The sequence below is a fragment of the Aquarana catesbeiana genome, linkage group LG08 (genome assembly GCF_042186555.1).
Source record: "Aquarana catesbeiana isolate 2022-GZ linkage group LG08, ASM4218655v1, whole genome shotgun sequence".
In the NCBI taxonomy this organism is placed as follows: domain Eukaryota; kingdom Metazoa; phylum Chordata; class Amphibia; order Anura; family Ranidae; genus Aquarana; species Aquarana catesbeiana.
In genome coordinates this window covers 1,611,171-1,755,349 of record NC_133331.1, presented here as the reverse complement: position 1 = coordinate 1,755,349, position 144,179 = coordinate 1,611,171, and the positions used below count along the sequence as shown (strand labels likewise).

Below are 144,179 nucleotides of genomic sequence, written 5' to 3'. Positions count from 1 at the left end.
TCCGACTTTCAATGAACGGGGATCCGACTTGGATCCCCGCCAATGCCCGGCACTGTGTTTGGTATGAATCTTTAGGGGGAACTCCGCGCCAAATTTTAAATAAAAAACCGGCATGGGTTCCCCCTCCAAGAGCATACCAGGCCCTTGGGTCTGGTATGGACCTTAAGGGGAACCCCCTACGCCGATAAAAACGGCGTGGGGGTCCCCCCCAATCCATACCAGACCCTTATCCGAGCACGCAGCCCGGCCGGACAGGAATGGGGGTGGGGACGAGCGAGCGCCCCCCCCCCCCCTCCTGAACCGTACCAGGCCGCATGCCCTCAACATGGGGGGGTTGGTGCCTTGGGGGAGGGGGCGCGCTGTGGCCCCCCACCCCAAAGCACCTTGTCCCCATGTTGATGAGGACAAGGGCCTCTTCCCGACAACCCTGGCCGTTGGTTGTCGGGGTCTGCGGGCGGAGGGCTTATCGGAATCCAGGAGCCCCCTTTAATAAGGGGGCCCCCAGATCCCGGCCCCCCACCCTATGTGAATGAGTATGGGGTACATGGTACCCCTACCCATTCACCTAGGGAAGTGTCAATAAAAAAAACCACAGTACACAGGTTTCAAAATTAATTTATTGGGCAGCTCCGGTATCTTCTTCCGACTTCTCCCGATGTTCCGCCTCTTCTCCCGGGCCCCGCCGCTATCTTCTTCCAGCTCTATTGCCAGCGAGGGGCCCGGTCTGCTGCCGCTGTCTTGTCGCCGCTGTCTCGCCGCTTCTTCTCTTCATCTCTTCTTCCGATGTTGACACGACGCTCTCTGGGGCTGGAATGCACTCTGTGCGCTCTGCTCTGACTTATATAGGCGGTGACCCCGCCCCCTTATGCCGTCACAGTCTCTGGGCATGCTGGGACTGTGACGGCATAAGGGGGCGTGGTCACCGCCTATATAAGTCAGAGCGGAGCGCCCAGAGTGCATTCCAGCCCCAGAGAGCGTCGTGTCAACATCAGGAGAAGAGGGCAGAAGGCAGAAGATTGAAGACCGGGCTCCTCCGCTATAGCAAAAGAGCGGCAAAAGAGCAGAAGATAGCGGAGGAGCCCGGCAGAAGACCCGGAGAGCGCGGAGAAGAACCGGAGAGACCCCCGAAGTCGGAAGAAGACCGCCGGAGCTGTCTAATAAATTACTTTAAAAATCTGTGTAGTGTTTTTTTTTAATTGACACTTTTTCCCTAGGTGAATGGGTAGGGGTACGATGTACCCCATACTCATTCACATAGGGTGGGGGGCCGGGATCTGGGGGCCCCCTTATTAAAGGGGGCTCCCGGATTCCGATAAGCCCCCGCTCGCAGACCCCGACAACCAACGGCCAGGGTTGTCGGGAAGAGGCCCTTGTCCTCATCAACATGGGGACAAGGTGCTTTGGGGTGGGGGGCCGCAGCGCGCCCCCTCCCCCAAGGCACCAACCCCCCCATGTTGAGGGCATGCGGCCTGGTACGGTTCAGGAGGGGGGGGGGGGGCGCTCGCTCGTCCCCATTCCTGTCCGGCCGGGCTGCGTGCTCGGATAAGGGTCTGGTATGGATTGGGGGCGACCCCCCACGCTGTTTTTTCGGCGTAGGGGGTTCCCCTCAAGGTCTATACCAGACCCAAGGGCCTGGTATGCTCTTGGAGGGGGAACCCATGCCGGTTTTTTATTTAAAATTTGGCGCGGAGTTCCCCCTCAAGAACATCTGAGCACAAGTCGCGTGCCGAAGTCGGATCATGCAAGACGGCAATCCGACTTTGATCCGACTTCAATGATAGTCAATAGGCTGAAGTAGGATCAAAGTCGGACCAAAGTAGTACAGGGAGCATTTCTAAAGTCGGAACGACTTGTGTCGGACCAGTTAGGACGGCTCCCATAGGGAAACATTGAATTTCACACGTCATGCGACATGAGCTCCCAATGTCGGAGCGTTTGTCGGACCAGTGTGAACCCAGCCTCAAGGGATGAGGTGGCAACTTTAGCTGGGAGTTGTAGTCCCTGGGCTGTAGGCACTGCACTGGGTAACAGTGCTGGGGGTAGTAGTCCCTGAGCTGTATGTACTGCACTGGGTAACACTGCTGGGAGTTGTAGTCCCTGAGCTGTAGGCACTATACTGGGTGACACTGCTGGGAGTAGTAGTCCCTGGGCTGTAGGCACTGCACAGGGTGACACTGCTGGGGGTAGTAGTCTCTGGGCTGTAGGCAGTGCACTGGGTGACACTGCTGGGGGTAGCAGTCCCTGGGCTGTAGGCACTGCACTGGGTGACACTGCTGGGGGTAGTAGTCCCTGGGTTGTAGGCACTGCACTGGGTGACACTACTAGGGGTAGTAGTCCCTGGGCTGTAGGCACTGCACTGGGTGACACTGCTGGGGGGTAGCAGTCCCTGGGCTGTAGGCACTGCACTGGGTGACACTGCTGGGGGTTGTAGTCCCTGAGCTGTATGTACTGCACTGGGTGACACTGCTGGTAGTTGTAGTCCCTGAGCTGTAGGCAATATACTGGGTGACACTGCTGAGGGTAGTAGTCCCTGGGCTGTAGGCACTGCACTGGGTGACACTGCTGGGTGTAGTAGTTCCTGGGCTGTAGGCACTGCACTGGGTGACACTGCTGGGTGTAGTAGTCCCTGGGCTGCAGGCACTGCACTGGGTGACACTACTAGGGGTAGTAGTCCCTGGACTGTAGGCACTGCACTGGATGACACTGCTGGGGGGTTGTAGTCTCTGGGCTGTAGGCACTGCACTGGGTGACACTGCTGGGGGTTGTAGTCCCTGAGCTGTAGGCACTGCACTGGGTGACACTGCTGGGGGTTGTAGTCTCTGGGCTGTAGGCACTGCACTGGGTGGCACTGCTGGGGGTTGTAGTCCCTGAGCTGTAGGCACTGCACTGGGTGACACTGCTGGGAGTTGTAGTCCCTGAGCTGTAGGCACTATACTGGGTGGCACTGCTGGGGGTTGTAGTCCCTGAGCTGTAGGCACTGCACTGGGTGACACTGCTGGGAGTTGTAGTCCCTGAGCTGTAGGCACTGCACTGGGTGACACTGCTGGGGGTTGTAGTCTTTGGGCTGTAGGCACTGCACTAGGTGACACTGCTGGGGGTTGTAGTCTCTGGGCTGTAGGCACTGCACTGGGTGACATTGCTGGGAGTTGTAGTCCCTGGGCTTTAGGCACTGCACTGGGTGGCACTGCTGGGGGTTGTAGTCCCTGAGCTGTAGGCACTATACTGGGTGACACTGCTGGGAGTTGTAGTCCCTGGGCTGTAGGCACTGCACTGGGTGACACTGCTGGGGGTTGTAGTCTCTGGGCTGTAGGTACTGCACTGGGTGACACTGCTGGGGGTTGTAGTCTCTGGGCTGTAGGCACTGCACTGGGTGACATTGCTGGGAGTTGTAGTCCCTGGGCTGTAGGCACTGCACTGGGTGACGCTGCTGGGAGTTGTAGTCCCTGGGCTGTAGGCACTGCACTGGGTGACACTGCTGGGAGTTGTGCTGGGAGTTTTAGTCCCTGGACTGTAGGCACTGCACTGGGTGACACTGCTGGGAGTTGTAGTCCCTGGGCTGTAGGCACTGCACTGGGTGACACTGCTGGGGGTAGTAGTCTCTGGGCTGTAGGCACTGCACTGGGTGACACTGCTGGGGGTTGTAGTCCCTGGGCTGTAGGCACTGCACTGGGTAACACTGCTGGGGGTAGTAGTCCCTGAGCTGTACGTACTGCACTGGGTGACACTGCTGGTAGTTGTAGTCCCTGAGCTGTAGGCACTATACTGGGTGACACTGCTGAGGGTAGTAGTCCCTGGGCTGTAGGCACTGCACAGGGTTACACTGCTGGGGGTTGTAGTCCCTGGGCTGTAGGCAGTGCACTGGGTGAAACTGCTGGGGGTAGCAGTCTCTGGGCTGTAGGCACTGCACTGGGTGACACTGCTGGGGGTAGTAGTCCCTGGACTGTAGGCACTGCACTGGATGACACTGCTGGGGGGTTGTAGTCTCTGGGCTGTAGGCACTGCACTAGGTGACACTGCTGGGGGTTGTAGTCTCTGGGCTGTAGGCACTGCACTGGGTGACATTGCTGGGGGTTGTAATCCCTGGGCTGTAAGCATTGCACTGGGTGACACTGCTGAGGGTAGTAGTCCCTGAGCTGTAGGCACTGCACAGGGTGACACTGCTGGGGGTTGTAGTCCCTTGGCTGTAGGCACTGCACTGGGTGACACTGCTGGGAGTTGTAGTCCCTGAGCTGTAGGCACTGCACTGGGTGACATTGCTGGGAGTTGTAGTCTCTGGGCTGTAGGCACTGCACTGGGTGACACTGCTGGGGGTTGTAGTCTCTGGGCTGTAGGCACTGCACTGGGTGAAACTGCTGGGAGTTGTAGTCCCTGGGCTGTAGGCACTGCACTGGGTGACATTGCTGGGAGTTGTAGTCCCTGGGCTGTAAGCATTGCACTGGGTGACACTGCTGGGAGTTGTAGTCCCTGGGCTGTAAGCATTGCACTGGGTGACACTGCTGGGGGTAGCAGTCCCTGGGCTGTAGGCACTGCACTGGGTGACACTGCTGGGAGTTGTAGTCCCTGGGCTGTAGGCACTGCACTGGGTGACACTGCTGGGAGTTGTAGTCCCTGGGATGTAGGCACTGCACTGGGTGATACTGCTGGAGGTTGTAGTCCCTGGGCTGTAGGCAATGCACTGGGTGACACTGCTGGGGGGTTGTAGTCTCTGGGCTGTAGGCAGTGCACTGGGTGACACTGCTGGGGGTTGTAGTCCCTGGGCTGTAGGCACTGCACTGGGTGACACTGCTGGGGGTTGTAGTCTCTGGGCTGTAGGCATTGCACTGGGTGACACTGCTGGGGGTAGTAGTCCCTGGGTTGGCTGGGGTGCCCCGTAGGCGATGTCTCTATCTAGTAAACATCTTTCTCACATTTTCCGGGGCAGTCAGTGACATGTGTGAGCAGCAGATGTAGATTTTCCAGTCTCTGGCGGAGTGTCACTTGTCAGCTGCGGGAAGGCAGTCAGCACATTGTTCAGGTGACGTGTGACACCCGTATATATATATATACCGGGGGAGACGGGTCACACCTGGATAGACAACATGTACCTGGAGACAGCCACTCTCTTCCTGCTCTCTGCCCTCTGGACAGGTAAGAAGGAGGGGTGTTGGGGTTGTTACACTCATCATTTTCTGCAATGAGAACTGTCTGTGCTCCCTGTAGCAGCATGCTGGCCTCTTTAATAGGAAACACATATTATCAATCAATCCGACATTCAGCAAACATTCTCTGCAGGTGAATCTTCCAGGTGTGAGATTTATATGAAAGGGATTGATTCACCCCCCGAGAAAGTGACATTCGCTGGCCCTTTCTACGTTCGTTGTGCGGTTATGATTGAAGACGGGGGATCAATTGTACGCATGGGTGCATGTGGGGATTGTCATTGCCGACCTCCCTGTCTGAAAATACCTGTTTTCTGGCTGTCATGGTGATCCAGCAGCTTCAGTCATTTCTAAAATATTGAAGCGTGTATGCAAATGACGAGTTCTGATCGCAGTACGTGTCGATCAGAGCCAAAGTGACCCCCTTTTCCCGACCGCTGAGATGGTCCTACCTGACCGCCCCCCCGACCACTGAGATGGTCCTACCTGTGAGCCCCCCCCCGACCACTGAGATGGTCCTACCTGACCGCCCTCCCCGACCGCTGAGCTGGTCCTACCTGACCGCCCCCCCCCCCCCGGCCGCTGAGATGGTCCTACCTGACCGCCCACCCCCCCCCCCCGGCCGCTGAGATGGTCCTACCTGACCGCCCACCCCCCCCCCCTCCGACTGCTGAGATGGTCCTACCTGACCGCCCTCCCCAACCGCTGAGATGGTCCTACCTGACCGCCCTCCCCCCCCCCGACCGCTGAGATGGTCCTACCTGACCGCCCTCCCCGACCGCTGAGATGGTCCTACCTGACGGCCCCCCCGACCGCTGAGATGGTCCTACCTGACCGCCCCCCCCCGACCGCTGAGATGGTCCTACCTGACCGCCCTCCCCGACCGCTGAGATGGTCCTACCTGACCGCCCCCCCCCCCCCCCGGCCGCTGAGATGGTCCTACCTGACCCCCCCGACCTCTCAAAGGTGGTCCTACCTCACAGCCCCCACCCCGACCACTGAGGCACCCCTCCCCCCCTCTGTTTTGTGGAAGGAAGAGCTGCCATCCAGCTATATTAATGCCTTTCAGTATCCAGCGTCTCGTGTCTGTTTCAGGCTCAATGCGACTTGTCATGCGACTTTGGACGTTAAAAATGCATGACAAGCCACACCGCGTGTTTTTCAATGACAGCCTTTAAATATGTGAGACTTTAAATTGCAGCGACTTTAAAAAATGTTCCTGTGCTACTTTGGTGCGACTTTAATGCGATTTGGGTGTCATAGACTGCAATGTAAACCCTCAAGAGTCGCACCTGAATGCTACATGCGACAGTTGTCCATTATCGCTGGTCAAAGTCGCATCCATCCAAAGGTGCACTCGGAAGTCGCTCAACTTTGGAGTCATACAAGTGTGAATGGAGCCTAATCCTGACCAAGCCAGAGACAGCCAGGCACAGTAGTATTTCCGATGGTTAGCGATGGCGGCCCTTCTGTCTTTCTCAGTTTTCCTTTAAGAGGAAATTTGCAGTTTGCTGATTGGCTGGTTGGCTTGTCCTGTACTGTGTTGGCCGGGTGTCCTTGTGTTCATTTGAAATGTCCAATCAGACACAGAGGAATGAAAAGGAGCGATGTCACGAGAAGTCCGGGGGCTGCCATTGCTCTCCCCCGAAAATGCCAGTTGCTTGGCTGTCACCGATATGCGTTTGGCGATCCTCTGGATTTTGTAGCAAATGAAGTCAGTGAGTAGAAAGAATTGAAGCCAGAGGATGCAGATGACAGCCCAGCAACATCCCATTCACACCAACGGGCGCTGCCTGTGCGCCGTATAATGCGCGCCCTTCTGATGTGCGTTATGTAGGGGGCGGAGCTTGCGTTCTTTAATAGACACAATGTGCGCTTCGTTTCTTTCCGAATCCTAATTCGTATGAATTTTTTTTTGTTATTCGGAAATTCGGAGGCACCTGATTTTCACAATTACAAGAGTAATGAATGTAAACTAATCTGAAATAAGGAAAACGCAAACTTCGGCAGAAATTCGAATTAGAATAGTTTTCGAATCGAATTTGAATTTCAGAAGAGAAAAGAATAGAAAATAATAGGATAGAAAGAAATAGGATAAAAAACAAAAGAATAGAATAGAAAATAAAATAAAGGAACAGAATAAGACAATAGGGGAGACAATTGGGGAGGTGCGTAAAGATTATGGGGGGGACATGATGGGGGGGCACTTAAAGTTTATCACAAGAGGAGCTTAATGATCATAGGGAGGCACCGGGGGATGGGTATAGTGTATGGGGCGACACTGCCGGGGCGCTTAAACTTTAAGTGCTCCCCATAAACTTTAGACACCCCTCAGTGTCTCCCTATTATTATTATTATTATTATTATTTATAAATATTTGTAATGTTTTTATTTATAAGTGTGCAACAGAAGACAATAATAATTAGACTTCAATAAGATTTGTATCAGTATTATATTTTTATTATGTTAGTATTATTATTATTATTATACATTTTTTAAACGTATTACTATTTTTATTAGTGTTATTATTATTAATATTATTGCAGCACTATTAATAATAAAAAAATGAATACAAAAATATATAATAATAATATAATAATAATAATAAAACTACTAATATAATAATAGTAATATGTTAAAATAATAATAATAAAAATATAATAATAATGATATGAGTCTTATTGAAATCTAAGGCTCGGTTCACACACATGCAAATCAGATTCGTTTTCAACCGCATCCAATTTGCATAACATGTGAACCAGAGCGGCTTTCGATGGAGCCGGTTCACAAGCATGCGGGCCGGTTGCAGTGCAAATTAGAAAAGGGTGCTGTGCGTTTTTCAGTTCGGTACAGGTGCATTTTAAAATTCGCACCTGAATGGAAACCGCAGCGCATGTATGTGAATCCAACCTAGTTGTTATTGTCTTCTGTTGCAAACTTATAAATAAAAAATGGACAACTATATAATAATAATAATAATAATAATAATAATATAACACGAAAAAAAGTAACACATGAGAAATAATAAAACACACATTAAACAAACCTGACCCGTGCCATACAGACATTTCTGAATTGAAGATTTTATTTAAAAGAAAACATTAAAAATAACATTAAAAAGTTTGCACACCCTGGCAGAAATTCTGAAATTCTGGCATTAATATTGAAAATATGACTGATCATGCCAAAAAACTGTCTCTTATTTAAGGATAGCAATCACATGAAGCCATTTATTATCACATTGTTTTTTTTTTATCCTTTTTAAATCATAATGATAACAGAAATCACCCAAATGGCCCAAAACAGTCAAAAGACCTGCGTAACAAGGTAATTAAACTATACAAAGATGGAAAAGGATATAAAAATATAACTAAAGCCTTGAATATGACAGTCAGTTCTGTTCAATCCTTCAATTCAATTTTTCAAGTGGGAAAATTAGGGGATCTCTGGATATCAAGCCAAGGTCAGATAGACCAAGAAGGTTTTCAGCCACAACTGCCACAGGAACGGTTCGGGATACAAATAAACCCCCCCCCCCCCCCCCCACAGGTCACCTCAGGAGAAATACAGACTGCTCTGGAAAAAGACGGAGTGATTGTTTTTAGGGAGCACAATACGATGATACTTGATGAAAAAAGAGCTGCATGGTTGAGCTGCCTAAAGAAAGTCTTTACTGGGCCAATGCCACAAAAAAGCCCAATGAGGGATGTCAAGGTGTTGTTGGGCATATTGTACCCGGGCTTTTTTGTGGAACTTGTGCAGTAAAGACTTCTTTCCGGCAAATTGACCATGCAGCTCTTTTTTGTTCAAGTATTATCGTATTGGGCTCCTTAAAAACAATTACACCGTTTTTTACCAGAGCAGCCGGTATTTCTCCTGAGGTGACCTGTGGGGGGTTTTCTTTGTATCCTGAGCAATTCTTCCACCAGTTGAATCTTTATTGGTCTACCTGACCTTGTCTTGGTATCAAAAGAGCCCCTAAATTTCCACTTCTTAATAAGTGATTGAACAGAACTCACTGGCATATTCAAGGCTTTGGGTATCTTTTTATATCCTTTTCTATCTTTATAAAGTTTCATTACCTTGCTACGCAGGTCTTTTGACTGTTCTTTTCTACCTCCTCATGGCTCAGTGTCTAGCCTGCTTAGTGCATCCATGTGAGAGCTAAAAAACTCATTGACTATTTATACCCAGACACTAATTTTGATTTAAAAAGCCACAAATGTGGCAAATTAACCTTTAATTGCCATTTTAACCCTGTGTGTGCCACCTTCTGTATCTGTACCAAGGTCAAACATTCCGGGGTATGTAAACTTTTTATCAGGGCCATTTGGATGATTTCTGTTATCATTATGATTTAAAAAGGATCCAAAAAAAATGATGTGATAATAAATGGCTTCATGTGATCGCTATCCTTAAATAAGAGACAGTTTTTTTGGCACGATCGTCTGATTTTCAATATTGATGCCAAAATCGTTCACAATTTCTGCCAGGGTATGCAAACTTTTGAGCACGACTGTATAGTAATGCTGAGTGAAGCTGATGTTCCAAATGATGATGGCGAGGCTGCTTTGTGTTCTTTTACTTTACAATCTGTAAAATGTCACCTAAAACAAGAAATTTCTACTACATGGGTGACGATTTCAGTGGAAGAAAGACCCACGTCCATTGAGTTCAACCTACAGAAAAATAAAGAATGAATAGAAAAAAAAATTAAAAAAATGTAAAACCTGCCTATAAAGTACCTTAAATGCACAGCTGATACATAATAATGATATAAAATAATGATACATAATAATGATATAAAATAATGATACATAATAATGATACATAATAATAAGAATGGAATGTAACATGGGGATGAATAGTATAGAAATTGAAGTGACGCTCATGGCCAACATCCGTATCTGTACACACAACAACCAAACCAAAGAGATATCCGACTTTACAGACCAGATAATGTATCATCCCTTATTATTATCCCTTTCTGGTCTGTATAGTCCGATATCTCTTTGGTTTGGTTGTTGTGTATACAGATACGGATGTTGGCCATGAGCGTCACTTCAATTTCTATACTATTCATCCCCATGTTACATTCCATTCTTATTATTATGTATCATTATTATGTATTTTTATTATGTATCATTATTATGTGTCATACATCATATTCATCAAAAATGACATAATTTTTTTAAAGTATCAGAGTATTACAAAGACTATGGTGCCCATGCACCAGTCTACTTCTTTGAATAACAGGAGTTGTGTGTGGCAGTACATTACAACAAAGACTAAACTAGCAAGAGAGGATAGAGTACTAATATGATTCATCCTCCTATTCCAACGCGTTTCACCAATCTATACTTCATCAGGACCTAAGAAGACCAAATAGTACTGATCTACAAGAGGGAAAGCATGAATTACAAACATAATTGAGCTACCTACTAGATCAACAGACAATATTCTCTACTTGCGGCTCTATATTGAATGCGCAGGACCCACCTCAATACCGGACCACCCGTGTACACCCGCTCCCTGAATAGTAGTTCATAAAATCATTTCCAGGGAGGAGAGGATCTGAGATTAGAGTTTTGATATTTATGACCGGTGGTTGTCAAATTACAAAGGGCCACATTTAATAGTGAATTTATTAATTGTATTATTTATTTATTACAGGTAATATGAGGTTTTATAGCGACATCAATTCACGCATCGCTTTACATATATTTATTATTTACATCAGTCTCTGCCCTCAGGAGCTTACAATCTAAGATCCCTAACTCACATTCATACACATACCGGGGCCAACATAGACAGGAGCCAATTACCTCCCAGCATGTCTTTGTAGTGTGGGAGGAAACCGGAGCACCCGGAGGAAACCCACACAGGGAGAACATGCAACCTCCTTGCAGTACATGTACAATATGTTGGGATTGTGTTACATGAGACTGTTAGAGGTCACTGCCGTTACAAAGATTGTACTGATGACTGCAGGGGCCCCAAGGGCCACACGACAAGCACGAAAAGGGCAGCAGGTTGGGCCCCAGGGTTATAAAAGTCCATTCTGTGATGTCATTCTGTGATGTCATTCCGTGTGTCCATTCGCAGTGTCCGCTGATCGTGTCATCGGAGTTGTGGGCGGGACGGTCACTCTGCCGTGTCACATGAGACGGGATTTGCTGGAAGGTGGACATCATTCTAAATTCCCGACAACCTCCATACACTGGAAGAGATATAATAGGTGAGGATCGGCTCTCATTATTCACCTCGTTTTCTGATTCCTGTTGTCTCTCCCCGCTGGATTATTTACCATTTCTCTGGATGTGTTGGAACCCCTTCACTGCGCCCAACTTCAAAACTCACCGTGCCTCTTACTAAATACCTTGCAGTTTCTACTTTGCAAAAAAGGGGTGATTTGGGGGTATTTGTATTGGGGGGTGATTTGGGGGTATTTGTATTGGGGGGTGATTTGGGGGTATTTGTTTTGGGGGGTGATTTGGGGGTATTTGTATTGGGGGGTGATTTGGAGGTATTTATACTGTCCTGGCATTATCGGGCCTCAAGAAATTAGATCGGCCGTCAGTACATCAGGATTGATAAATTTTTCCAATATACGAGGGGTCATAGGGGTGCACATCCATTTGAATTAGGGTGTGCGACCCTAAGCTCAAACACACATGCGTGCGTCAGAGGACGGTGTCAGTAGAGCAGTGGACGGTGTCAGTAGAGCAGTGGATGGTGTCAGTAGAGCAGTGGACGGTGTCAGTAGAGCAGTGGACGGTGTCAGTAGAGCAGTGGATGGTGTCAGTAGGGCAGTGGACGGTGTCAGTAGAGCAGTGGATGGTGTCAGTAGAGCAGTGGACGGTGTCAGTAGAGCAGAGGACGGTGTCAGTAGAGCAGTGGACGGTGTCAGTAGGGCAGTGGACGGTGTCAGTAGAGCAGTGGACGGTGTCAGTAGGGCAGTGGACGGTGTCAGTAGAGCAGTGGACGGTGTCAGTAGAGCAGTGGATGGTGTCAGTAGAGCAGTGGACGGTGTCAGTAGGGCAGTGGACGGTGTCAGTAGGGCAGTGGACGGTGTCAGTAGAGCAGAGGACGGTGTCAGTAGAGCAGTGGACGGTGTCAGTAGAGCAGTGGACGGTGTCAGTAGAGCAGTGGACGGTGTCAGTAGGGCAGTGGACGGTGTCAGTAGAGCAGTGGACGGTGTCAGTAGGGCAGTGGACGGTGTCAGTAGAGCAGTGGACGGTGTCAGTAGGGCAGTGGACGGTGTCAGTAGAGCAGTGGACGGTGTCAGTAGAGCAGTGGATGGTGTCAGTAGAGCAGTGGACGGTGTCAGTAGGGCAGTGGACGGTGTCAGTAGGGCAGTGGACGGTGTCAGTAGAGCAGAGGACGGTGTCAGTAGAGCAGTGGACGGTGTCAGTAGAGCAGTGGACGGTGTCAGTAGAGCAGTGGACGGTGTCAGTAGAGCAGTGGACGGTGTCAGTAGAGCAGTGGACGGTGTCAGTAGGGCAGTGGACGGTGTCAGTAGGGCAGTGGACGGTGCCAGTAGAGCAGTGGACGGTGTCAGTAGAGCAGTGGACGGTGTCAGTAGAGCAGTGGACGGTGTCAGTAGAGCAGTGGACGGTGTCAGTAGGGCAGTGGACGGTGTCAGTAGAGCAGTGGACGGTGTCAGTAGGGCAGTGGACGGTGTCAGTAGGGCAGTGGACGGTGCCAGTAGAGCAGAGGACGGTGTCAGTAGAGCAGTGGACGGTGTCAGTAGAGCAGTGGACGGTGTCAGTAGGGCAGTGGACGGTGTCAGTAGAGCAGTGGACGGTGTCAGTAGGGCAGTGGACGGTGTCAGTAGAGCAGTGGACGGTATCAGTAGAGCAGTGGACGGTGTCAGTAGAGCAGTGGACGGTGTCAGTAGAGCAGTGGACGGTGTCAGTAGGGCAGTGGACGGTGTCAGTAGGGCAGTGGACGGTGCCAGTAGAGCAGAGGACGGTGTCAGTAGAGCAGTGGACGGTGTCAGTAGAGCAGTGGACGGTGTCAGTAGGGCAGTGGACGGTGTCAGTAGAGCAGTGGACGGTGTCAGTAGAGCAGTGGATGGTGTCAGTAGGGCAGTGGACGGTGTCAGTAGAGCAGAGGACGGTGTCAGTAGAACAGTGTACGGTGTCAGTAGGGCAGTGGACGGTGTCAGTAGAGCAGAGGACGGTGTCAGTAGAGCAGAGGACGGTGTCAGTAGGGCAGTGGACGGTGTCAGTAGGGCAGTGGACGGTGTCAGTAGAGCAGAGGACGGTGTCAGTAGAGCAGAGGACGGTGTCAGTAGGGCAGTGGACGGTGTCAGTAGAGCAGTGGATGGTGTCAGTAGGGCAGTGGACGGTGTCAGTAGGGCAGTGGACGGTGTCAGTAGGGCAGTGGACGGTGTCAGTAGGGCAGTGGACGGTGTCAGTAGAGCAGAGGACGGTGTCAGTAGAGCAGTGGACGGTGTCAGTAGAGCAGTGGACGGTGTCAGTAGGGCAGAGGGCGGTGTCAGTAGAGCAGTGGACGGTGTCAGTAGGGCAGTGGACGGTGTCAGGAGAGCAGTGGACGGTGTCAGAGCAGTGGACGGTGTCAGTAGAGCAGTGGATGGTGTCAGTAGAGCAGTGGACGGTGTCAGTAGGGCAGTGGACGGTGTCAGTAGAGCAGTGGATGGTGTCAGTAGAGCAGTGGACGGTGTCAGTAGGGCAGTGGACGGTGTCAGTAGGGCAGTGGACGGTGTCAGTAGAGCAGAGGACGGTGTCAGTAGAGCAGTGGACGGTGTCAGTAGAGCAGTGGACGGTGTCAGTAGGGCAGAGGGCGGTGTCAGTAGAGCAGTGGATGGTGTCAGTAGGGCAGTGGACGGTGTCAGTAGAGCAGTGGACGGTGTCAGTAGGGCAGTGGATGGTGTCGGTAGGGCAGTGGACGGTGTCGGTAGGGCAGTGGACGGTGTCAGTAGAGCAGTGGACGGTGTCGGTAGGGCAGTGGACGGTGTCAGTAGGGCAGAGGACGGTGTCGGTAGGGCAGTGGACGGTGTCGGTAGAGCAGTGGACGGTGTCGGTAGGGCAGTGGACGGTGTCGGTAGGGCAGTGGACGGTGTCAGTAGGGCAGTGGACGGTGTCGGTAGAGCAGTGGATGGTGTCAGTAGGGCAGCGGATGGTGTCAGTAGAGCAGTGGATGGTGTCAGTAGGGCAGTGGACGGTGTCAGTAGAGCAGTGGACGGTGTCGGTAGGGCAGTGGATGGTGTCGGTAGGGCAGTGGACGGTGTCGGTAGGGCAGTGGACGGTGTCGGTAGGGCAGTGGATGGTGTCAGTAGAGCAGTGGACGGTGTCGGTAGGGCAGTGGACGGTGTCGGTAGGGCAGTGGACGGTGTCAGTAGGGCAGTGGATGGTGTCGGTAGGGCAGTGGACGGTGTCGGTAGGGCAGTGGATGGTGTCGGTAGGGCAGCGGACGGTGTCGGTAGGGCAGCGGATAGTGTCGGTAGGGCAGTGGATGGTGTCAGTAAACACAAAGCTGCACTGCACCGAGTGATTAGGTGTGCCCAGGCACACCCGGCACACCCTGTGCACACGCCTATGCAGGGGGTATTCAAGTTAAACTGGGACCTGTAATGTTATAACATTAGGATGATTAACATGAAGGGATGATGGCCGATGCAGAAGGTGCATTCTATGCATTAAAAAAGCTTTCTATGCGAAGCCCCCCCCCCCCCATACTTACCTGAGCCCAATCCCGATCCAGCAATGTGCATGAGAACCACTCCAAGGACTCTCCCTCCTTATTGGTTGAGACAGCAGCGGAATCTATTGGCTCCTGTTGCTGTCAATCACAGCCAGTGAGCCAATGAATAGAGAGAGAGGGGGTGGGGCCAAGCCCCAGCTCTCTGTCTGATTGGACACACAGAGCCGCAGCTCGGGAACAAGCCAATAGCAAGCTCCTTGGCAGGAGGGAGGGGCTTGGAGCGCTGGCGGGGGACCCGAGAAGAGGAGGATCGGGGCTGCTCTGTGCACAACCATTACACAGAGGAGGGAAGTAGAACACGTTTGGTATTTAAAAACAATAAACAAAAGCCTTTGATATCTCTGTATCTTCTTCATTTACATGATATCATTTTCTGTTACACTTTTGTTTCTTGAACCTCCTGTGATTATTCCTCCAGATTTCTCAGTGTGATATGAATTGTACGATATCAATGATTGTCTTTTTTTCCTGGAATCAGGACGGTGGTCCGGGTGACTCCCGGGGGCATCACATACACGGTTCAATCGGCCATTTCCCGGGCGGCGGTTCATCAATCTGCCATCCAGAGCGGAGTGTTCTCACTGCAGCTAAAAAATGTGAAAGAGGAGGATGCTGGGATATATCAGGGAACGGCGCAGTACGGAGACAGCAAACAAGTGTGCATGGTGACACTGAGGACCATGAAAGGTAAGTCCTCATCCACCAGAAGAAGTTACTGAACGAGTTCAATCAAATGTATCTATTTCAGGTTTCCTTTCTCTTGTCCTCGGAGAAGTAAGAATGACTCCTGTATGGTTAGGCGGGATCACAGCTGGTATGGTCATTCTGGGGTCACAGCTGGTATGGTCATTCTGGGGTCACACCTGGTATGGACATTCTGGGGTCACAGCTGGTATGGTCATTCTGGGGTCACAGCTGGTATGGTCATTCCGGGGTCACACCTGGTATGGACATTCTGGGGTCACACCTGGTATGGACATTCCAGGATCACAGCTGGTATGGATATTCTGGGGTCACAGCTGGTATGGACATTCTGGGGTCACAGCTGGTATGGACATTCTGGGGTCACAGCTGGTATGGATATTCTGGGGTCACAGCTGGTATGGACATTCTGGGGTCACAGCTGGTATGGACATTCTGGGGTCACAGCTGGTATGGACATTCTGGGGTCACAGCTGGTATGGACATTCTGGGGTCACACCTGGTATGGACATTCTGGGGTCACACCTGGTATGGACATTCCAGGATCACAGCTGGTATGGACATTCCAGGATCACAGCTGGTATGGACATTCTGGGGTCACAGCTGGTATGGACATTCTGGGGTCACAGCTGGTATGGACATTCTGGGGTCACACCTGGTATGGACATTCTGGGGTCACACCTGGTATGGACATTCCAGGATCACAGCTGGTATGGACATTCCGGGGTCACAGCTGGTATGGACATTCTGGGGTCACAGCTGGTATGGACATTCCAGGATCACAGCTGGTATGGACATTCTGGGGTCACAGCTGGTATGGACATTCTGGGGTCACAGCTGGTATGGTCATTCTGGGGTCACAGCTGGTATGGTCATTCTGGGGTCACAGCTGGTATGGTCATTCTGGGGTCACAGCTGGTATGGACATTCTGGGGTCACACCTGGTATGGACATTCCGGGGTCACACCTGGTATGGACATTCCGGGGTCACAGCTGGTATGGATATTCCGGGGTCACAGCTGGTATGGACATTCCGGGGTCACAGCTGGTATGGACATTCCGGGGTCACAGCTGGTATGGACATTCTGGGGTCACAGCTGGTATGGACATTCTCTTCTGCTTTGTCACACTGGCAGCCAAGGGGTGGTACAACAAGGCCGCTGAGCCGCGGTTTTACCGCCTCCCCACTACCCACCAGAATTCTGACATTACAGCATGAGAGAAGGCTGTACACATGCAGCGGCCGCAATGCTTTGCTTCACAGCTGCTACTTTTTTTTTTTACTGGGACACTGCAGGTCACCGCATGACGTTGCTAGGCAGGGCACTGCAGGTCACCGCATGACGTTGCTAGGCAGGGCACTGCAGGTCACCGCATGACGTTGCTAGGCAGGGCACTGCAGGTCACCGCACGGTGTTGCTAGGCAGGTCACCGCACGGTGTTGCTAGGCAGGGCACTGCAGGTCACAGCACGGTGTTGCTAGGCAGGGCACTGCAGGTCACCGCACGGTGTTGCTAGGCAGGGCACTGCAGGTCACAGCACGGTGTTGCTAGGCAGGGCACTGCAGGTCACCGCACGGCGTTGCTAGGCAGGGCACTGCAGGTCACCGCATGGTGTTGCTAGGCAGGGCACTGCAGGTCACAGCACGGTGTTGCTAGGCAGGGCACTGCAGGTCACCGCACGGCGTTGCTAGGCAGGGCACTGCAGGTCACCGCACGGCGTTGCTAGGCAGGTCACCGCATGGTGTTGCTAGGCAGGTCATTGCAGGTCACCGCACGGCGTTGCTAGGCAGGGCACTGCAGGTCACCGCACGGCGTTGCTAGGCAGGACACTGCAGTGCAGAGACTTGGATGGAGTGTGACTTTCAATGAAATTAGAACCATAGAATGTGATCTGTGTTTTGAGCTTGTCATGCGTCTCGTGTGAATGAGCCCCTAACCTTAAGATCCAGAGCTCTGACATATGACTGGTGGGTGGGCTGACCCTTTGTATGAGTTATATATAGACGGTGCCATGGCGCACGGCGGTGACAGCTGGCTCAGTGGGCAGGGGCACATTACTGTGGGATGTACGGGAATCATCCGATAGTGAAAGCAGCCGGGGGAAAACGCATGTTACACTGGAAACACTGAGCCACCCGTCCCATCCATCGTCCTCTACACTCATCTCTACCATCTGCACTACATCACCACAGCCTAGGCTGGTGCTATACTAGTCACTGATAATAATAGCATGAGATAAGACTCAGGCACCCAACGTCGTCCCCCCATCCCCCCCCCTCCATACATCCTGTTATTGTCGGATGTGTGTTGGGGGCTCCACTGACTCACATGGGGGGGAATTGCGCAAACTGCGTGAGACACGAAAGACCTGGCAGGAGACGGGGGTCCCTGATGGCGGGGGTGGGGGGTGGGGGGTGGGGTGCTTCACAATTTCCCTTATGTCAAAGAAATGAACCGAAAATGTAAAGGGGGGGGGAGGAAAAAATAGATGAGGGTGGGAAACACGTTCTGCGAGATAATCACCCCCACCGCAGTGCGGGGGTCTCAGGTTCACTTCTCACCAAGGACCCCTCTGAATGGACGATAAATGATACATTGTATGGAAGGGGAGAAACAATGTAACAAGAAGGTGATCATGTGATATGATGAGGCCCATTCACAGCAGCCGGCCATACGTTACATGCGTTACATGCGTTACATGCGAGGCGCATCATGGCGTAACATGCATTGTGTTGGGGAGACAATTTATTTGAATTCGCAAAGTCGTCGTGTGATTGGTCCCTAATCTGCAAAAAAAAAAAATTGCAAACAAAAACCCCAGAATACATTTTCAAGCAAAAAAAGTTTGTTTTTTTGTTTATATACATATATACTCTATATTATTCTTGTTTATATACTGTATATCTATATTTTATTTGTTTAAACATTTTTTTTTTTGTATACATATTTTATTGTTTTTATATACTGTACATTTGATTTACAGATTTCTTTTGCATACAGTATTTATTTTTTGTTTAAACAGATATACATATTTTTTTTACTTTATACAGATATTTATATCTGTTTAAACATAAAATAAATACTTGATGTAAAAAAAAAATCTGTAACAACTAAAAATAGAAATGTACCGTATATAAAGAAAAAAATATGTATATAACCAAAAAAAAAAAAAATTGTATAAACAAAAAAATAAATATCTGTATAAAGTAAAAATATAAACAAAAAAATAAATATCTGTATAAAGTAAAAAAAAATGTATATCTGTATATCTTATTTATACACATCTCTCTCTTATATAATTATTTTTTTTTCACAATATAATGTTTATTAAAGAAAACATTTTTGATACAGAAGAAGATACAGAAGTACATACAATGTATACAATGTAATTAGTAATTAGTATTTCATTTTATCAGAATAATCCGCTCAAAACTGATGATTTCAGCAGATTCATGTTTATTGATATGTTGTATCTCACCAGTCCTTCACAATCCGTGCAATGTACAGAGATCACCCAGAGGGGGGGGGGGGGGAGGGGGGGTTCTCTCAACAAGAGCAGAGTTCCCCTTTAAGCTCAGTGGTGGGGTTCTTAGTAAATACAGTAATGATCGTTGTGACGATATTGGAATGTTTTCTTTCTTTGCTCTTCAGACGATTGTTCTTCTCTTGCAGTCTCACAGTCCCAGTCCGGACTCCTCCCAGAGAATGGCTCCGTCACCCTCACATGTGACGTCACCGACCCAAATAGATCTCTGATCTCCTATCGCTGGTCCCACGGCGGGGAGTCCATCTTCCCATCAGAGAGGATTTCCAAATCGGGTCCCACCCTGTACATCCGCAGGCTGACCCAAGCTGACCGGGGCAAGTGGACCTGTGAGGTGGATGGCGGGAGAGCCAGTCTGACGCTCAGAGTACTCAGTAAGTGATCGAGGAATTCATCGCCAGCGTTCATTCCTCCACATTCTTCACTTCATTCCTCCACATTCTTCACTTCATTCATCTATGTCCGTGTATTCATTCCTCTATGTCCGTGTATTCATTCATCTATGTCCGTGTATTCATTCCTCCACATTCTTCACTTCATTCATCTATGTCCGTGTATTTATTCCCTATGTCCATGTATTCATTCCCCTATGTCCGTGTATTCATTCCTCTATGTCCATGTATTCATTCCCCTATGTCCGTGTATTCATTCCTCTATGTCCATGTATTCATTCATCTATGTCCGTGTATTCATTCACCTATGTCCATGTATTTTTTCCCCTATGTCCGTGTATTCATTCACCTATGTCCGTGTATTAATTCACCTATGTCCATGTATTTATTCCCCTATGTCCGTGTATTCATTCACCTATGTCCATGTATTTATTCCCCTATGTCCGTGTATTCATTCACCTATGTCCATGTATTTATTCCCCTATGTCCATGTATTCATTCACCTATGTCCGTGTATTAATTCACCTATGTCCATGTATTTTTTCCCCTATGTCCGTGTATTCATTCACCTATGTCCGTGTATTAATTCACCTATGTCCATGTATTTATTCCCCTATGTCCGTGTATTCATTCATCTATGTCCATGTATTCATTCCTCCACATTCTTCACTTCATTCCTCCACATTCTTCACTTCATTCCCTATGTCCATGTATTCATTCCTCTATGTCCGTGTATTCATTCCCCTATGTCCGTGTATTCATTCACCTATGTCCGTGTATTAATTCACCTATGTCCATGTATTTATTCCCCTATGTCCGTGTATTCATTCACCTATGTCCATGTATTTATTCCCCTATGTCCGTGTATTCATTCCTCCACATTTTTCACTTCATTCACCTATGTCCGTGTATTCATTCCTCCACATTCTTCACTTCATTCATCTATGTCCGTGTATTTATTCCCTATGTCCGTGTATTCATTCCCCTATGTCCGTGTATTTATTCCCTATGTCCGTGTATTCATTCACCTAGCTTGTCCTTATTCACCAAATGGACAACTTAGGTGAGTGTGAGCGTGTTCACTGGTTCTAGCTCCGCCCATCTTTAACCCCTCCCCCTCCTGCCCAGGCCAATTTCCAGCTTTCAGCACTCACACTTTGAATGACAATTACGCGGTCATACTACATTGTACTCATATGACATTTCTATTATCTTTTTCACACAAATAGAGCTTTCTGCAGGAGATCAAATCATTATATATATATATATATATATTCAAATATAAAAATCTGTATTTTAAAATAAGTTTCAGATTTAGTTTTCAGATAAGTAGCTGCATGCTCCTCACATTGACCTGCCTCTTCTTAGCTGCTCTGCTGTAAGAAAAAGTCAGTCTACAGAGCCCTGTAGTTCAAGCTGACATTGACACACAAAGGGCAGTGACTTCCTCCCTAAAGCCGGCCCAAATCTTGTCCGGTTCAGCAGGAACTGGCTGCGATTCTAACCATGTCGGGACAGGCTGAATGCAGGACTGATCAACTTGGGTTCAACCAGCCTGCTGGATTTTACATGCGATTATTGCAAGTGACTGTTATACTCAATGGCAGTAATCACTGTGCTCTCCCCCTTCTAGTGGGGACGGCTCCCCCCGGGAGAACACAATGGCTTGGCAGGGGTGGGGGGGGGGGATTCCCCTGTCAGCACTGTCTGTGTTGATGGGGCATTTGCGCCATGGTTGCAGGAAAGACATTTGCTCCGTCAATGGCCGGCCTAAGTGTCCGTCATTCCAGATGGACCCTCATGGAGGTTCAATCAGGGAGAGAGCATCTGAAGACAAACACCCTCTGCCATGGTCTGTCTTTAGAAAACGAATTTGGGAATTTTGTGACATTGATGCGCCTCGCATGAAATGTTTAAATAAAATCTTCCGTAGTGTTTGTACAACAAAGATTGTATAGCAATCTTGTAACTAAAAAAAGAAAGAAATATAAGATACGAAGTTTAAAATGTATAAATCTAAAACTTACCCCAAACCATTTTCCGGGGTGTCGCCATACATCGGGAAAATGGGAAATTGTAGCTAAATGTACCTTTTTATTTACAAAATAGTTACAAAATGTTTTAATTCGCTTTTATTATATAGGACTATATAGGACTCTCTTTTCCTTTGTATAGAGACTTTTGGGACCCTCCTGTAGTTTTGCGCTCTTTATTTCTGAACTCTTTAGTAAGTGCGTTGTATTTTGCCTCCATCAGGTATATCGGGGCCGCCCCAGGTCTCTCTGTACTCCGCCGTCGGCTCTCAGGTAGAGCTCCCCTGTAATGTCACTGAAGTCCCTACAGAATGGTCCCTAACTGTGCAATGGCGCAAAGCCACCAGCTCCATCAGAGGTGACAACCAAGTCCTGACACTCCGACACGTGACCCCAGAGGATGCCGGAACCTACAAATGTGACATCGCTTACCGGAGTCAGCTGATGACCAGGCACATCACCCTAAAGGTCATCCAAGGTCAGTCATGTGACTTATTGCTACTTTGTTTCCATTAAAGTGTTTCTGTATCTCTAACGAGTAATGCTGGCCATACAACGTGCGGATTTCAGTTTAAACATTTTTGTTTTAAGAACGTTCGCTCGGTTTTTACATTTTTAAATTTTTTTAATATTTTGGGGAATGTAACAGAAAGATCTGATGCACCCAAAGTTGGGTGGGAACTCCCGAAATTACCGGGAGGACAGCAACAGTCAGGAATAATAACAGCTAAACATTTCTACATTATGTGCAATAAACTAGATGAGGTCCTTCTCTGGTCTCCGCAGTGTTTCCTTCGGGACCGACCTTTGCCAAAGAGGGCTCTTCCCTGGCATTGTCCTGTAATATCACCGGTGCGGCTGAGGGTGAGCGCTATGAATGGACGGGACCTCTAAACTCCACGCGGCATCAGAATGTGAGAAAAGGAGCCGTACTGAACCTACCCGCCGTTTACAGAGAGGATTCTGGGATCTGGGTCTGTTCTGTCCATGGGAAGAACGGGATTCTGGGAAAAGCTGAGCACTGGCTCTATGTACATGGTAAATATCACCTTTATCCCAACTTTATAGATGATTGTTATCTACATCATGATTGGTTATAGGCCCAAAGATTATACATGGGGTGTCTCTCTGTTCTCCGAAATTATTCTGAGGACTGAGAAGAACAGAAGATCTGACTCCGGCTGTAACCCAAGACGTCTCCGTCTCTTTCCATTTTCTTTTCCTCTGTTGACTTCTCCTGCCTATAGTATGTCTCCCTCTACCAGATCCTTCTGCTTTCATTTGGATCTCCTCTACCGGATCCATTTTGTCTTCTCCCATTGGCTCTTTTTGCTTCCATTTATTTTTTTTCTGCTGGGTCTTTCTATCTTCATTCTGTCTTCCTCTTTTGGCTCTTTATTTTGTCTTCTGCTGCCACCTCCTTCTCTCTCCTTCTTTGTTCCTCTGACATTTCACCCAACACCTTATCTTCCTCTACTGGCTTTATTCACCACCATTTTGTCTTCCTTTATTTCTCCTTCATTTTGGCTTTCTCTATTGGATCTTTCTGCCTTCCTTCTGTCTTCCTCTATCACCTCCTTCTGTCTCCTTTTTTGATCCTCTGCCATGTTTTCCTGCCTCTAATTTCTCTTCCTCTGTTGGGTCTTTCTGCCTGAATTTTGTCTTCGTATTCTTCTGTCTCCATTGTGTTTTGCTTTCTCAGCTCCTCTCTCTGTCCTCTATTTTGTGTTTTCCTCTGTTGAGTCCCTCTGCCTTGATTTTGTCTTTTTCTACCGGCTCTCTCGGCCTCCATTTAGTTTTACTCCTGTTGGGTCTTTCCACCTTCATTTTATCTTCCTTTTTGGCTCCATATTGTCTTCCTATTCTAGTTCCCCTCTCCTTCATTTTCCTTCCTCAGTTGGGTCCTTCTGCCTTCGTTCTGTCTTCATCCAATGACTCGTTCTGCCTCCATTTTCTTCTCCTCTGCCACCTGCTTCTGTCTCCTTTTTTGATCCTCTTCCATATTTTCCTACCTCATTTTGTTTTCTTCTGTTGACTCTCTCTGCCTCCATTTAGTTTTACTCCCGTTGGGTCTTTCCACCTTCGTTTTGTCTTCCTTTATTGGCTCTTTTTGCCTCCATTATGTTTTTTTGTCAACATTTTGTCTTCCTTTTCCAGCTCCACTATCCTCCATTCCTTCTTCCTCTACTACCTCCTTCTGTCTCCCTTTTTGTTCCTCTGCCATCTCATCCTACTCTTGTTTTATCTTCCTCTCCTGGCCCTTTATGCCACCATATTGTCTTCCTCTGCTGGATTCTTCTGCCTCCATGTTGTCCTCCTTTTCTAGCTCCCCGTACTCCATTGTCTTCCTCAATTGGGTCTTTCTGCCTTCATATTGTCCTCCTCTACTGACTCTTTCTGCCTCCATTTTCTGCCTTTTTTTGGCCTCTGTTGGGTCTTTTTACCTCCGGGAATGGGCAGGAGGGATGGCTGCCCTGGGCACTGTGGTTTCATGTGTAATGGGGGGGGGGGTGCTGCAGGGAGATTGAAGGGGAGGGGATTTGTATTGGGAGGGGCAATTTGAGGGTGGAAGAGGGTAAGAAAAGGAATATGAGTTGTGATTTGGGGGGGGGGGGGATTTGTCCTTGGAGGGGGAATTAGGAGGGTTTGTGCTAGAAGAGGTGATATGGTGAAGGGGGGAGGAGAATTGTGCTCGGAGGGGACATTTTTTGTTTGGGGGTAGGGTTGTGCTTGGAGGGGAACTTTAGGGGGTGTATTCATGCTAGGAGGGGGGATTTGGAGTGGGGGGTGTACTCGGAGGGTGAATTTGAGAGGTAGAAGATTTGTACAAGGAGGGGGTGACTTTTTTTGGGGAGGAGCAAAGATTTGAGCTAGGAGGGGGGATTTCAGCAGGGGGAGGCAGATTTGTACTGGGGAAACTTATGCTTAGGGAGTAAGCATGTAGATTCGTACTCAATTTTTTTTTGCTGACATGTAATGCTCATACATCTTGAGGGGGGCGCAGTTTGGCATGTTCCCCCCCGGGGCTCTAGGCTCCCGGCACTGACCGGCAATGAAATAATTTGTACACACAGAGATTAAAAAAAAAACATTAGGAACTATACTGTGTCCCCCTCAACAAGAGGGCCCCTTAGGGCCACAGCAACCACGGATGAGGCTGAACACATTCATTTTATGGAGCGCAGTGAAGCGCCAAACATTCTCTTCCATCTGGTCCAATACAAACCTCTCACATCGGGGATCAGGGAGGAGTCATAGCATAGCAAACCAAGTACTGAGCGCCCCCTGCTGGTGATGAGGAAGAAAATGTTTACAAACCTGCTTTATATAACAGCCAATGAATACAATGATCAGCAGAGAGATTCCATTGATCAGATTTCTGTAACTCTTTTCTATTCCAGCCGCCCAGACTGCTGAGTTTGGTTCCTTGTCTTCATGGCAGACCTACGTTGTCTTCCTGCTGTGCCTTCTGCTGATCCTCGGCCTCATGGTGATCGCCGGCATTTCCATCCAAAACCGACGGGTAGGTTTGTGCTCCATGTGTGTGCAACGCAATGTGTGCAAATCCGTACCGTCTACAGATCGCAATGCAGCTTATATTCCTTCATAGAGTTCAGCTGCAGAAATCTAAATGTTTCCTGTCCGTGGGATGATTGTGTGATCGTATTGTATGCGCTACGCATGTGAACGTTTGTGTAAATCAATGATCTCCAAACTGCGGCCCTTTGCTTGCTTTTCTTTAATGCCCTTGGGGCATTATTCCCCCCACTGTCAGCAACAGTGGGGCATAGTCCCTCCCACTGACACCAATGATGGGGCACTATTCCTCCCACTGATACCAATGATGGGGCACTATTCCTCTCACTGATACCAATGATGGGGCACTATTCCTCTCACTGACACCAATGATGGGACACTATTCCTCCCACTGATACCAATGATGGGACACTATTCCTCTCACTGACACCAATGATGGGGCACTATTCCTCCCACTGATACCAATGATGGGGCACTATTCCTCTCACTGACACCAATGATGGGGCACTATTCCTCTCACTGACACCAATGATGGGGCACTATTCCTCCCACTGATACCAATGATGGGGCACTATTCCTCTCACTGACACCAATGATGGGGCACTATTCCTCCCACTGATACCAATGATGGGGCACTATTCCTCTCACTGACACCAATGATGGGGCACTATTCCTCTCACTGACACCAATGATGGGGCACTATTCCTCCCACTGACACCAATGATGGGACACTATTCCTCCCACTGATACCAATGATGGGGCACTATTCCTCTCACTGACACCAATGATGGGGCACTATTCCTCCCACTGACACCAATGATGGGACACTATTCCTCCCACTGATACCAATGATGGGACACTATACATCCCACTGATACCAATGATGGGACACTATTCCTCCCACTGATACCAATGATGGGGCACTATTCCTCCCACTGACACCAATGATGGGACACTATTCCTCCCACTGACACCAATGATGGGACACTATTCCTCTCACTGACACCAATGATGGGACACTATTCCTCCCACTGACACCAATGATGGGGCACTATTCCTTCCACTGATACCAATGATGGGACACTATTCCTCCCACTGACACCAATGATGGGGCACTATTCCTCCCACTGATACCAATGATGGGACACTATACATCCCACTGATACCAATGATGGGGCACTATTCCTCCCACTGACACCAATGATGGGACACAATTCCTCCCACTGATACCAATGATGGGACACTATACATCCCACTGATACCAATGATGGGACACTATTCCTCCCACTGACACCAATGATGGGACACTATTCCTCCCACTGACACCAATGATGGGACGCTATTCCTCCCACTGACACCAATGATGGGACACTATTCCTCCCACTGACACCAATGATGGGGTACTATTCCTTCCACTGACACCAATGATGGGACACTATTCCTCTCACTGACACCAATGATGGGACACTATTCCTCCCACTGACACCAATGATGGGGCACTATTCCTTCCACTGATACCAATGATGGGACACTATTCCTCCCACTGACACCAATGATGGGGCACTATTCCTCCCACTGACACCAATGATGGGGCACTATTCCTCCCACTGACACCAATGATGGGGCACTATTCCTCCCACTGACACCAATGATGGGACACTGTTCCTCCCACAGATACCAATGATGGGGCACTATTCCCCCCACTGACACCAATGATGGGACACTATTTCTCCCACTGATACCAATGATGGGGCACTATTCCTCCCACTGATACCAATGATGGGGCACTATTCCCCCCACTGACACCAATGATGGGACACTATTCCTCCCACTGATACCAATGATGGGGCACTATTCCTCCCACTGATACCAATGATGGGGCACTATTCCCCCCACTGACACCAATGATGGGACACTATTCCCCCCACTGACACCAATGATGGGACACTATTCCCCCCACTGACACCAATGATGGGACACTATTACTCCCACTGACACCAATGATGGGGCACTATTCCTCCCACTGATACCAATGATGGGGCACTATTCCTCCCACTGTTACCAATGATGGGACACTATTCCTCCCACTGACACCAATGATGGGACACTATTCCCCCCACTGACACCAATGATGGGGCACTATTCCTCCCACTGACACCAATGATGGGACACTATTCCTCCCACTGACACCAATGATGGGACACTATTCCCCCCACTGACACCAATGATGGGACACTATTCCTCCCACTGACACCAATGATGGGGCACTATTTCACCCACTGACACCAATGATGGGGCACTATTCCTCCCACTGACATCAATGATGGGGCACTATTCCTCCCACTGACACCAATGATGGGGCACTATTCCTCCCACTGACACCAATGATGGGGCACTATTCCTCCCACTGACACCAATGATGGGGACACTATTCCTCCCACTGACACCAATGATGGGACACTATTCCCTCCACTGATACCAATGATGGGGCACTATTCCTCCCACTGACACCAATGATGGGACACTATTCCCTCCACTGATACCAATGATGGGGCACTATTCCTCCCACTGACACCAATGATGGGGCACTATTCCTCCCACTGATACCAATGATGGGGCACTATTCCTCCACTGATACCAATGATGGGGCACTATTCCTCCCACTGACACCAATGATGGGACACTATTCCTCCCACTGATACCAATGATGGGACACTATTCCTCCCACTGACACCAATGATGGGGCACTATTCCTCCCACTGACACCAATGATGGGACACTATTCTCCCACTGACACCAATGATGGGGCACTATTCCTCCCACTGATACCAATGATGGGACACTATTCTCCCACTGACACCAATGATGGGGCACTATTCCTCCCACTGACACCAATGATGGGGCACTATTCCTCCCACTGATACCAATGATGGGGCACTATTCCTCCCACTGATACCAATGATGGGGCACTATTCCTCCCACTGATACCAATGATGGGGCACTATTCCTCCCACTGACACCAATGATGGGACACTATTCCTCCCACTGACACCAATGATGGGGCACTGTTTATTCCCTTTAGCACCAGGAAATGTTTCTACTCACACTGGTCACAGTCCGCCCCCCTAATGTTTGAAGGATGGTAAGTTGGCCCTTTGTGTAGAAAGTTTGGAGACCCCTGGAGTAAATGAACATGGTCCTATATACTTGTTAGACATTCGGGGTCAGGAGGGAGATGTAAACTTCGACAATCTATAGCCAGCGGTGGCACAAAATAACTTTGGCATTCTGTACATATTCTGCGATTCGGACGGAACGGAACCTCCTTCCCTCATTGAGTGCTCACCTCTCTCCTCTCCTTCTTACAGAGGCGTCTGTCTCATCTGGCCATCCTGGCATCGCTCCCCGGTCTTCCGGCTACGCACCTGAAAACGATCTCTGTGGACGATTGATTCCTCTTCTGCCGCCACCTTTCCTGTCAACCCTCTTAAACAGAACTAAAAAAGACTTAAATATTCCTGAGAATTTCTACTTCATAATTCATGTTTATACTGTGGAGGCACTTTGTGAAGACTCAGAGATTTGATGACCATATTATTTTTTTATATTAAATATTGTACATTTATTTTTTTCTACAATGTTTCAGTTCATGTGTGCTTTGTGTATATAAATATATATCTAATGTGAACAGTCTGAAATGTCTCCCGTTATCCAGGAAATGTAGTCCTACTTTGCTCACCTATATCTGATTTTGGTACAATCCAGGGCAACAATATTTTTTGTTGGGATTCTAGGAAGGATTGCAGGATCCTGCTGAATATACAGACTCCCACTGATCCTACCATCATCCTACGGGCCCCCAAAACATGTTGCGTGCCCCCTTTTTTTTTTTTCTTTTTCCCTGTTTGTCATTAACAGATTTAAAAAAATACGTTGGACTCGAAGAATATTTTTTGGCCCTTCTCCTGGCTGAACCACGCGTGGATTTTCCAGTTTTGGTGACCTCCTGTCTATAGTAGAGTTCCACTTTTTTGCGGAAAGCTGCCGAACCAAAGTTATTCGGCTCAATTAAGGTTTCAATGGTTTTTATTGAAAGTTTTTTTAGACATTTTTAACATTTAAGTTTTTAAACTGCGTTCCATATCTCAGTATTACTATACAGTCAGCATTTCTAGAAAAGTAAATGATCATCTTCCGTCCTGCACAACTGTTAGGCCACTTTCACACCGAGGCGCTTTACAGGCGTTTTAGCGTTAAAAATACCGCCTGCAAAGCGCCTCTCCTGCCATTCCAATGTGAACGCCCAAGGACTTTCACACTGGGGTGGTGCACTTGCGGGACGCTAGGAAAAGTCGTGCCAGCAGCGTCCTTGGGGCGGTTTAGGAGCGGTGAATACAGAGCTCCCAAAATGCCCCTGCCATTGAGATCAATGGCCAGCGCTGCCGAAGCGCCTGCAAAGCGCAGAAAAGTGCCACTAAAACTAGCAGTGCTTTACCCCCAACGCGACTGCCGCTTCAGTATGAAAGTATCCTCAAGCCTCGTACACACGGATTTTCGGCAGGGAGTTGTGTGATGACAGACTGTTGGCCTAAAATCCAACCATAAGTACGTTCCATCAGACAATTGTTGTCCAACTTTCCGCCAACATATGTTGGATGGCGGGCTAGTAAATTTTCGGCAGACAACAGTCTGTTGTCAGATTTTTGTATCGTCTGTACACAAGTCCGTCACACAAAAGTTGAAAGTACAAACACTCATGTTCAGAATCAATGTCCACCAAACACGACATTAGCAGAAGGTGCCCAAAGGGTGGCGCTCAAGAGCTGAAATTCCACATAGTGCGTCAATACGTTCGTGTTTGTTGGCCGATGCCACTGAATGTCCCACACTCCGCTTGAGTGCTTCCATCAGTATACCACTTCCTCCCAGTCTGGATATAGATATCATCAGATATTCCAACCGCTCATAAGCACAAAACAAAACGTGACTTGCTTAGATGCTAACATGGACGCCTTTATTAGAACCAAAATTACAAGTCATTATTTACTTATTTCATTACTGTTAGAGGAGGTTCTCCCCTCCTGCTCATTATACTCTAACAATACAACTGTAACCTAATTAACATGACCTAGTTTACTAAATCATTTACCCAGACTAGGTGACTCAGAGACATGACCTTTGGGTTTAAGGCTTTACGTCTCCTAGCTCACTGACTATTCAGAACACATTACCATAAACATCAACACAGGGTTAATTAGAACAAACAACAATGTGTGGAATACCCTTAGAACCTGTGGTAAGCCAGACTAAACTCATTTACATTAAACCCATTATAGCAGACATCAGACAGCTGAGTGGAGTTGATGACATTAGCATCTCCTCACAGTATGAGTCCCAACAGTATGAATCAGTCACTATTTCTAATATGGCAAATACAGGGTCCCCAGAGTCTGTGTGTCCTGGGGGACAAGGACCCAAATCCAAAGTAACAACACCTCAAGGGTCCCCCAAATGCCAGGGCCCATAATCTGTAGGCAAGAGGCTCACATTCAGTCCCCTCCAAAAGCCTCTGTCCTGGGTGAGTCTGTCACAGCCATCAATTCTGTACCGTTAGTATGCAAGGCAAAATCCAGGCACACGCCCTTCGGACAAAAGACTGACACTTTGTCTACCGAAAATCCGATGGTGTGTACAAGGCTTCACAGCTTATTGCTCCAATTCAGAAAAGGATACAAAAACAAAACCCAACCAAATAACATTTCCGTAATCTAGAAAATAACTATGAATATCCGCTGGTTTCCCTGTCCCTCCACTACTCTCCATATAGAAGGGGGAAGAAGAGGGAAGACCAAGACCATAGGCAATGACAGGAAAAGGAGAAGAATAGGGGAAGAATATCAAAGGAGGAAGTGCGCTCCCTAAGAGTAACTTGGCCAATCCCTGAGATCTCACAAAGGGGTCAGACAACAATTTGATCCGGGGTTCCCAAATCTTATCAAATAGGTGTTGTTTGTCCCGTAGGATCGCCGAAAGGCATTAATTTACCATGATCCATGACAACTTGTTTTTTGCCAAGTCCAAAAGGGATCGTGGGTGTCCTCCACGATCTGCCAATTGCTATTCTGGCTGCTGTAAAGATAAAGGCTATAAGTTTTCCTGCCTGTTTAGGCGTGCCTTCCACCGGGCGTCCCAGAAGAGCTTTCTGCGGTGATTCAATTAAATCCACCTGTGTAAGTGATAAGATGAAATTATTGAGGCGGATCCAAAAAAAAAACGTTTCACCTTGGGGCAGGACCACCATATGTGGGACACCGTGCCTGCCAAACCGCACCCTCGAAAACTGGAGGAAGAGGCCCCTGGGACACATGAAGGTATTCTCGTTGGTACCGTGTACCATCTGAGCAAGACCTTGTAGTTTGCTTCGGTCAATGAAGTATTTATATATGATTTTGACGCACACTTTGGACTATTCATCTAGAGCCAATGTCTCCCCCTATGTCTCGTTCCCACTTCTTCTTCATATAGAACAATTTTTCTGGTGTAGAGGTCAATCTACTATAGATTTTGGAGATAAAGCCAGTGTGCTTGTCAAAGGATCTGCATAAATGCTCCATTGAGGTGGACGTGGTTATATCAGCTGCTCACTGTAGGGTTTGCAGAAAATGGACATAATGAAAACATTTCTGAGTTTGGAAGTAGGTGTTTCTCTTGAAGGGTTCCTTGTGATAGAGTCCCTCTATGATCACAGAGGTCGGCAATATGTATCAAACCCTGAAGGACCACTTTTCTATTGGTTGAGGATCCACATCCAATTCCACCTCTACATGAAGTTATGTTTCCAGCCTGTGTCCTTGTGGGGAGAATCATTCTCACCGAGACAGAAAATGAAGGGAAATCTAAAATTCCAGAGGTTTTTTTTTTTTTTTAATGAGAGAAGGAATTGAGGGAAAATCTTCCAATGGGGACAAATGATCTGAAATTACTTTGGGGAGATTTGCTTCCACTTCCTGTTGTGTCTGTAAGGCGGGAAGTAAAGGGAGATCTCCCTAGGAGGACACAAATATAAAAGCCCAGCCTCCTTGGTGTTTTAATCCTTTTCTATTACTGTATATGTACTGTATAGTTGTAAAATATAAGTTTTGGCTATTCATACACTTTACCAAGCAGGGGCATCCACCTGCAAACTGTAAATGCCAGGATAAATATTAGCTGCAGTTGACGGTGAGGGTGTTTGACGTAAAAGTGAAGGCAAGCAGCTACATTCATGGCCATTAGACCTCACAGCTTGGGTCTGACCACCTTTTTCTATACTGCAGTTAAAGCAATGTAGCTTGGACAGGCCTGTGATTGGATAGAAAAGGAGCAGCAACACACTGATGAGATCCTCCCTATGATCTCCCCTCCTATCAGCCGGCTCCCTGTGCAAAGTGCAATATATAATGCTTGGCCGGATAACATTGCCAAATTCAGGCATCTCCTGCAACATCTCAGGGGGTTTAATGTACTGCGGGGGGGGCTTAATCTTTGTTTAGATACAATTTTTTTGTATCTAGCAGAGGACTGAGAGAGACAGGACAGAGGCTTTTGGAGGGGACTGCAGCCTCTTTCCTACTGACTATGGGCCTTCGTATTTGAGGGAACTTCAAGCATTCAGGAAGATGTCCTGTTATATAATAAGGACATTATTACATTTATCAGTCAAGGAAGCCATGATGGTCTCTGCCAACCTGAAATGCAGTGAGAAGATGTACAGTATATATATTATATATACAGTATCTGACAAAAGTAAGTACACCCCTCAGTGACATTTGTGTAAATCTTTTCTTCTTTTCATGTGACAACACTGAAGAAATGACACTTGTCTACAATGTAAAGTAGTGAGTGTACAGCTTGTATAACAGTGTAAATTTGCTGTCCCCTCAAAATAACTCAACACACAGCCATTAATGTCTAAACCGCTGGAAACAAAAGTCAGTACACCCCTAAGTGAAAATCTCCAAATTGGGCCCAAAGTGTCAATATTTTGTGTGGCCACCATTATTTTCCAGCACTGCCTTAACCCTCTTGGACATGGAGGTCACCAGATCTTCACAGGTTGTCAATGGAGTCCTCTTCCCCTCCTCCATGATGACATCACAGAGCTGGTGGATGTTAGAGACCTTGCGCTCCTCCACCTTCCGTTTGAGGATGTCCCACAGATCATCAATAGGGTTTAGGTCTGGAGACATGCTTGGCCAGTCCATCACCTTTACCCTCAGCTTCTTTAGTAAGGCAGTGGTGGTCTTGGAGGTGTGTTTGGGGTCCTTCTCATGTTGGAATACTGCCCTGCGGTCCAGTCTCTGAAGGGAGGGGATCATGCTCTGCTTCAGTATGTCACAGTACATGTTGGCATTCATGGTTCCCTCAATGATCTGTAGCCCCCCAGTGCCGGCAGCACTCATGCAGCCCCAGACCATGACACTCCCACCACCATGCTTGACTGTAGACAAGACACACTTGTCTTTGTCCTCCTCACCTGGTTGCCCCCACACACGCTTGTCACCATCTGAACCAAATACGTTTATCTTGGTCTCATCAGACCACAGGACATGGTTCCAGTAATCCATGTCCTTAGTCTGCTTGTCTTCAGAAAACTGTTTGTGGACTTTCTTGTGCATCATCTTTAGAAGAGGCTTCCTTCTGGGTTGACAGCCATGCAGACCAATTTGATGCAGTGTGCGGCATATGGTCTGAGCACTGACAGGCTGACCCCCCACCCCTACAACCTCTGCAGCAATGCTGGCAGCACTCATACGTCTATTTCCCAAAGACAACCTCTGGATATGACGCTGAGCACGTAACCTCAACTTCTTTGGTGGACCATGGCGAGGCCTGTTCTGAGGGGAACCTGTCCTGTTATACCGCTGTACGGTCTTGGCCACCGTGCTGCAGATCAGTTTCAGGGTCTTGGCAATCTTCTTATAGCCTAGACCATCTTTATGTAGAGCAACAATTCTTTATTCAGATCCTCAGAGAGATCTTTGCCATGAGGTGCCATGTTGTACTTCCAGTGACCAGTATGAGAGAGTGAGAGCGATAACACCAAATTTAACACACCTGCTCCCCATTCACACCTGAGACCTTGTAACACTAACGAGTCACATGACACCGGGTAGAGAAAATGGCTAATTGGGGCCCAATTTGGAGATTTTCACTTAGGGGTGTACTGACTTTTGTTGCCAGCGGTTTAGACATTAATGGCTGTGTGTTGAGTTATTTTGAGGGGACAGTAAATTTACACTGTTATACAAGCTGTACACTCACTACTTTACATTGTAGACAAGTGTCATTTCTTCAGTGTTGTCACATGAAAAGAGAGAAGAAAAGATTTACACAAATGTCACTGAGGGGTGTACTTACTTTTGTCAGATACTGTATATATACATATATATATATAGTTTGGGGGTTTCAAGTAACTTTCTAGCAAAAAAAAATGTAAACAAAAGTGTCAGAAAAATGCCTGGTCATCGAATGTTTAAAAATCCTTTATTGTAAGCCACAGAAAGAAATTCTCATTTAAAAACAATAAATTCATTAAAGTGTATTTTGTTTGAAAAACTGCTACGCAAATACCACATGACATAAAACATTATATAAAACATATATATATGTAGCGCTGATATTTTTGCCTTCTAATGCCATATAATGTTAATCTATAGGGGCTGTGTTATAAATTGGTATTTAGCACCATTTTGTGGCCAAAACGTGAAATGGACTTCATTTATTTTTCTATTTCAAGAACATGGAGAAATGTTACAGGAAGTGACTGTTTACATTATACAAGAGCTTACCTACCCATTATGGCGAGTGACCTACCCATGAGCACCAAAAGACCAAACTGCATGCTGGGTGGGTTATAAAAGGCCCAGCGCGGCCATTTTCTTTCTCTTCTGGACGCATGGCCTGCCTGCAAGGATCTGTGAGGTGTTGTTCCACAGAGTGGCGGCCTACATCGTGCGGATGGGAACAGCAGCCTTTGATCCTGCCTTACATCACAGTGTGCTGGAGCAGCAGTGTGATCATTTCCAGAGACCCTTGAAGGAGGTAACTGAGGACTCCCGGTCGTCTGTGAAAATGGAGCAGCGTGACGGCGGGCAGCCGCAGCAAATAGACTGAGACCTTGTGGAGCGGAGGCATCCATCTGTCTGGACCTAGAGTGGTGAGAGGGCTGATGTCCAGAACTTTGTACTGCGTTTCACACACTTAGACTGCTTGCATAGTGTTGCTGGGACTGGTAGCCCTACGGAACAGTTCAGTTCAATAGAGTTACATGTGCATAGGCCTCAAGCCTAATTTCATTACTAAGTGACTGCGGCTGGAGGTTCATTCCCAGGGAAAGAGTTCACAGATACTTTGTGCAATTGAAGTTACTGCTTTATATTATTCTACATTGATTTATTGATAGGAAATTCTGTGGATTATAAGTACTGTTACACAATAGCTAGCAGAAGAAAGAAGATCAGAGACTATATTCCTTACTGTAAGGCCTTACAGTGTTGCTATTACCTACTAGAGACTGTAGGGGGAATATTGAGTTCATTATATTGTGGAATATCATTCTTGCAGAATACTGTGTGTTGCATCTCTGATCTCATAGTGTCTTCGCAGTGTGCTGGAAGTGGGACGGTGCCCAGTGCTGAGGTTGTTACCTGAACATTAGTCCCACTTGGAGATGCACCTGTGGGAGCAATCCAGGTAACTTTCTGGTGATAGTCATTCACAACTACTTACTTCATTACTGTGTCAGAATTGTATACCGTATATACTGGAGTATAAGCCGAGTTTTTCCGCACCTTTTTTTGTTCTGAAAATGCCCCCCTCGGCTTATACTCGAGTCAAGCACTTTTCTGCAGCAAAAAATGTCATTTTCCAACCCGATTTTGGGGTCCCGTATCTCGGGGCCACTTGGTGCTAGGAACCCCATATTTGGTTTGAAAACCCAGTGGAATAAGCACCACAACATATCCAAAGCTGGGGTTCCTAGCACTAAGATATGTTATAGTGCTAGTTCAACTAGGTTTGCACACCAAATGTGGGGTTCCTAGCACCAAGTGGCCCCGAGATACGGGACCCCAAAGACGGTTCGGAAAATGTCATTCTCTGCTGCAGAAAAGTGCTTGACATTTTCTGAATCGATTTTTGGGGCCCTGTATCTCGGGGCCACTTGGTGCTAGGAACCCCAGCTTTAAAAATAATATGGTGCTAGTTCCACTGGGTTTGCACACCAAATTTGGGGTTCCTAGCACTAAGTGGCCCAGAGATACGGGGCCCCAAAGTTGGTCAACTGTGTCCATCTGCAACAATGTCATTTCGGGACCCTTTGGGTCCAGAGACCCCAAATTTTGGCTGCAGCTCAGGGGGGGCATCTAGGAACCCTTAACTACCGATTTTGAAGCTCGGGGGACCTATGGCTGCAAATGGGCACAGTGAGGCTGCAAATGGGCATTGTTGACCCTCTTTTCCACACACAGTAGCTGCGCATTTCTCACCCTAGGCTTATACTCGAGTCAATATGTTTTCCAAGTTTTTTGTGGTAAAATTAGGTGCCTCGGCTTATATTCGGGTCGGCTTATACTCCAGTATATACGGTACCAATTATGGTTCTTGTGTTTGATATTTGAACCTGTAAACTCACATTTTGGTTTAATCTGTTGTGAGGTTTATTCATTCTCCAATCAGGGGTAGCAGTGTACACCCAGGTGACAACACCCGTAAAGTGAATATAATTTGTGACTATTTAACTGTCTTTTATTATTGAGCTTCACACCAACACCGCACCACAGCTGTGCCAAGGGGATTGAGCCAAGTATTGGGGGTGTAAGAGCAGAGTACAGGCCCAATCAAAACCAGCAGCTCCTTCGGGGGTAAGTGCTACATACATTTCACCAAACAAATTGGGTATTATATTGTGTTTTTTTCCATTAACACTCATTAAAGTGTATTTTTTCCCAAAAAAATTACATTTGAAAAAACGTTGCACAAATACAGCATGTCATAAAAAACTGCAACAACCACCATTTTATTCTCTAGGGCAGGGGGGTCTCTGACTGGCGGCCCCCCAGCTGTTGTGAAACTACAAGTCCCATCATGCCTCTGCCTGTGGGGGTCATGCTTGTAACTGTCAGCCTTGCAATGTCTCATGGGACTTGTAGTTTTGCAACAGCTGAAGGGCCACCAGTTTGAGACTCTTGCTCTAGGGCGCAGGTGTCAAACACAAGGCCCGCGGGCCGAATTCGGCCCTCCAGGCCCTTTCATGTGGCCCTCCCACCTCTCCTGCAGCTGCAGGAGAGCTCCAGCCCTCCTCTGGTCCTCCTCCAGACCTTTACTTTCTGCTTTCAAGCAATGCATCCAGTGTCTTCCCAGCAGCAGCATAAGGAAAGAGTGGGGGACTCAACTTCTGATGGTGGGGTGGCTCTTGACATCTAATATAAGGGGAGGGGATGTGCTGGACATTTAATCTTACAGATACAATCGGCCCTTTTGAGGGCAATCATAATGCTGATGCGGCCCACCATGAAATTGAGTTTACCACCCCTGCTCTAGGGCCTCTGCTAACATATATATACAGTGTTTGGGGATCTCAAGTAACTTTCTAGCAAAAAAAAAATAAGTGCTGATTTCTACATGTAAACAAAAGTGTCAGAAAAATGCCTGGTCATCAAATGGTTAAAAATCTTCATTTTCAGCCACAGAAAGGAATTCTCATAAAAAATTAAAAATAAATAATAATAATTCATTAAAATGTATTTTTTCTAAAAGAAATTGTGTTTTGAAAACTGCTATGCAAAATACCACGTGACATAAAACATTGCAATGACCACCACGTCCTCATCTCAGCGCGACTTCCTGCCGAGCACCACACTGACTCTTTTCTTCAAAGACAACAAAAGCAATCACAAACAGGAAGTCCTGGCCCCAACAGCCAATCGCCTCCTTCACAGGATATGACCTCACAGGATGTGACCACACCGGATATGACCTCACAGGATATGACCTCACAGGATATGACCTCACAGGATATGACCTCACAGGATATGAGTTTATACAACAACCAATGACTACCGTTCCTGCTTATGGGAGATTACCTGCAGGTGTACGCCAAATACATTGATCAGGCACACAGGTGTGACACGAGCGCACATCCGCTAAACCGATAATCTCTTTGCAGAGTGAACACACCCCCACCAGATGATCGTTCTGTGCATCGCACAGGGGCCCTTTTCCAGGCGGACATGTCCTCACTCCGTAAACACCTCTCTCCAACCTCAGGAAGTTTTCCACTTCCAAACGGATCTCCACCAGCGTCAGTCTGCCCCAGTCAGCTCTTTAGAGCGGGAGAACTAACACTGGGAGACTCTATGACAATACATATTAAATACATCTTCATAAAATTTCCACAACAGTAGCAAAAGCCGTGTCCCTTTAGGCAGTAAGGAGATGCTGATAAAAGATAACAATAATAAAATGAGCACAAGACCAGCTCAGGTGCCCATCATTGTTATAGCAGCTCTACTATCATAAAGTCTATGATCAGATTCCATGTGTATATAACATACAAGGAGAGGAGCAGAGGATGTGAAAAAATCCCAGAAACCTCAGAGGGTGATCTTGCTATGTCACACTGAAGTCCGTGTGTCAGAGACTCCCCCTTCGGGGTTCACACTCACCAGAAGGATGGGTATATCAGGCAAGGATAATCCCTCTCTCTCTGCTTCTCTCCTTGTGTGTTATATACACATGGAAGCTGATCATAGACTTTATGATGGTAGAGCTGCTATAACAATGATGGGCACCTGAGCTGGTCTTGTGCTCATTTTATTATTGTTATCATTTATCATGTTATGTGTTTGCATTTAAAGCGGCTGCTGAGGTGTTACTGATATACAGTGTTAGCATTTATTGTTGCAGCTGTGATAGTTCTTTATATATTTTATCAAATCTGACAGATCTATAGCACTGAGATGGTGGAAGGAGGCCTAAAATTCACTGCCAATTTTTTTTTAGTAAGGAGATCCTGGCTGTGTAGCAACTGCTAAAGATACTAGCTGAGTATATATATATATATATGGATTGTTGGGTGATGTGGTACACGCCTCCTGAAGGGCAAGTAGCCCAATCACGGAGAGGAGAGGCTTCAGCTGACCATGGGGCTTGGCTCAGTATTAGACGAGATACCTCAGATCAGCTGTGATGCCTAACCAGCTTGGGATCCATCAGCTGAACGGCTCCGGCGGTGCCTGGCATCACCGCGTCATCCGGTGGGGTGACGTCAGACGTCGGAGGGCCGCCGACACGGGAGGTGGGTGTAAGTTCCCCAGGCGAGATGGAAACAGCGATTCTCGCATGTGTGGAGCTGCATGGATGCAGACCCGAGATGTGGAAATGGGGACAGAAGGCCAGGAAAGAGGCCCCCGAGGCACGGCAACGTCACGGGGGCCTTCACTTTGCGGGGGGGGGGGCAGTTGTCAAGAGCACCAACACCAAAAATTCCAGGCAGAGAGGATAAAGCCATTCATGTTAAACATAGGAGTCTGTAATGTGACCAGACAAAACGGTGGGTCAAAACCTCAGATAAAGACGCAGAGCCTGTAGGGGGTGAGAAAGCAGATCTGAGGTGTTTAGACCAATACGAGAACACAAATGTTTATCTTCTAGTAAAAAAGCATAAACAGAGTAGATCCGGAGTACATATATATGTATATATATACCAGCTGTATACATAACCATCAAAGGATACATAAGGATCAATTCACAGTCCTGGTCAGATGGCCAAGAGATGCTACAATCAAATGAATGGAAGCACATAGCATTTCCTCCTCACAAAGCTCCAATCATCTCACCACTGGACAATAAGGTCACTGTCCTCCAATCATCTCACCACTGGACAATGAGGTCCCTGTCCTCCAATCATCTCACCACTGAACAATGAGGTCCCTGTCCTCCAATCATCTCACCACTGGACAATGAGGTCCCTGTCCTCCAATCATCTCACCACTGGACAATGAGGTCCCTGTCCTCCAATCATCTCACCGCTGGACAATGAGGTCCCTGTCCTCCAATCATCACACCGCTGGACAATGAGGTCCCTGTCCTCCAATCATCTCACCACTGGACAATGAGGTCCCTGTCCTCCAATCATCTCACCACTGGACAATGAGGTCCCTGTCCTCCAATCATCTCACCACTGGACAATGAGGTCCCTGTCCTCCAATCATCTCACCACTGGACAATGAGGTCCCTGTCCTCCAATCATCTCACCACTGGACAGTGAGGTCCCTGTCCTCCAATCATCTCACCACTGGACAATGAGGTCCCTGTCCTCCAGTCATCTCACCACTGGACAATGAGGTCCCTGTCCTCCAGTCATCTCACCACTGGACAATGAGGTCCCTGTCCTCCAATCATCTCACCACTGGACAATGAGGTCCCTGTCCTCCAATCATCTCACCACTGGACAATGAGGTCCCTGTCCTCCAGTCATCTCACCACTGGACAATGAGGTCCCTGTCCTCCAATCATCTCACCACTGGACAATGAGGTCCCTGTCCTCCAATCATCTCACCACTGGACAATGAGGTCCCTGTCCTCCAATCATCTCACCACTGGACAGTGAGGTCCCTGTCCTCCAGTCATCTCACCACTGGACAATGAGGTCCCTGTCCTCCAATCATCTCACCACTGGACAATGAGGTCACTGTCCTCCAATCATCTCACCACTGGACAATGAGGTCCCTGTCCTCCAATCATCTCACCACTGGACAATGAGGTCCCTGTCCTCCAATCATCTCACCACTGGACAATGAGGTCCCTGTCCTCCAATCATCTCACCACTGGACAGTGAGGTCCCTGTCCTCCAGTCATCTCACCACTGGACAATGAGGTCCCTGTCCTCCAATCATCTCACCACTGGACAATGAGGTCACTGTCCTCCAATCATCTCACCACTGGACAATGAGGTCCCTGTCCTCCAATCATCTCACCTCTGGACAATGATGTCCCTGTTCTCCAATCATCTCACCACTGGACAATGAGGTCCCTGTCCTACAATCATCTCACCACTGGACAATGAGGTCACTGCACTCCAATGGCCTCCACACTCACCACATCTCATCCAATAGAGCACCTTTGGGATGTGGTGGAACGGAAGATTGGCATCATGGATGTGCAGCCGACAAATCTGCAGCAACTGTGTGATGTTATCAGGTCACTATGGAGCAAAATCTCTGAGGAACGTTTCCAACACCTTGTTGTATCTATGCCACCAAGAATAAAGGAAAAAGGGGGTCCAACCCACTACTAGCAAGGGGGACCTAATAAAGGGGGTCCAACTAGCAAGGGGGACCTAATAAAGGGGGTCCAACCCGCTACTAGCAAGGGGGACCTAATAAAGGGGGTCCAACCCACTACTAGCAAGGGGGACCTAATAAAGTGGCCGGTGAGAGTATGTAAAGTGCTGCATAAAATAGTTCTATAAATACATGTGATCAGCTCACCCCCCACAGTTATTACCTTTTGTATCACTTGAGCTCTCATAATAATAATTATAATAATAGTTCAGACTTGAGGAATGATCTCTTGCCTTGATGTTGGATGCTCAGCCATGTAAGGTGATAATACTGTAGAGATCCAGCAGGGGGCAGTCACACAACATCCAAAACCCACATATAAAAATAAATAAAACGTTTCTGGGAATTTGCGTTTATCGCAGGAACAGAAAATCATTTCTCATTCATAGATTTTATGTACACAACTATATAACAGTCACATCCTTCTTGACGTTTGCATACGTTTATTGCGATTTAATTTTACCAAAAACATGAAGTAGAAAACATATCGGCCAAAATTGATGAAGAAATTTGATGTTTTACATTTTTTTTTATTGAAAATGTTTTATAGCAGAAAGTAAAAAATATTGTTTTTTTTTTAATCTTTTGTTGCTCTTTTTTTGTTTATAGCGCAAAGAACAAAAACCGCAGAGGTGATCAAATCAAGCAATTGTCAGTTAAAGTAACGCAGTGCCTTATCACAAAAAATGGCCTGGTCATGAAGGGGGGTAAATCCTTCCGGGGGGGGGGGGGGTTAGTGGTTAATCACCACCGGGGTGGTGGTAGAAAAAGACTAAAAATGTTGAAAAACAAAAAACAAAATTTTTTACTTTCTGCTATAAAACATATAAAATAAAAAAAATCGAATTTCTTCATAAATTGTGACCGATATGTTTTCTGTCACATGTGTTTGGTAAAAAAAAAAAAATCCCAATAATTGTATATTGATTGGTTTGTGTGAAAGTTATCACTTCTACAAACTATGGAAAATATACTGGAATTTGTATTTAATATTAAACTACTGATAGCGGTGATCAGCAACTTATAACGGGACTGTGATAGTGTGGTGAACAATCTGACACTAACAGACACTGGAGGGAACCGACATCACCAGTGACACTAATACAGTGATGAGTGATAATACTATACACTGTCACTGTACTAATGACACTGGCTGGGAAGGGGATATACACTGGGGGGCGAGCGAATGGTTAAATATGTGCCCATCTATATGTAATGTGTGTACAGTGTGGTGCTCTTTACTGATGATCTCTCAGTACATTGTGGGCGGCGACAAGTGGTTAATTGTGCTCTTAGTAACAGTTGCTTGCCTAGAATGTGCACTACTTGCCCTGAAATGTGCATTGTTCACCCAGAATGTGCATTGCTTGCCTAGAATGTGCATTGCTTGCCCTGAAATGTGCATTGTTCACCCAGAATGTGCATTGCTTGCCTGTGCATTGTTCACTCAGAATGTGCATTGCTTGCCTAGAATGTGCATTGTTCACCCAGAATGTGCATTGCTTGCCTAGAATGTGCATTGCTTGCCCTGAAATGTGCATTGCTCACCCAGAATGTGCATTGCTTGCCTAGAATGTGCATTGCTTGCCCTGAAATGTGCATTGCTTGCCCAGAATGTGCACTACTTGCCCAGAATGTGCATTGCTTGCCTAGAATGTGCATTGCTTGTCCTGAAATGTGCATTGCTTACCCAGAATGTGCATTGCTTGCCTAGAATGTGCATTGCTTGCCCTGAAATGTGCATTGCTCACCCAGAATGTGCACTACTTGCCCAGAATGTGCATTGCTCACCCGGAATGTGCATTGCTTGCCTAGAATGTGCATTGCCTGCCTAGAATGTGCATTGCTTGCCTAGAATGTCCATTGCTTGCCCAGAATGTGCATTGCTCACCTAGAATGTACATTGTTCACCCAGAATGTGCATTGCTTGCCTAGAATGTGCATGGTTCACCCAGAATGTGCATTGCTTGCCTAGAATGTGCATTGCTCGCCCTTAAATGTGCATTGTTCACCCAGAATGTGCATTGCTTGCCCAGAATGTGCATTGCTCGCCTAGAATGTGCATTGCTTGCCCAGAATGTGCATTGATCACCTAGAATGTGCATTGCTCGCCCCGAAATGTGCATTGCTTGCCCCGAAATGTGCATTGCTCACTTAGAATGTGCAATGTTCACCCAGAATGTGAATTGCTCACCCAGAATGTGCATTGCTTGCCTAGAATGTGCATTGCTCACCTAGAATGTGCACCGTTCACCCAGAAAGTGCATTGCTCACCCAGAATGTGCATTGCTCACCTAGAATGTGCATTGTTCACCCAGAATGTGTATTGCTCACCCAGAATGTGCATTGCTCGCCTACAATGTGCATTGCTCACCCAGAATGTGCATTGCTTGCCTAAAATGTGCATTGCTCACCTAGAATGTGCATTGCTCACCTAGAATGTGCATTGTTCACCCAGAATGTGCATTGCTCACCCAGAATGTGCATTGCTTGCCTAGAATGTGCATTGCTCACCTAGAATGTGCATTGCTCACCTAGAATGTGCATTGTTCACCCAGAATGTGCATTGCTCACCCAGAATGTGCATTGCTTGCCTAGAATGTGCATTGCTCACCCAGAATGTGCATTGCTCACCTAGAATGTGCATTGTTCACCCAGAATGTGCATTGCTCACCCAGAATGTGCATTGCTCGCCTAGAATGTGCATTGTTCACCCAGAAAGTGCATTGCTCACCCAGAATGTGCATTGCTCACCTAGAATGTGCATTGTTCACCCAGAATGTGCATTGCTTGCCTAGAATGTGCATTGCTTGCCCCGAAATGTGCATTGCTCGCCTAGAATGTGCATTGTTCACCCACAATGTGCATTGCTCGCCTAGAATGTGCATTGCTCACCTAGAGTGTCCATTGCTTGCCTAGAATTTGCATTGCTTGCCTAGAATGTGCATTGTTCACCCAGAATGTGCATTGCTTGCCCAGAATGTGCATTGCTCGCCCCGAAATGTGCATTGCTCGCCCCAAAATGTGCATTGTTCACCTAGAATGTGCATTGCTTGCCTAGAATGTGCATTTTTCACCTAGAATGTGCATTGCTCGCCTAGAATGTGCATTGCTTGCTTACCTAGAATGTGCATTGCTCACCGAGAATGTGCATTGTTCACCCAGAATGTGCATTGTTTACCCAGAATGTGCATTGCTTGCCTAGAATGTGCATTGCTCACCTAGAATGTGCATTGCTTGCCTAGAATGTGCATTGCTCACCTAGAATGTGCATTGCTCACCTAGAATGTCCATTGCTCACCTAGAATGTCCATTGCTTGCCTAGAATTTGCATTGCTTGCCTAGAATGTGCATTGTTCACCCAGAATGTGCATTGCTTGCCAGGAATGTGCATTGCTTGCCTAGAATGTGCATTGCTCACCTAGAATGTGCATTGCTCACCTAGAATGTCCATTGCTTGCCTAGAATTTGCATTGCTTGCCTAGAATGTGCATTGTTCACCCAGAATGTGCATTGCTTGCCTAAAATGTGCATTGCTCACCTAGAGTGTCCATTGTTTGCCTAGAATGTGCATTGCTCACCTAGAATGTGCATTGCTTGCCTAGAATGTGCATTGCTCACCCAGAATGTGCATCTCTCGCATAGAATGTGCATTGCTTGCCTAGAATGTGCATTGTTCACCTAGAATGTGCATTGCTCGCCTAGAATGTGCATTGCTTGCTTAGAATGGGCTTTGTTCACCCAGAATATGCATTGCTCCCCTAGAATGTGCATTGCTTGCCTAGAATGTGTATTGTTCACCCAGAATGTGCATTGCTTGCCTAGAATGTGTATTGTTCACCCAGAATGTGCATTGCTTGCCTAGAATGTGCATTGCTCACCTAGAATGTGCATTGTTCACCCAGAATGTGCATTTCTTGCCTAGAATGTGCATTGCTCACCTAGAGTGTGCATTGTTCACCCAGAATGTGCATTGCTCACCTAGAATGTGCATTGCTTGCCTAGAATGTGCATTGTTCACCCAGAATGTGCATTGCTTGCCTAGAATGTGCATTGCTCACCTAGAGTGTCCATTGCTTGCCTAGAATTTGCATTGCTTGCCTACAATGTGCATTGTTCACCTAGAATGTGCATTGTTCACCCAAAATGTGCATTGCTTGCCTAGAATGTGCATTGCTCACCTAGAATGTGCATTGCTCACCTAGAGTGTCCATTGCTTGCCTAGAATTTGTATTGCTTGCCTAGAATGTGCATTGTTCACCCAGAATGTGCATTGCTTGCCCAGAATGTGCATTGCTTGCCTAGAATTTGCAATTTGCATTGCTCACCTAGAATGTGCATTGCTCACCTAGAATGTGCATTGTTCACCCAGAATGTACATTGCTCGCTTAGAATGTGCATTGCTTGCCTAGAATGTGCATTGCTCACCCCGAAATGTGCATTGCTCACCTAGAATGTGCATTCTTAATCCAGAATGTGCATTGCTCGCCTAGAATGTGCATTGCTCACCTAGAGTGTCCATTGCTTGCCTAGAATTTGCATTGCTTGCCTAGAATGTGCATTGTTCACCCAGAATGTGCATTGCTTGCCCAGAATGTGCATTGCTTGCCTATAATGTGCATTGCTCACCTAGAGTGTCCATTGCTTGCCTATAATGTGCATTGCTTGCCTAGAATGTGCATTGTTCACCTAGAATGTGCATTGCTCGCCTAGAATGTGCATTGCTTGCCTACCTAGAATGTGCATTGCTCACCTAGAATGTGTATTGTTTACCCAGAATGTGCGTTGCTTGCCTAGAATGTGCATTGCTCACCTAGAATGTGTATTGCTTGCCTAGAATGTGCATTGCTCACCTAGAATGTGCATTGCTCGCCTAGAATGTGCATTGCTCACCTAGAGTGTCCATTGCTTGCCTAGAATTTGCATTGCTTGCCTAGAATGTGCATTGTTCACCCAGAATGTGCATTGCTTGCCCAGAATGTGCATTGCTTGCCTAGAATGTGCATTGCTCACCTAGAGTGTCCATTGCTTGCCTAGAATGTGCATTGCTTACCTAGAATGTGCATTGTTTACCTAGAATGTGCATTGCTCGCCTAGAATGTGCATTACTTGCCTAGAATGTGCATTGTTCACCCAGAATGTGCATTGCTTGCCTAGAATGTGCATTGCTCACCCAGAATGTGCATTGCTCACCTAGAATGTGCATCTCTCGCCTAGAATGTGCATTGCTTGCCTAGAATGTGCATTGCTTGCCTAGAATGTGCTTTGTTCACCCAGAATGTGCATTGCTCGCCTAGAATGTGCATTGTTCACCCAGAATGTGCATTGCTTGCCTAGAATGTGCATTGCTCACCTAGAGTGTCCATTGCTTGCCTAGAATTTGCATTGCTAGCCTAGAATGTGCATTGTTCACCTACAATGTCCATTGTTCACCCAGAATGTGCATTGCTCGCCTAGAATGTGCATTGCTTGCCTAGAATGTGTATTGTTCACCCAGAATGTGCATTGCTTGCCTAGAATGTGCATTGCTCACCTAGAATGTGCATTGTTCACCCAAAATGTGCATTGCTTGCCTAGAATGTGCATTGCTCACCTAGAGTGTGCATTGCTTGCCTAGAATGTGCATTGTTCACCTAGAATGTGCATTGTTCACCTAGAATGTGCATTGTTCACCCAAAATGTGCATTGCTTGCCTAGAATGTGCATTGTTCACCTACAATGTGCATTGCTTGCCTAGAATGTGCATTGCTCACCTAGAATGTGCATTGCTCACCCCGAAATGTGCATTGTTCGCCTCGAAATTTGCATTGCTCGCCTAGAATGTGCATTGTTCACCCAGAATGTGCATTGCTTGCCTAGAATGTGCATTGCTCGCCTAGAATGTGCATTGCTCGCCCCGAAATGTGCATTGCTCGCCTAGAACGTGCATTGCTCACCTAGAGTGTCCATTGCTTGCCTAGAATTTGCATTGCTTGCCTAGAATGTGCATTGCTTGCCTAGAATGTGCATTGCTTGCCTAGAATGTGCATTGCTCACCTAGAGTGTCCATTGCTTGCCTATAATGTGCATTGCTTGCCTAGAATGTCCATTGTTCACCTAGAATGTGCATTGCTCGCCTAGAATGTGCATTGCTCACCTAGAATGTGTATTGTTTACCCAGAATGTGCATTGTTTACCCAGAATGTGCATTGTTTACCCAGAATGTGCATTGCTTGCCTAGAATGTGCATTGCTCACCTAGAATGTGCATTGCTTGCCTAGAATGTGCATTGCTCACCTAGAATGTGCATTGCTCGCCTAGAATGTGCATTGCTCACCTAGAGTGTCCATTGCTTGCCTAGAATTTGCATTGCTTGCCTAGAATGTGCATTGTTCACCCAGAATGTGCATTGCTCGCCCAGAATGTGCAGTGCTTGCCTAGAATGTGCATTCCTCACCTAGAGTGTCCATTGCTTGCCTAGAATGTGCATTGCTTGCCTAGATTGTGCATTGTTCACCTAGAATGTGCATTGCTCGCCTAGAATGTGCATTGCTTGCCTAGAATGTGCATTGTTCACCCAAAATGTGCATTGCTTGCCTAGAATGTGCATTGCTCACCCAGAATGTGCATTGCTCACCTAGAATGTGCATCTCTCGCCTAGAATGTGCATTGTTCACCTAGAATGTGCATTGCTTGCCTAGAATTTGCATTGCTTGCCTAGAATGTGCTTTGTTCACCCAGAATGTGCATTGCTCGCCTACAATGTGCATTGCTCGCCTAGAATGTGCATTGTTCACCCAGAATATGCATTGCTTGCCTAGAATGTGCATTGCTCACATAGAGTGTCCATTGCTTGCCTAGAATTTGCATTGCTAGCCTAGAATGTGCATTGTTCACCTAGAATGTGCATTGTTCACCCAGAATGTGCATTGCTCACCTAGAATGTGCATTGCTTGCCTAGAATGTGCATTGTTCACCCAGAATGTGCATTGCTTGCCTAGAATGTGCATTGCTCACCTAGAATGTGCATTGTTCACCCAAAATGTGCATTGCTTGCCTAGAATGTGCATTGCTCACCTAGATTGTCCATGGCTTGCCTAGAATTTGCATTGCTTGCCTAGAATGTGCATTGTTCACCTAGAATGTGCATTGCTCACCCTGAAATGTGCATTGTTCGCCTCAAAATTTGCATTGCTCGCCTAGAATGTGCATTGTTCACCCAGAATGTGCATTGCTTGCCTAGAATGTGCATTGCTCACCTAGAATGTGCATTGCTTGCCCCGAAATGTGCATTGCTCGCCTAGAATGTGCATTGTTCACCAAGAATGTGCATTGCTTGCCTAGAATGTGCATTGCTCACCTCGAGTGTCCATTGCTTGCCTAGAATTTGCATTGCTTGCCTAGAATGTGCATTGTTAACCTAGAATGTGCATTGCTTGCCCCGAAATGTGCATTGCTCGCCTAGAATGTGCATTGTTCACCCAGAATGTACATTGCTTGCCTAGAATGTGCATTGCTCACCTAGAGTGTCCATTGCTTGACTAGAATTTTCATTGCTTGCCTAGAATGTGCATTGTTCACCCAGAATGTGCATTGTTCACCCAGAATGTGCATTGTTCACCTAGAATGTGCATTGCTTGCCTAGAATGTGCATTGCTCACCTAGAATGTGCATTGTTGCCCCGAAATGTGCATTGCTTGCCCCGAAATGTGCATTGCTCGCCTAGAATGTGCTTTGTTCACCAAGAATGTGCATTGCTTGCCTAGAATGTGCATTGCTCACCTAGAGTGTCCATTGCTTGCCTAGAATTTGCATTGCTTGCCTAGAATGTGCATTGTTCACCTAGAATGTGCATTGCTTGCCCTGAAATGTGCATTGCTCACCTAGAATGTGCATTGTTCACCCAGAATGTGCATTGCTTGCCTAGAATGTGCATTGCTTGCCTAGAATGTGCATTGCTCACCTAGAATGTGCATTGCTCGCCTAGAATGTGCATTGCTCACCTAGAGTGTCCATTGCTTGCCTAGAATTTGCATTGCTTGCCTAGAATGTGCATTGTTCACCCAGAATGTGCATTGCTCGCCCAGAATGTCCATTGCTTGCCTAGAATGTGCATTGTTCACCTAGAATGTGCATTGTTCACCTAGAATGTGCATTGTTCACCCAGAATGTGCATTGCTTGCCTAGAATGTGCATTGCTCACCTAGAGTGTCCATTGCTTGCCTAGAATTTGCATTGCTTGCCTAGAATGTGCATTGTTCACCTAGAATGTGCATTGTTCACCCAGAATGTGCATTGCTTGCCTAGAATGTGCATTGCTCACCTAGAGTGTCCATTGCTCGCCTAGAATGTGCATTGTTCATCCAGAATGTGCATTGCTTGCCTAGAATGTGCATTGCTCACCTAGAGTGTCCATTGCTTGCCTAGAATGTGCATTGTTCACCTAGAATGTGCATTGCTTGCCTAGAATGTGCATTGTTCACCTAGAATGTGCATTGCTTGCCTAGAATGTGCATTACTCGCCTAGAATGTGCATTGCTTGCCTAGAATGTGCATTGCTTGCCTAGAATGTGAATTGCTCACCTAGAATGTGCATCACTTGCCTACAATGTGCATTGCTCACCTAGAATGTGCATTGCTCGCCTAGAATGTGAATTGCTCACCTAGAATGTGCATCGCTTGCCTACAATGTGCATTGCTTACCTAGAATGTGCATTGCTTGCCTTGCATGTCCATTGATTGCCTATCATGCGCTCTCTAGCTCGGAGTTCCTGGCTAACATACAGTCATTTCATTAGTATTCAGTGAAGACCTCACATGAACTGTATGGTTGCCAAGGCAGTGCAGCGCTTGTACGTGATGACGTTTTAGCTTCCATGGGAACCAATACAAAACATGCCCCAATAACAGACAATCACATGAAGCCACGTCAGTCCACAACAATATTCAGCAATAGATCTTATTATAATCACGATGAGATGAAATAGGAGACTTATGTTTGGGATAAAGACTGTTAAATCTTAATGACACGATGAACTGCCAGCTGCTGCAAGCCGTAGGGCGCTTTGATAAAGGCAAAGATTATACAGCCCAGCAGGGGGCCTCCGGGGGGGTGGGGGGTAAGAGTGGCCGGGGTGTGGGGCAACTTTCTGTGTTCTTGTCCCGCGGCCTACCGACAGCTCCATGGAGGAGGGAAGACACTTTTGTATTAGTTTCCCCTTAGGAAGGAAATCAGAGGACTGCTTTTGTACTTTTTGGAGATTGGACTGGGAACACCCCTCAGGGGATGTCGGGACTGTTACCACCCCTCGGGGGATGTTGGGACTGTGAACACCCCTTTGGGGGGATGTTGGGACTGTGGACACCCCTCAGGGGATGTCGGGACTGTTACCACCCCTCGGGGGATGTTGGGACTGGAACACCCCTTGGGGGATGTTGGGACTGGGAATACCCCTTGGGGGTTGTTGGGACTGGGAATACCCCTTGGGGGATGTTGGGACTGGGGACACCCCTCGGGGGAATGTTGGGACTGGGGACACCTGTTTGAGGGGATGTTGGGACTGGAAACACCCCTCTGGGGATGTTGGGACTGGGAGCACCCCTTGGGGGATGTTGGGACTGTGAACACCCCTTTGGGGGGATGTTGGGACTGTGGACACCCCTCGGGGGATGTCGGGACTCTTACCACCCCTCGGGGGATATGGAGACTGTTACCACCCCTCGGGGGATGTTGGGACTGGAAACACCCCTCTGGGGATGTTGGGACTGGGAACACCCTTCGGGGGATGTTGGGACTGGGAATACCCCTTGGGGGATGTTGGGACTGTTACCACCCATCTGGAAATGTTGGGACTGGGGACACCCCTTTGGGGGGATGTTGGGACTGGAAACACCCCCCAGGGGATGTCGGGACTGGGAATACCCCTTGGGGGGATGTTGGGACTGGGAATACCCCTTGGGGGATGTTGGGACTGTTACCACCCCTCGGAGAATGTTGAGACTGGGGACACCCCTTTGGGGGATGTTGGGACTTGAACACCCCTTGGGGATGTTGGAACTATGGAGACCCCTTTGGGGAAATGTTAGGACTGGGAACACCCCTCAGGGATGTTGGGACTGGGAACACCCCTCAGGGGATGTTGGGACTGTGGACACGCCTCCTTGTCATGTAGCGGGTCTCCTATTTCTCATCTCTGGTCCACGGACAGCTCTAGGGCAAACCGCCGTCACTGGCGGATCCATTCTCCAGCTCCCCAATCGCACGAACGAGACCAGAGAAGCACTGCAATCAAGCGGCTAAGCAACTGCTATGACGGCTTTTACAATGTAAGGAATCGCGGCTGGAAAAAAAAGATATGTGGGCGATGCTGCAGCTGCACTCGTCACCCCGATTAAGAATTTTCTATTAAAATTCTCTCCTTCTATGGCCAACTTAAATGCATTGAATGTTACACAAAGATGTGAAGAGGCTTTTTTGTATTTGTTTTCTTCTCCTTTTTTTCTATATTTGATTATTATTTGAGTCATCCAACTATTTTTTTATAATTTCTTGCTGTATAAAATAATGAATGAGGCTAATGAGGGTTCTGTTTTTTTTGGCAGAAGAATAGATCCAGGATAATAGAACAAAGCTTCTGTATCCATCGGATACGTCTCTTCGTGTTTCTTCATGTCAACGCTCGCTCTCTTTTCTATTTCTTACGCAGTTTATCTTGGATTGAATCCTGTTCAGTAGATGAGGGGGATAAGTACATGGTGACAGCTGGCAGATAGGAGAAGACAAAACCCTTCCGCATGTACGGTACAGCCTGTATATAGAAGATATAAATGAGTACAATGTACACGGCGGTGTGCAGGTGCAACCGAGTTTGTCGAATTACTATAAGGACCCATTCAGATCTTCTCATTGTAGCATCATACAGAAAAAAACCTATTTCACCGGACAATACCACAACGTGCCGCAGCGTGTGATCGCAGAGACGTTTGCTGCAAAGCCCCTCCTTTTCAACATGCCTCTTCTTCACCAATTATGCCACCAAGTTTCTAATTCCCCCCCCCCCCGGCTATCTCTCAACTCGACTATTGTAACTTCGCTTTCATTGACCTACCGTCACACAGGACCCAACCCCCCTCCCCCCCCTCCCTGCCAAGCCTATCACGAATGCTGCTGCCGGACTCATCTACCTTTCCAACAGCTCAGTGTCCACTACCCATCTCTACCAATCCCTCCACTGGCCTCCATTCAGTGTCCTCCACCCCTCTCTACCAATCCCTCCACTGGCCTCCATTCAGTGTCCTCCATCCATCACTGCCAATCCCTACACTGGTCTCCATTCAGTGTCCACCACCCATCTCTACCAATCCCTCCACTGGCCTCCATTCAGTGTCCACCACCCACCTCTACCAATCCCTCCACTGGCCTCCATTCAGTGTCCACCACCCACCTCTACCAATCCCTCCACTGGCCTCCATTCAGTGTCCACCACCCATCTCTACCAATCCCTCCACTGGCCTCCATTCAGTGTCCTCCATCCATCACTGCCAATCCCTACACTGGTCTCCATTCAGTGTCCACCACCCATCTCTACCAATCCCTCCACTGGCCTCCATTCAGTGTCTTCCACCCCTCTCTTCCTATCCCTCCACTGCCCTCCATTCAGTGTCCTCCATCCATCACTGCCAATCCCTACACTGGTCTCCATTCAGTGTCCTCCACCCCTCTCTGCCAATCCCTCCACTGGTCTCCATTCAGTGTCCTCCACCCCTCTCCACCAATCCCTCCACTGGTTTCCATTCAGTGTCCTCCACCCCTCTCCACCGATCCCTCCACTGGTCTCCATTCAGTGTCCTCCACCCTTCTCTGCCAATCCCTCCACTGACCTCCATTCAGTGTCCTCCACCCCTCTCTGCCAATCCCTCCACTGACCTCCATTCAGTGTCCTCCACCCCTCTCCACCAATCCCTCCACTGGTCTCCATTCAGTGTCCTCCACCCCTTTCTGCCAATCCCTCCACTGACCTCCATTCAGTGTCCTCCACCCCTCTCTGCCAATCATTCCACTGGCTTCCAATCACACAATAAATACAATTCAAAATACAACATCATACAATACCATCCAAAACTTTCCCCCGGAGCAACATCACCAACCTCTTCACAAAGAATTACCTAAACCATCCTCTTCACTCCTCCCTTGAACTTCTGCTCTCTAGCTTCCTCATCACCTATTTCTATGCTCACCTCCAGGACTCTGGTGTCGCTCTTGTTTTCTGGAACTCCCTACCCCAATCTCTCCGGCTATCTCTCACTTTGTCTCTCTGTAGGCGATCCCTGAAGACTCATCTCAGGACAGTCTTTTCTTGCCTCCACCCAACAACTAAAGTCCTACTTGCTCCATCAACTCATCCACCCACAGCTATTACCTTTTCAGTCACTTACCCCTCCCTTTAAAATTGTAAGTTCTCACTAACAGGACCCCCTAATCTTTTTGTATTGAATTTTATTGTACCGTCTCTCTTTATATTGTAAAGCAGTGTGAAAACTATTGGCACTATATAAATCCTGAACAATAATACATTTGAATGGCACCTCATCACATTACTTCAGTAGCAAAAAAAACGTACTGAAGTGCACCAAAACACGCATGACTTTTGTAGTAGCACAGCAACTTAGTGGATAGAAGCCTTGCCTTACAGCACTGGGGTCCTCAGCAGTGGTGGCTGGTGTTTTTATGTTTGGAGGGTGTGGCAAGCAACCCCCCCCTGCGGCACCTCAAACCCCACCCCCGCTGTCCCCATCGGCACTTACCCCATCGGCGGCAGGGATCAGTGGGCACATCGGGGATCGGCGGGCACATCAGGCAGGGGATCAGGCTGTGGCGGGCATCTGGCAGTGTCTCCTGTGTCCTCTTTTCTTCTGAGATCATGGCGGCTTCCGCTGTGCATCTCTTCCCCTCCTTCTAGGCATCCAATAGGATTGCCTGACCTTTCAGGCAACCAGGAAACGGGTAACAGACCCACATTTCCTGATTGGTGGAGAGGTGATTCAGTGTTAGAAAAGTGAATATTCATTTGCTTTTCTAACACACCTAGGTGGGCTCTGAGCACAATGCTCTGCTCTCCGAGCCCCCCTATTGTGAAGCCCATTAGAGCCTATGGCTCTGATCAGGTGCTTCAAAAAAACACCCCCAGTGCTGTAATTCAGGTGCCCGACATCTTTAAACGGGCCGGACGCCTGATTAGGGGGTGGCTGCGGAGGCCATGGATAGATTCATGCTATGCATGAATCTATCCATTAACCATATAGGGGGGTGGCGTGATAGAGGCGGCGGTGCCCCCGTACGCCCTTAATGGACGTGCCACCCCCTGGTCCTCAGTTAGAATCCCACCCAAGATACTGTCTGAAGTTGTATGTGAGTTTCCATTCACCCTCCAAAGACATACTGGTAGGTTAATTGACCCTGGTGTATGTATGCATGCCCATGGCTGGGTTGTGTGGTTGCTGCCGTCCCCTAGTATTGATATCAGGTCCTGCCTTCTTAAAGTGGCATTTCTCAGTGCTATATACTCTAAATAACTGTATTAATAATACTGGGCTACTAGCTGTGAGGGGTATTCCCTCCCCCCCCCCGGTGACTTTCTGAAGATACCTTTGATGCAACAGAGAACATTCTCTAGTTATAACTAATCTCTTTAGATGACATAATACACCCCATGTTTGGAGGTCACATCACCCCAAAAACACCCCCATACCAACAGTGAGGTTTGGAGGCTGGAACATCATGGTGTGGGCGGGGCTGTTTTTCAGCAAACTTCATATCATTGAAGGAAGGATGAATGGTGATAAAAATCTGCTGCCATCTACCAGGATGATGGAGATGATACGAGGGCAGACATCCCAGGAGGACATCCCAGGAGGACCTCTCAGGAGGACATCCCAGGAGGACATCTCAGGAGGACATCTCAGGAGGACATCTCAGGAGGACATCCCAGGAGGACATCTCAGGAGGACATCTCAGGAGGACATCTCAGGAGGACATCCCAGGAGGACATCTCAGGAGGACATCCCAGGAGGACATCTCAGGAGGACATCCCAGGTGGACATCTCAGGAGGATATCTCAGGAGGACATCCCAGGAGGACATCCCAGGAGGACATCTCAGGAGGACATCCCAGGAGGACATCTCAGGAGGACATTTTAGAAGGACATCTCAGGAGGACATCCCAGGAGGACATCTCAGGAGGACATCTCAGGAGGACATTTCAGGAGGACATCCCAGGAGGACATCCCAGGAGGACATTTCAGGAGGACATCTCAGGAGGACATCCCAGGAGGACATCTCAGGAGGATATCTCAGGAGGACATCCCAGGAGGACATCTCAGGAGGACATCCCAGGAGGACAATCATCCCAAACACAAAGCCAAGGAGAATGAAAATAAAGCTTCTAGAATGACCCAGCCAATCACCTGACTTGTATCCAATAGAAAGTCTATGGAAAGAACTAAAGATCAGAGTTCATAGAAGAGGCCCACTAAACCTTCAAGATTTGAAGACCAAAATCCTACCTGAGCAACGCATGCGACTAGTTTCTCCATACACGAGCCAGAGCCTAGAAGCCGTCATTACCAACAAAGGATTTTGTACCAAGTATTAAATACATTTCTGTTAGGGGGTTCAATACTTTTTCCCCTGTGTCCTTCCATTTTATTACACAGAACTTCATCTCTGAACGGATTTGTTTTGGTGTCTTTGTATGTACGGATTGGATGGGTTATTACCAACATGTAGGGGACATTTCATGTCAATATCACCTTTACCAAAAGATTTACAGAGAAAATGGTGACGTGTTCAATACTTATTATATATATATATACACACACGCACAATTGTCTTTTTGCTTTGCTCTTTATTTGAGGAGTATATGATATGATTGTATCTCTGCCCTTTGATCTAGCACATGCTCACTTCCCCATATTTATTTTGTGGCCCCAGAATAGACACTTCCTGTATTCGGGGGGGAGGGGCGGAGACATGAGACATGAACCCAAAACTCAAACCACTGTCAGGAGAGCAGACAGCTGTGCCCCAGATCCCGCAGGTAAGATGCACATTTTCTGTATTACGGTTTATTTATAACAGACTTTCTATTTGTTTCAGTTAAAATTTCTGGCGACATATTTTTGTTGATTCAAAATGTAAATTTCCTTTTTTTGAGTTTAAGTTTCTATAGTACATGAAATATATACTGCACTCTACAAATGTGCCTTCAGGTAGACGGTGAAGTGTTGGATCACCCAATGGAGTCTTTTAGCTCTCGGTTTGGCCATAGACGAGGCAATGTGATTTGATCAAAACTTCCAATTCCAATTGTCAAAATCTGAAAGCGATTGAAGACATGAAATGGGGGTTTTGATGAAGGCGAGGAGATGGGTTTAGAATTTGTGCCAATGCAACACGGTGAGAAAATAATCGAATCACTTTTAAATGAATCTTTATACTTTTTCATGACCCGATTTTAGCACATTCATACACATGGACATTTAAAACAACGATCGAACTTTTCATTCTAATTTTGTCAACATCCCAAAGCAATCAAAGACATACGATGGTGATTGTGACTGGACGCAAGCAGGTTTGGAATCGCACCGATTGAACTGAGGGTAAAAATCTGATCTCTTTTCAATACATTTTTTCACAATTCCACAATAGAGTCTTCTAACTCTTCAGCTCGTCATATTTATTTATATATTTATGGAAATTTGACGCACTGATCAAACTTTTGCTTCTATTTTTTTCCAAAGTCCCAAAGCAATCAAAGACATACGATGGTGGTTTTCGATATTTACCACAAGGGGACGGGTTTAAAATCCCGCCAATTGAACTGGGTGGAAAAATCTGATCTCGTAGAAAGTGATTGATAGATCTTTTCATAACCCAATTACAATAATTAGAGAGCTGGCCGCCGTATACATGGAAATTTGATACAGCAATCAAACTTTCAAATCTATTTTTTGTCAAAGTCCCAAAGCGAAGACATACAAGTGGTGGTTTTGATTGACCACAAGAATATGGATTTAAAATTGCAACAAAAATTTGATCGCTTTCAAAGAAATTGTTGTGGTTTTTATACATTTTTGGTTGGATCTTTCAGTCAACTGTATTGATGCTTTCATCATTTTTTTTCTAGCTTTGACTTCACAATTGACTGAGATCTAGTGGTTGGTAGATTGCTTAGTTTGTGGTAATTACTGGCAATCTAAATTGAAAATGACCATGTGTATGGCAAGCTTTAGGGTTGGATTATTAGTGCTAACCACACGTTGGCAACTTTCAGGCAATTCCAGCTTTTAATTGTAACAATGACTGTACACATTTTGGCACCATCAGCACCTTCACTATAAATCATTATTCAGTGTTGGTAGATGTTTTCGATGGTAGGACAAATTCATCAAATTGGACTTTTCTGAAGGCGGCTTGAGGTTGGTTTGAATTGCCTGGTGTGTTTGGCCATTACTAAAGCCTATATGGAGCTCCATAGGGAAGATGACTTTCTGCCAGTGGTTTGAGGATCATTACCCCAATGGTATGAGGACCAGTCAAGAAAGACTTCATTGATGTGATTCCCGACATAGTTCCCTTTACAACTTTTGTTTGGGTGGGATGACCACCATGCCCCCCCCCCCTTTTCCCCTATATTCCGACATTGCCAAATAGTTGTGGAGGTACCCCGTTCCGAGGCAAGAATCAGTGGAGTAGTATTGGTGACTATTCAGTAGTCTGAGATCCATCTTTTAAGTGTTTACATGTCAATTTGGCCAGTATTAAAGCCTATACGAAGTTCCATAGGGAAGATGACTTTCTGCCAATTGTTTGAGGACCATTACCCCAATGGTATGAGGACCAATCAATAAAGACTTCATTGGTGTGATTCCCTGACATAGTTCCCTTGTGATTTCTGGACATTTTTGAAGGCTGCTTGAGGTTGGTTTAAATTGCCTGGTGTGTTTGGCCATTATTAAAGCTTATAAGAAGCTCTGTATGGAAGATGACCTTCTGGAAGTGGTTTGAGGACCATTACCCCAATGGTATGAGGACCAGTCAAGGAAGGCTTCATTGGTGTGATTCTCTCCGACATAGTTCCCTTGTGATTCCTGACATTTTCAAGGCTCTTTAAGGTTGGTTTAAATTGCCTGGTGTGTGTGTGGCCATTGTTAAAGCCTATACAAATCTCCATAGGGAAGATGACTTTCTGCCAATGGTCTGAGGACCATTACCCCAATGGTATGATGACCAGTCAAGGAAGACTTCATTGGTGTGATTCCCCAACATAGTTCCTGATTCTGTTCATGGCCCCCTCATAAATGTGATTGTTTAGAGACCATTGAGGTGCTTTCACACCCCTTTGAGCAAAGAATAAAATAAACTGTAAGCTAAAGTGCTCACCAAAATATACCCTAAGAAAGCCGCCCACACTAATATTCACACACAAAAAAATACCAACTGAAATCATTACAATAATGTGCAGCGATGTCACTTTCAATAAAGAAATAAATTCATATATGGTAAATGAATGTGAAACTAAATATGAAGAAAAAAATTGGGAATCCAAAAGTGCATACAAATATAATTATTTCATTTTTTATGTATATTTTTATTTATATGTTCTTTTTTATTTTACTTAACTCTCCACAACTTACAGATCGTGCTAATAAGCTGTAATTTTAATCATTTTTAGCAGTGGCTCCTGAAAATTATTTCAAGGGTTCCTTCGGGGATAAAAAAATTGAGAAAAGCTGATATAGACGTCGAGATGAGTTATTTGCAAAATGTTTTTACTGACGTTTTATTTAAGACTTGGTGTATATATCATTTGGTTTTCTTTCACATGCTTCACATTTCAATCTCTGCAAATGTTGTTAATTTAAACAATAAAGAAATGTATCAATTCTAATTAAATTAGCTAATATTTGCAACAATTGGGAGGACTGCCACCAAATCGGTTTACCTAAAACTGCTCTATCAAGATTCTTTTTTGAAATATTGAGACAAACCTTAGATCTTATTGCTGTCTTTTAACTAATCGGATTATAGTTTGATTTTTTTTCCATCAATACATCTATATATATATATATTTTGTAATCCCAGTGCCTAAAAAGTCAAAAAGTCCCACCAACAGGGGATTTGTGTTTTTCTGTTCAACACAGGAAGGAGGATCTGTACAAAATTCTTCTTTCTCTTCATGGTGGTCTATTTTCTTCTAGGAGTTTTAGACTTTTATTTATATATATATTTAAGAAATTCATTAATGGACTTTATTAGTTTTTTTTTTGCAATAAAGATTTATTATAAAGAATAAAGTATACATTGTGTATAACCATTTCCATCTTAAACATGTTTGTAAAGAAATAATGAAGGGAATACATTTTAATACAAAGTAAGTTATGAAAAAAGCAGAACATCTTAATCTACAGTAAATCTTAACCAGTAATAATGTGGATTTTGTTTCACTTAATATTTTGAGCTATTCAGTCACAATAGTTCTAACATATAAGTTGCATCTTATAAATGATAATTCATAACACATTCTGGATTTGTATTAATTTTATGGACTTGTTGGATTTTTATGCATATTTATTTATATGCACTTTTGGATTCCCATATGTGTTGATTCATGTTTATTTTCACATTAATGTTCCATGTATGATTGCATTTATTTATTTAATGTGTACAGTGCTGCACATTATTGTAAAGCTTCCACAGCCTTAACCAAACTCCATATTATAGAGGAAATTATAAATGCAGCAGTGTGAGTGAGACTGTGGGGGTTATTTACGAAAGGCAAATCCACTTTGCACTACAAGTGCAAACTACAAGTGCAAAATATACTTGAAAGTCCACTTGGAAGCGCAGTCGCTGTAAATCTGAGGGGTAGATCTGAAATGAGGGGAAGCTCTGCTGATTTTATTATCCAATCACGTGTAAGCTAAAATGCTGTTTTTTTATTTTCCTTGAATGTCCCCCTCGGATCTCCAGCGACTTCACTTCCAAGTGCACTTCAAAATCAACCGTTCTCCAATATCCAATAATTATATTATCGGCCTTTATGAATCATTCTTTGTGAGTCAGTTATCTGGATCTCTTGTCCAGGTTTTTGAAACTCTGTCTTTGGAAAAAATTGTCTCCAGAAAATAAACATAATGTAACTATGTAACATTTATAGATAAAGTTGATCCGGGGAAAATGTGATTGGCTCTCGGGGGATCAGGGAGGAATTTTTTCCCCTGCTGTAGCAAATTGGATGATGCTTTGCTGGGGGTTTTCTCCTTCCTGTGGATCACCTGTGTGTGAAGTATTGGGTATATTAGATTGTATGATTTTTCTTTTGATTGAACTTGATGGACTTGTGTCTTTTTTTCAACCTGACTAACTATGTAACTATGTAATCTGGTCACCTCTACAATAAAATCTAGATCAGTTGTGAATACTTCTTTTTTTTCTATACTCTGTGAACAGAGTTAATATTATAAAGACATATTAGAAATATAAAAGAAACAAATTATAATCAGATTAAATTTAAAATACAGCAATGAGATCCCAGTTTGTCTAAATTTTTTAAAAGAGAATCTTGATAAAGCAGATTAAGTAAAGCAAAGTTGGTGGCAATCCAGAGTCATCCCTATTGTTTCAAATATTAGCTTCTTTAATTAGAATTGATACATTTCACTTTTGTTTAAATTAACAAATTTGCAGAGATTAAGACATAAAGCACGTGAAAGAAAACCAAATATACATTCCAAATAAATCATAACATTTTGCAAATAACTCAACACCTCGACGTCTATGTCAGCCTCTCTCAATGTGTTTATCCCCAAAGGAACCCTTGTAGTAATTCTCAGGAACCAAATGCTAAAAATGATTATAATTACAGCTAATTAGACTGATCTGTAAGTTGTGGAGAGTTAAGTAAAATAAAAAAGAACATATAAAAATATAAATACAAATTAAATTTTTATATCTCTTTATATGTACTTTTGGATTCCCATATGTGTTTATTCATGTTTATTTTCACATTTTTATTTATTCATATTGATTTTCACATTCATTTTCCATATATTGCAAATAACTCAACACCTCGACGTCTATATCAGCCCTTCGAAGGAACCCTTGTAGTAATTCTCAGGAACCAAATGCTAAAAATTATTATAATTACAGCTTATGGTACATTAGAATGATCTGTAAGTTGTGGAAAGTTAAGTAACATAAAAAAGAACATGTAGATAAAAATATAAATGCAAATTAAATATGGCATAAAAAAAAAAAGAAAAGAAAAAAATGGTGGCATACTTTGAGTATTTGACACCCAGGGCAAAACACCTTCCAACACCCACCTTCTGTACCAGACATGGGGAGGTTGATTTGCTAATCATACTGTGCACTACAAGTGAAGTTGCTGTAGATCTGAGGAGAAGCTCTGAAATGAGGGGAAGCTCTGCTGATTTCTATCATCCAATCATGTGCAAGCAAAAATGTGTTTTTTCTATTTTTTTTTGCATATTCCCCCTCAAATCCAGAGCGTCTGCATTTGCTGGTTACCTTTAGTAAATCAGCCCCATGTATCTGCTCAAGATCTTAAATGAGGTAAAGCTTCTCTTTGCAAAGAACAGCCAATCACATGCAAGGGAAAAAAAGAAGAAAACAGCATTTTTTTCTTGCACATGATTGGATGATGGAAGTCAGCAGAGCTTCCCCCCATTTCTAAGCTCTGGAGCAACTTCACTTGCAAAGTGCACAGTGGGGTATTTACTGAAGGCAAATAGACGGTGCACTCTGCAAAGTGCAGCTGCTCTGGAGCTTAAATGAGGGGAAGCTCTGCTGACTTCCATCATCCAATCATGTGCAAGCAAAAATGCTGTTTTCTTCTTTTTTTTCCCCTTGCATGTGATTGGGTATTTTTTGCAAAGTGCATATTTGCCTTTATTAAATGAACCCCACAGTTCTCATAATAATCTCAAAATGAAATGAATAATAGCAGCAACAAAAAAGAAATATAGATAATAAAACATCTTGGTGTCCTTTAGCACTTGCGGTGGTCCCCCCTAATTCTAAGACCTCATGCACATCGGATGTTATAATGAAGTTCTAAAAATGCTAACAGCTTTGTAGTGAGTTATTCAATGTTTTTGCAATAGCGTTTTTTAGCGTTTTTCAGCGTTAAGCTGTAAGTGGAGATAGATTGAAGAATATGGAGGGAGAGGAGAGATGAAGACTCTCTCTCTCTGGCAGAGAATGGCGGCGTCTGTCGCATTCATATCCCCCCTCCGTTCCAGAAGTGCCTGACATCACTTCTGGGATGTGGAGGCAACTCTGGGTGCTAATGCGCATGCGCAATATCCAGAAGGCGGAAGTGATGTTGCGCACAATTGCGCAATCAACAAATCCGCCATTTTGGAAGTGGGCTGCCAACGACTCTGTCGTCACCACAAGGTCAAGAAACCGAACGGCGTACCGATCGCGGGGGAAGGCTGCACTATTGGAAGAGAACTTGCATTTGCATCAGTGCATTTTTATAGCTCTGATCGCTGTATAAATGTCATTGGTCCCAAAAATATGTCAAAAGTGTCCGATTTGTCTGCTGCAATGTCGCAGTCCCGCTACAAATCGCAGATCACTGCCATTACTAGTAAAAAAAAAAATAATAATAATAAAAATGCTATAAATCTATTCCCTATTTTGTAGACGCTATAACTTTTGTGCAAACCAATCAATATACGCTTTTTGCGATTTTTTTTTTTTCCAAAAATATGTAGCAAAATACATTTACCGTCCCTGAATGTCTTCGGACAATGTTTATCTTGTTTATTCTTGTATATATATTTTTTTCACACTTTTATTTCTTCTGTATGCCTTTTTCGTAACCAATAAACAAATAATAACCCCTTCCCGCCGAGCGTATGCAGATGTGCGTACTCGGCTTTCCGGGGGTTATACCGGGATGATGCTCGCAGCTGCAGGCATCATCCCGGTCCCGTTGTTTAGAGCCGGCAATTGGCTATCCGAGTATTACAACTGACGTGGCTAAAAGCCGCTCGGCTGTTATACCGGAGGAACGGGAGGGGATGTCCCCCCCTCCCACCGCCTCCAGCCGCTCTTACCGGGCCTCCCGTGGGATCGGGAGGCCCGGTGACCAATAGGCTGCCTCCGGCGGCTGGGGGCGGTCTGGAACTAACCCCTGGGCGGCTTGGTTCCAGCCTCCTTATGGTAAACACGGAAGCGACGTCATGACGTCACTTCCCGTTTACCCGGCTGCCAATGGCGCCGGTTTTAAAAAAATACACAGTATTCAGAATCGCCGTTTTTGGCTAAGAGGGATCGGGGGGTCTTTAAGACCCCCCGATCCCTCCATAAAGAGTACCTGTCACCAGGGGCGTTGCTAGGTCTACAAAAGATCTGGGGCTAGAGCCCAAAGCAGCAAAGTAAAGAAAGTCATACGCTTGGGCGGGCATATGTATATATAATATATGTGTGTGTGTATGTATATATCCCCTAGATTGTAAGCTCTAATGATCAGGGCCCTCTGATTCCTCCTGTATTGAATTGTATTGTACTTGTACTGTCTGCCCTCATGTTATAAAGCGCTGCGTAAACTGTCAGCGCCATATAAATCCTGAATAATAATAAGTAATATATATATATAGTTGCATATCTGAGTTTGGATCCCCACCCCAGAGAGCCCCCCCCTTACATCAGGGGGGACTGCAGTTCCCGACAATTACATTGCCCGGCAGATTGGTACAGAAGTGGAGGTCGGGACAATGATTAAATTGTCGGAACTGCTGAATATAGATAAGAACTTGTACTTGTTAACATTAACTAGTCATGTTCCTCCCCCGGCCACCAGCTGAGCAGATGGAGCCCGGAGACAACCCTAGGTAGAAGACTCGGGGCTATGGCCCCCAGATTCAGGGCTATAGCCCCAATAGCCACCCCCTAGCGACGCCACTGCCTGTCACCACCTATTACTGTCACAAGAGATGTTTACATTCCCTGTGACAGCAATAAAAGTCATCAAAAAATTTTTTTTTTTAAACACAATTTATAAATATATAATTAAATAAAATAAATAAGAAAACAAAAAAAAATTTTTTTTAAAGGCCCTGTCCCCGTGAGCTCGCGCAGCAAAGAAAATGCATACGTAAGTCCCGCCCGCATATGTAAACGGTGTTCAAATCACACATGTGAGGTATCGACGCGATCGTCAGAGCGAGAGCAATAAGTCTAGCACTAGACCTCCTTTGTAACTCTAACCTGGTAACCGTAAGAAAAATTTAAAGCATTGCCTATGGAAATTCTTAGGTACCGTAGTTTGTCGCCATTCCACGAGTGCGTGCAATTATAAAGCGTGACATGTTTGGTATCTATTTACTCAGCATAACATCATCTTTCACATTATACAAAAAAAATTGAGCTAACTTTACTGTTTGGATTTTTTAAAATTCATGAAAGTGTCCCTTTTCCAAAAATTTGCATTTAAAACACCGCTGCACAAATGTCGTGTGATATAAAATATTGCAACAATCTCCATTTTATTCTCTAGATTCTCTGCTAAAAAATATATATAAATGTTTGGGGGTTCTAAGTAATTTTCTAGCAAAAAATACGGATTTTACCTTGTAAACACCAAATTTCAAAAATAGGCTTAGTCATGAAAGGGTTAAACAAAAAAAATGTAGCAAAATACATATCGACCTAAACTGATGAAGACATTTCTTTTCTATTTTATTTCTTTTTTGGGATATTTATTATAGCAAAAAGTACAAAATATTGTTGTTGTTTTTTTTCAAAATTGTCTTTTGTTTGTTTTTAGCGCAAAAAATAAAAAGCACAGAGATGATCAAATACCACCAAGAGAAATCTCTATTTGTGGGAAAAAAAAGGACATCAATTTTGTTTCAGAGCCACGTCGCCCAACCGCGCAATTGTCAGTTAAAGCGACGCAGTGCCGAATCACAAAAAAAAGGGCTGGTCAGGAAGGGGGGGTAAATGTTTCTGGGGGCTGAAGGGGTTAGGCCGCTGATTTTTCATCCCGGATTATTCCTCGTTTCGCGGCGTGAATCTGAATTTCGGTCTCTTGGCCTATATTATAGTGCGGTCTCTCAGTCTCGCCCCGCGGGTGACAAAATATAACATAAAAGAATAATCTGACTCTCGATCGATCTTTTTCTGTTCCCTTCATACACTGAATCCCGGCTGTGGAATTCCTTGATAATCGGAGATGGTGATATAAACGTCTAATTATAAAGTAACATAACAACCTAATTAGCCCAATTGGATAAAGAACAACAGAGATAAATGTCAGCATTTCAGAGGATCGGAGATTCGATCATTCATAGACTATACAGGATGTGAATAGACTGTGGGGGAGGGGGGGACATCTCTTCTTTTTTTTTATTCAGATTCATCATTTTGATAATATTCGGTTCAGATGGATTTTGCAAACATGGAAATTTCCCAGAAGAGGAAATGATTTGTGTTTTAGGGAAGAACAATTCATACAAAATTCTAGACAAGAAACAAAGATTTAGCCAGCAATGTGTTATGAGGAGGGAAGCGCCGGCACCCGTTTCTTCCATGCAAGGTACAATCTCCATGCTTACGCATTTCAGTCCACCAAGGCCTTAGTCCCTCGTTTCTTCCCCATATTCCCTGTCTACATGCACTCGCTCCAGGGTCAGCTGGTTTACCTACAGTGCGAATCACAGGTGTGCACACAGGGTGTGCTAGGTGTGCCTGGGCACACCCTAATCTGGGCGTCGACAACCCCGTTGATTGTGATATACCCGTTCATCATGGGCAGGTGATGGGTAGACCCCGATCCCTGCTTGCCAAACCCCAAAACCTGGACAGGAAGGTGCGGGGAAGGGGTGGCTCTTACTGGAACTGAGCTGAAATTAGGCTTCTCCTCCTCTCCCCGGCAGCATTCAGTTGCTACAGGGGAAAAATTACAGAGGATTTTTACCAGTATATGCCGTCCTTGCCATCCCTTCTTCCCTTGTTCCTCCCTCTTCTTTCTGCTGCCCCGTCCCCCCTGTGTATTCCTCTGCCCCCCTCCCCCACAGCAATGCTGGCTTTCCCCTCTCCCACGGCTGCTGCAGGGGATCGTTTCAGGATGGAGAGCTGAGAAGGGGCCAGTAAATATGTGATTAAAAATAAAAAACTTCTGACACCATCCACTGCTCTACTGACACCGTCCACTGCCATACTGACACCGTCCACTGTTCTACTGACACCGTCCACTGCCCTACTGACACCGTCCACTGCTCTACTGACACCATCCACTGCCCTACTGACACCATCCACTGCTCTACTGACACCGTCCACTGCCTTACTGATACCATCCTCCACCCTACTGACACCGTCCACTGCCCTACTGACACCGTCCTCTGCTCTACTGACACCGTCCACTGCTCTACTGACACCGTCCACTGCTCTACTGACACCGTCTACTGCCCTACTGACACCGTCTACTGCCCTACTGACACCATCCACTGCCCTACTGACACCGTCTACTGCCCTACTGACACCGTCCACTGCCCTACTGACACCGTCCTCTGCTCTACTGACACCGTCCACTGCTCTACTGACACCGTCCACTGATCTACTGACACCATCCACTGCCCTACTGACACCGTCCACTGCCCTACTGACACCGTCCACTGCCCTACTGACACCGTCTACTGCCCTACTGACACCGTCTACTGCCCTACTGACACCGTCCACTGCCCTACTGACACCGTCCTCTGCTCTACTGACACCGTCCACTGCTCTACTGACACCGTCCACTGATCTACTGACACCATCCACTGCCCTACTGACACCGTCCACTGCCCTACTGACACCGTCCACTGCTCTACTGACACCGTCCACTGCTCTACTGACACTGTCCACTGCCCTACTGACACCGTCTACTGCCCTACTGACACCGTCCACTGCCCTACTGACACCGTCCACTGCCCTACTGACACCGTCTACTGCCCTACTGACACCGTCTACTGCCCTACTGACACCATCCACTGCCCTACTGACACCGTCTACTGCCCTACTGACACCGTCCACTGCCCTACTGACACCGTCCTCTGCTCTACTGACACCGTCCACTGCTCTACTGACACCGTCCACTGCTCTACTGACACCGTCCACTGCCCTACTGACACCGTCCACTGCTCTACTGACACCGTCCACTGCTCTACTGACACCGTCCACTGCTCTACTGACACCATCCACTGCCCTACTGACACCGTCCACTGCTCTACTGACACCGTCCACTGCTCTACTGACACCATCCTCTGCCCTACTGACACCGTCCACTGCTCTACTGACACCATCCTCTGCCCTACTGACACCGTCCACTGCTCTACTGACACCGTCCACTGCTCTACTGACACCGTCCACTGCTCTACTGACACCATCCACTGCCCTACTGACACCGTCCACTGCTCTACTGACACCGTCCACTGCTCTACTGACACCGTCCACTGCTCTACTGACACCATCCACTGCCCTACTGACACCGTCCACTGCTCTACTGACACCGTCCACTGCTCTACTGACACCATCCTCTGCCCTACTGACACCGTCCTCTGCTCTACTGACACCATCCTCTGCCCTACTGACACCGTCCACTGCCCTACTGACACCGTCCACTGCCCTACTGACACCGTCCACTGCCCTACTGACACCGTCTACTGCCCTACTGACACCGTCCACTGCTCTACTGACACCATCCTCTGCCCTACTGACACCGTCCACTGCCCTACTGACACCGTCCACTGCCCTACTGACACCGTCCACTGCCCTACTGACACCGTCCTCTGCCCTACTGACACCAATCTCTGCTCTTATGACACCGTCCACTGCCCTACTGACACCGTCCTCTGCCCTACTGACACCAATCTCTGCTCTACTGACACCGTCCACTGCTCTACTGACACCGTCCACTGCTCTACTGACACCGTCCTCTGCTCTACTGACACCGTCCACTGCTCTACTGACACCGTCCACTGCTCTACTGACACCGTCCTCTGCTCTACTGACACCGTCCACTGCTCTACTGACACCGTCCTCTGCTCTACTGACACCGTCCACTGCTCTACTGACACCGTCCACTGCTCTACTAACACCGTCCACTGCCCTACTGACACCGTCCACTGCCCTACTGACACCGTCCACTGCCCTACTGACAGCGTCCACTGCCCTACTGACACCGTCCACTGCTCTACTGACACCGTCCACTGCCCTACTGACATCGTCCACTGCTCTACCGACACCGTCCACTGCCCTACTGACACCGTCCTCTGCCCTACCGACACCGTCCTCTGCCCTACTGACACCGTCCACTGCCCTACTGACAGCGTCCACTGCCCTACTGACAGCGTCCACTGCCCTACTGACACCGTCCACTGCCCTACTGACACCGTCCACTGCTCTACTGACACCGTCCTCTGCCCTACTGACACCGTCCACTGCCCTACTGACACCGTCCACTGCCCTACTGACAGCGTCCACTGCCCTACTGACACCGTCCACTGCTCTACTGACACCGTCTTCTGATCTACTGACACCGTCCACTGCTCTGCTGACACCGTCCTCTGCCCTACTGACACCGTCTTCTGATCTACTGACACCATCCACTGCCCTACTGACACTGTCCACTGCCCTACTGACACCGTCCACTGCTCTACTGACACCGTCCTCTGCTCTACTGACACCGTCCTCTGCTCTACTGACACCGTCCACTGCTCTCCTGACACCGTCCACTGCTCTACTGACACCGTCCTCTGATCTACTGACACCGTCCTCTGCTCTACTGACACCATCCACTGCTCTACTGACACCGTCCTCTGATCTACTGACACCGTCCACTGCTCTACTGACACCGTCCTCTGATCTACTGACACCGTCCTCTGCTCTACTGACACCATCCACTGCTCTACTGACACCGTCCTCTGATCTACTGACACCGTCCTCTGCTCTACTGACACCATCCACTGCTCTACTGACACCGTCCTCTGATCTACTGACACCGTCCTCTGCTCTACTGACACCATCCACTGCCCTACTGACACCATCCACTGCTCTACTGACACCGTCCACTGCTCTACTGACACCGTCCACTGCTCTACTGACTCCGTCCTCTGCTCTACTGACACCGTCCACTGCTCTACTGACACCGTCCACTGCTCTACTGACACCGTCCACTGCTCTACTGACACCGTCCACTGCCCTACTGACACCGTCCACTGCCCTACTGACACCGTCCACTGCTCTACTGACACCGTCCACTGCTCTACTGACACCGTCCACTGCTCTACTGACTCCGTCCACTGCCCTACTGACACCGTCCACTGCTCTACTGACACCGTCCACTGCCCTACTGACACCGTCCTCTGTCCTACTGACACCGTCCACTTTTCTACTGATTGATGGTTTGAGGTGCACTCCATAATGCAGTAGGCTGGGCATACCTATGGTGCCAATGGTGGACCATACCTGTGTGTCAGCATAGTCTCTGCCTACAAAGGGTCATGTGAGAGGAGGACATCCCAAGAGCACATCTGGAAGATGTCATCCCATAACAGGAAGTGCCTGAAAAGGGGCCTTCATGGCAGGAAGATACAATATATAACATTTTGGTTTTTGGACTTAATAGTACTTGAATATTCTGACCAATGGAATAAAAGAACGCCCAAAAGCCTAAACTATTTTGGAAAAAAAACGGCTTTAGGCTTTTTTTTTAAGATATAATCCTGAGCAAAGCTGTCCAGGGGAGGAAAACAAACGCCCTGTGTGGATGGAAACACCAAATCTCCTTAACCAGTTTTTTTGTTTTTGTGTTCTTCATTTAAAAAAACCTCTTTAGTGAATACCGCTACAAAATTGTCACCACACAGAGATACTTTTAAGATGGCTATTAAAGGTAAAGTTAGAACTCTAGGTAAAACTTTTTTTTTTTTTTTTAATTTTGGATGTAAGTAACCCCTGTGAGATATTTTCTTTTTTTCACCATCTGTGTCCCATTTTGGAGATTTCCCTTCACTTCCTGTCCCATAGCCAAACAGGAAGTGAGAGGAAATCCCTGAAAATTAAAGAAATTCTTTGGGGACCCCCCTGGTCCCCAGAACTAGTGTCTCCCACGGAAGATTTACCCCCTATTGGTTTTCTGGGGAACACCCCAAAATAAGGGATATTCTTTTACTTTCACATTCAATGATAATGTTAAACAGGACAAATAAAGAGGGAGGGATTTCCCTAATGGGGGCGCAGACAGCAATAAAAACTGACAGGGGTTCAGACATGACATGTGCACTGACGAAAAATTTGTTCGTTTTCTTCTTTTTTTTTTCCGCGGAATTCGTTATGATCGCAATTATTAAATTCATAAATTCGAAAATAAGAAAGGAAATACGAAAATTCAAAAGAATAACTAACTAATAATAACTAACTATTAAATTATAGGTATTGGAAATTCCTTTCAAACCTGGCTGTTAATGAACGTAATGAATACAAATTTATCCAAAGTTACGCATTATCCAAAGTAAAGAATGCTGCATCTAAACAAATGGAACAGAACAAATTAATAATAAATAATAATAATGATAATGAAACGTTTTTATTATTATTATTGTTATTTATATTAATAATTTGTTACGTTCCATTCGTTTGGATATGGAATTCATTATTTCATATAATTTGTAACTTCTGGAAAATTTGTATTTGTTACTTTCATTAACAGCCAAATTTGAAAGGAAATTCAAATACCTATAATTTAATAGTTAGTAATAGTTAAGTTATTATTAGTTAGTTATTATTTCAGATTTTCAAATTTTCGAATTTCCAAACTTTCGAATTTTCAAAATTAGGAATTTATGCATTTATGAATTTTTCGAATTTACGAATTTTCGAAAATTTGTTAAATGGGTTTTCGTTAATTCGGAAATATCTGAATGAACAAATTTGTCGAAGTTCGTTAAAATTTTAATTCGAAACGAAATAAATCGCACATGTCTATCCAAAATTTAAAAAAAAAAAGAGTTTTGTCTGTAATACTTTAACTTGTCCATATCTTGGTTCCTGTTATCATTTCTGATTTTCAAAAAGTAAAAAATAAAAAATTATTGCTAAATCTCCCGTTTCATTTGGAAATATGATCTGATTTTCTATAGGCCATAGAGGACACATTTACATGTTCTTGTAGGTTTTTCCGGTAGACACGCTTAAGCCGCCCATAGATAGGTGATTATTAAGCCTTCGGGACACCTATTAGGCTTCAATATGATGCACAATTGTGGGTAATAATAAAGTGAAATCTCCTTTCCTATACCGCCTTCCTCCAGTACGGTGTATGTGAAGAAGTTCACACCAAAAAATAAAATCAAAATTGTGTAAAATCATTTATTAAAATGTCATATAAAAATTCTCACATGTTTTGAAGACATGAATCTAAAAACTGTACAAATGTGTGCACAAAAGACATACAAATGTGTTAGAGTGCGCTCGGTGCGCCGTTGTATTTACTCGCCTCCTACTCCTTCCTGCTGACAAAGCCTGAGATGAGATCTGACGACACTTCAACACATTGGCGGGACTGATAGAAGGATCCTGTGAGATAATCTCATGGTTTCACCCACAGAAGCAACTCACTGTTGCATGTGTCTTCTCCTGACCTCTCTTTCACCTGGCAGATGGAAGGAGCCACACGATCCCACTACATATGTAAGACTACATGAGGACCTGAACCATAGGATAGACCCCTATACATTTGGTTGGTGATTTGTGGACGCGCATACACTAAGACTAAGACTGTATCTATCACTGACACAATACTCCTTTGGATGACAAACACGCTCTACTTTTTGAAGTCTCTGCAAATCTGAGATATGTTGCAGTGAAATTCATTAGCCAAGTGAACTCCTTTTAAGTGCTTACTGGGCCACGTGTGAACCATCTTTGTCCATGATGCTCTGGCCGGTATCCATGTGTGGCTCTGACGGATCACCTACTCTTAACCTTTTGAGTAATTTCTGCTGTTCGGTGGAACGCTTACATTTGGGACTTAAGCTACAGCTTTTGAAGTTTCAATAGTTTGTTAGAGTTTTCTGGCAGCCAAAGCAACTGTTATGATGGCTGGTGATGTGAGCTGACCTGAGGTGCAAAATTTAAGTGGCAGTTGGTCTTCACCAGAGCTCCTGATAGTGGCGTTGGCCCGGGAACGCTAGTGATACTGGTTTTCTTTGTTGCAAACTGCCACCGTGTTTTGGCCCTCAAGGGGGGTGGCTGGAATTGAAAGTCTACAGTGTAGAGACTGTTCACTGGGCTACAGACAAGATGTCTTGGGCTAGGGTCAAGGCAGGCAGCATGTAAGAAAGTAGTCAAGTCCAGGCAGGGGTCACAGCAGTCGAGGGAGTTGTCAGGTCTAGGCAAGGGTCTTAGCAGATGCCAGGCAAGAGAGTAGTCGGGTCCAGGCTGGATTCGGTGGTAAGCAAGAGGGTAGTCAGGTCCAGGCAGGGGTCTTGGTGAGTGGCAAGCCAAGCAGGAGAGTAGTCGGGTCCATTCAAGGGTCTTGGTGGGTGGCAAGCCAAGCAGGAGAGTAGTTAGGTCCAGGCAAGGGTCTTGGCAGGTGACAGGCAAGAGAATAGTCAGGTCCGGGCAGGAGACAAGGCAAGTGACAAGCAAGAGAGTAGTCAGATCCAGGCAGGAGTCATGGAAGGGGCAATCGTAGTCAGATCCAGGAAGGGGTTGAGGAAGGAGAGATAATAGTCAGGTCCAGGAAGGAGTTGAGGAAGGGGAGAGAGTAGTCAGGTCCAGGCAGGAGTCAGGGAAGGAGAGAGAGTAGTCAGGTCCGGGAAGGGGTTGAGGAAGGAGAGATAGTAGTCAGGTCCATCCAACATGAAAAAACTCACAAAGTCAGCTCCATAAATATGTGGTTTGACCAGTTTGGTGTGGAAGAACTCAAGTGGCCTCCACAGGGATCTGACCCACTCCAGCTGCACAAAGACATGATGTGACCAGTTTGGTGTGGAGGAACTTGTGTCCTGTACAGACCCCTGAGCTTAACCCTACTTTTGGAAGACCTTTGGTACAATGTCTTCTCATCCAACATCACTACCTGCCCTTAATCCTACGGAACATCTTTGGAATGGGGTCTTCTCATCCCAAAGGTGTTCAGTAGGTTTGAGGTCATAGAAGAACTTGAGTGCCCTACACAGAGCCCTGACCTCATCCCTACTGAACACCTTTGAGATGAATTGGAACACTAGTTGTGAGAAAGGTCTACTCATCCAACATCACTACCTGACCTGACAGATGATTTATTCACACAAAATGTGCTCCTAAACCTCATGGAAAACCTTCCCAGAAAAGTGGAGGCCGTTATAGTAACAAACAGAGGCCAATTCCATATTAATGCCCATGGTTTTGGGATGGAATAACCAACAAGCTCATTATTTAGGTGTGATGCTCAGATGTTCACAAACATTTACCCAAGGAGTGTATGTGGCCCATGGTGGATCATTATGGTTTTATTTAGAAGTTCTAATAGCATGCTGATGAGGGGAGAAGGAGGAACCGGAGAAGACTAAACAGATTAATCTTCTGGATTTTACAAAATTCATCTGGCACTTTCTTCTTGCACATTCGTTGTTCCAAGCCATAAAACCTGAAAGGGGTTCTAACTCTTCCCAGGTCCAGGAAGGAGTTGAGGAAGGGGAGATAGTAGTCAGGTCCAGGAAGGGGTTGAGGAAGGAGAGATAGTAGTCAGGTCCAGGAAGCAGTCATGGAAGAGGAGAGAGTAGTCAGGTCCAGGAAGGAGTTGAGGAAGGGGAGAGAGTAGTCAGATCCAAGCAGGAGTCATGGAAGGGGAGTGAGTAGTCAGGTCCAGGAAGGAGTCATGGAAGAGGAGAGAGTAGTCAGGTCCAGGAAGGAGTTGAGGAAGGGGAGAGAGTAGTCAGATCCAGGCAGGAGTCATGGAAGGGGAGTGAGTAGTCAGGTCCAGGAAGGAGTTGAGGAAGGGGAGAGAGTAGTCAGGTCCAGGAAGGGGTTGAGGAAGGAGAGATAGTAGTCAGGTCCAGGAAGGAGTCATGGAAGAGGAGAGAGTAGTCAGGTCCAGGAAGGAGTTGAGGAAGGGGAGAGAGTAGTCAGATCCAGGCAGGAGTCATGGAAGGGGAGTGAGTAGTCGGGTCCAGGAAGGGGTCTTGGCGGTTGTCAAGCATGAGAATAGTTAGGTCAGTTGGGGTTGGCAAACAAACAGGCCCGGTATTATAGCACTCTTAGTTCTCAAGTAGCTGACAACAAGACATAATACCGGCTACAATAAAGGTTGGAGCTTAAATACCCTCCAATGCACAACTGAATGTACCCAATGACAGGACAGGAGAAGGGTTTATGACAGAAGAGACTAATAGGGTCTTTCTGAAATAAAAAATAGTACCTGTCAGCATTTTTTATTCTTTTTAGGTTTAATTTTGCTTTAACATGCAGTTCATCGATGATGCTTGGTTTCCAATGCATGCTAGGCTTAATAATAAGAAAGCCCAGCACTGCCAGCTTCATTGCTTACATCTTATGACTACATGGCCCAACCAGATAGTCCTGTTTCTGCTTTTTTTTAAAAAGACAAAGCATCCTTCCATTGCGAGTCACTCCTAGGACTTGTTTACATGTGCAGTCTGGGGGGGGGGGGGGGAGGGGCTCGGCACATGAACCCTGGTCCCCACCCATTCCCTTAAACTACAAAGGGAGCCATATGGGCTTATATAGATGCCACAACTACAGAAAAAAATGTACCCCGCCATGACCCTCTCAACCCCCCCCCCCCCCCCCCAAAGCCAAACACCTTGCTTGTGGATGTGGAACACTTGATATTTTTTTCTAAATTGCGGCATCAGTCACATTTCTTATTTCACACCTTACAGACTGAACTGTTATGTAAACCATCCACAAAAGTTAGTCTTCTCTGTGCCACGTATTTGGGGGAACCAACAATAGTCTATTAGGTCCTATGTCTTCTTTGCTACAGAATAATTTTCATAAACTATGGATTCTAATGCTAGTAGGTTGTTGTTATGTTTGTGTGTATATATATATATATATACTGCGGTGCGTGCGGTGAGGGGTCTTGTGTCACGAGGGGGGATGTGAGCAGTATATGTGTATTCGGAAGCGGCTGGTAAATCAGAATATATCTCTGGTGAAGATCAAACCTACCAGGAGCCCACCACAAGCCCTCCGAACATCTCTAGAGAAAGGTCTTCATCCACCCACACATACACAGATCTATGTACAGATCTACACCCCTCTACAAGCCTTCTTCTATGTGCCTGAAAAGTATATGAATAGATGGAGAGGGGGCGCTCCTTCTGTACCCCCCCATGGTATGGGCACAGGGCAGGAGCCTACAGCAATTGCTGAGAGATCTTTTATGATTAGGACTACAGTGATCCAAAAATGTGGTTCTTTTGGGCAGAAAGATGCCAAAAGTTCTAAACTACCCCCCCCCACCCCCACCCCAAGGGGGTGAATGGGCCCATGTTGCAAGCACAAGCCAAACACCTTGCTTGTGGAGCACTTGAAAAAAAATTCTAAAATGTCACACTAGTTGCATTTCTTATTTCACACCTTAGAAACAGAACTGTTATGTAAAGCGTCCAGAAAAGTTAGGTTTCTCTGCGCCAAATATTTGGGGCACAAACAATAGTCTATTAGGTCCTATGTCTTCTTTGCCACAGAATAAGTTTCAAAAACTATGAATTCTGATGTTAGTAGGTTGTTGTGGTGTTTATATGTGTGTATATATATATATACTGCGGTGCGTGCGGTGAGGGATCTTGTGTCAGGAGGGGGGATGTGAGCAGTATATGTGTATTCGGAAGCGGCTGGTAAATCAGAATATATCTCTGGTGAAGATCAAACCTACCAGGAGCCCACCACAAGCCCTCTGAACATCTCTAGAGAAAGGTATACATCCACCCACACATACACAGATCTATGTACAGATCTACACCCCTCTACAAGCCTTCTTCTATGTGCCTGAAAAGTATATGAATAGATGGAGAGGGGGCGCTCCTTCTGTACCCCCCATGGTATGGGCACAGGGCAGGAGACTACAGCAATTGCTGAGAGATCTTTTATGATTTGGACTATAGCCATCCAAAAATTTGGTTCTTTTGGGCAGTGAAATGCCAAAAGTTCTAAATGACCCTTTTTCAGGTACACAGAGAGGTTTACTTTGCCTGATAGAATGGAGATCCACCATCAACATCCAATTGCTGCGATTTGGGGTTTCTGCAGACCAGGGATGAACTTGGACGTTAGCTGTATTGCTGGGCCAATGAGTTGTGGATGAGAGATTTCCCAACCCCACAGCTGCAAGTATACAAAGGTTGACATCATTCACCTAATATGGGATGTCAGTAGGTTGTTGTGGTGTGTTTATGTGTATATATACATATATATACTAGTGAGGCTGGTTTCCTTTGTTGCAAACTGCCACCAGGTTTTGGCCCTCAAGGGGGGTGGCCGGAATTGAAAGTCTACAGTGTAGAGACTGTTCACAGGGCTGCAGACAAGATGTCTTGGGCTAGGGTCAAGACAGGCAGCATCCAAGAAAGTAGTCAGGTCCAAGCAGGGGTCACAGCAGGTAAGGGAGAAGTCAGGTCCAGGCAAAGGTCTTGGCAGATGGCAGGCAAGAGAGTAATCGGGTCCAGGCAGTTCATCAATGATGCTTGGTTTCCAATGCATGCTAGGCTTAATAATAAGAAAGCCCAGCACTGCCAGCTTCATTGCTTACATCCTATGACTACATGGCCCAACCAGATAGTCCGGTTTCTGCTTTTTTTAAAAAAGACAAAGCGTCCTTCCATTGCGAGTCACTCCTAGGATTCTTGACTGGTGGTAAGCAAGAGAGTAGTCAAGTCCAGGCAAAGGTCTTGGTAGGTGACAGGCGAGAGAATAGTCAGGTCCAGGCAGGAGTCAGGGAAGGGGAGAGAGTAGTCAGGTCCAGGCAGGAGTCAGGGAAGGGGAGAGAGTAGTCAGGTCCAGGCAGGAGTCAGGGAAGGGGAGAGAGTAGTCAGGTCCAGGCAGGAGTCAGGGAAGTGGAGAGAGTAGTCAGGTCCATGAAGGGGTTGAGGAAGGGGAGAGAGTAGTCAGGTCCAGGCAGGAGTCAGGGAAGGGGAGAGAGTAGTCAGGTCCAGGCAGGAGTCAGGGAAGGGGAGAGAGTAGTCAGGTCCAGGCAGGAGTCATGGAAGGGGAGATCGTAGTCAGGTCCAGGAAGGGGTTGATGAAGGGGAGAGAGTAGTCAGGTCCAGGCAGGAGTCAGGGAAGGGGAGAGAGTAGTCAGGTCCAGGCAGGAGTCAGGGAAGGGGAGAGAGTAGTCAGGTCCAGGCAGGAGTCAGGGAAGGGGAGAGAGTAGTCAGGTCCAGGCAGGAGTCAGGGAAGGGGAGAGAGTAGTCAGGTCCAGGCAGGAGTCAGGGAAGGGGAGAGAGTAGTCAGGTCCAGGCAGGAGTCAGGGAAGGGGAGAGAGTAGTCAGGTCCATGAAGGGGTTGAGGAAGGGGAGAGAGTAGTCAGGTCCAGGCAGGAGTCAGGGAAGGGGAGAGAGTAGTCAGGTCCAGGCAGGAGTCAGGGAAGGGGAGAGAGTAGTCAGGTCCAGGCAGGAGTCATGGAAGGGGAGATCGTAGTCAGGTCCAGGAAGGGGTTGATGAAGGGGAGAGAGTAGTCAGGTCCAGGCAGGAGTCAGGGAAGGGGAGAGAGTAGTCAGGTCCAGGAAGGGGTCTTGGCGGTTGTCAAGCATGAGAATAGTCAGGTCAATCGGGGTTGGCAAACAAACAGGCCCGGTATTATAGCACTCTTAGATCTCAAGTAGCTGACAACAAGACATAATACCGGCCACAATAAAGGTTGGAGCTTAAATACCCTTCAATGCACAACTGAATGTACACAATGACAGGACGGGAGAAGGGTTTATGACAGAAGAGACTAATATTGTTTTCTAGAATAAAAAATGGTACCTGTCAGCATTTTTTATTCTTTTTCGGTTTAATTTTGCTTTAACATGCAGTTCATTGATGATGCTTGGTTTCCAATGCATGCTAGGCTTAATAATAAGAAAGCCCAGCACTGCCAGCTTCATTGCTTACATCCTATGACTACATGGCCCAACCAGATAGTCCTGTTTCTGCTTTTTTTAAAAAGCTACAAAGGCAGCCATATGGGCTTATACAGATGCCACAACTACAGAAAAAAATGTACCCCGCCATGACCCCCCCCCCCCCCCCCAAAGCCAAACACCTTGCTTGTGGATGTGGAACACTTGATATTTTTTTCTAAATTGCGGCATCAGTCACATTTCTTATTTCACACCTTACAGACTGAACTGTTATGTAAACCATCCACAAAAGTTAGTCTTCTCTGTGCCACGTATTTGGGGGAACCAACAATAGTCTATTAGGTCCTATGTCTTCTTTGCTACAGAATAATTTTCATAAACTATGGATTCTAATGCTAGTAGGTTGTTGTTATGTTTGTGTGTATATGTATATATATATATATATATACTGCGGTGCGTGCGGTGAGGGATCTTGTGTCAGGAGGGGGGATGTGAGCAGTATATGTGTATTCGGAAGCGGCTGGTAAATCAGAATATATCTCTGGTGAAGATCAAACCTACCAGGAACCCACCACAAGCCCTCCGAACATCTCTAGAGAAAGGTCTTCATCCACCCACACATACACAGATCTATGTACAGATCTACACCCCTCTACAAGCCTTCTTCTATGTGCCTGAAAAGTATATGAATAGATGGAGAGGGGGCGCTCCTTCTGTACCCCCCCATGGTATGGGCACAGGGCAAGAGCCTACAGCAATTGCTGAGAGATCTTTTATGATTTGGACTACAGTGATCCAAAAATGTGGTTCTTTTGGGCATTGAAATGCCAAAAGTTCTAAATGACCCTTTTTCTGGTACACAGAGAGGTTTACTTTGCCTGTTAGAATGGAGATCCACCATGAACATCCAATTGCTGGGATTTGGGGTTTCTGCAGACCAGGGATGAACTTGGACATTAGCTGTATTGCTGGGCCAATGAGTTGTGGATTAGAGATTTCCCAACCCCACAGCTAAAAGTATACAAAGGGTGACATCATTCACCTAATATGGCTGGCCACAATGGTCTATGGCCAACACCACTTGGCATGGCCAGCGCATTGCACCAATGTTCTTTTTATCTACCTGGAAGAGTTGCATCTAACCACCACTGTAAGGGGGGCATCACTGGTCACAAGGGCCAGGATCAAGAGGGGTGCTGGGATGGGCTGTGCCCCCCTAGATTTTAGTCATGCCCCCCCCCACTATCCACTGATCCCTCAGCCAGTTTTATGCAGACAGTTGATGTAAGGGGGACATCTAAAGTATGGGGGAAATACTGATGGAGACATCTGATATAAGGGGCACTCTGATGGGGTCATTTAAACTAGGGTGATACTCATAGGGACTCTCTCTATTACACCCCCACTCTTTTTTATATTCCCCCTACTCTCTATTATACCCCCGATCTCTATTATGCCCCCCACTCTCTATTATACCCCCCACTCTCTATTATACCCCTCGCTCTCTATTATACCCCCCACTCTCTATTATACCCCCCGCTCTCTATTATACCCCCGCTCTCTATTATACCCCCCACTCTCTATTATACCCCCCCACTCTCTATTATACCCCCCGCTCTCTATTATACCTCCCACTCTCTATTATACCCCCCCATCTCTATTATACCCCCCACTCTCTATTATACCCCCGCTCTCTATTATCCCCCCCACTCTCTATTATATCCCCCGATCTCTATTATGCCCCTACTCTCTATTATACCCCCGATCTCTATTATACCCCCCACTCTCTATTATACCCCCCACTCTCTATTATACCCCCCACTCTCTATTATACCCCCCCATCTCTATTATACCCCCCACTCTCTATTATACCCCCCACTCTCTATTATACCCCCCCCATCTCTATTATACCCCCCACTCTCTATTATACCCCCCACTCTCTATTATACCCCCCCCATCTCTATTATACCCCTCACTCTCTATTATACCCCCCACTCTCTATTATACCCCCCGCTCTCTATTATACCCCCCGCTCTCTATTATACCCCCCCATCTCTATTATACCCCCCACTCCCTATTATACCCCCCACTCTCTATTATACCCCCCACTCTCTATTATACCCCCCACTCTCTATTATACCCCCTGCTCTATATACCTTATACTGCGTTTTGCAATTTGTACCTAAACTTCTATTGTAAGACTCTCCTTCGCCTTTTTTCTCTTTTTGGTTCCCCTCACAACAACAGGAAATGCTAGATGGTTTCTCCCCTGTGTGTTCTGCCAAAGAGCGGAAGACGGGGGAGGGAGGCACCCACAAAACCACTTCAGACCCCCCCGTTCTCCAGCTCTGTCTATAGAGGCGCAGGGTGTGTACAGACCGATCAAATCAATGCTTATCACAGATATCAGCCCCGAGCAAAACTTCCTAACATGAATGTTCTTCAGTGGTGGAAAATATGTACATGGTGAGTGTCCTCCATGTATAACCATCTACAGAGCCTGGAAAAAGTATTCATACCCCCTGAAAACCCCCACATTTTGTTACAACCAAAAACATAAATGTATTTTATTGGGATTTTATGTGATAGACCAACACAAAGTGGTTGATTTACTAAAGGCAAAAAGACTGTGCACTTTGGAAAGTGCAGTTGCTCGAGAGTTTAGTAAATGAGCAGAAGCTCTCCTGACTTTCATCAACCAATCATGTGCAAGCAAGAATGCTGTTTTTTTTTTTATTTTACTTGCATGTGATTGGGTATTCTTTGCAAAATGAAGCTTTACCTCATTTACTAACATCTGGAGCAATTGTACTTTCCAAGGTGCACAGTCTATTGGCCTTTAGTAAATCAACCCCAAAGTGTCACATAATTGTGAAGTGGAAGGAAAATGATAAATGATACAAATAAATATGTGAAAAGTGTGGGGGAGGGGCATTTGTATGGCGCCCCCCGGAGTCAATACTTTGTAGAACCCCCTTTCTCTACAAGTCTTTTTGGGGATGTCTCTACCAGCTTTGCACATCTAGAGAGGACATTTCTGCCCATTCTTCTTTGTAAAATATCTCAAGCTCTGTCAGATTGGATGGAGAACGTCTGTGAACAGCAATTTTCAAGTCTTGCCACAGATTCTCAATGTGATTTAGGTCTGGACTGTGACTGGGCCATTCTAACACATGAATATGCTTTGATCTAAACCATTCCATTGTAGCTCTGGCTGGATGTTTCGGGTCGTTGTCCTGCTGGAAGGTGAACCTCCGCCCCACTCTCAAGTCTTTTGTAGACTCTAACAGGTTTTCTTCTAAGATTGTCCTGTATTTGTCTCCATCCATCTTCCCATCAACTCTGACCAGCTTCCCTGTCCCTGCTGAAGAAAAGCATCCCCACCACATGATGCTGCCACCACCATGTTTCACGGTGGGGATGGTGTGTTCAGGGTGATGTGCGGTGTTAGTTTCCCCCACACATAGTGTTTTGCTTTTAGGCCATAAAGTAGAATTTTGGTCTCATCTGACCAGATCACCTTCTTCCACATGTTTGCTGTGTCCTCCACATGGCTTCTCACAAACTACAAACAGGACTTCTTATGACTTTCTTTCACCAATGTCTTTCTTCTTGTCACTCTTCCATAAAGGGCAGATTTGTGGAGAACACGACTAATAGTTGTCCTGTGGACAGATTCTCCCACCTGAGCTGTGGATCTCTGCAGCTCCTCCAGAGTTACCATGGACCGATGACCTTGGCAAATCTCGGGTAGGAAGTCTTTCCAAGGTCAGCCATAGTGTCCTCGGGCCTTTTCGTCCGTTTCCAAGGCTCTCTGGCGCCCCCCTCCACCTCTGGCCGCATGCGGTATTGCACCCCATTGAAGTCAATGCGGAACAAATTATTTTCGTTTCCATTGACTTCAATGGGAAAACGCGCTTTAATATGCTTTACGCCACAAGACAGCTCCTAACGTGGTTAACCCCCCTAAAACCATTTCCTTCTTCCAAACTATGAAGGGTTTTTATCCCTGCAGAAGATGTGATATCTGCCAAATCAATTCCTTTAGAGGACGCAGGTGCGAATCCTTCCAATCAACCCAAACCAACAAACTATATAACATAGAGTCATTTATTACATGCTCTACGGAGTGTGTGGTTTATATGATACAGTGTCCATGCTCCAAACAATACATAGGGCGTACTAAGAGAGCCCTGCATGTACATGTGTCAGAGCATGTAGGGAACACTAAGCGTGGTTTTAGTAAACACAATTTATCCAGACACTACGCGAAACACCATAATAAACAGATCAAAGGGACCTTGTTTGTTGCTTTGGATAAACTCCAACCTCATTGGAGGGGCGTTAATAAAGTGAGAGCCATTTCTAGGCTCGAAACGAAATGGATCTTTGTTATGAAAACCTATGTACCCCTAGGCCTCAATGTTGACTGGGACATAAATTGTTTTATAAATAACTCTTAAACTTTTTATGTTTTATTATTTACTTCAATTTTGAATATTTTTTACAATGTTATAATCTTATTCGTTTTTTGTCATTTTTTATTTTTAATTGCTTTTTGATTTTAATTACAGTATAATTTATCTTAATTGATTGTATACAAGGTCTAGAGATTATTATTCAATGTTTAGCGATGCTTCCATGGACTTTCTGCTTGCTGGTGTTTGTGACCCATTGGCTTACTAGTGGTATATTTTTTGGCCACTAGATGGCGAGAATTCTAATTTGATTTTTCGCCCGTCTTTATTTGTCTATTTAGTTTACATAGGCGGCCAGCAGTTAATATGGCGGCGCCTTCTCGTTCCCATCTGCTTTAACCCGAGTAGCCAGTAATCAATATGGCATCGCAGGATTATTTAAACCCTTAACGGGATGACTGTGTCACTTGGTCAATCCCCAGACGACGTCCTATCGTGACGAAACACGTAGGGTGGAGCCTGTGATGCTGACACTTTTTCCTTGGTGACTGATGGGATACACTTAGTAAGCGGGAGGAAGTTCGTGGAGACGCCGCGATTCATACCTTGACATACGATTACGCTCTTAACGGATGGATATTTTTGTAAGTGCAATCTAAATAGCTTATTAAATACATACTTTGAATTATTCCACTATGGGAGCATTTCTTGCTTTTGTTTTCTGAGTACCACGATTTCAACTGTGGATGTCGGCATAGGTTGGTGGGAGACCTGATATCTCCCAAATGCCTGGCGAGACCGCTGTTATGGTGGTCATCCCTAGCTGGTAAGGAGCCTCATATCTCACTTGGGTGTGAACTACCTTGGATGTTGGACTTACCTTTCCACGTTTCCTTTGGATTTAATTCACATTGTATATGGATTGCTCAACTTGGAAATCTTTGCACTATTTGTTATTGGGACTTATTTGCACAATTTTTGGGATTCATTTTCCCTTCTTGTGGTTGATATTTTACTGCAATTCTACACATTTTTTTATTTTATATTCTTTAATTTGAATATTTCTTGTGTTTTTAAAGTTTTTTCATATTTTGAGATATTTGCTTTAGTCTTCCATGTGAGACTTGTTTTCATCATTACCTCAACAAATATTATTTTTACTTAAATTTTTTTATTTATTTATTGCTGTGTTAATGTTTGACGGGCTATCACTTTTAGTCACTCTTGATGCGCTGGCTCTTATTTCACATATTTTTATGGTTTATTTTCACATTATTGTTTTAGCGCTGCACTTTTATTTTTATTTTTTATTATAGATATGAATGATCTTGTCTATTCCTATAGTTGGCTCGTCTATCAGAGCTCTGATGAGGTCAATGGTGGTGATATAATAATAATAATAATGTTAGCTATAGAAATAAACACGAAGCTCAGAGAAGCAAAGATCTAATTTATTTACAAAGAAATCAGAAATACCAACATAAATCACTAAAAGAACACCACAGAGAATATAACACAAGCGAGTATCCATGATACATTATAAGGTCCTCCTCCTCCGGTGTCTCTCGGCACAGTTGGGAAAGAAGAAGCCTCATCATTTGCCTTCACTATTTAAAGCTCACTCAGACACAACCCACACAAACACCCTCTGCCCGCCCGTGTGGTCCTATGAGAAGCTACAAGGGGCTGTTCTTCCTAATCTCCAGGATTGATGTTATTCCCCCGAACATCTTCCAGGAAGTATGTTCTTCTCCTCCACAAGGGGGCAGCATTAGGCTATGAACCCCTGCCTTGGCTCGGGTGAACTTCCAGTAACAGCCGGCCCTTTTGATACCCAGATTTGCAGGCGAGGCAATTGGGCACTTTAATCTTCCCATCACCGGGGGGGTCTGCAGCGAAGCTCTCCTGTTCCCATACCCCACCACCAGGGGGTCTGCATGAATCCCTTTCTCTGGGTGAAGGTTCCGATAAGCGCTCTTCAGTTGCACAAACCCGGAACTCACTTTACTAACATTCCAAGATGACTTCCAACAGGACAAATGGCTTTTTTTAGCAGTAAAACTCCAGAAATATTTGATATTATAAACCATTGGTGGCTTCCAACAAACTCTACTTTGTCCTCCACAGACCTTCCAAGTCACCGGAGACTGAAAGCCAAGAGGACTCCGAATTCCCAGGATGAAGAATCTACACCGACTCATCATATTCCTCCTCTACTTCCACAAATGTGAGTTTATACATTTTATATTCAGAAGCTTTCTTCACAAGGAGCAGGAAATGGTTGAAACCCTTTTTTTTTTTTTGGTTCTTTATGTCCCTTCTCTTCACTTCCCGTCCAACAGACCCCATGCTGAGTCCCCCCTATAACTCCGCAATCAGCAAAACTCATTGTCCCCTCTGACTCCATGAGTGTCAGATCTCTGCAGAGAGACCTCTGCTTCCACAGCAAGGTTCCTTCTCTGCAGCAGTCTGGCAGAGGACAGGCCTTTCTACTCTTGTTGCTGTTGTTGGAAACAAACTGGAAGACTTTACGCACCAATTTTTATGCATCTGGAATGTATTTACCTCAATTAAACTGCGAGCTTAATCGGCTTTAAAACAAAAATTAGCTTTTCAAAGTTTGGAAGATGAAGGGAAGGAGCAAAGCATTGTCACATGTAATAGGTAATTATTAGGTAATAATTGGCACTGGTTGGGTTACGATTGATGTACAAGAAAAAAAAAAAATGAATGCCCAAAAAATATAAGTAAACATTAAAGAAAATGTTTTATCTTCTTGTGTATTTATTTATTTTGGTGTATTATTATTTATTATTACAGGTATTTATATAGAGCTACCAATTTACACAGCGCTTTATATATACACATTGTACATTCACACCAGTCCCCGCCCCCAAGGAGCTTACAATCTAAGATCTCTAATACACATACTGGGGCCAATATAGACAGAAGCCAATGAGCTAGTGGTGCACCGAAATCCCGAAACCGAAAAATTCATCATGCACTTTGTCGAAAACCAAATCGGACAGCTTTTAAAAATGTTTCTTTTAATTTAATTAATGTGACTGGTGTTTTTTGCATTGAAGTCAATGGGATGTGATTTTGCATTGAAGTCAATGGGACGTGATTTTGCATTAAAGTTAATGAGACACGATTTTGTATTGAAGTCACTAGGGGGCGTTTTTGCATTGACGTCTATAGGATGTGATTTTGTATTGAAGTCACTAGGAGGCGTTTTTGCATTGAAGTCAATGGGACGTGATTTTGCATTAAAGTTAATGAGACACGATTTTGTATTGAAGTCACTAGGGGGCGTTTTTGCATTGAAGTCAATGGGACGTGATTTTGCATTAAAGTTAATGAGACACGATTTTGTATTGAAGTCACTAGGGGGCGTTTTTGCATTGACGTCTATAGGATGTGATTTTGCATTGAAGTCACTAGGAGGCGTTTTTGCATTGAAGTTACTAGGGGGCATTTTTGCATTGAAGTCTATGGGACGTGACTTGGCATTGAAGTCTATGGGTCGTGACTTTGCATTGAAGTCACTAAGGGACATTTTTGCATTGAAATCTATGGGAGTCACTAGGGGACGACTTTGCATTGAGTCACTAGGGGAAGGCTTTGCATTGAAGTCCATGGGATGCAACTTTGCATTGAAGTCTATGGGACGTGATTTTGCATTGAAGTCAATGGGACGTGATTTTGCATTAATTAAATGAGACACGATTTTGTATTGAAGTCACTAGGGGGCGTTTTTGCATTGAAGTCACTAGGAGGCATTTTTGCATTGAAGTCACTAGGGGGCGTTTTTGCATTGAAGTATATGGGATGTGATTTTGCATTGAAGTCACTAGGAGGCGTTTTTGCATTGAAGTTACTAGGGGGCATTTTTGCATTGAAGTCTATGGGACATGACTTGGCATTGAAGTCTATGGGTCGTGACTTTGCATTGAAGTCTATGGGTCGTGACTTTGCATTGAAGTCACTAAGGGACATTTTTGCATTGAAATCTATGGGAGTCACTAGGGGACGACTTTGCATTGAGTCACTAGGGGAAGGCTTTGCATTGAAGTCCATGGGATGCAACTTTGCATTGAAGTCTATGGGACGTGACTTTGCATTGAAGTCTATGGGACGCTACTTTGCATTGAAGTCACTAGGGGGCGTTCTTGCATTGAAGTCTATGTTACGCGACTTTGCATTGAAGTCTATAGGACGTGACTTTGCATTGAAGTCACTAGGGGGCGTTTTTGCATTGAAGTCTATGGGGCACCATTTTGCATTGAAGTCTATAGGATGTGACTTTGCATTGAAATCACTAGGGATGTTCTTGCATTGAAATCTAAGGGACTCGACTTTGCATTGAAGTCACTAGGGGGCGTTTTTGCATTAAAGTCTATGGGATGTGACTTTGCATTATAGTCTATGGGACATAATTTTGCATTGAAGTCTATAGGACGTAGCATGGCATTATTGGCACCTTTTTTTTCTATCGGCAAAGCGTTGATAACCCTTTTTTCTGCTGATGATTTTCGGCGGCTGATTTATCAATTACAATTGATACATCAGCAATACAATTACCCAACCAGCATGTCTGGAATGATGCACAAATAACAACCTTAGAAATGGAAAGAGACAAGCATGTGCCCAGTGTTATACATTTTTCAAGACATTTTTAAATTTGCTACTTTCACACTTTCATTTTCCTGTTGTCTGTAAAACCTCAAAAAAAAGCAACAAAATTGCCAAAATAATAAGTAGAAAAGCACTAAGAACACATGAAAAACGAGGAGCCATTTAAAGCATATTACAGCCACTCTAAACAAAAGATCCTCTAGCCCCCCCCCACACACACACACACCCCTCCCCCCACACCCCAGCATCTTACTGGTGTCACAGAGCTGAATCCCATGTAAGATACACTTCCTCATGGGCAGAACTTCTCTTTGGTGTTGGCCATACCTGTGGAGCTCATAGCCTTGTATAGGACCAGGCGGAGATCCAGCTCCAATGTCTCAGATGACTCCATAGAAGGTTCTGAGGTCTCAGTGTGAGGCTCTGCAGTAGAGGTAAGTAGGAAGCTGGGTGGGGGTGTCAGTTGCATTTTTTAAACCACCTTCATTTCTCCTTCTTCATGGACATCAATTGTACATTATTCATCCCATTGGCAAAATTGTGCCAAAATATCGGAAATTTAGCTGAAATATCAGCAAAGTTATATCAGGTAAGTTCCCTCATAGTACTTGTGGATGAAACGAGCAGCAGCTTATAGGAAGTGCTCCAAATAGGGGTTCAGATCTGATATTTCACACACCATGCAAAAATAAATCAATTGCTCGCATAGCGTGATACCGTATGTAGTATGTTGACCCCAGATGATGGCTTAGTAGCTGAAACGCGTCGGGTAGACCTACCTACATACCGCTTGCTGTTTCTACATGCTTTTTGATGATTGGTATCATGTGAGTTATATTTTTTTACTATAATAAATGTTTATACATACGGTATCACGCTATGCGAGCAATTGATTTATTTTTGCATGGTGTGTGAAACATCAGATCTGAACCCCTATTTGGAGCACTTCCTATAAGCTGCTGCTCGTGAAATGTTTCCATCAAGTTACCATGGCCGTGTAAGCAGGCGCACCTTTCCAATCAGTTGGTTAAAGCCTTTACGACTTGGGCGGCATACGCCTTCCCAAGTCATCGACATCTGGTAAGCCTCCTTATGAATGTTGGTGACGGCTTACTCACTATTCCAACTTCTTTCCAAATCATGTCTGGCCAATGGCTTCTGGATTTGTGGGATCATCCTCTTTAATCTCTGGACTCCTTTTTCACATTTGCTGACATCTTTTGGACTTTAGCACGATTTACTTTGTGTTCACAGAGTGTTATATTTTCACATCACTTTGTTTTTTATATGTATTTATTTTTTAGTGAATTTTGATATTAGAGTCATTTATTATATCATTTTTTTTTTTGCATCTATATAAACCTAAACGTTCTTTTTTTCTTGTTGGGCACATTCAGGACGAATATTTTATGTTTATTTGATTCATTTTCCATTATTAATTTAATGGTCAATCTCATGGTTCATAGCGCTACACTTTATCTCCTATGGGGGCAGCATTTGATGGCACAGTGGTGGCCATTGATGGGCACAGTGGCGGCAATTGATGGGCACAGTGGCGGCATTTGATGGCACAGTGGTGGCATTTGATGGCACAGTTGGTGCGTTTGATGGCACAGTGGGGGCAATTGATGTACAAAAATGCTATCTCTGACTTACCAAATCGCTGGTGTTCTGTCAGAATCAGCAAGCTGTCTGTGTTTCGTTTCGTCGCCGCCATCTTGGTAGACTCGTCCTCAGCAAGCGGACTTCGGTGGGTGTAAAAAGATGTCCGCTTGCCGACTTCTAAGTGTAGCCTCACTGCGGACGAGAGTACCAAGATGGCGCTGACGGAATGTCACTTCCGTGCGGTCTCTCCTCTCCCAGAAGTGACATCTCGCTGGCCGAGACGGACAGACTCTGGCATAACATGGTAACTTCGGGTCCGTCTCGGCCAGCATTCGCGACCCCCTGGCAAATCGGCAATTGACCCCCCAGGGGGTCGCGACCCCCAGGTTGAGAATCGCTGTTCTATGGCAACTCTTCCTCTATCTTAACGCTTCCTCTATAGAAACTCTTCCTCTATGGCAACTCTTCCTCTATCTTAACTCTTCCTCTATGGTAACTCTTCCTCTATCTTAACTCTTCCTCTATGGTAACTCTTCCTCTATCTTAACTCTTCCTCTATGGTAACTCTTCCTCTATCTTAACTCTTCCTCTATGGCAACTCTTCCTCTATGGTAACTCTTCCTCTATGGTAACTCTTCCTCTATCTTAACTCTTCCTCTATGGTAACTCTTCCTCTATCTTAACTCTTCCTCTATGGTAACTCTTCCTCTATCTTAACTCTTCCTCTATGGTAACTCTTCCTCTATCTTAACTCTTCCTCTATGGTAACTCTTCCTCTATCTTAACTCTTCCTCTATGGTAACTCTTCCTCTATGGTAACTCTTCCTCTATGGTAACTCTTCCTCTATGGTAACTCTTCCTCTATGGTAACTCTTCCTCTTTAGTAACTCTTCCTCTATGGTAACTCTTCCTCTATGGTAACTCTTCCTCTTTAGTAACTCTTCCTCTATAGTAACTCTGCATTTAAATAATGGATTCCAAGCAGAAGCAATGTGCCGTCATTGAGCTCTTGATGAAGGAGGGGTGCAGGCTGTCCGACACCCACAGAAGGCTACAGAGTGGTTACAGAGGTGACACCAATGACATCAGCAATGTCTTGTCATTGGCGACTCTTGTCAATGGTGTCGTCTCCATAAACATTCTGTAGCCTTCTGTAACTGTTGTACAGCCTGTACCCCTCCTTCATCAAGAACTCAATGACTGCACATCGCTTCTTGCTTGGAATCCATTATGGGGAATAAGTGTTGAAATCCTATTGGTGCTGGTGGGAATTTTAAATGTTTGAACTACGCATGTGATGGCGCCATCCATCAGCACCCTTCAGCTCCTGCTTTCATTGAAGGTCTATGGCTGAAAGAAGCGCATTGGATTCCATAAACTTCTGCAAGGCTTGGGTCCAGGAACAGTTTTAGGGACTCTTGCTCAAAGCCGACAGACTTTTTGGTCAACCCTTTCAAAGTTAATGGAGGGAGGTGACGGGAAATCTTGTTCTTGTTCAATTGTGGGAATTTGTGCGGCTAATAAGCAAGTAGAGATGAGCTTTGGTCAGGGCTTGGATTCGGTACAAGCCTATGTTTTGGCGAACCTAGAAGAAAGCAGTCAGTGCCGAGCCAGTCAGCTGTGGGCAGCCGATGCCCCACCCTGCAGCTGCATGGACACAAAGGGGCCCTCAGGCTACCAAAATCATTCATCTGATATGGTCATGTGGCCAATGTCATTACTCGTCCCTTCAGATTATTGGCTCTTGCAGCTGAGCTGGCCAAGGGCGAAGACTAAGCACTGGACTATAGGCTTTCCTTATTCCTGAAGGCCAACCGGCAACGTTTTTGGCCAAGATTTGTGAACTTTGGTGAACGTTGGATTCACTGCAAACCCAAATCTCACCCCTATCACTGACCTGTACTTTGTTTTTCAGGTGTACCACTGGATTTCAATAAGTACATATTAACGGAAGAGAAGAAGAAGGTCAATCTGCCATGTGGGGTGGAGTCAAAGGGGAACATTGAATGGCAAAGGGGTGGATCTTTACTCATCAGATACAGAACCTACCAGAAGTTCACAAATAATGCTTTAAAAGGTAAGAGGTGAAGGATAACAAGAATGAAGTAAGAACCGTTTCCTGCCCCACCTTTAAAGGATCAATCCACAGACAACTTAGGCCCCCTTTCACACTTGTGCGACTTGTCCTGCGACTTGGGACTGGAAAGTCACATGACAAGACGTACCCCCCCATGATTTCCAATGAGTACCAATTATATCTGTGCGACTTCAAGTAGCGACTTCAAAGTAGTCCCTGCACTCTTTTGGTCTGACTTTGATGCGACTTGAGGTCTTTAGACCTTCAAGATTACACAGGCGTTGCTTCAAGTGGCGGCAAAATCGTGCGACTTTCAGGTTGCACAAGTATGAAAGGGGTCCTAATACTTTACTTATGCTTAGATGGAAGAATAAAGTGCGGGCCTCTAACAAATCAGGTAGGTTGAAAGGTATGGGGGGTACCATCATCCTTGCGATAGAAAACTGGGGACAAACCCCACTGTGTCCCCAGAGACAAAGGGAACATGGACGATCTCAGTACCCCAAATTACAATAACTTTTTATTGATACAATAAAATGAAAAGGAGCCTGTATCCACATACATGAAGAAAAGCAACAATAACATCTTCAAATCACGTGTTATTGAACTGATAAGAACAATATCTGCCGGTAATGGGGTGCCATAGGTGTGCACACAGGGTGTGCCAGGTGTGCCTGTGTCACATCCTAATCACCCTGTGTGCATTAAGCCGGCCATAGATGGATCAGATCTCAACTAGTTCAACAGGGACTGACCGAGATTCAATCCATCTGTAGGCAGGCTGGTTGTACTGAAGTCAGTCCATCAATCGACTTCAGTACAACCAGCCTGTCGAAATTTTTGCATGGGATTGCTGCCAGCAGCTATAGCAGCCAGAAGTGATCATTGTGCTCTGTTGGCATGGAAGGCTCTATTGCTCTGTGTGCCGGTGGGGAGATGGTAAAGATTTCCCTGTGATGGACTCTGCCATAAGAGAAGTGCTTCTCTATCCCTGTGCTGGTGGGGGGATGAATGTGCCTACACCTTTATATATATATATATATACTACACACACATGTGTAGCTTTGGGGGGCACACCCTCATGCAATAGGCTGCGCACACCTATGTGTGATCCCCTCAGACATTAGCTGAGGGCACAAGATCTAATCAATCCTCAATGTACTGGGTTGGATGGGATTTGGGGCGGGGGCTTGTTGTCCGCCTACCACCTACTCTAAACAAAGAATTATATGTTTTCCCCATTTTTTTTACCCCTTTGACCTGATGATATCTGTAATTGCAGATTCCAACCGCTTCAACGTACAGAACCATTCCACAAGTGACCTGGAGGTGAGTGAAGTGCAGAGAAGTGATTCCGGGATTTACACCTGTCAGAGAGAGAGGAGCACCGTCCTCCACACAGTGCAGCTCCTCGTCTTCACAGGTAAGTACATTGTTACCTTTCTAAAGAGAAACTCCAGCCAATGGGTGAGCTGCTAATTCTATCCGGGAAACATATCAGCACATATATGTAAACTATGATACAGTATACACCAGTGGCCTCCGAACTGCGGCCCTTTGTTTGCCTTTTCCTGCCCCTTGGGGCCCCATTCCTTTCACTAACACCAACATTAGGGCATAATACCCGCAACGGACCCAACAGTGGGCACTCCCCTCCCCCCCCCACAACACCAAAATGCCCTGATTATTGCTGCAGTCCCATCAGTGTCACCTATTAGTGGTCATCAGTGCAGCCTATCAGTGCCCATTAGTGTCACCTATAAGTGCCCTGATTATTGGTGCAGACCCACCAGTGCCTATAAGTACAGCTTGTCAGTAGCCATCAGTGCCACCTATCAGTGCATATCAGTGCCCATCAGTGCCACCTATCAGTGCCCTGATTATTGTTGCTGACCCATCAGTGCCTCCACAGCAGGACTCTGAACTGAGAGCATCTCTGTCATCCAGACAGTTCCCCCTCCCCCTCTCTCACACTGATGGGAGAGGAGAGAGCTGATCTGCTCCCCCCCCCCTCCCTTGTTTGCCCCCCCCCCCCCCCCCCCCCCCGTGGGAAGTGTGAAGCTAAGCAGCTGACCTTTGTGACCACTGACCCCCCCACTGATGCCGGGACACTTTCTACTCCCACTGGCCATAGTGCGGCCCCCTAAAGTCTGACGGAAAGTAAACTGGTCCTTTGTTTAGAAAGTTTGGAGACCCCCGATCTACATAATGGGGCTTCCATTGAGGTGCAATAAAATATTTGCAGTACTTACCACATTTAACCTGAACTTCAGTCACAGATGAAATACATATTTATGTTTTAACACCTGCCAAAGGATTTACATTTTTGTCCATCCAGATCTGAGATTTACACAGCTCTGCCACACATCACAGCCCCACCAGACTAAGAAAGAGACCTGATCTTTCTGTGTTGCAGTTTCACTTTTACTTACAGGTTTCCTCCCCACCTCCACCCTGTGACTGGACAGTGAAAAGAGAATCAGTGGGCTGATGAGTTCCGCTCTCCGTCACTCTGCTCTCTACTTCTATCAGAACTGCAGCACAACTGATTGGCTCCTTGTGCTTCTCTAACCCTGAGAACCGAGCGATCAAACACCAGCTTCCTGAGCGCAGAGCTGGTGACTGCTGGGCTATGGAGGGGGTGGGAGAGGCCGGCTCGGGCTCTCAGTGGCTCGCTGGGAGACTGAGCCGGGTTGTCCATCCAGGCATGTGGGCGGATCCTGACTTCATTGTCGCGATCTTGCCCTAGCCTGGACCGGCCCTGTGACGCCAGCCGACAGCGGGCTTCAGCCTGTTGTCTGCTGGAAACGGGTCACAGGAGAGCAGAATGAACTGAACCCCACAGGAGAAGTACAACCAGCCCCCCCCGTACTTCTCCTTTAAGTTTGGACTTGTCTTCCACTTGAAGACCTCTGGCAGTTTTTCATGTCTGTGTCCCCTTGGAGAGCTTTCCTTTTATTTCTTGTCCTCTTGGACAGACGGTTTCCCTGTCACCTACATTACTTGTGTATCACCCTCCTACATAGGTGATTGGTGGGGGGTCATTTTAGTTACAGGCTCTCTGTAATCAGTGTAGCTGAATGTGATTAGTCAGGTCTGTTCTGTGTTTCACTGGCTGCAGAGTTGATTGCTTCCCCCTGTCCGTCTGAAAAGGTTCTGGAAGATGGTGGGCTGGGAGAGTCTAATTAGCAGCTGAAAATGTATGCAGCCCTGGCCAATCCCTGGGGAGAGGTGCCCAGATGATGGCTGGGAGGGAGCATAAATACGATGAGACTGAGAGCAGAGAACTTCTTATCCTAGAAGAGGAGATCCCATCCTGGAGGGCTGCTGCCTTCCTGGGGAGGGTGTCAAGTGTCTTCTGTTCATCAAGGACCCATCTAGGCTATCTGTGTGGCCTACTCTGACTAAAGTGTCTGGAGATGACTGAGGGCCTTTCATCTGGGGATCTGGTCTGATATCACTGGAAAGAAAAGTGTCTGGAAGATATCGGAAGGAGATATCCAAGGACTGTGCTCACAATAATAGAAGGAAGATAAGTATCCTTGCTACCAGGGTTACCAGGGTATCCCGGAGTTACCCAACTCCTCTCCAAGTTTTTCAATAAAGCATCGGAAAAGCTTTCCCCCGGACTGTTCATTGAGCCACAGGAGTGACTGTGTGCCTGGCTGCCGGTAAAACTACAGGAAGAGACCTGAGGGACCTTAAACTGCATGCGCCTGAGGGAATGAGGGCTACGGTTACTGTGTAAGGACACAGGACAGCCTTTCCCAGCTTAGTCCAAACCATTGGGGGGGGGGCAGCAAACAGTGCGACACGCGGCGGGCATCATGGCGGCTTCCCCTTCCCCTGCTCTCCTCCAAGTGAATCACGGCTTCTGTCTCCTCTTTCCTCCTCAGTGGCCAATCGGAACACTTCTCCTTTCGGACAATCAGGAAATGGGTCTCAGACCTGCTTCCTGATTGGCCGAGAGGAGAATCAGTGTGAAAATAGCGAATATTCATTCGCTATTGTCACACAACTGGGTGGACTCAGGGTGCAGTGCTCTGCCCCCCCACCCCCCGAGCCCACCCTACTTTGAAGCCTATTAGAGCCTCTGGCTGTAATCATGTGCTCCAAACCCCCCCCATTGGAATCCATGCATCCGGCGTCCTGCATGGGGGGCCAATCACATGGATGGGCCGCTAATGGATGGGCCGCTCCTGGTCCCAACACAAGACAAGGCAAAAAAGCCTTTTTCCCCATCTTGCCAGTTAACACCACCGCACCGCTTCTGTACTCACCAAAGTTTTATTCATAGGTTGTTATTTATTTCTTATTTCTTGCAGTGTCAGCAACACCTTCCAAAAACCTCTTTTCATCCGAGAAGCTAAAGCTGGAGTTGTCTCCTGAGAATGTCCCGGGGCTTCAGGTCTATTGGACGAAGGGTGACAAGAATCTAGACAGAGGGACGAGTGTAGAGATAAAGGAGGTGGACTTGCAGAGCGGTGGTCAATATTGGTGCCGTATTAAGATGGAAGGCAATGAGGACCTCAATATCTCTACAACTATCACAGTCCTCGGTAATGGAAGACACACTATCATTTATTCAGTTCTATTTTCCAGAGTTAATTTTCTATTTAGCTTTAGTTATAGTCCTTTGACTTAAATGCCATTTTACTTTTAGTTGTATTTTAGTCTACTAAAATCTCCAGAACATTTCATCGAATGGGTTTAGTTACATTGTAATGCATTATTCAAGCGTTTCTCTAGAATTTCCAAACTCATGACTTACTCCTGGAGGAAAACTCTAACAAGATGTGAATATTTCTGGTATGAAGGTTTGAACACACAGACATAGCCGTTGTGATATATAACCAGTGTTCATTTTGACGTCAAATTTTGATTTCGTTTTAGTCATAATCGTTGGTGCCATGACACTGGCTCTGCCAAGTGGCATTGGACAGAGAATTTTCCAGGCACAACCAGATGGGAGATCAATCAGCTACAACTCAAGGAACCTCTGGAAACCTCAGGAGGAAATCTGGGGTTCCACTGAATCCTGGCTGAGAATGACTGAACTAAAGACAGGGCCGTAGATAAGGGGGTACCACCAGTCCTCCTGTTCGGGGCCCGGGCCAGTAGGGGGGCCCAGGCAGCAGGGTGAATCGAAGAGGGTGATTGAAGAGGGTGAATCGAAGAGGGTGAATCGAAGAGGGTGATCGGTGCAGCAGGGTGGGCAGTTACTGGAACGAATCCCCTGTATGGCTTTCGCTGCAGCAGCTGAAAGCTGGCTTCTTCTCCTCTCCCTCCCGTTGGCTTTCAGCTGCCGCCGAGAGAGCCATACAAAGGATTGGTTCCAGTAATTGACCCCCAACACTCACATCACCCTCCATGTGCATCACACATTCCCCCCATCTGCCCGCCACCCCCCCGCAGTGTTAACAGCTTCCATCCTCTCCTTCCTGCCGGCAGCTGCAAGCACACAATAAGATCCTTCAAGTTTAAGAGGGGGGGGGGTCTGGTAAATATGTCATATTTACCAGCCCCTTCCTTTACTGAATGAACGCAATGAGTGATCAGTACCGATCACTCACTGTGCTCATTCATACCTGAAGCATTGGCTGTATGGGGCCCCGTGTCAAGTTTTCTGTATGGGGCCCCATATCAGGTTGCCTGTATGGGGCCTGTGGTTTCTAACAGTAGCCCTGACTAGAGGAACCATGATACCGGTGTTACCCCATAGAAATATATACCAAATGCACTCTAGACACAGGAGCCAGGACATTTAGCTTGAGGCAGTGCCCTGGCTGACTTATTAGAATCTGAAATGGGGGGATGTTCCTAACACAGTAATTTCCACACCAAGGTCACAGATAAAGACTGGACGGAGGATCAAACCCTCATACACACCTCCAAGAAATTTTGATGAGAATAGAACTTTTATATATATATTTTACCCTTCCCTCACATCGTTTGCTTGCTTGTTTGCTTTTTTTTTTTAGGTTTCTATAGTGCTTCTTCAGGTATTGTGTATATACAGAACCCAAAGTCGGTAATCCTCCCCTGGGAGTTCAACTTCAGAGTGAAGTCCAATGAAGTCAAAGTTGTGGAAGGAAAAGTCACTTACCCATCCAAGATCATTCAACCACTTTCCACCACTGGTGCTTCTGTCTGCTGGCTTGAAAGCTGCAGTAGCCAAACTGGCCATGTGAACAACTTAGATCTTCATCTTTCTAATCCCGAAATTGGAGACTACGAGATGGAGATTGTTCTAGAGATGGACGGTAGAAGGAAGAAGCTGCAGAGGAAAGTGTGTGTGGCTAGTCTCACAGGTGTGTACTTAGTAAAACGTTTGACCTGCTTTCATATGACTCCATATTGTATTTCTGTAGTAGGCTAAAAAAAAAGTCTAACTAGACTGGCCAAGAAGAGTAGAGTACGTTGATCCATTCATCTGGTCATGGATGTCCTGTGGCTGTTCTTGACTCATCCAGAGCTTCTCTCTCAAGGTTCAGTCCTGCACCTGCTTCTCAGTCATTGACTTTAATGGCATGGCTATTGAAGGCCAGGCACTGGGAGAGCATGGTCTCTCTGAGGCAGTGATCTCTATCATTCCAAGGGCTCACAAGTCTTCTTCTCATAAGGTCTATCGATGCAGGTGGAAGTCCTGGACTTCAATAGCCATACCATTAAACCTAGTGACTGAGAGGCAAGTGCAGGACCAAACCTTGAGAGAGAAACTCTAGAGGAGTCAATGGCAGCCTTGGGATGTCTGTGACCAGATGACCTAGTTCGGAATACTCTACTCCTCTTGTCTGGTCTGGTTTGAATTCTGCACTTTGCAAAGTGCTCAGTCTATTTACCTGTAGTAAATCAACCCTATTCTGTTAATTATTATTATTATTATACAAGATTTATATAGCGCCAACAGTTTACTCAGCGCTTTACAATGTATAGGGGGGACAACACAATTACAGTTCAATACAAAAGGTACAGGAGGGCCCGGCTCATAGAGCTTACATTCTAAAGGGAGGGGGTGGTGGTACAAAAGGTAATAGCTGCAGATAATGATTTGATGGGGGGTGGCTCGGGGACAGTTGTGAGGTGGGTGTGGGGTAGGCTTCCCTGAATAAATGAGTTTTCAGGGATCTCCTAAAGGTGGACAGGCTAGGAGCTGATCGGACATACTGGGGCAGGGGGTTCCAGAGGATGGGAGAGGCTCTGGAGAAGTCCTGGAGGTGGACAGGTTAGGGGCTGATCGGACATACTGGGGCAGGGGGTTCCAGAGGATGGGAGAGGCTCTGGAGAAGTCCTGGAGGTGGACAGGTTAGGAGCTGATCGGACATACTGGGGCAGGGGGTTCCAGAGGATGGGAGAGGCTCTGGAGAAGTCCTGGAGGTGGACAGGTTAGGAGCTGATCGGACATACTGGGGCAGGGGGTTCCAGAGGATGGGAGAGGCTCTGGAGAAGTCCTGGAGGTGGACAGGTTAGGGGCTGATCGGACATACTGGGGCAGGGGGTTCCAGAGGATGGGAGAGGCTCTGGAGAAGTCCTGCATGGGAGGAGGTAACAAGAGAGCTAGAGAGCAGGAGGTCCTGGGAGGAGCGGAGGGGGCGATTTGGACGATATCTGTAGATGAGGTTGGTGATGTAGATGGGGGCGATGTTGTGAATGGCCTTGTATGTTATGGTTAATATTTTGAATTTTATACGGTGGGGGAGGGGAAGCCAGTGAAGGGGTTGGCAGAGAGGGGCAGCAGTCACGGATCGATTAGTGAGGTGTATTAGTCTAGCAGCAGCATTCATAATAGACTGAAGGGGGAGGAGCCTGTGTAAGGGTCGGCCATTAAGGAGAGAGTTGCCGTAGTCAAGGCGGGAAATAATCAAGGAGTGAATAAGTTGCTTTGTGGTGTCATTAGTCAGGAAGGGTGGAATTCTGGAGATGTTGCGGAGGTTAAGGCGGCAGGATTTAGCCAGTGATTGGATGTGGGGTGAAGGAGAGGTCAGAGTCAAGGATTACACCCAGGACCCTGGCATGTGTGGAGGGACCAATGGTTGTGTTGTTGATATTAATGGTGAAGTCATGGGGGGGGGGACTGTGAAGGAGGAAATATTACAAGCTCAGTTTTAGAAAGATTAAGTTTGAGGAAGTGGTGTGACATCCATACTGATATGTCATTCAGTAAGTTTGAGATCCGTGAGGAGATCGAGGGGGTGAGTTGAGGAGTGGAGAGATAGATCTGTGTGTCATCGGCATAGAGATGGTATTGGAAGCCATGGGAGGTTATCAACTGGCCCAGGGAAGAGGTATAGAGTGAGAATAGGAGAGGCCCAAGGACGGAGCCTTGGGGTACCCCAACAGAAAGAGGAAGAGGAGCGGAGGAGATGGAGTTGTAAGTGACACTGAAAGTGCGCTGAGATAGGTAGGAGGAGAACCAGGATAATGCAGAATCACGGAGGCCAAGGGAGTGTAATTTGCTGAGGAGGAGCAGGTGGTCAACTGTGTCAAAGGCAGCAGAGAGGTCTAAGAGTACGAGTATGGAGTAGTGGCCATTGGTTTTGGCAGTTATTAGGTCATTGGTGAGTTTTAGTAGGGCAGTTTCAGTAGAATGTTGCGGGCGGAAGCCGGACTGTTAATGAGATGTTCTCCAGTGGTGTCCTCTGAGAAGAGATGATAATGTGGTTTTGTCCCACCATTGCAGTGTCCTCCTCCGAGGCCGACCTCTCCATGGGGTCTACCGTCACCCTTCTGTGTGAAACAAACTGCCTGGATGAGAACGGGAAGCTTTGCTGGCAAAATACCAACATAAAGCGAGAAAAGTGTGGTCCTCCGGGGAAATTAAACGTGACCGAGGATGTGACCATTATACCAGAGACATTGGGGAACTGGACCTGCCTCATTGTGGTGGAAGAGAAGACGATTGTCAGTGCTAATCTGACACTCGGTAGGTGTTTGTCTCACAGAGACTGTGAGATGTGTGCAGAGGGTGAGCAACACTCCTACATGGCAAAATACTCGACAGGGACACACTGCTGCTCAACCCATGTCTTGGGGGCCACATGTGGCCCTTTGGCACTCTTTTATGAGGCCCTTGTGGTCCATGCAGACACTAATCTGTGGTTACCTATTGCTCTGTTATAGCTGTGATCTCTAGCAGTCTCATGTAATATGTGTCCAGTCAATGACTGTCTCCTGAACCATGTCTGCAGTCTCTGATCATCTCCTGTATTATGTCCGCAGTCTCTGATCATCTCCTGTACTATGTCTGCAGTCTCTGATCATCTCCTGTACTATGTCTGCAGTCTCTGATCATCTCCTGTACTATGTCCGCAGTCTCTGATCATCTCCTGTACTATGTCTGCAGTCTCTGATCATCTCCTGTACTATGTCTGCAGTCTCTGATCATCTCCTGTATTATGTCTGCAGTCTCTGATCATCTCCTGTACTATGTCTGCAGTCTCTGATCATCTCCTGTACTATGTCTGCAGTCTCTGATCATCTCCTGTACTATGTCTGCAGTCTCTGATCATCTATTGTACTATGTCTGCAGTCTCTGATCATCTCCTGTACTATGTCTGCAATCTCTGATCATCTCCTGTACTATGTCTGCAGTCTCTGATCATCTCCTGTACTATGTCTGCAGTCTCTGATCATCTCCTGTATTATGTCTGCAGTCTCTGATCATCTCCTGTATTATGTCTGCAGTCTCTGATCATCTCCTGTATTATGTCTGCAGTCTCTGATCATCTCCTGTATTATGTCTGCAGTCTCTGATCATCTCCTGTATAATGTCTGCAGTCTCTGATCATCTCCTGTATTATGTCTGCAGTCTCTGATCATCTCCTGTACTATGTCTGAAGTCTCTGATCATCTCCTGTACTATGTCTGCAGTCTCTGATCATCTCCTGTAGTATGTCTGCAGTCTCTGATCATCTCCTGTATTATGTCTGCAGTCTCTGATCATCTCCTGTATTATGTCTGCAGTCTCTGATCATCTCCTGTATTATGTCTGCAGTCTCTGATCATCTCCTGTACTATGTCTGCAGTCTCTGATCATCTCCTGTATTATGTCTGCAGTCTCTGATCATCTCCTGTATTATGTCTGCAGTCTCTGATCATCTCCTGTACTATGTCTGCAGTCTCTGATCATCTCCTGTACTATGTCTGCAGTCTCTGATCATCTCCTGTATTATGTCTGCAGTCTCTGATCATCTCCTGTACTATGTCTGCAGTCTCTGATCATCTCCTGTACTATGTCTGCAGTCTCTGATCATCTCCTGTATTATGTCTGCAGTCTCTGATCATCTCCTGTATAATGTCTGCAGTCTCTGATCATCTCCTGTATTATGTCTGCAGTCTCTGATCATCTCCTGTACTATGTCTGCAGTCTCTGATCATCTCCTGTACTATGTCTGCAATCTCTGATCATCTCCTGTACTATGTCTGCAGTCTCTGATCATCTCCTGTACTATGTCTGCAGTCTCTGATCATCTCCTGTATTATGTCTGCAGTCTCTGATCATCTCCTGTATTATGTCTGCAGTCTCTGATCATCTCCTGTATTATGTCTGCAGTCTCTGATCATCTCCTGTATTATGTCTGCAGTCTCTGATCATCTCCTGTATTATGTCTGCAGTCTCTGATCATCTCCTGTATAATGTCTGCAGTCTCTGATCATCTCCTGTATTATGTCTGCAGTCTCTGATCATCTCCTGTACTATGTCTGAAGTCTCTGATCATCTCCTGTACTATGTCTGCAGTCTCTGATCATCTCCTGTAGTATGTCTGCAGTCTCTGATCATCTCCTGTATTATGTCTGCAGTCTCTGATCATCTCCTGTATTATGTCTGCAGTCTCTGATCATCTCCTGTATTATGTCTGCAGTCTCTGATCATCTCCTGTACTATGTCTGCAGTCTCTGATCATCTCCTGTATTATGTCTGCAGTCTCTGATCATCTCCTGTATTATGTCTGTAGTCTTTGATCATCTCCTGTATTATGTCTGCAGTCTCTGATCATCTCCTGTATTATGTCTGCAGTCTCTGATCATCTCCTGTATTATGTCTGCAGTCTCTGATCATCTCCTGTATTATGTCTGCAGTCTCTGATCATCTCCTGTACTATGTCTGCAGTCTCTGATCATCTCCTGTATTATGTCTGTAGTCTTTGATCATCTCCTGTATTATGTCTGCAGTCTCTGATCATCTCCTGTATTATGTCTGCAGTCTCTGATCATCTCCTGTACTATGTCTGCAGTCTCTGATCATCTCCTGTATTATGTCTGCAGTCTCTGATCATCTCCTGTATTATGTTTGCAGTCTCTGATCATCTCTCTTACCTGCATGTTTTTATCTGTTGGATCTAGTTAGGTTGTTATATATATATATAGTGTAGCCTCTCTCTGGGATTGCTCTGTGTGCTGTTGTTGCCTCATATTTTCTCCCTGGGAGCTGCTGGATATGATGACTTTACAGCCAACTAATCAGCCTTAAGCCTCGTAGACATGATCGGATTTTCCGCAGACAAAGCGTCGGACTGTCCTAAGGGCGTGTGTCGGGATCTTGTCTCGCATACAAACGGCACACAATTGTCGGCCAACAAACACGAACGTAGTGACCAGGGGCGGACTGACAACTCATGGGGCCCCCGGGCAATAGGAGATTATGGGGCCCCCGGGCAATAGGAGAAGATTATGGGGCCCCCGGGCAATAGGAGATTATGGGGCCCCCGGGCAATAGGAGATTATGGGGCCCCCGGGCAATAGGAGAAGATTATGGGGCCCCTGGGCAATAGTATATTATGGGGCCACACAATATACACACACAGTATACACACACTGAAAAGGTACTGGAGAGGTGGGGCAGCTATAATCTTGGGATTTTTTTAAAAAACACCGATTTTTACATACTGTCCCTGGTTTTATTGAGGCAGGCAGCCCTGATGGGGCCCCTTAGTGGCATGGGGCCCTCAGGCAGTGCCCGAGTGCCCGAATGGTCAGTCCGCCCCTGGTAGTGACGTACTACGAGGAATTTCAGCTCTTGAGCGCCACCCTTTGGGCACCTTCTGCTAATGTCGTGTTTGGTGAGCATTGATTCTGAACATGAGTGTTTGTACTTTCAACTTTTGTGTGACGGACTTGTGTACAGACGATACAAAAATCTGACAACAGACCGTTGTCTGCCGAAAATTTACGAGTCCGCCATCCAACATTGGACAACAATCGTCTGATGGAGCGTACCAATGATCGGATTTTAGGCCAACAGTCTGTCACCACACAACTCCCTGCCGAAGATCTGATCGTGTGTATGACGAGGCTTAAGACTTCTACTCAGCCAGGGAGAAAATACAAGTAAATAATAGAAGTTGAGGCATCTATGAGAAGAAAGGCGGAGCTAGGATAACAATGAGAAGAAAGGCGGAGCTAGGATAACAATGAGAAGAAAGGCGGAGCTAGGATAACAATGAGAAGAAAGGCGGAGCTAGGATAACAATGAGAAGAAAGGCGGAGCTAGGATAACAATGAGAAGAAAGGCGGAGCTAGGATAACAATGAGAAGAAAGGCGGAGCTAGGATAACAATGAGAAGACAGAGCGAAGTACATGAAATGATTTCCAGGTGATAAGACCCGCCCTCTTCTTCCAGCGGTACAGGTGGAGGCGGAGTTCCGGAATCTGTCAGGCTACCTGTTCTGGGTGACGATCGGAGTCGGAGTTCTCATTCTCCTTCTGATTGTAATAATCATTGTGATTGTGGTGGCTCGATCCCGCAGGATGGTGAGTAGAGGAAATACAGATCCCTTCATTACAATCTGATTACAATGAAAAGATACATTGTATACACACTACATTACCAAAAGTATTGGTCCCCCCCCTTTACACACACATGAACTTTAATGACCCCCCAGTCTTAGTCCGGAGGGTTCAATATTGAGTTGGCTCCGCCCTTTGCAGCTATAACAGCTTCAACTCTTCTGGGAAGGCCGTCCACAAGGTTTAGGAGGGTGTCTATGGGAATGTTTGACCATTCTTCCAGAAGAGCATTTGTGAGGTCAGGCACTGATGTTGGACGAGAAGGCCTGGCTCGCAGTCTCTGCACTAATTTATCCCAAAGGAGTCCTCACCTCAATCCGATGGAGGACAGTCCTGTTCCTCCACACCAAACTCGCTCATCCATGTCTTTATGGACCTTGCTTTCTGGACTGGTCCAAATCATTTGGTGGAGGGGGGATTATGGTGTGAGGGAGGGGGGATTATGGTGTGGGGGGGAGGGGGGATTATGGTGTGGGGGGAGGGGGGATTATGGTGTGGGGGAGGGAGAGGGGGATTATGGTGTCGGGGAGGGGGGATGGAGGGGTGAGGGGGGAAGGGAGAGGGGATTATGGTGTGGGGGGGAGGATTATGGTGTGGGGGGTTGTTTTTCAGGGGTTGGGCTTGGCCCCTTAGTTCCAGTGAAGGGAACTCTTAAGGCGTCAGCATACCAAGACATTTTGGACAATTTCATGCTCCCAACTTTGTGGGAGGAGTTTGGGGACGGCCCCTTCCTGTTCCAACATGACTGCCCACCAGTGCACAAAGCAAGGTCCATAAAGACATGGATGAGCGAGTTTAGGGTGGAGGAACTTGACTGGCCTGCACAGAGTCCTGACCTCAACCCCATAGAACACCTTTGGGATGAATTAGAGCAGAGACTGCGAGCCAGGCCTTCTCATCCAACATCAGTGCCTGACCTCACAAATGCTCTTCTGGAAGAATGGTCAAACATTCCCATAGACACCCTCCTAAACCTTGTGGACGGCCTTCCCAGAAGAGGTGAAGCTGTTATAGCTGCAAAGGGCGGAGCCAACTCAATATTGAACCCAATACTTTTGGTATACAAAGGTTACACATACATTGTATCTTTTTCTCCTTAGTAGAGGAGAAATCTGTGTAAACCAACAAAAAATAAAGATGAAGCTGCTAAATCAGGGCTTGATGGAGATGAAGATGCTCCTCGTGTGCTCTGGGCTCTTCCAAAGCCTCCCGGCGGGAGAAAATCAGCATCAGGAATGCGCCTAAAGCTGCGTTTTTGTGAACCACATTTGGGCACATCAATCGTTTGGGAATTAATTCATTTTATTGGCTGGATTATTCATTGACTTCGGTCACTGAAATGAATGAACGCTCATAGATGCGTTTACAGACGTTTCGGCACGTTTTGAGTGTTTTTAATGCTCCTCTGCTGTACGTGACTTTGTTCTTTTTTTTCTGCCTCTAAACTCCTGTAAACGCCCGTGTGTGTGTGTATGGACATCTACTGTAGGGTAACATGGAGGGAGCAGAAGAAGAAAAAGCTCAAACACCTGTAAATCCGGCGGTGGAAATATATTAAAAAAAATAAATAATTGCATACGGGTTCACCCAATAAAAGTGCATTTGTTCTTTACAAATGGGACAAAAAATGGACAATATTATGCTATTTCCTGTGCTGGTCGAATGTTTTTCATTGATTTTAAATTAAACATACTGCATTTGGCCACTAGATGGTGCTAAATGTCATAGGAATTTTCTATGGTGATTATCTCCACTATACAGTAGAGGCCCCCTTATATTCTCAAGCCCCCCATCACATCAAAGTCCCCCTATATCACAGAACCCCCTCTTAACAACCCTCCTTACCTTTTGGCTCCAGCAGAGGGCAAGAGGTGGACAGTCCTTTCCTGAATGCTGGGATGGCCCTGCATGTCGCCTGCCCTGGATCAGTGTTAACTGTGGGGGCATTTGGGCAACCATAGTAACACCATAGCAACACCATAGTAACATCATAGTAACACCATAGCAACACCATAGCAACATCATAGTAACACCATAGTAACACCATAGCAACACCATAGCAACATCATAGTAACACCATAGTAACATCATAGTAACACCATAGCAACACTATAGTAACATCATAGTAACACCATAGCAGCATCATAGTAACACCTCAGTAACACCATAGCAACACCATAGCAACATCATAGTAACACCATAGCAACATCATAGTAACACCATAGTAACATCATAGTAACTCCATAGCAACACCATAGCAGCACCATAGCAACACCTTAGTAACACCATAGCAACACCTTAGTAACACCATAGCAACACCATAGTAACACCATGTGCGTCTTGCCCTAGAGTGCCATTGGTTGTTATGGTGCTGGCGGCCGGCCCACCCACACCATGGCAGCTCATGACCCGGGTCCTGTGTTAGCAGCACTCTGGAACCCGAATGGCACCCCAGTTCAGAAGTACTGAGCACAACTCCATCCTTACATTTGGAAAGGGTTAGAACCCCTGGTAGATGTTTATTGCTGTCCATGAGGCCATGAAGTGTGAAAACAATTCTGCACAAAGCTTTGATGTTTTTTTTTGCATCATTTAATTGAAAAGCCAACTGCAGAGTTCCTGTGGCACCACCGGGGGGCATTGCAGGTGAATTGGTGAAGCTCCATTGTTTGAAAGAGTGGAAAGAAAAGCAACCAATCAGATGCTTCTCTCCGCAGAGGTAGTGAGACTGTCGGGGCTCCTGTTAGAAATCAAGGGGGGGCCCCATACAGCCTACCAGACAGGGTCCCCTCCCAGCGCAAAGTGACTGAGGACAAAGATTTATCGGCGCCTTTCTCTACTACAGATGAATGACTAGGAAACGCTCTGAGGCTTCCTTCTCATTCACAAACAGAAGCATAGTAAACAATTTACTATGCTTCAGCGATGAATGGATACAGGAGTGATTGGTACCGATCACTCACTGTGTTTATTTAGGAAAGGAAGGGGCCAGTAAATGACATTCCCACAGGGGGGGCCCGGGCAGCAGATGGAAGGGGTCAGAAGAGGAGGAGCCGGCAGCGCTGCAGGGGGAGGGAGAAGAGGATCGGCATCTGCAATAAGACAATACAGCCGGCCCTCTTGCTCAGCAGGTCCCCCCTTTTGAAGTGATGGGGTCCGGGCCCACTACAGGAGGGCTGGCTGTACTGCCTGATCAGCGGCCCTGGAGACAGCCACCGGTAAGAGGCTTCAAACCTGCTTGGGACGAACAAAGATCTATAGTCAGACAAAAAGACTAACAAAAAAAAAAACCAAACAAACAAATAAATAAAAACGACTCGATGGAGCACTCGGCCTTTTTTCTGGCCTCACTTTTCTGCTGGCGGAGGAAGCGGCTGCAGACTCTTCAGCTGATGGTACTTATGATGGCTCGCCATTGCCACCTTGTGGCTGGAAGTGTAACACCAATTTTCAGAATAGAGACAAGCGGTTACTGCTGCCAACTTGTATTTAAAGGGCTTGTTCACCTTTCCAAAGAAGAAAATGATCTGCACAGCTCAGCTTCTCTAGTGTATAGAAAACTGTCCTTAGGGTTAAAAAAAAAAGATGTTAATTATCCAAGACGTACCTGTAGCCTGTGCACAAAACTGTCTGAATGGCACCACGGACCAACCATTGGATACGTGCCCCCCCTCCCCCCATCAGTGCAGGAACAGGCATGCCAATGTGTTTAGACCTGCATATGCCCAATGTACCCTCTCACATCACACCAGAGCAATCATTCCTGTGCTGATGGAGCCCCGTGTCCTGTGCCAGGGAAGAGGGGGTGAGGGGTGGGTGAGAGGTGGAAGAGGGGGTGAGAGGTGGAAGAGGGGGTGAGGAGTGGGTAGGTGGTGGAAAAGAAGAAGGGGTGAGGGGAGGAAGAGGGGGTGAGAGGTGGGTGGGGATGGAAGAGGGCTTAAGGGGTGGGTGGGGAGGCAGAAGAGGGGGTGAGGAGTGGGTGGGGGGGGTAGGAGGGGGTGATTGGAAGAGGGTGGGAGGGGGTGTTAGAGGGGGTGAGGAGTGGGTGGGGGGGAGGAAGAGGGGGTGAGGGGTGGGTGAGGCGGGTGTTAGAGGGGGTGAAGGGTGGGAGGGGGTGTTAGAGGGGGTGAGGGGTGGAAGAGGGGGTGATGAGTGGGAGAGGGGGTGAGGGGTGGGTGGGGGGGTGGAAGAGGGGGTGAGGGGTGGGTGGGGGGTTGGAAGAGGGGGTGAGGAGTGGGAGAGGGGGTGAGGGGTGGGTGGGGGGGTGGAAGAGGGGGTGAGGAGTGGGAGAGGGGGTGAGGGGTGGGTGGGGGGGTGGAAGAGGGGGTGAGGAGTGGGAGAGGGGTGGGAGGGGGGTGGAAGATGGGGTGAGGGGTGGGTGGGGGTCGCTCACTTTGGGAGCCAGGCTGAGACCACACATGGCCTTGGAAGAAATGAAGCAACTTTTTTAAACCTGAGGCCGCTGAGGATAAAATCATCATAGGTACGGTGATAGTGTAGAGGACACCCCGACTTCTGAGCTTGAACCAGTCCTGTCATGAGAAGTCATGGGACCCCATACCTTTAATCTTGGAGAACTGCAGGTCATGTCCACGTTTACCAGCAACCAAGATCCCTCTATAACCTGTACCCAGCACAGTACTCAGCACAGTACCCAGCACAGTACTCAGCACAGTACCCAGCACAGTACCCAGCACAGTACTCAGCACAGTACCCAGCACAGTACCCAGCACAGTACCCAGCACAGTACTCAGCACAGTACCCAGCACAGTACTCAGCACAGTACTCAGCACAGTACTCAGCACAGTACCCAGCACAGTACTCAGCACAGTACTCAGCACAGTACCCAGCACAGTACCCAGCACAGTACTCAGCACAGTACCCAGCACAGTACCCAGCACAGTACTCAGCACAGTACCCAGCACAGTACCCAGCACAGTACTCAGCACAGTACCCAGCACAGTACTCAGCACAGTACGCAGCACAGTACTCAGCACAGTACCCAGCACAGTACCCAGCACAGTACTCAGCACAGTACCCAGCACAGTACTCAGCACAGTACCCAGCACAGTACCCAGCACAGTACCCAGCACAGTACTCAGCACAGTACCCAGCACTCACCAGACAAAGCCCCCCAACCACCACATTACATTTCATAAGACTCTATCTGTGTCCCCCAACAACAGGAAAACCTCAGAACTGTGGGATAAGAGTTGGTGGGATGGAGATCCGGAGGGGACAACCTTCCTCAGTCTTGTTCTATGAGATGAATACAGTCTGGGCGGGGAGTTCTGATCGGGGCCACCCAAAGGCAGCCATTGCAGGACATCCCTCCTACCCCAATGGGGTCCGGGCCCAGTACGGGAAGGCTGCCTGTACCCACCTATCGGGGACCCTGGTCTAAGCCACTATTCGGCCCACCTAGACCCCATGTTATGATGTTTCTTGTTATTCTGAGTATTCTCTGTTCTTTTTTGCAGCGGCGAGCCCGGAAGAGAGCCTGGCTGATCCAGAATATACACCAACAGAAGCGGTGTGTGTGCGGGGGGTAAGTATGCAGCTCTCAGGGTGTATTTAGTAGAAGACGCTCATCAGTGAGCCGGACAGGAAGACCCCCCGTATCAGCAGATCACCGAGACACAATTATGTTTACTTTGTTTTTGTTGTTTTTTTCTCCAGTTACATAGTCCATCAAGTCCAACCTATGTGTGTGATTATGTGTCAGTATTACATTATATATCCCTGTATATTGCGGTCATTCAGGTGATCATCTAATAGTTTCTTGAAGCTATCAATGCTCCCCGCTGAGACCACCGCCTGTGGAAGGGAATTCCACATCCTTGCCGCTCTTACAGTAAAGAACCCTCTACGTAGTTTAAGGTTAAACCTCTTTTCTTCTAATTGTAATGAGTGGCCACGAGTCTTATTAAACTCTCTTCTGCGAAAAAGTTTTATCCCTATTGTGGGGTCACCAGTCCGGTATTTATATATTGTGGGGTCACCAGTCCGGTATTTATATATGGGGGGTCACCAGTCCGGTATTTCTATATTGTGGGGTCACCAGTCCGGTATTTGTATATTGTGGGGTCACCAGTCCGGTATTTGTATATTGTGGGGTCACCAGTCCGGTATTTGTATATTGTGGGGTCACCAGTCCGGTATTTGTATATTGTGGGGTCACCAGTCCGGTATTTCTATATTGTGGGGTCACCAGTCCGGTATTTGTATATTGTGGGGTCACCAGTCCGGTATTTGTATATTGTGGGGTCACCAGTCCGGTATTTGTATATTGTGGGGTCACCAGTCCGGTATTTATATATTGTGGGGTCACCAGTCCGGTATTTATATATTGTGGGGTCACCAGTCCGGTATTTATATATTGTGGGGTCACCAGTCCGGTATTTAAATATTGTGGGGTCACCAGTCCGGTATTTGTATATTGTGGGGTCCCCAGTCCGGTATTTATATATTGTGGGGTCACCAGTCCGGTATTTATATATTGTGGGGTCACCAGTCCGGTATTTGTATATTGTGGGGTCACCAGTCCGGTATTTATATATTGTGGGGTCACCAGTCCGGTATTTATACAATGAAATCATATCCCCTCTCAAGCGTCTCTTCTCCAGAGAGAATAAGTTCAGAGCTCACAACCTTTCCTCATAACTAAGATCCTCCAGACCCTTTATTAGCTTTGTTGCCCTTCTTTGTAGTCGCTCCATTTCCAGTACGTCCTTCCTGAGGACTGGTGCCCAGAACTGGACAGCATATTCCAGGTGCGGCCGGACCAGAGTCTTGTAGAGCGGGAGAATTATCGTTTTATCTCTGGAGTTGATCCCTTTTTAATGCCAATATTCTGTTTGCTTTGTTAGCAGCAGCTTGGCATTGCATGTCATTGCTGAGCCTATCATCTACTAGGACCCCCAGGTCCTTTTCCATCCTAGATCCCCCCAGAGGTTCTCCCCCCAGTCTATAGATTGCATTCAGATTTTTACCACCCAAATGCATTATTTTACATTTTTCTACATTGAACCTCATTTGTCATGTAGTCGCCCCTCCCCCATTAATTTGTTCAGGTCTTTTTGCAAGGTTTCCACATCCTGCGGAGAAGTTATTGCCCTGCTTAGCTTAGTATCGTCTGCAAATACAGAGATGGAACTGTTTATCCCATCCTCCAGATCGTTTATGAACAAATTAAATAGGATTGGTCCCAGCACAGAACCCTGGGGAACCCCACTACCCACCCCTGACCATTCTGAGTACTCCCCATTTATCACCACCCTCTGAACTCGCTCTTGTAGCCAGTTTTCAATCCATGTACTCACCCTATGGTCCATGCCAACGCACCTTACTTTGTACAGTAAACGTTTATGGGGAACTGTGTCAAATGCTTTTGTAAAATCCAGATACACCACGTCTACGGGCCTTCCTTTATCTAGATGGCAACTCACCTCCTCATAGAAGGTTAATAGATTGGTTTGGCAAGAACGATTCTTCATGAATCCATGCTGATTACTGCTAATGATATCATTCTTATTACTAAAATCTTGTATATAGTCCCTTATCATCCCCTCCAAGAGTTTACATACTATTGATGTTAGGCTAACTGGTCTGTAATTCCCAGGGATGTATTTTGGGCCATTTTTAAATATTGGTGTTACATTGGCTTTTCTCCAATCAGCTGGTACCATTCCAGTCAATAGACTGTCTGTAAAAATTAGGAACAATGGTCTGGCAATCACCTGACTGAGTTCCCTAAGTACCCTCGGATGCAAGCCATCTGGTCCCGGTGATTTATTAATGTTAAGTTTCTCAAGTCTGATTTTAATTCTGTCCTCTGTTAACCATGGAGGTGCTTCCTGTGTTGTGTCCTGAGGATAAACACTGCAGTTTTGGTTACTGAAGCCCCCCGATTCACTCGTGAATACTGAGGAGAAGAATAAATTCAATACCTCTGCCATCTCCCCATCCTTTGTAACCAGATGTCCTTCCTCATTCTTTATGGGGCCAATATGGTCTGTCCTCTCTTTTTTACTGTTTACATACTTAAAGAATTTCTTGGGATTTTTTTGCTCTCCTCCGCTATGTGTCTTTCATGTTCTATCTTAGCTATCCTAATTGCACCCTTACATTTCTTGTTGCATTCTTTGTAAAGTCTGAATGCTGATGATGATCCCTCAACCTCATATTTTTTGAAGGCCTTCTCCTTTGCTTTTATATGCATTTTTACATTGGAGTTAAGCCATCCAGGATTTTTGTTCGCTCTTTTAAATTTATTACCCAATGGGATACATTGGCTAATGCCCTTATTTAATATGCTCTTAAAGCAAACCCATCTCTCCTCCGTATTCTTTGTTCCTAATATTTTATCCCAATTTATGCCTTTTAGCAAGGTTTGTAGTTTAGGGAAGTTGGCTCTTTTGAAATTCAGTGTCTTTGTATTCCTTTATGGTTCCTATTTGTGTGATTTATACTGAAACTAATTGACCTGTGATCGCTGTTACCTAAATTGCCCCGTATTTCCACATCCGTGATCAGGTCTGTATTGTTGGTAATCAGTAGATCCAGTAATGTTTTATTTCTAGTTGATTATTTTTGGGCACCAAGAACTCGCTGATCGTGTTCAGTGTTGGGTTTTTATTGTAGAAATAAAGGGAAGAACAGTTATGCCCCCTTTATGCCCTGACCTTTAATATTAACCTAACCCTTCAACCATTCCTAACACTTAACCTCTCCTCACCTGAGCTGGAAAACTTAACCCAACCTCTAAAATGAACCTGCAATGTTCAACCTCCTCCAAAAAACTTAACAGTCACCCCTAACCCAACTCTGGAATAAAGTTGGGCCTTAATGCCGCTAACACTTAATAATACCCCAAGGGCTCATTCACATTAGTGGTTGGGGGCAGTAGAACCTTCACACATTATTCAGACTGGACGATGGCTCCCCAAGTTACTGAGTACCACAACGGCCAAATGCAAATACTGAGAACTCTGATGTAAGTGGGGGGCTTTGGTGAGCAGAAACCCCTTTACGTCAGAATTCCACTTTACTCCAGAGTCCACTGCGCTCCCCCTTAAATTAAAATTGCCAAGTGTTCGGCTTTGGCTTGAAGAAAGGTGGCAGCCATACCCCCCATAGATCCCCCATAGATCTCCCAACAGTATCTCACAATGCCCCCCCCCCCCACCTAGACCCTGCTGTGCACTACTGGCTACCACAGTGCCTCTATAAAGCCCCCAGTCTCCTGGAAAGACCCACAGCCACCTCTGGAGACCCCAATCCCACAATTGCCCCCAGCTCCCTTACAGAGCCACCAAGACCCATCTGGAGCCTTCCAACATTTCCATACTTAATTGTATTCCCATACTTTTATTGGGTTAGAGTCATTCAACCTCTTATAGTGGTTCACCCTGCCCCCCTAACTCCTACAGTGCCCTCCATGCCCACTGCAGTACCCTCTAACTTGTTGCAGAGCCTCCAGCCTTTCATAGTGCACCCCAACCTCCAACAGTACCTCACAGTGCCCCCCCAGTCCCTGTAGTGCACTCCAGTCTACCACAATGCCACTGTAAAGCCCCCCCCCCCATCTACTAAAGACCCACAGCCCCCCCAGTTGCCCCCAGCTCCCTCTAGAATTCCATACAGAGCCACATATTTTCATATTATGTATACCTATTGTTGTATTATGTATGCATATTATGTATACTTTTGTTGTGTTAGTGCCACCAACCTCCCACAGCGCCTCCAGGTCCCCTGAGAGCCCTCTGCCCCCACACAACCCCCCGATCTTCCACATACTTTGCATCCCCATACTGTTGGGGCATTAAAGGTTTTAAAAGAATTTACTGGTCTCAATAAGGTCTTTTTTCGTATTCCTATGTGCTAGTGCCAACCAACCTCCTATAGTGGTCCACCAGGCCCCCCAAATCTCCCACAGAGCCCCAGGGGCCCCTGAGAGCCTATAGCCCCCACAGAGCCCCCCAACCCCCCACATATTTTGTATTACCATAGTATAAACGTTTTTATACAGTTGGGGCATGGAAGGTTTGGGTTGAGGACCCCTGGCTGGCGTAGATATTTTTGTGGGTTTCATTCTTCTTGAATCTTTTCATTTTTTTTTTCTGGTGAAAGTCATGAAGTTCTCTTCTTCTCTCTTTCTCAGGTTTCCAATCCAACGACTTAAGGAAAACATCTGAGCGCTTTCTGAAGAAAGTTCTAATAATTTTTATGAGGACACAATTGTATTGCCAAGCAGGCCGACTCTCCATAAGGGGCCTATAGGGGGCGCCATCTTCCCTGCACAGGCTGGCAGCCGGTGGATCCCACCAGGAACATGTGACTTCCTGTATTCTGCGATCTGCTTTCTGTACTCGATGTGTAAATTGTCATGCAGGGAATTACTCATCGGATCTCCGGTTGCCATAGAACTGCTAATCCTATAAATAAGAAAACGATGATTAGAACAAAGCGCAATTCATCACTACTATGTGAGACGCTTCCCGCGGCGCGCTTTTCACCGCATTGTACCCCGCCGAGAGACACGCTGTATATAGTCACATTCACCCTTTCATTACCAGAATCTGTTATAACGTTGATGCAATTAAACCCTTGTGTAGATTTAATGGCTCATTCACACAGAAAAGCGATATATAGCATGCTCCCAGTTCACACCAATGCCCTGCACTGGTCAGCACTGGTCTGCATTAATCGGCGCTGGTCTGCACTGGTCTGCACTGGTCTGCAATGGTAAGCATTGGTCTGCGCTGGTCTGCACTGGTCTGCACTGGTCTGCGCTGGTCTGCGCTGGTCAGCGCTGGTCTGCCCTGGTCAGCGCTGGTCTGCACTGGTCTGCACTGGTCAGCATTAATCAACGCTGGTCTGCACTGGTCAACGCTGGTCAACGCTGGTCTGCACTGGTCAACGCTGGTCTGCACTGGTCAACGCTGGTCAACGCTGGTCTGCACTGGTCAACGCTGGTCTGCACTGGTCAACGCTGGTCTGCACTGGTCAACGCTGGTCTGCACTGGTCAACGCTGGTCAACGCTGATCTGCACTGGTCTGCACTAATCAACGCTGGTCTGCACTGGTCAGCATTGGTTTGCACTGGTCAGCATTGGTTTGCACTGGTCAACGCTGATCTGCACTGGTCTGCACTGGTCAGCATTAATCAACGCTGGTCTGCACTGGTCAGCGCTGGTCTGCACTGGTCAGCATTGGTTTGCACTGGTCAGCATTGGTTTGCACTGGTCAACGCTGATCTGCACTGGTCTGCACTGGTCAGCATTAATCAACGCTGGTCTGCACTGGTCAGCGCTGGTCTGCACTGGTCAGCATTGGTTTGCACTGGTCAGCATTGGTTTGCACTGGTCAGCATTGGTTTGCACTGGTCAGCATTGGTTTGCACTGGTCTGCACTGGTCAGCATTAATCAACGCTTGTCTGCACTGGTCTGCATTGGTTTGCATTGGGAAAAAAAACAAGAACATTGTCCATTTTATCACTTGGTGGTCCACCACGGTACAATGCAACAAAGTGACCGTTCAATAATATGTTCCCCCAACATTTCCTCCCCTGATATGTGGCTGCTGTACTGTGTACTTGTATGAAGAAGTCTCCTCTTCTCCTTGTATCGCTTCCTTTGTGTGAAATCCGTTGGTGATCCTGCCAGCCCCTCTGCTTTCCTATTATAAACTGACCACACTAGGCGTGAGTGCACATACATCCCAGCATGGTCGGTGCTCAGGTAGTGTTCTCAGTCCTCCAATGGTCAGATTTGTGCTGACATGCCCCCCCCCCACACACACACACACACACACACACACACACACACACAGCCATTCTCTAGGAAGATTAGTGTACTGCTGTTTCTCCTCCCCCAGCTCTCTAAGCCCCTTATGCAGCTGAGAACAGAGGTCAGGTAATCACTTATAAAAAAAAAAAAAAAAAAAAAGTATTTATAATGTTTTTATATCTAAACACAAATGTTTTGCTTTTCATTTCTATTTTAAACTGGATGTCTTGTTGTAGAAGGTGAGGGAGTCCCATAGACTTTAACACACAGCAAGGTGTAAATATCGGATGTGTTGTGAATGAGCCCATAGAGTTCATGTAAACCCAATTCATAGAATTTCATCAGTATTAACACGTTACAATGTTTCAAATGTGTTTTTAATACTTCGAAATCTGCAGCTTTTCTTAAAATAATACTTGGTGATCCCGCCATGAAGGTCCTTGTGCATGCAGGCACTTCCTGTTATAGGATGACTACAGCCTGACCGTGATTTTACAACCGCACCCCTGTGTTGTCACCATAGCCGAACCTAGGGGAAGGGGGAGCAGGGGGGGGCATGTGCCCCCCGGGCACCGCTTTGGGAGGAGTTTTGCCATCTGTGTCGATCCTCCTGCAGCAGCTGAGAGCCGACCTCTCCTCCTCTTCCTCCAGCCGGCGTTCAGCTGCTGCAGGAGAAAAATGCAATGGATCGATATCAGTAAATGCCCCTCCTGTCCATGCCCCTTCTTCTGCTGCCCCCCTACCGTTTGCTGCCCCGTTCCCTCCGCAGCGTTGCCAGTTTCCCCCTCCCCCCCTTTTCCTGGCTGCTGCAGCAGATCTGAATAGATGAGTGGGGGGAGGGGCTGGTAAATATGTCATTTACTGTCTCCTTCCTTTTCTAAATGAACACTGTGAGCGATCGGCACTGATGGAGATTTCAAAGCGGCTGAGCCGACACGCATTCGATTGCCACGTTCCACTACTGTTACCATCAAGAATCCCACCCTGAGAAAAGCCACAAAGCCAACGCCGGAGTCCATGAAAAACAAGATAGGACCGCAAAGAGGACGCAGAAGATCAGCAGCACTAAGATACAACAAAAAAGGCCAAAACGACGATTGTTTATGATATCAGAACTTCTCCAAACTCCAGTCAGGAAATTCACCGACTTTAATCTCCTCCTCTTTGTACCCCAATAAATAAAACATCACAAAGATCCTCTTCTCCGTGTCTTCTTGTTATCAGTAGAGAGAGAAGAGACTCCAATGGATTCATCACACCGGAGAAATACCAAAATATCATAGTGCCAGGAATTGTCTATTGTTTTATTACATATGGGGGGGAAATAACGATCGTCTCCCCTGCAGATTGTGTAAGTTTTGCCCCCTTACATAGAAATGAAGGGTCTATAATTTTTATCATAGGTGTATTTTATATGATAGAGACAGAATATCAACCAAAAATCCAGAAAAATCACACAATACAAATGTTATAAATGGAGTAAAATAAGTATTTGATCCCCTTAGTAGTTGGTGGAGAAACCCTTGTTGGAGATCACAGAGGTCAGACGTTTCTTGTAGGTGGTGATCAGTTTCCACACATCTCAGGAGGGATTTTGTCTTCTTTACAGATCTTCTCTAAATACTCGAAGTTTCATCTCCTCCATACATTTTCTATAGGATTAAGGTCTGGAGACTGGATAGGCCACTCCATGACCTTAAGGTGCTCCTTCTGGAGCCACTCCTTTGTTGCCTTGGCGATATGTTTTGGGTCATTGTCATGCTGGAAGACCCATCCATGACCCATCTTCAGTGTTCTGGATGAGGGAAGAAGGTTCTCCTCCAAGATCTTACAATACATGGCCCCGTCCATTGGACCCTCAATGCGGCAAAGTCGGCCTGAACCTTTATCAGAGAAACACCCCAAATTATCATCCCTACAGTCACACACCATCCCTACAGTCACACACCATCCCTACAGTCACACACCATCCCTACAGTCACACACCATCCCTACAGTCACATCATCATCCCTACAGTCACACCACATCCCTACAGTCACACCACATCCCTACAGTCACACATCATCCCTACAGTCACACACCATCCCTACAGTCACACACCATCCCTACAGTCATATCATCCCTACAGTCACATCATCCCTACAGTCACATCATCCCTACAGTCACACACCATCCCTACAGTCACACACCATCCCTACAGTCACATCATCCCTACAGTCACCCCATCCCTACAGTCACACATCATCCCTACAGTCACATCATCCCTACAGTCACCCCATCCCTACAGTCACCCCATCCCTACAGTCACACCATCCCTACAGTCACACATCATCCCTACAGTCACACACCATCCCTACAGTCACATCATCCCTACAGTCACACCATCCCTACAGTCACACATCATCCCTACAGTCACACACCATCCCTACAGTCACACACCATCCCTACAGTCACACACCATCCCTACAGTCACACACCATCCCTACAGTCACACATCATCCCTACAGTCACATCATCCCTACAGTCACACACCATCCCTACAGTCACACACCATCCCTACAGTCACATCATCCCTACAGTCACACATCATCCCTACAGTCACACATCATCCCTACAGTCACACACCATCCCTACAGTCACACACCATCCCTACAGTCACACACCATCCCTACAGTCACATCATCCCTACAGTCACACATCATCCCTACAGTCACACATCATCCCTACAGTCACACATCATCCCTACAGTCACATCATCCCTACAGTCACACATCATCCCTACAGTCACACGTCATCCCTACAGTCACACGTCATCCCTACAGTCACACGTCATCCCTACAGTCACACGTCATCCCTACAGTCACACACCATCCCTACAGTCACACATCATCCCTACAGTCACACATCATCCCTACAGTCACACATCATCCCTACAGTCACACATCATCCCTACAGTCACATCATCCCTACAGTCACACACCATCCCTACAGTCACATCATCCCTACAGTCACACATCATCCCTACAGTCACACATCATCCCTACAGTCACACATCATCCCTACAGTCACACATCATCCCTACAGTCACACCCCATCCCTACAGTCACACATCATCCCTACAGTCACATCATCCCTACAGTCACACACCATCCCTACAGTCACACACCATCCCTACAGTCACACATCATCCCTACAGTCACATCATCCCTACAGTCACATCATCCCTACAGTCACATCATCCCTACAGTCACATCATCCCTACAGTCACATCATCCCTACAGTCACACATCATCCCTACAGTCACACATCATCCCTACAGTCACACATCATCCCTACAGTCACACACCATCCCTACAGTCACACACCATCCCTACAGTCACACATCATCCCTACAGTCACACATCATCCCTACAGTCACATCATCCCTACAGTCACACATCATCCCTACAGTCACACACGGAGGTGGAAACATGATGATTTGGGGGTGTTTCTCTGATAAAGGTACAGACCGACTTTGCCGCATTGAGGGTCCAATGGACGGGGCCATGTATTGTTAGATCTTGGAGGAGAACCTTCTTCCCTCATCCAGAACACTGACAATTGTATCTCTGGACCGATATAGAATATTTATCACTTTCTCCCACAAATAGAACTTTCTTTTGGTGGTATTTAATCACCACTGGGGGGGGGGGTTATTTTTTGCTAAACAAATCAAAAAAAGACCGGAAATTGTGGAAAAAAAACTGATGTGCACTGATGAGGGGGCACTGATGAGGGGGCACTGATGAGGAGGCACTGATGAGGGGGCACTGATGAGGAGGCACTGATGAGGGGGCACTGATGAGGGGGCACTGATGAGGGGGCACTGATGGGCAGTGATGAGGAGGCACTGATGAGGGGGCACTGATGAGGGGGCACTGATGAGGGGGCACTGATGAGGGGGCACTGATGAGGGGGCACTGATGGGCAGTGATGAGGAGGCACTGATGAGGGGGCACTGATGAGGAGGCACTGATGAGGGGGCACTGATGAGGGGGCACTGATGAGGGGGCACTGATGAGGAGGCACTGATGAGGGGGCACTGATGAGGGGGCACTGATGGGCAGTGATGAGGAGGCACTGATGAGGGGGCACTGATGAGGGGGCACTGATGGGCACTGATGAGGAGGCACTGATGAGGAGGCACTGTTGGGCAGTGATGAGGAGGCACTGATGAGGGGGCACTGATGAGGGGGCACTGATGAGGAGGAACTGATGGGCAGTGATGAGGAGGCACTGATGAGGGGGCACTGATGGGCACTGATGAGGGGGCACTGATGAGGGGGCACTGATGAGGGGGCACTGATGAGGAAGCACTGATGGGCAGTGATGAGGGGGCACTGATGAGGGGGCACTGATGAGGGGGCACTGATGAGGAGGCACTGATGAGGAGGCACTGATGGGCACTGATGAGGGGGCACTGATGAGGAGGCACTGATGAGGAGGCACTGATGAGGGGGCACTGATGAGGGGGCACTGATGAGGGGGCACTGATGGGCACTAATGAGGGGGCACTGATGAGGGGGCACTGATGGGCACTAATGAGGGGGCACTGATGAGGGGGCACTGATGAGGGGGCACTGATGGGCAGTGATGAGGAGGCACTGATGAGGGGGCACTGATGAGGGGGCACTGATGAGGGGGCACTGATGAGGAGGCACTGATGGGCAGTGATGAGGGGGCACTGATGAGGGGGCACTGATGAGGGGGCACTGATGAGGAGGCACTGATGAGGGGGCACTGATGAGGGGGCACTGATGAGGAGGCACTGATGGGCAGTGATGAGGAGGCACTGATGAGGGGGCACTGATGAGGAGGCACTGATGGGCAGTGATGAGGAGGCACTGATGAGGGGGCACTGATGAGGGGGCACTGATGGGCACTGATGAGGGGGCACTGATGGGCACTGATGAGGGGGCACTGATGAGGGGGCACTAATGAGGGGGCACTGATGGGCAGTGATGAGGAGGCACTGATGAGGGGGCACTGATGAGGGGGCACTGATGAGGGGGCACTGATGAGGGGGCACTGATGAGGAGGCACTGATGGGCACTGATGAGGGGGCACTGATGGGCACTGATGAGGGGGCACTGATGGGCACTGATTGGCAATGTTTGGGCTGCACTGATAATCAGTGTAAATGTCTCGGTCACACGTTCCGGTTACCGGCTCTCCTTTCCTGATAACTGTGAAGTTTGTGTACATATGATCAGCTGTGATGGACAATTTACCGCGATCGGTGATCAGTTGTACAGGAAGGACACATCGATCACAGAGCATGCTGGATGTGTACCCCAGGGGCGCACAGGGGGGAGGGGTGCTTCTGGGGGGACATTAATAGACGCCCTCTTAGAACACTGTGGCTGTCCTTCAGCTATAGATCGGTAATGAAGTCGGTAAAGTGATAGTAAACTCTCCATATACCCAGTGTAGTGTCTGGTCTCAGGTGACACACAGAGATGAAACAAATCCTCCTACATAAGTTGTACCCGTTTATCTGCAGTCTTCTCTACATCCATCCCAAGTGCAGCATTTATAAAACTTGTCTGAGATGTCAGAAAAAGGGGAAAGAGAGCTGAAGTTACACTCTGCAGAGCTCAGTGAGAGCTGATTGGAGGGAATGGGCACACCCCCTTCACACAGGAACAGAACTAAGGCTGTCAATCATAGGCTGTGTGCTGGAGCTCCTCCCCTTTCACCATTGTTCTCTTTGAAATAAAAGGAATAAAGAGAGCGCACATCTCATAGTGCAGTAAGGTGGGGAGAGAATTAATGATGATAAAAGACAATAAAATGTTACACTCACATGTGGGAATGGGAGAGGGGGTGCGGTACCAGGCAGGGTGCTGGAGGTGGTATGAAGTCCATACAAGGGATGTCTGGCTCCCCGCCTTGGCCACAGGCTGGAGAGAAACGATCGGCTGCTGGAGGATCCGACGCTGCAAAGAGAGATGGAGGAAGAGGTCCAGGAACCACATCAGAGAGTCCCCTGCTCTACACTGGGGGGGGGGGGGGGCTCCCCGATATTTAATGTTCTGAATCTCCATGGATCTGAACCTGGATGGAAACTATTTGACTTGTTATCAGCCTCCTGCAATCCCTGAATGGTAGAGGGACTGACAGCACCTGGAGCCAATCAGGTGTACCCCAATCCAACACCAGGTGCTGTCAGTCCCTCTTCTGAGTGCTGTATGGGGGGGATTGCAGGAGACTGATAACAAGTCATATTCAGGTCCAACCATGAGAGAGATAATATCAAGGGGTCAGGTGAGTGTAGAGTCCCCACCTCATCCCTTTAAACCTGAACACACAATAATTACTCAGGTTCTGTGGATGATTAACGTGATAATTAAACTCACTTGGTGCCTCATCTGCAATCAATCAGCCTCAGAACCCGAATAATTCATATGTGTTCAGGTTTAAAGGGATGAGATGGGGACTCTAGGTGAGTTATAGCTGTATACATTACAAGGGGGGCTGTAAATACTCTCTCAATAAAATAAAAAAAATAAGGAAAATCCACTTATAGCGACAAAGTAAATCAAACAATGTACATTTATAATCACAGTGCTGTAATGTCCATAATAGCCATAATGTAGCACCCTCTAGTGTGCTACTAGCGGTAGTGCAGATACATTTTTTTGGCCCAGGGATAATCCTGAGGCATGGAATCTGGGTCGGGGTTATTAGAGATTAGGACTGGATGACTAATCCTGGCAGCACTCTGGTGCCTCCCCCTGTTTCTGTAATGATGGAGAGTGTTCTAGAAGATAGTGGGCAAAGGCAGGAGGGGTGGCATTGAATATTTAGGGGTCCTTAGCCAATCCCCAGGAAGTGGGCCTGGCAGGGGATTAAGGAGCCCTTAAACAGAAATGGGCCATGCTAGTCAGGGAGTTGGATGGAAGATGGAGAAGTAGTGCTGAGGGGTGGCCCTTGAGGGACCCCTGCCTGGGAGGGTTGGAGCTCAGAAAGCTTGCCTGGAAGGACCCACCACAGTAGGCAGTTGAGGGGACCCTAGTTCCTGGGTCTGTACACCCGCTGTGCCCATTATGAAGAGTTCCCACCATCCCTGTGCTGAGTTCCCGGGTCTGTACACCCGCTGTGCCCATTATGAAGAGTTCCCACCATCCCTGTGCTGAGTTCCCGGGTCTGTACACCCGCTGTGCCCATTATGAAGAGTTCCCACCATCCCTGTGCTGAGTTCCCGGGTCTGTACACCCGCTGTGCCCATTATGAGGGGTTCTCACCATCCCTGTGCTGAGTTCTGGGGTCTGTACACCCGCTGTGCCCATTATGAGGGGTTCCCACCATCCCTGTGCTGAGTTCCCGGGTCTGTACACCCGCTGTGCCCATTATGAGGGGTTCCCACCATCCCTGTGCTGAGTTCCCGGGTCTGTACACCCGCTGTGCCCATTATGAGGGGTTCTCACCATCCCTGTGCTCAGTTCCCGGGTCTGTACACCCGCTGTGCCCATTATGAGGGGTTCTCACCATCCCTGTGCCGAGTTCCCGGGTCTGTACACCCGCTGTGCCCATTATGAGGGGTTCTCACCATCCCTGTGCCGAGTTCCCGGGTCTGTACACCCGTTGTGCCCATTATGAGGGGTTCCCACCATCCCTGTGCTGAGTTCCCGGGTCTGTACACCCGCTGTGCCCATTATGAGGGGTTCCCACCATCCCTGTGCTCAGTTCCCGGGTCTGTACACCCGCTGTGCCCATTATGAGGGGTTCTCACCATCCCTGTGCTCAGTTCCCGGGTCTGTACACCCGCTGTGCCCATTATGAGGGGTTCCCACCATCCCTGTGCTGAGTTCCCGGGTCTGTACACCCGCTGTGCCCATTATGAGGGGTTCTCACCATCCCTGTGCCGAGTTCCCGGGTCTGTACACCCGCTGTGCCCATTATGAGGGGTTCTCACCATCCCTGTGCCGAGTTCCCGGGTCTGTACACCCGCTGTGCCCATTATGAGGGGTTCTCACCATCCCTGTGCCGAGTTCCCGGGTCTGTACACCCGCTGTGCCCATTATGAGGGGTTCTCACCATCCCTGTGCTGAGTTCCCGGGTCTGTACACCCGCTGTGCCCATTATGAGGGGTTCTCACCATCCCTGTGCTGAGTTCCCGGGTCTGTACACCCGCTGTGCCCATTATGAGGGGTTCTCACCATCCCTGTGCTGAGTTCTGGGGTCTGTACACCCGCTGTGCCCATTATGAGGGGTTCTCACCATCCCTGTGCTGAGTTCCGGGGTCTGTACACCCGCTGTGCCCATTATGAGGGGTTCTCACCATCCCTGTGCTGAGTTCCCAGGTCTGTACACCCGCTGTGCCCTTTATGAGGGGTTCCCACCATCCCTGTGCTGAGTTCCCGGGTCTGTACACCCGCTTTGCCCATTATGAGGGGTTCCCACCATCCCTGTGCTGAGTTCCCGGGTCTGTACACCCGCTGTGCCCATTATGAGGGGTTCTCACCATCCCTGTGCTGAGTTCCCGGGTCTGTACACCCGCTGTACCCATTATGAGGGGTTCTCACCATCCCTGTGCTGAGTTCCCGGGTCTGTACACCCGCTGTGCCCATTATGAGGGGTTCCCACCATCCCTGTGCTGAGTTCCCGGGTCTGTACACCCGCTGTGCCCATTATGAGGGGTTAATTTTGTTTATTGAAAAATCTTACAAACAACAACTTCTATACAATAAAACCATAATAAATAAATAAAACATATTTACAAAATAATTGAATATGATAATACAAAACAAGAACATAATAAATGGTACAAACCAAATTGCGCACAACACAATCCCTATGGGAGAGCCAGACTAAGGAACATCACCGTCACCATGCATGGAGCCTTTTATCAAAAATAGATTTCATCTTGAAAATCTAGGGGAGTGAATCAAGAATAGAAAGAAAAGCCGCACACCCCGAGATCAACAGGCAGCAGCTACAGAGTCCTGATATTCCTCCACGCCCTTATCCAGACCTCCTGCTGCCACCTGCCTTTCTCAAGACCCCAAATCTTCCCAACCTCACCCAGAATGTCCTGCACCACCACTTCGACAGGGAGGATTTTACTCCGTAAGGATACCTGACACCGTGCACTCCACGTGAAATAACGGACTACTAGACTAACTAAAAAAAGTGTTTCCAAATCATAATCCCGACGAGTCTGGAATGCCCCATACACCCACTCTGCATAACTCATATGGGGGAGGAAGGGTATACTCAGAGCCCTCCCCACCCTCTTGTACACCTCTATATTAAAAGGGCATTGAAGTAAAAAGTGATCCATGGACTCCACCACTCCTCCACACTCCACTCTTGGGCAGCCCCGATCACTCATGGAAAGAAACTTACACCCACAGATATCTTCGCCCTGATCAGTCCGGCAGGTACCTATGAATATGATTTGTCCTTTATCCGTCCGGAGTCTTTGGACATATTTTGGGAGAAGTATGAACACGTGTGTAGGGGTCTGCAGGACTGGAAAGGGCTCATCCCAAAGCTTGTATCACGCCAGCCCCTTATTAAAATGGTCACAATTTTGGTCCGCAATGAATCCATACCGCAAGGGGATTTATCTGTATGGTTGAGGAGGTATGGAGACGTCCTGAGCCCCCTAAAAAAGATTGTGGACGATCGGGAAATATGGATGGGGGGGATGGTCTGTGCAGCTAAAATTAAAGGTCGTTGACAATGTTGTCCAGCATCTGCCATCCTCAGCTTTCCTGGGGAGGGACAGGCTGACCATCTTCTATCCAGGCCAGCCAAAGCTCTGCAATAAGTGTGGTGATAAAGGACATCTCACATCCTCCTGTCCAGTGATGAAGTGCTCTCTGTGTCAGGGTATAGGACATTTGGTGAAGGATTGTAATATCATCAGGTGCAATCTGTGCAATGCGGTGGGACATCCTTACAGTCAGTGTCCTGAGGCAATGCACAACAATCCTGAGCTCATGAGAGAGTTCTTCCGCCTGGACATAGAGGATGCTCGGAGCTCAGCAGCTGGGGTGCCTGTGAGTCCATCCGAGTCTGTGCCAATACCTAATGTGTCTCCCCAGTCTGTGGTGCCCCAGTCTGTGCCAATACCTAATGTGTCTGTGTCTCCCCAATCTGTGGTGCCCCAGTCTGTGCCAATACCTAATGTGTCTGTGTCTCCCCAATCTGTGGTGCCCCAGTCTGTGCCAATACCTAATGTGTCTCCCCAATCTGTGGTGCCCCAGTCTGTGCCAATACCTAATGTGTCTGTCTCCCCAGTCTGTGCGTTTACCCAGTGTGCCCATGTCTTCTGTAGGTAAGTTATCAGTTGCCAAAAATGTGTCCAATCCTTCTGTGTCTTCTAAAATTGCAGAGGCAGCAAGAGGTGCTAAAGCAGGTGCGTCAGGTGTGGTGCCAACCCCCCTCCCCCGACGCTGCAGGGTTTCTATTGAGGATCGTGGGGTGCAGAGGATTGGGGTGGATGGTGGAGAGGCTGGCCTGGTGGTAGATAAGGGAAGGGGGAGTGGGGGGGAGGTGGGTGAAGGGGAGGATAGGGGTGGGGAGGCTGTTGAGTCTGGTTTGTCTAAGGATGATATGGAGTGGTTGGAGGATAGGAGGAGGAGGGGCAAAAGAAGGAAAAAAGGAGGTTCAGTTACCTTAAATCCTAAATTTTTGCCTTTAGAAAATAAGTTTGAGGTCCTGTCTGATGATGATGATGAATGGGACTCATTCAGTTCTGCATCCTCTATGGATGATGAGTGCCAGGGTGCAACAAAGCGCGCTGGTTCTCCAGGAAGAGGGAGTGGTCAGGCTAAGAAACGGCTGCCTCAACTACCCTAATGGCAGTTCCCACTCCGTTAAAAGTGGCAACCATTAATGTTGCCAGCTTAAGATCAGTAAGTGCTCGTCATATGGCCTTATTTTTGCTCAGCGAGTTTGATGCTGACATTTTGTTTTTGCAAGAGACCCATCTGAGTAGTCTGGCCGATATACATCTGGCAAAGAAGGAGTGGAGACGTGGTCCCTCATTTTGGTCTCTTGCGGCCGAGCCTTACAGCGGAGTTGCAGTCCTTTTTTCTGGTATGGTAACGTGCCGGGGGGTAATTGAGGTAGAGATAGGGAGATGCATGGTCGTAGACGTCTCTGTGAAGGGGCAGGACTTGCGCCTGATTAACATCTATGGTCCCCAGACGAAGTGGGACAGGAAATGCCTCTTTACAAAGATTAAGCCTTTTCTTTTTACAGCCCAGCAGGTTATCTTTGGAGGTGATTTCAACACCATTACTAGGTCTAAAGAAAGGAGAGGTTTCAGAGATAAGCTGGGCTATGACACCCTTTTTCTTAATGCGATAGTTAGGGAAGCAGGTCTGGTAGATGCGCACATTAAGCGCTGCCCAGACAGCACGGGGTTCACTTTTCAGCGAGGTAGTAGTCAGAGTAGGATAGATAGGTTTTTTTTAAAGGGAGACTCCGCTTTTTCGGCACCTGTGTGTCGGGCAGTGGAGTTTTCTGATCACTGTATTCTATCTGTGACTCTGAATGCCCCAGACATGCCACCTAGGGGGAGGGGTATCTGGAGATTGAATTCGGTCCTCCTGGAAGACGAGAGAGTAAGACAATCCTTTGAGGATTTTTTTCAAGCACAGGTAACGATCCTAGACTTTTGCAACAGCAAGTCAGAATGGTGGGAGCTTGTTAAACAGCGGACTGTTGGGCTTTTCAAGGCCATAGGAAGAAAGAAGCAGCAAGATAAGTATATCACCTACCAGCGTTTGCGGAGGAAACTTGACCGCCTTGTTTCGAATGGAGGAGATTCAGGGGCGATCTCTGAGGTGAAGCTCCTCCTTAGGAGACATCAATATGACCGGCACGCCTCTTTGGTTCAGGAGAGGGATTATGGGAAATACCATTCGCCTGACCCTTACCAGAACTGTAAACAGAGCGTAGCAGTTAAGACGGTCAATGGCCTGAGGGACAGTACGGGCTCTCTGACGAAGTCTAGGTCAGGGATCCTGGAGGTTGTCAGGTCATACTATGCCGATCTCCTGGGAGGAAGGAACCTTGATCGGACAAGGATGTTGGGTTTTTTGGACTCTACACCAGGACTGGAAAGTAATGTTCCATTGATGAATTTGACAGATGAAATCACTGCAGATGAGGTAATCCAGGCTATTGATAAACTGGCCATCAAGAAAACTCCAGGGCCAGATGGTCTGACAGCCGAGTTCTATAAATGTTTTAAGACGATCCTGGCTCCCTACCTTGCAGAGGTTTTTAATGGCTGTTTGAATGAGGGTTCTCTCCCTCCCTCCATGAGGCAATCTGCAGTGATCCTTCTGCCAAAGGGTAAAGATCCTTCGATGATTGGGAATTGGCGCCCCATTAGCCTTCTTAATGTCAATAGAAAGATACTGGCAAAGATTTTCTTCTGCGATTATCACCAGTGGCAGGCAGTTTGTTATCCCGCCACCAGCACTGTTCGGTCCAAGGTAGAAGCACTTTCTCAGCGGTGTTAGCTGTCCAGGAGGCCTTGGAGCGTTGTAGGGCTGCTGGTTGGGGTAAATTTTTGCTGACATTGGATCAGGCTAAGGCCTTTGATCGGGTTAATCATGAGTACTTGTGGCTCCTTCTTGACAAATATGGCCTGGAGGGGGGTTTCATTGATTGGCTCAAGATTTTGTACAAAGGGGCTGAAAGCTTTCCTCTGGTTAATGGTTGGGTCGGGCAGCCCTTTGCGGTCGGCTCGGGTGTGCGTCAGGGGTGTCCATTGAGTCCTCTGCTATATGTGTTTGCAATCGACCCATTCATTAGAAGGCTAGAGAGTGGACCTTTGTGTGGGGTACCTTTGGGCATCGCTGGTGAGCCTCCTTTGAAGGTTGTGGCCTATGCTGATGATGTTTCTGTTTTTATCTCTGGGACTGCGGAGGCGCAGGAAGTGGTCTCAGTGATAGGGCAGTATGCAGGGGCATCAGGTTCAAAGGTCAACCAGGACAAGTGTGAAGCTTTCTGGATGGGTGTGGAAGGTGAGAGCTTTGTTCTCCCGGATGACTTCCCGGAGCCCCAACAAAAAATTTGAGTTCTAGGCATTGAATTTGGCCCAGGTGACTATGGTCATGCAAATTGGGTGAACAGGCTGGAGAATGCCGATGCCAAGGTGGCAAGCTGGAAAGGTTGGCAGCTTTCCTTGAGGGAAAAGGTTGATCTGATCAAGACTTACCTGATTCCGATTTTTCTGTATGTCAGTTTTGTTTGCATCTTGCCAGTTTCTCTCTATACCAGGATCTATAGTTGTTTCTTCCAGCTGTTATGGGGGAACAGAATAAACCTTGTCAAAAGGAATGTGACTTACCTTCCTAGGCGGGAGGGTGGTCTAGGGATGGTCAACCCTGTAGTCTTTTTCTCTCTGATGTTTGTGAAGTACAATCTTGGTAACATGTTGGCGGAGAGACCGTCTGGGTGGGTTGGTATTTTCCAGTCCTGGTTTAGGCCCTTTCTGTGAGACTGGGAAAATGGTGGGCCAGTGAAAAGCCTGAGGGTCAAGCATGAACAGCTCCCGGCTTATGTTGCCCCGTGGGGGTTGGGAGGGCTCTGAGTATACCCTTCCTCCCCCATATGAGTTATGCAGAGTGGGTGTATGGGGCATTCCAGACTCGTCGGGATTATGATTTGGAAACACTTTTTTTAGTTAGTCTAGTAGTCCGTTATTTCACGTGGAGTGCACGGTGTCAGGTATCCTTACGGAGTAAAATCCTCCCTTTCGAAGTGGTGGTGCAGGACATTCTGGGTGAGGTTGGGAAGATTCGGGGTCTTGAGAAAGGCAGGTGGCAGCAGGAGGCCTGGATAAGGGCGTGGAGGAATATCAGGACTCTGTAGCTGCTGCCTGTTGATCTCGGGGTGTGCGGCTTTTCTTTGTATTCTTGATTCACTCCCCTAGATTTTCAAGATGAAATATATTTTTGATAAAAGGCTCCATGCATGGTGACGGTGATGTTCCTTAGTCCCGTAGGGATTGTGTTGTGCGCAATTTGGTTTGTACCATTTATTATGTTCTTGTTTTGTAGAATCATATTCAATTATTTTGTAAATATGTTTTATTTATTTATTATGGTTTTATTGTATATAAGTTGTTGTTTGTAAGATTTTCAATAAACAAAATTAACCCCTCATAATGGGCACAGCGGGTGTACAGACCCGGGAACTCAGCACAGGGATGGTGGGAACCCCTCATAATGGGCACAGCGGGTGTACAGACCCGGGAACTCAGCACAGGGATGGTGAGAACCCCTCATAATGGGCACAGCGGGTGTACAGACCCGGGAACTCAGCACAGGGATGGTGAGAACCCCTCATAATGGGCACAGCGAGTGTACAGACCCGGGAACTCAGCACAGGGATGGTGGGAACCCCTCATAATGGGCACAGCGGGTGTACAGACCCGGGAACTCAGCACAGGGATGGTGGGAACCCCTCATAATGGGCACTGCCGGTATACAGACCCGGGAACTCAGCACAGGGATGGTGGGAAACTGCCATTCCACTCCCTGACAGCGAGGTGTGAGGTTGCTGGTTCCTTTGCTCCTGTGCTTCCAGAGACCAGGGACTAGAGTTGCTCCTCTGCCCCAGGAGTGATGCAGGATCCTGGGGAGGACCCTGGTGGAGGCCCCCTGGATAGGCCTCAGCCTGTGGACAACACTGGGCCTGGCCCAAGGAAAGATGAGTCCCTGTCTGCCTTTAGACGGAGGGTTATTGAAACGCTGAAGCGGATTGAGAAGGAAGAGGAGAAGTTGGTGGCTTTGAAAAATGAATTTAAAAAGAAAAAGCAGATTTGTGCCAAAGTGTTCAGCAAGAAAAGACCGGCTCTGAGGCCTGAGCTGAAAGACCTGGAACAAGCTCTGCGGAAGCAGAAAGAACTGGTGAGTTCTCTGAAGGAGAATAGTGGAGCATTTAAAGAAAAATATAAGAATGAAGAAAGATTCAGCCAAATGAGAAGAGGAGCCGCTTCCTGCATGGAGGGTGAGGAGACCAGTGAGGAGATGCAGGTACAGACATCAGAGAGTGAGAAAGTGGGCCCGGAGGATGAGCCCAGCTCTTCAACACCTCAGACATCTGCTGAGCCCTCAATGGTGGAGGCCTCTGTCCCCTTCACTCCCCAGCAATGTGGAACATCTGAGCAGGAGGTTGAAGGTTCTGCCATGCTGGATTTCATCAATAAACTTGAATCCACTTCCACTTCCCAGGATGGTGAGGAAAAGATGGACGCCGTTCCTAGCCCTGTGGAAGAAAGACCTGTGGAGAGACAAGGTGCAGGTACAGTGTGTGTGCAGGATGATGGTGTGAACTTTAATGACAATGTGCTTGCTGAGGGTTGTAGTGCTGCAGGCAGTCAGCCCAGACCCATAGACAATGTACAACATGCAATAACATCTGCTAATAACTGGCAGCTCCAGTCTGCAGAGAGGTCCATGGACAATACAGAGACTTTGCCTGGACCAGGCACAGCGGCTGTTCCTGTGAATGGTGGAGGAGATGCTGGGTGCAGTAGTGCTACAACTTTCCAGGAGTCTGCAGCAGCCATGACTGTGATTGATCCCAGAAAAGAAACCATGTGCTCGGGGGAGGGGGAGGGTCCTGCCTCTAATCAGAAGACTGCTATCCCAGCTGATTCAGACTCTCTGCCAGCAGGTTTGAATGTGTCTAAGGACAAGACTGCAAATGCTGCTGGTGTAAGAAAAACTTATGCTGGTGTTGCTGCTACAGGATCTGGGAAGGGGGAGCAAGCAGGGAGGGAGCATGAAAATGTTTTATCTTCCTCCATGTTTAAAAGGAGGAATGTTGTGCGATTAAAATGGGAAGGCGGTGGAATCCCCCCACATAGGAGGACAGTGGTGGATAAAATCCTGCAGATGGGGTTTACACCCACAGATATCTTCGCCCTGATCAGTCCGGCAGGTTCCTATGAATATGATTTGTCCTTTATCCGTCCGGAGTCTTTGGACATATTTTGGGAGAAGTATGAACACGTGTGTAGGGGCCTGCCGGACTGGAAAGGGCTCATCGCAAAGCTTGTTTCACGCCAGCCCCTCATTAAAATGGTCACAATTTTGGTCCGCAATGAATCCATACCGCAAGGGGATTTATCTGTATGGTTAAGGAGGTATGGAGACGTCCTGAGCCCCCTAAAAAAGATTGTAGATGATCGGGGAATATGGACGGGGGGATGGTCTGTGCAGCTAAAATTAAAGGTTGTTGATAATGTTGTCCAGCATCTGCCATCCTCAGCTTTCCTGGGGAGGGACAGGCTGACCATCTTCTATCCAGGCCAGCCAAAGCTCTGCAATAAGTGTGGTGATAAAGGACATCTTGCATCCTCCTGTCCAGTGATGAAGTGCTCTCTGTGTCAGGGTATAGGACATCTGGCGAAGGATTGTAACATTATCAGGTGCAATCTGTGCAATGCGGTGGGACATCCTTACAGTCAGTGTCCTGAGGCAATGCACAACAATCCTGAGCTCATGAGAGAGTTCTTCCGCATGGACATGGAGGATGCTCGGAGCTCAGCAGCTGGGGTGCCTGTGAGTCCATCTGAGTCTGTGCCAATACCCAATGTGTCTCCCCAATCTGTGGTGCCCCAGTCTGTGCCAATACCTAATGTGTCTCCCCAATCTGTGGTGCCCCAGTCTGTGCCAATACCTAATGTGTCTGTCTCCCCAGTCTGTGCGTTTACCTAGTGTGCCCATGTCTTCTGTAGGTAAGGTATCGGTTGCCAAAAATGTGTCCAATCCTTCTGTGTCTGTGTCTTCTGAAATTACAGAGGCAGCAAGAGGTGCTGAGGCAGGTGCGTCAGGGGTGGTGCCAACCCCCCTCCCCCGACGCTGCAGGGTTTCTATTGAGGATCGTGGGGTGCAGAGGAGTGGGGAGGATGGTGGAGAGGCTGGCCTGGTGGTAGATAAGGGAAGGGGGAGTGGGGGGGAGGGGGGTGAAGGGGAGGATAGGGGTGGGGAGGCTATTGAGTCTGGTTTGTCTAAGGATGATATGGAGTGGTTGGAGGATAGGAGGAGGAGGGGCAAAAGAAGGAAAAAAGGGGGTTCAGTTACCTTAAATCCTAAATTTTGCCTTTAGAAAATAAGTTTAAGGTCCTGTCTGATGATGATGATGAGGATGAATGGGACTCATTCAGTTCTGCATCCTCTATGGATGATGAGTGCCAGGGTGCAACAAAGCGCGCTGGTTCTCCAGGAAGAGGGAGTAGTCAGGCTAAGAAACGGCTGCCTCAACTACCCTAATGGCAGTTCCCACTCCGTTAAAAGTGGCAATCATTAATGTTGCCAGCTTAAGATCAGTAAGTGCTCGCCATATGGCCTTATTTTTGCTCAGCGAGTTTGATGCTGACATTTTGTTTTTTGCAAGAAACCCATCTGAGTAGTCTGGCCGATATACATCTGGCAAAGAAGGAGTGGAGACGTGGTCCCTCATTTTGGTCTCTTGCGGCCGAGCCTTACAGCGGAGTTGCAGTCCTTTTTTCTGGTATGGTAACGTGCCGGCGGGTAATTGAGGTAGAGATAGGGAGATGCATGGTCTTAGACGTCTCTGTGAAGGGGCAGGACTTGCGCCTGATTAACATCTATGGTCCCCAGACGAAGTGGGACAGGAAATGCCTCTTTACAAAGATTAAGCCTTTTCTTTTTACGGCCCAGCAGGTTATCTTTGGAGGTGATTTCAACACCATTACTAGGTCTAAAGACAGGAGAGGTTTCAGAGATAAGCTGGGCTATGACACCCTTTTTCTTAATGCGATAGTTAGGGAAGCAGGTCTGGTAGATGCGCACATTAAGCGCTGCCCAGACAGCACGGGGTTCACTTTTCAGCGAGGTAGTAGTCAGAGTAGGATAGATAGGTTTTTTTTAAAGGGAGACTCCGCTTTTTCGGCACCTGTGTGTCGGGCAGTGGAGTTTTCTCAACACTGTATTCTATCTGTGACTCTGAATGCCCCAGACATGCCACCTAGGGGGAGGGGTATCTGGAGATTGAATTCGGCCCTCCTGGAAGACGAGAGAGTAAGACAATCCTTTGAGGATTTTTTTCAAGCACAGGTAACGATCCTAGACTTTTGCAACAGCAAGTCAGAATGGTGGGAGCTTGTTAAACAGCGGACTGTTGGGCTTTTCAAGGCCATAGGAAGAAAGAAGCAGCAAGATAAGTATATCACCTACCAGCGTTTGCGGAGGAAACTTGACCGCCTTGTTTCGAATGGAGGAGATTCTGGGGCGATCTCTGAGGTGAAGCTCCTCCTTAGGAGACATCAATATGACTGGCACGCCTCTTTGGTTCAGGAGAGGGATTACGGGAAATACCATTCGCCTGACCCTTACCAGAACTGTAAACAGAGCGTAGCAGTTAAGACGGTCAATGGCCTGAGGGACAGTACGGGCTCTCTGACGAAGTCTAGGTCAGGGATCCTGGAGGTTGTCAGGTCATACTATGCCGATTTCCTGGGAGGAAGGAACCTTGATCGGACAAGGATGTTGGGTTTTTTGGACTCTACACCAGGACTGGAAAGTAATGTTCCTTTGATGAATTTGACAGATGAAATCACTGCAGATGAGGTAATCCAGGCTATTGATAAACTAGCCATCAAGAAAACTCCAGGGCCAGATGGTTTGACAGCCGAGTTCTATAAATGTTTTAAAACGATCCTGGCTCCCTACCTTGCGGATGTTTTTAATGGCTGTTTGAATGAGGGTTCTCTCCCTCCCTCCATGAGGCAATCTGCAGTGATCCTTCTGTCAAAGGGTAAAGATCCTTCCATGATTGGGAATTGGCGCCCTATTAGCCTTCTTAATGTCGATAGGAAGATACTGGCAAAGATTTTCTTCTGGCGATTATCACCAGTGGCAGGCAGTTTGTTATCCCGCCACCAGCACTGTTCGGTCCAAGGTAGAAACACTTTCTCAGCGGTGTTAGCTGTCCGGGAGGCCTTGGAGCGTTGTAGGGCTGCTGGTTGGGGTAAATTTTTGCTGACATTGGATCAGGCTAAGGCCTTTGATCGGGTTAATCATGAGTACTTGTGGCTCCTTCTTGACAAATATGGCCTGGAGGGGGGTTTCATTGATTGGCTCAAGATTTTGTACAAAGGGGCTGAAAGCTTTCCTCTGGTTAATGGTTGGGTCGGGCAGCCCTTTGCGGTCGGCTCGGGTGTGTGTCAGGGGTGTCCATTGAGTCCTCTGCTATATGTGTTTGCAATCGACCCCTTCATTAGAAGGCTAGAGAGTGGACCATTGTGTGGGGTACCTTTGGGCATCGCTGGTGAGCCTCCTTTGAATGTTGTGGCCTATGCTGATGATGTTTCTGTTTTTATCTCTGGGACTGCGGAGGCGCAGGAAGTGGTCTCAGTGATAGGGCAGTATGCAGAGGCATCAGGTTCAAAGGTCAACCAGGACAAGTGTGAAGCTTTCTGGATGGGTGTGGAAGGTGAGTGCTTTGTTCTCCCGGATGACTTCCCAGAGCCCCAACAAAAAATTCGAGTTCTAGGCATTGAATTTGGCCCAGGTGACTATGGTCATGCAAATTGGGTGAACAGGCTGGAGAATGCCGATGCCAAGGTGGCAAGCTGGAAAGGTTGGCAGCTTTCCTTGAGGAAAAGGTTGATCTGATCAAGACTTACCTGATTCCGATTTTTCTGTATGTCAGTTTTGTTTGCATTTTGCCAGTTTCTCTCTATACCAGGATCTATAGTTGTTTCTTCCAGCTGTCTTTTTCTCTCTGATGTTTGTGAAGTACAATGTTGGTAACATGTTGGCAGAGAGACCGCCTGGGTGGGTTGGTATTTTCCAGTCCTGGTTTAGGCCCTTTCTGCGAGACTGGGAAAATGGTGGGCCAGTGAAAAGCCTGAGGGTCAAGCATGAACAGCTCCCGGCTTATGTTGCCCCGTGTTTGAAAATGCTTCGGCAGTGGCAAGTAACAGCAGGAGAAGTCAAATCTCTTCCAAGGAAACTTCTTGAGAAGCGGATCATGAGCTCTGCTTTTTGCGAGCCACTGGCCTTGAGGGATTGCCCAAGCCTGGTTTTGGGGGTGGGTTTGCGATTGATTAACTTGGAGAGAATCCCAATGAAGTTTAGGGATCAGGCTTGGCTTGCCTTTCATGGAAAACTATATGTGAAGGGCAACTTGAAGTTTCTTTCCATGAGTGATCGGGGCTGCCCGAGAGTGGAGTGTGGAGGAGTGGTGGAGTCCATGGATCACTTTCTACTTCAATGCCCTTTTAATATAGAGGTGTACAAGAGGGTGGGGAGGGCTCTGAGTATACCCTTCCTCCCCCATATGAGTTATGCAGAGTGGGTGTATGGGGCATTCCAGACTTGTCGGGATTATGATTTGGAAACACTTTTTTTAGTTAGTCTGGTAGTCCATTATTTCACGTGGAGTGCACGGTGTCAGGTATCCTTACGGAGTAAAATCCTCCCTGTGGAAGTGGTGGTGCAGGACATTCTGGGTGAGGTTGGGAAGATTCGGGGTCTTGAGAAAGGCAGGTGGCAGCAGGAGGCCTGGATAAGGGCGTGGAGGAATATCAGGACTCTGTAGCTGCTGCCTGTTGATCTCGGGGTGTGCGGCTTTTCTTTGTATTCTTGATTCACTCCCCTAGATTTTCAAGATGAAATATATTTTTGATAAAAGGCTCCATGCATGGTGACGGTGATGTTCCTTAGTCTGGCTCTCCCCTAGGGATTGTGTTGTGCGCAATTTGGTTTGTACCATTTATAATGTTCTTGTTTTGTAGAATCATATTCAATTATTTTGTAAATATGTTTTATTTATTTATTATGGTTTTATTGTATATAAGTTGTTGTTTGTAAGATTTTCAATAAACAAAATTAACCCCTCATAATGGGCACAGCGGGTGTACAGACCCGGGAACTCAGCACAGGGATTGTGGGAACCCCTCATAATGGGCACAGCGGGTGTACAGACCCTGGAACTCAGCACAGGGATGGTGGGAACCCCTCATAATGGGCACAGCGGGTGTACAGACCCGGGAACTCAGCACAGGGATGGTGGGAACCCCTCATAATGGGCACAGCGGGTGTACAGACCCGGGAACTCAGCACAGGGATGGTGAGAACCCCTCATAATGGGCACAGCGGGTGTACAGACCCGGGAACTCAGCACAGGGATGGTGGGAACCCCTCATAATGGGCACAGCGGGTGTACAGACCCGGGAACTCAGCACAGGGATGGTGGGAACCCCTCATAATGGGCACAGCGGGTGTACAGACCCGGGAACTCAGCACAGGGATGGTGGGAACCCCTCATAATGGGCACAGCGGGTGTACAGACCCGGGAACTCAGCACAGGGATGGTGAGAACCCCTCATAATGGGCACAGCGGGTGTACAGACCCGGGAACTCAGCACAGGGATGGTGAGAACCCCTCATAATGGGCACAGCGGGTGTACAGACCCGGGAACTCAGCACAGGGATGGTGGGTACCCCTCATAATGGGCACAGCGGGTGTACAGACCCGGGAACTCAGCACAGGGATGGATGGATTGTGTTAATTGTTGTACGATCGTTGTTTTTCCCTTCATTAATGCGTGTTTTATACGCGGATGCCGTCATCCCTCCGATCACACAGATGTTAGAGAATATAAACGTTCATTCTCGGTGTCAGCAGACATGAGCGCTGAGCGGAGGATCACTTTCTATTCTCACAGATCAAAGCGGAGACGATCGTGCGTCATGTTCCATAATAGATATAAATACATCGGGGAGATGATGACACAGAGAAGAAATACGGGAAGATTTCTCGGCTGTTTCAAAGTTTTGTTTATTTTATAATAAAGATTACAAAGTATCATTTCCATTCCCTCCCAGAACTGTCAGCTCATCCTCTGATAGGTCAGTGGCGGGAAGTGGGTGTGGCCTGGCTGTACAGAGCTGGGCTGATATTTAATGTATGTAACAACTTCCATCGTTTGTTTACATAAAACAATCTGTATTTTTTGTTAGAAAATTACTTAGAATCCCCCAAACATTTTATATATATATTAAGCAGAGACCCTAGAGAATAAATAGGGGGGGGGGGGGGGGTTGCACACGGTATTTGTTAAGTGGTTTTTCAAACGCAATTGTTTTGGAAAAAATACACTTTTTTGAATTTCATTGAAAAAAACACAATACAAAACCCAATTCTTGGTAAAATATAAAAGGTGAAGGTTACGCCGAGTAAATCGATACCACACATGTCACACTTTAAAATTGCGCAGATCCGTGTAACGGTGACAAACAACACAAATGTTACTCTCCATAGGTGAAGCTTTAGAAGCCTTTACAGGTCACCATTTTATATTTACACGGGTGGTCTGTCTTTACCCCTGTGGTGGGCCCTTTATTATGGTCCCGCAGTCAGGGCCGATACATGGGGTGGACAAGAGGGATGGCTGCCCTGGGTGCAATGGTTTAGTGTAGGGATGGGGGCGCCTCCTTCTATTACACGGCTCACAGTAGTGACATCAGCAGGGATTTTGACAAGTAAGTGACTGAAAGCTTGCACCCTTATTTCTAATTTCTATCACCAGGGATGTTTACATTTCTTGTGATAGAAATAAAAGTGATAAAAAAAAAAACAAAAGGGACAGTGGGGACTGATGTAATGGGGAACTCTGCGGACCCTGATGTAAAGGGGAACTCTGCGGACTCTGATGTAAAGGGGAACTCTGCGGACTCTGATGTAAAGGGGAACTCTGTGGACCCTGATGTAGAGGAGAACTCTGTGGACCCTGATGTAGAGGAGAACTCTGTGGACCCTGATGTAATGGGGAACTCTGTGGACCCTGATGTAATGGGGAACTCTGTGGACCCTGATGTAATGGGGAACTCTGTGGACCCTGATGTAATGGGGAACTCTGTGGACCCTGATGTAATGGGGAACTCTGTGGACTCTGATGTAGAGGGGAACTCTGCGGACCCTGATGTAGAGGGGAACTCTGTGGACCCTGATGTAATGGGGAACTCTGCGGACAAATACTAGTTGCCTGGCTGTCATATTGATGCTTTTCCTGTGTTGAGAAATTGAGAAAATGAATAATGACATTTCCCTGAATTCAATATCCTGTGTACTTCTTCCAGGCCGGTCCGGGAACCGGATTGCCAGAAGGGGGCAGCAGTGGGGGGCCCCATCATTTCTGCCTTTACCAGTGTCATAGAAAGAGAGCTGACCGGGGGGGTCATCCCGGAGGATGGGGGATCATTCTGGAGGATGGGGAGTAATCCCGGAATATGGGGGTCATCCCGGAAGATGGGGGTCATCCCGGAGGATGGGGGATCATTCTGGAGGATGGGGAGTAATCCCGGAATATGGGGGTCATCCCGGAAGATGGGGGTCATTCCGGAGGATGGGGGGTCATTCCGGAGGATGGGGGGTCATTCCGGAGGATGGGGAGTAATCCCGGAAGATGGGGGTCATCCTGGAAGATGGGGGTCATCCCGGAGGATGGGGGATCATTCCGGAGGATGGGGGGTCATTCCGGAGGATGGGGAGTAATCCCGGAAGATGGGGGTCATCCTGGAGGATGGGGGATCATTCTGGAGGATGGGGGATCATTCCGGAGGATGGGGGATCATTCCGGAGGATGGGGGGTCATTCCGGAGGATGGGGAGTAATCCCGGAAGATGGGGGTCATCCTGGAAGATGGGGGTCATCCCGGAGGATGGGGGATCATTCCGGAGGATGGGGGGTCATTCCGGAGGATGGGGCGTAATCCCAGAAGATGGGGGTCATCCTGGAAGATGGGGGTCATCCCGGAGGATGGGGGATCATTCCGGAGGATGGGGGTCATTCTGGAGGATGGGGGTCATCCCGGAAGATGGGGGTCATCCTGGAGGATGGGGGATCATTCTGGAGGATGGGGGATCATTCTGGAGGATGGGGAGTAATCCCGGAATATGGGGGTCATCTCGGAAGATGGGGGTCATCCCGGAGGATGGGGGTTCATTCCGGAGGATGGGGGGTCATTCCGGAGGATGGGGAGTAATCCCGGAAGATGGGGGTCATCCCGGAAGATGGGGGTCATCCCAGAGGATGGGGGATCATTCCGGAGGATGGGGGTCATTCTGGAGGATGGGGGTCATTCCGGAGGAGTGCCTGTTGCTAGGCAGGAGATGAGGTTCAGGTTCAGGTTCCACCTTAAGTTTGCTTCTCCAGAAAATGGAAAACGAAGAGAGTGTTCGCTGCCATAGTAAGTCTTCTGTTTCCAATGGCCCTTTATTCATTGACATTCCTCCTCAGACCCGATCCGTCCGATCAGAACCGTCTCCTGCTGACTCGGCACCATCCACAGGCAGATTCACTCTTCAATAAGACACAGAATATGAATTCTCACACAGAGGATGTGTTTCCAATCTTCAGAAGTGTAAGAAGACGACTTTCCCGTCTCTGCAAAGAACTAAGACTGACCGAGGGAACATGGAGGATACAGGAGGGTCTACAGGGACTGAACTAACCAGCACTAAACAGGAGGGGGAGAGACATGTGCACAATGAAAACGTTTGTTTCATTTAGTTTTGTATCAATTTGTTATGTTACTAATTTTGTTTTGTCACATTCATAACAGAATTCATTTTGTTTCGTTTTATTTATTAGTTTTCACCCAATTCAAAATTTTTCCAATGGATTCGAAGCATTCAAATCAAATTTGAATTGATAATATCAAATTGATCCGAATTCCTTGTGAAGAAAAGCCAGTTCTATTCTATTCGAAATTCAGATTTTGGAAGACGCCCGTATTGTTTTCCATTCCATTCTATTCTTTTCTTTTCTATTATATTATTTTCTATTTTATTCTGTTTTATGCGATTCAATTCTTTTTGAAATTCGAATTTCTGAAGACGGTTATATTTCAATACACTTCATGATTGATTTACTAAACCTGGAGGGTGCAGAATCTGGTGCAGCTCTGCAAAGTAGCCAATCAGCTTCAAGGATTTATCGTCAAATCTTCATAGAAGAAGCTGAAGTCAGAAGCTGATTGGCTGCCAGACACAATAGACCCGTGCAATTTGTTTAGTTCTGAATTCTTTTTTTTTTTTTGTCAAAATTCGGCATATTCGTTCATTCAGAAGCATCCAAATGAAGGAAAGATTATTGGACGAATTTGTTCAAAAACACATTTTCTAAAAGAACTTTAATCCGAAAATTTGAAAATCCAAAAAATCAGAAAGAATGAAAATCCGAAAATAAGAACAAAAATCCAGAGAAAATTGAGTTCTGTCCGTGATACCTTTTTTATTTGCACTAACATACAATTTTTCAGGACAAGCTTTCGGGGTGTGTCTGGGGACATTGTCCTGAAAAATTGTATGTTAGTGCAAATAAAAAAAGTATCACGGACAGTACTCAATTTTCTCTGTCACAATTGCACTAATACGGCTACAATCAAATCAAGTATAACAAAAATCCAAAAATTCGAAAAATCCGAAAATAAGAACAAAAACATTTGGATACTTTTGTTTTTCATATTTTCTATTATAATTAAAATATTAACCATTATTATTGTATTTTAATTTATTATTATTTATTAATAATAAATAATAATAGTTCATAACTATTATTATAGTTTTTATTATTATTAAATTATATATTGGAATTTCCTTTCAAATTTGGCTGTTAGTGAACGGAATGAATACGAATGCATCTGAAGTTATGAATTCTGAAAATCCGAAAATTAGAAAATCCAAAAATCAGAACAAAAATCCGAAAATTAGAAAATCCAAAAATCAGAACAAAAATCCGAAAATTAGAAAATCCAAAAATCAGAACAAAAATCTGAAAATTAGAAAATCCGAAAATAAGAATAAAAACATTTGGATACTTTTGTTTTTGATATTTTCTATTATAGTTAAATTATTAACCATTATTATAGTTTTTTTTAATTATTACTTATTAATAATAAATAATTATAAAAACTATAATAATAGTTATAAACTATAAAATTATAGGTATTGGAATTTCCTTTCACATGTGGCTGTTAGTGAACGTAACGAATACAAATGCATCTGAAGTTACGAATTATCCGAAATAATGAATACTGCATTTATACGAATGAAACGTAAAGAATTCGAATGCATCCAAAGTTACAAGCGATCGGAATAACCAATGCCGATCATAACGAACGATCCGATAAACAAAAACACATTTCTCGGCAGTGCACATGTCTGGGAGACACCGGATTCTGTACTCTCCGGTTTTAGTAAATAAACCCCACAATCTTTGAAGGAGATCGGCTTTAATTTTGTAATTTGTTCTGGAATTTGATTCAAATTCAATTCGAATTTGGATAATTCGTTATTTCGGACGACATTTTTCTTTTAATTATTTCGGATTCGTTTAAATTTATTACTATTGTCATTTGGGGATTTGGATACATCCGAATCTCCGAATTTTGAAAATGTTGTCCAAATTTTGATTCGGAACTAAACGAGCCTCACACATCCAGAGGGGAAGTCAGAGGGAGACCCCAAATCACATTGGTGTAATGTCCCTAAACCACCAGTAGATGTCTCCACACTTCTGAAAAATATCAACTTTATACAGTTCAACACAACGCAGAAAGACTGATAAAAGTCGGAGAGAATTGCGAAGAATTGCGGAACTTTCGGGGCTCAGAACTATTCCAGGTGCTTTTTTAATTTCATGTTTGTATATTTGTTTCTTTTTGTTATGTTAAAAATAAAGAGGGGGGGGGGGGGGGTCGTGGTTTAGTAAAAGGCGCTGTGCATTCTCACTAGAATATTTTAGATGCTTTTTTGTCATTAAAATAAATACAATGTTTTCTTTTTTTATTGTTATGAAAAGCCAGTTAGTGGGGGTCATGTCCACAAAGGGGCGGAGATATTAGGAAGAAGAGGGAGCCGGAGGCACCACATCACTAGGTGATGTATACAGAGGATAGGAATATATAGGTCTATAATAATATATACAGTATATATATATATATACGGTTCTTGGATTTTCAAGGTGCAAAGTATCAACAATACATCCTTTGCTAAAAATTAACAATTGGGCTAACTTTACTGTTTTGTTTTTTATTTTAATTTATGAAAATTCATGTTTTTTCCCCCCAAAAAATTGTGTTTCAAAAATCTCTGTGCAAATACCGTGTGACATAAAAAACTGCAACACCCGTAATTTTATTCTCTAGGGTCTCTGCTACAAACAATTTATATATATATATATATATATATATATATATATATAATGTTTGGGGGTTCTAAGTAATTTTCCAGCAGAAAAAGTTGATTTTTACATGTAGGGGAGAAGTGTCAGAATTGGCAAACAATCCACCCACACAAGCCCAGTCGGGTCACGGATGGCACAAAACCCCGCCCCCCAGGGGAAACAGTCGGCCGGCCGGGTCACGGGCGGCATCCTCCCTGGTCAGTCAGTCGGGGTCCTGCAATTACCCCATCTCGCGGGCAGGGGTGGCATCTCTCTGGGCTGCAGGCGGCTGCTGTTCCCGGTTCCCCTGCATCTCCTCACTCCTCCTCCTGGTGGCCAATCAGATCAGATCTCCTTTCGGCAAGGAGAATCAGTGTTACAATAGCCAATGTTCATTCGCTATTGTCACACAACTGGATGGGCTCTGCGCCCCGAGTCCAACCTTTTATTAGAGCCTCTGGCTCTAATCATGTGCTTAAAAAAAAAAAAAAGCCAGATTAGAATCCATGCGTCCGGCGCCCTGCATGTAGATCAGGGGGCCGGACACATTGGATGGGGGGGGGGGGGGGGGGGGGGGGCACCAGTGCACCCCTAATGGACAGGCCGCCACTGGCACTGAGGATGTATCAGTATAAATCAGTATAGTTCCAAAAATCGACAAAACATACTGAAAATCGTACTGAGTAGCACATGAATTGCACAGGAACGCATAGCGTGTAACTGCTTATATTGTCTGTGTTGAGCCAGTACAATATTTCTCTTTGTTTTTCTGTAAAATAATACTCTCGGATGTTTTTGATGAACACCGGCCTGACCTGTCCTTCCTAAATTGCCGCCCACTTAAGCTGCTTACAAAATGTATCAATATTTCTAACTTATTTTCTGTAAAATAATACACTTTCCTTAAACCTGCCTGGTCTCTCCTTCTACAATTGCGGCGTAGTAAAACAGCTTGTATACTGTGCCAAGCCCAACCCCTGAAAAACAACCCCACACCATAATCCCCCCTCCCCCCCACACCATAATACCCCCTCCACCCCCCCACACCATAA

General features: G+C 46.7%; 3 protein-coding genes across 3 annotated transcripts in view; all 3 read left to right on the top strand.

Annotated features, from left to right (window-relative positions):
• Positions 1–4,894: 4,894 nt before the first annotated feature.
• On the top strand, positions 4,895–28,702 carry LAG3 (lymphocyte activating 3). The gene is made up of 8 exons (XM_073595387.1): positions 4,895–5,127; positions 11,244–11,376; positions 15,346–15,554; positions 19,244–19,489; positions 21,764–22,018; positions 22,327–22,578; positions 24,942–25,063; positions 28,446–28,702. Exons 1-8 carry the CDS (start codon positions 5,079–5,081, stop codon positions 28,527–28,529), a joined length of 1,350 nt encoding a protein of 449 aa, XP_073451488.1. The 5' UTR covers positions 4,895–5,078; the 3' UTR covers positions 28,530–28,702.
• A 27,726-nt stretch (positions 28,703–56,428) lies between these two features.
• Positions 56,429–114,813, top strand: LOC141105520 (uncharacterized). Its single transcript, XM_073595381.1, has 10 exons — positions 56,429–56,535; positions 85,138–85,237; positions 91,169–91,330; positions 92,613–92,753; positions 95,656–95,889; positions 97,312–97,641; positions 100,011–100,253; positions 103,951–104,081; positions 109,598–109,665; positions 114,280–114,813. The coding sequence occupies exons 2-10, from the start codon at positions 85,189–85,191 to the stop codon at positions 114,311–114,313; spliced, it is 1,392 nt and encodes a 463-aa protein (XP_073451482.1). The 5' UTR covers positions 56,429–56,535; positions 85,138–85,188; the 3' UTR covers positions 114,314–114,813.
• A 27,688-nt stretch (positions 114,814–142,501) lies between these two features.
• CD4 (CD4 molecule) overlaps positions 142,502–144,179 on the top strand; it is a 75,002-nt gene continuing 73,324 nt past the window's right edge. The window contains exon 1 of the mRNA XM_073595383.1: positions 142,502–142,586. The gene's annotated coding sequence lies outside the window, so the exon portion shown is untranslated. The remainder of the gene's footprint in view (positions 142,587–144,179) is intronic.

Excerpts from the sequence above, each read along its gene's own strand:
- LAG3 (XM_073595387.1), top strand. The coding sequence starts at position 5,079 with ATGTACCTGGAGACAGCCACTCTCTTCCTGCTCTCTGCCCTCTGGACA. Across the intron at positions 11,377-15,345 it reads CACTGGAAGAGATATAATAG|GACGGTGGTCCGGGTGACTC; the intron begins GTGAGGATCGGC and ends TCCTGGAATCAG. Across the intron at positions 19,490-21,763 it reads TCTGACGCTCAGAGTACTCA|GTATATCGGGGCCGCCCCAG; the intron begins GTAAGTGATCGA and ends TGCCTCCATCAG.
- LOC141105520 (XM_073595381.1), top strand. The coding sequence starts at position 85,189 with ATGAAGAATCTACACCGACTCATCATATTCCTCCTCTACTTCCACAAA. Across the intron at positions 97,642-100,010 it reads GTGTGTGGCTAGTCTCACAG|TGTCCTCCTCCGAGGCCGAC; the intron begins GTGTGTACTTAG and ends CCACCATTGCAG. Across the intron at positions 104,082-109,597 it reads TGGCTCGATCCCGCAGGATG|CGGCGAGCCCGGAAGAGAGC; the intron begins GTGAGTAGAGGA and ends TCTTTTTTGCAG.